Raw genomic sequence first — 121,896 nt, 5'->3', positions numbered from 1 at the left:
ATGAGATGACATCTTGTGAAAAACATGATAGAGTAAGGAAATAGAGATCAGAAACAAAGTTGAAGGTAAAATGAAGTCTTAAATGTAGGGCATTGTTCAATTGGACATTAAATTTAGATTTGAGCTTCCCAATACCCAAAGTAAAAAGGGATACTGGTTCTTAGGATTCTAAATACTTATGATACTTTTACTATCAAAGTTAAATTATGACCAATTCATTGGCTCTCTGAGAATTCATTTCTCTAAATATTTGTGAAATGAGGTTTGTCTTAAAAACCTTGTTGCATAGAGAAAAAACTAACAAAATAAAAGTGATGAAAACAAAACTTAGTCAGCAAGTTTGCAATAGACAATTAAAGAAACCAGTTTCTTCTGGACCTGACTCTCCCCTACCCCTTTCCCCCTCAATTCTCCACAGTCCCCGCTGGCGGCTGTTTCTTGTTCACTGTATCCCTGGGCCTTGCTCCATACCTGTGATATAGAAGATGTACAATAAAAATTTGCTTAAAATTAAAAAAAAAGAATGGAGAGGGAAGTGATGCTTACTGAGAGCCCACGAAAGCAAATCCCCAGGGAAGGAGGCTAAGAACCAGAAGAGGTCTTTTCTGAGCGCCTCTTCTGGCCAGGCACCGTACATTACAGTCACCATTGTGCTTCCTTCTGCCAAAAGCCCTGCCAGGGAGTAATAACTAGGCCCATTTTCCAGATGAGAAAACTGATACAGTTGAAGAAAACTCTTGGAAGGGTCTTGAAATGAGTTGCAGAAAAGCCATAGACTTTGGGTTTGGTCCTACAGGGAGAAGTCAAAAAAGGACTTCCTTTCCAGCAGTCGATTTAGGTGCCCTCTGGTACTGGGAGCAGCCTCACTGGCTGAGCTGATTTTAGGCCCACGTGCCTCGGAGGAGCCTGTCCTGGACCCTGTGTCCGAGCCTGCTGCCCTGGTTATTCTTGTGCTGCTGTTTTTATTTCAGACCTACTTGGATGCAGGGATTTGCAACTAGTACATATTCAATCGATATTTATCAAACTGAACAGAATCTGGTTTGCAAGGTGGAAAGACTGGTTGCGCAACGCCAGCGTTTACAAGCCTAGGTGGAGAGCAGCCTCTCCTTCCCGTGTGGTGGGATGAGTGTCCGAGGGCCCCGGAGGAAGCAGCAGCTTGGTCGAGTGCTAGTCTGGGTGAGTCTTTTGATTTCTGAGGCTCAGGTTTGCCCTCTGCAAAATGGTCATCATGACAATGACCTCCCAGTGTTGTCTGGAGACGGCGTATGCAAGCCGGTGACACTTTCTGTAAAAAAAGTCATTCTGGTCCAGTTGAAAGTGTCTTTTTTTTCCCTCAATCTCTGTTAGAAACAGACAGTGAACACTGGATGGCTTCCACCTCTGGGCTCCGCCTACCTGTCACGCCCACCCCGCCTCTCCCTAAACACCCTGGTACCACCGAGGACCTGGGGTGCTCACCCACCAAGCCGGGCCTGCCCCCAGCTGTGTCCGTCTCCGTATCATATAACAGACAGAAAGGTTGGCAGGAAAGCCACAGACCAACCTAATAAACTTTCTCATGCTACCCTAGGTTGGTATTTTCTGCCAAATTTTTGTGGCACAGAAAAGAAAGAAAACAAAAAGACACCAGCTCTTTTTCTCTTCCCATGGAACTGAAGAAGTCTGAAATGTGGAAAATGCTCCTAAATCCCAGCTGGATTAATTATGTGGAGCGGATTACTTCCTGTTCACCAAAAACACCAGTATTATCAACAGTGCGTCACCCTCGGCACAGGACAGGGTAGGTTCTCCTGGGACCTCAGTGTCAGCAGCGTGTGGTCCAGGGATGACATGCGCTTTCTCTGCTGCGATTTGGGTCCTGGGGGGCAGACGCGCCCACGTTTCCAGGGCAACGTTGCTGGAATGGTTCTTAGGTTCTAATAGCAAAGGCTCAGGAGAAGCGATTTTAACCAGGGGACTCTGCTAACCTGGGGGGACAGTGCGGACATAGTTCCTTTGCGCAGACCCACACTCCTCACGCCAGGGCAGGCAGCTCCGCTGTCTAGAGCAAGAACGAAGTGTGCATGCAGCATTCTAGCCGCAGAGAAAGAGCTTGCAGGAAAGCGCTTTCGTGGCGCTCTGAAGGTCTCTCCTGGGATCGCTCTGCCCTTGACGACGAGAAATGCAGAACAGGCTTTCGCCTCTTAGGAATGAGCCTGGATCACTGGCCACTCGACCCACCAACTGGAATAATTCACTCTTAAAAGCGTAGGAACCAGGGCACGGGGCTGCGAGGGAGGGTCTCACGCAGTAATGCGATGTCAGGTCAAAGTTGCTCCTGATGTTACATCGCAGTTGGCTCTAGTGAGTGCTTAGATTTCCCACTGATGAGGTGGGAACTTGGCCACATCCCCAAGAGGTCTGCAAGCAGGGGCGTCAGATGGCCACCTCTGCTCTGTGACATTTCAGTATCTTCTGGGTCCCACCCTCCAGGTGACCTCCTCTTCCTTGGCCCAGTTCCAGGCCCCCTACCCCCTACTCCCCCCGTTTCTCAGTTCCACAAGGGGAACCCACCTCTCCCCCACCTCCCACCCCTGTCTGTCCCTCTCCTTAACAGTCTTGCCCAAAGCCAGGGTCCCAGGTCCACGTAGGGGCATGTGTGCAGAGGGAGGGGTGCGGGAAGGGGGCTCCAGGCTTCTCCACAGCTTGGGCCTCTGCACCATATGCTACAATTATCCCAGGCTCACAGGCAAATGGTCACAAGCTGACCACAAACAGAGACCATGTGCTTTGGCCCTAGATTTTCTGCAGAGAAAGGGAGATGGAGGCCTGCCGGCCACTGGCCTGATGCTGATGCAGTTGTTCCACCGGCCCCTTGACCACAACTCAGGGCTGACCCCCATCCTCCCTGCCCCTGCAGGACCATGGCGTGTCTTCCCAGGCCCTGCAACTGCAGACTGGGGAGAGGCCCTTGGAAATCGGGGCCTGACAGATGAGGCCCCGAGAGGCCAAGAATGGTGGGGGTGGGGGTTAATTTAAAGAATCAAGGTGGGAGGGTATAGCTCAAGAGGTAGAGCACATGCATAGCACCCATGAGGTCCTGGGTTCAATCCCCAGCACCTCCTCTAAAAATAAATGAGCCTAATTACCTCCCCCCACCAAAATAAAGTAATTAAATAATACAATAATAGATAAATAAAATATTTTTTAAAAAAGAATTGAGTCCATTTGGGGACCACTTCTCTGTCTCCAGCACCCAAAGCATTTGGTCTGACGGCACCAGGGCGTGCCCACTCCAGGTGGCAGCCCTCCCTGAGCAATGGCCAGGCTCCCTGAGGCCTGAGAGCCCCCGCAGGGTAGGGGCTGCAGTGGTTCCCAGAACTGTGACTTGACCGGGGCTCAGGAAGCCAGCCCTGGTGCGTGTGCATCAGACCCCCAGGCAAATGCACAGCTATGTGTACCATGGTGGGGGCGTGTAGTAGGGAGGATGTGGAGGCTGGCTTTCCAGAAGCATCTCAGGAAACCCAAAGTGGGAATGACCAAAGCCCCCAGGGAAACCCCTGACTCTTTCCAACCTCAAAGCAAGGAGACAGCTTCACTTCTACCACCCTGGCAGGGCCTTGGTTCCAGGAATGGCCTCGGAGCAAACAGGCAGAGGCACAGCCACCAGGTTCTCAGGCCGAGCTGCTCCCGGGAACAGATGTGAGCACAGGAGCCCCGTGCACACCAGCGGGCGCCTCCTCCACCTGGGAGCCTGGCCACTTTCCAGGGCAGTGGGCGTCGGGCTCCTCGCTCCTAATAACCACCTTCTCTGGGTGAGTTACCTGCATGCAATTAATTATGCAATTATCTAGGCTGGGTTGAGAAGAGCAACCATCAAGTTGTCAAGAGAGGCCGTGGGGGAAGAGCATCTCCCTCTGCAGAATGGAAAACTTTCCTTTCTAATTTCTGGCCCATAAGGCCAGCAGGCTGCAGGTAAAGCCACACCCAGCACTTCGGGGTGAGCCCAGCTTACACACGTATTTCTCGTTTGTAAAGCCTGAACTGTGGCTAGAGAGTTCTGTCACACAAGCCCTTTCTAGCGTTACTACCACCTCTCCCTCCGAAGTCGGCAGTATTAACACACTATGGCAGCATGGAATTGGAAGGAGACGTGGTGGTCCTTGGGCCAGATCAGAGGTCAGGGGGCGGGGCAGGTGGAGGAAGCTGATATGGCTCCTGGTCTTTGTCAACCTTGCCCGCTGAACACAGACTTGACCTGGAGAGGACATCGGTCAAGGGCACAAGGAAGCTGGGGAGGGGAGACCAACGCTTCAGGCCTGGTTTGGGGCAGATTTGAGTTTAAATCTTTGGCTCTTCAATGGGCTCTTTTCTGGGGACGCTGGAGATATATTTTGGGAGAGAAGTAGAGGATGAGGAGGGGTGTACTTAGATCTTGGAAAGAACTTTTCATGCCATGAAACCCTGTAACATCTGAATTCTCAGGAGGCCAAGAAGCCCCTAGAACCCCTGCCCCTCCTCAGCTCCCCTCTCTCTCTGCCAGCTGCTGACTCGCGCTCCACACTATTACCAATCAGCAAATGGCTCGAGGGCCCCGTCTGTGAGCATTCCATCCCTTCCCCTCCGACGGCCATATTAGTCAGCTTGGACCACCATCACAAAATACCAAAGACCGCGGGCCTTAAACAGCAGGCATGTGTTTCTCAGAGTGCTGGGGTCTGGGACGTCCAGGCCCAAGGGGCAGAGATTCAGGTCCTGTAGAGGTCTCTCTTCCTGGCTTGTGAACAGCTACCTTCCCGCTGTGTCCTCACACGGTGGGGACTCAGAGCTCTGGTGTCTCTTGCTCTCCTTGCAAGGACACCAACCCTATCAGATCAGGGCCCCGCCCTTATGACCTGCTTTAACCATAGTTACTTTCACAAAAGGCCCTATCTCCAAATACAGTCCTAGTAGAGGTTAGGGCTTAGACATAAGAATTGGGGGTGGGGGGAACAACAAAATTCAGTCCAGAACACAGAGGTTTTTATATTTTCCATCCAGTAAACATCTCCTGAGAGCCTATTCTGTGCCTGACACTGTGCTGGGAGAGACCCAGAGTGACAAACGCTCTCCAGGTGTTCCGTGTCTGGCAGGGGACAGACACCGAAGGGGCCTTTAAAGTACAGCTCAGCGAGCAAGCACCACAGAAGGGTTCCGGAAGTACAACAGAGAAGGGAGGAAAAGACCAGGAAGCGAGGCCTGGAGGTCAGGGCACTTGGAGGTGTCTCAGAGAAGCTGGCCTTTCTTTTTTAGTTTTCAAAAAATTATGGTAAAATATACACAGCATATTTATCATTTTCACTGTTGGTGTTTGTACAACTCGTGACACTGAACACGTTCACCGTGTTGTTCTACCTATACTGTCTTTACCCACAACTTCTTCATCCTCCCCCAAGAACTCTGTGCCCATAAATACTAACTCCCTCCCCCAGCCCCTAGAAGCTTCTATTTTACTTTTCGTCTCCATGAATTTGCCTATTCTCGGGACCTAATAAGTAGAATCGTATCATCTTTGCCCCATGCCTGTCTTAATCCATGAAGCGTCTGTTTCTAAGGTCTGTCCGTGTAGGAGCATATATCAAAACTCCATCCTTTGTCATGCAGGAGTGATGTTCCACTGTGGGTATAGACCACATCTTCCTGATCCAGGCGTCTGTTGATGGGTACTTGGGTTATTTCCATCTTTTGGCTATTATGAGCAATGCTGCTCTGAACATGTATGTACAAACATCAGTTCGAGTTGCTGCTTTCAATTCTTTTGGATACATACCCAAAGGAGGTGGCATTTTATGCTGGGTAATGCGGGGTCAGGAGAGGTTCACCAGGCAGAGAAGGTGGAAAGGGTATTGTTCCAGATGGAGATGCCCCCGTGGGCAAAGCCTCAGAGGCCTAAATGTCCGAGGCTGCTGAGCTCTGTGTGTGTGGCGCCCATGCAGAGTGAGGGTGATGGGAGGGCAGGTTGTGGCCCAGGTGTGAAGGGGTCCTGTAGCCACGCCGCCAGGCTGGGGTGGGAGGCCCTGAAGGATCTGAGACCAGGAGGAGCTGCATCCAATCTGGGTTTTGGGAAGATAACCTGGCAGCCAAGGGGAGGACTGGGTAGAGAGGGGAGGAGACCCAGGTGAAGAGATTCACCAGGGGGAGGAGGTGAAATGAAGTAATGAATGAATGAACTGAAGAGAGTAGATGGAAGGAGTGGGGCCAGAAGGTTCAGGGGCTTACAAGTGAGGTGGAAGACTTGGGGTCAAGTGTGCTTTCCTCTAAAGGAGCAAATTACCAGGAGGAAGCAGGACCTGGAGGTCAGGGCACTTGGAGGGGCAGGTGTTGGGGAGGCCCATTGACCGGCTCCAACTAGGAAGAGATCTGTATTCATTTCATGGGGCACCAAATACACCATCCAGAAGGCGGTTCACAGAATCAAAGCACCGGACTGTTGAGTGCTCGCAGAAAACCCACAGCGAACAAGCCAGAGGGACGTTTATCTGCAGGGAGACCAAGTCCAGGAGGTTTTAATGATTCAAAGTAATCGCTTCACTCTGACTTGTGTTGCTGACCCCTTCCCACGTGTCATTTCATGCATAATTATAAGGCCATTGCTTACTTAAATCACACTCATTCATGCAGGAGCTGCCACAAATATTAATAAACCCGCTGTTAAAGATGGATTACTCATTATCGCGAGCCAAAGCCTCCTAATGCCCCAGAATGTGTCATCCTGAAATGGTGACACCTTGAACTTGCAGTGGACACTGGGAACCACAGATGAACTGTCCAAACGGGAGGCAGGAGCACTTCATGTTCTGTGCCACTCGCTTGGTCTCATGGCACCAGCCATGCGGAGGGAGGCGATTCCCTGTGCTCTGTCCTCCCTCTGGCAGCAACCCCCAGGGAAACTGGTGCCACAGACGGAGCTGCTCTCCTAGCAACTGAGACCAGGGGAGCACGCATGGCACGCGCACCCACGTGCAAGTGTGCCACGTCCTTGAGACCCGTGAGGAAGTAACAGTGTGGGTTCACTAGCTATGCTCTCTGAGAAATCGATAAACCAAGAGATACAATATTGAGCAGGAATTTACATATATATGTACATACACGTATACGCGCACGTACACGCACACACACGTCAGTTGTCAGTCTCCCGGGCTGCTTTAACACATTACCACAAACTTAGTGGCTTAAAACAGCAGATGTCTATTGTCTCACAGTCTGGAGGCCAGTGGTCAGACACCACGGTGTCCTCAGGGCTGGTTCCCTCTGGAGGCTCCGGGGGGGACTTCTTCCCCGGCCTCTCTCCCAGCTTCGGTGGTGGCCAGCCATTTCCAGCATGGGGACACCTCACTCCAGCGTCCGCCTCCATTTTCACACAGCCTTTGCCTCTGGGTCTGGGGTCAAGTGTCCCTTTCCTTCCATTGTGATGACACCAGTCACTGGATTTAAGGCCCACCCTAAATCCAGGGTGAGCTCACCCCGCTCTGCAACTTGTTCACATCTGCAAAGACTCGATTCCCAAATAGGCACTTTCACAGGCCTGGGAGGGTTAGGACTTGAATGTATGTTTTGAGGGGACACTAGTCAATTGCCTACACATAGATAAATGGTGTCTTCTAACTTGAAACTATTTCGTTCAACAAACAGAGCCGGGGTTGGGGGAGGGGTGTCCTTCCAGCCACCCCTCCTTTCCTCAGTCCCCTCCCTGCCCCACTCCAACCAGACTTGGGGCTGGTGCATAGGGGTCCTGCCCAGCCTCTCACCCCTGGCTCTGATCGCCTGGGCTATGAGTGGCCCAGAGCCCTGCCTGGAACCAGATGACCACATCTGGAGCCCCAGGTCCCCAACCAACCAGCAAAGGTTCTGCTGCTGAAGCCACGTCACCCAAACCACTTAAGACTGTTCTTTTATAAACTCTTCCGGAGTCTCGCTGCCTCTACTGTCCGTCCTCACAAGGCTCTAGTAAGATGTGGCATCTAATTGAATGAAGAAAATCTCCTTTAACTGTACTTGTAATGACAGTGCTTATTTATTGGGGACCCACTACGTGGCAGTTCTTGAGTGTTCTATGTAACCACCCTGTTTGCTCTTTACAACCACCCCTATGAAGTACATGTAGTTTTCATTTTGCAGCAGGGAAAACGAGGCTCTGGGACACGAAGCCGTGTGCCCAAGGCCACACAGCTCGTAAGCGGCTGGACCTGAACTTCAGCCTGCAAAACCCACGAGCCTCTTCCATGTTAAATTGAGTATCTCATCAAATCATCGTTTCTTCAAAACACAAACTGATCTTGTAAAATGTCAGTGGTAGAATCTAGGTGGTGGGTACCCCGGCATTCACTGTAAAATTCTTTCAACCTTCCTGTGTATTTGAAATTTTTCATAATAGAATATAAGGAAAGAAAAAATGCAACATGATTTTTCACCTGAACATACTTGATAAACTTGCTTGGACTTAGAAAAGCTGATTATCTCCTTGGGTTTTAGTTGGCAGGTGGGCTCTGCTGCCCTTAACACTGGTCCCTCCAGGACGCTAGGTGACCCAGATGCTCCTGCCACAAGCCACTGCACTGCTCTGAACATTAGAGTAGGTTCCCTGATTCAAAGCAGACACAGCAGGAGACCTTCTGGAACCTGCCCGCCAAGTGTCTTCTACCACCAGCTCAGCTAAAGTGATTCAACCTGGTGTCTGTGGGTGTTTACCCTCTGTCCCTTCTTATAAACAGCTTTCCCTTTAGCCATTCCTCTCAATTGTTTTGTTCTAAGGCTGCAATTAAGAAGCGACCTCTGTTGTCAGGGGGCCTAGAGGCACTGCCAGCTCTGGTCCCCTAATGCAGCCGACACTGGGCCCTAACAGTAATCACTTTGCAAAAATAATAGGATACTTGGCTGTCCATCAGGTGCCCAACCTGGAGCATGATACGAAATATGAAAAATTAGGCTCGTGTGTAATGTACACAACTGTTTACACCGAGTCTCTCACGGATGATTAAGAAAAGGGAACGCAGAATTAAAAAGATGCCTGGCTTCTGGAGCACATTTGCATGGCTTGACCCTTTTCATCACCACCGTCATTACCTGTAACGAAATGCATGAAAATCAGCTCTCGCGCAGGAACCAGCACTGTGCGGTTGCGAAGCCCTTTTGCGCTCGTCACCGCCAGCACTGCTCACTGCCATCTAGGAGCAAGGCAGCTGAGCAGGCATTCCTGGCTCCATTTTGCAGATACAGAAACTGGGGCTTGGCAGATGGCAGCGACCACACAGCTAGCTCCTCCCAGGTGAGGTTCGGACCGGCCCCTCTTACTCTCTCAATTAGGCAGGATCAGGACTCCGCATCCTCTTTTGCCCTCTGCTTTCCCATCCGCAGCTCCCTGACCTCACGGCTTCTCCTCTGCCTTCTTCACGCCCCGCCGCTTTTCCTCAGGAAGAGCTGATTGGCCAGCTTGTGTCATGTGCTCGTCTGAGAGCCAATCAACAGCAGGAGGCTTGGCTCTGCCCACCAATGGCGCCTCTCATCCTAACCCCTATTGAAAGCACGGGAAAGGCCTTTTCCCAGGAGTCGGCACTAACGTCTTTCCACGGGCTCCACCCAGGCCTCGGGAAGGAGGAGGCTTCCAGGAAGCTCCCCCTCCAACGGCCTGGGCGTTGGACTGGGTTCTGCAGACTGCAGGCTGTAGGTGGGAAACCAGAACCCTATGCAGGCTCCGCATTTCCTGCCCCTTTTACTGAGGCTTCCATTCCTGTGGTCAGACCCCAGGCACCCTCCCCTTCCCTGCCAAGACCCCAATTCATTGGCATCGAGAGCGGCTCAGATGTCCCCTTCACTCTCCTCCTCCCTGGACCTGACTCCCAGAACAGTCCAGCCCCACAGTGATTCTTCCCTGTCCCGCCAGCTCAAGATGCCCACACCCCAGCAGACCTTGTGACAGGCTGGCCTGGGCCTGCCTCTGATGGACGAGTGCCCCAAAGGAGTGACCTAAGAAATGCTGGGAGTCCCAAAGATTCCACAGAATTGGAGCAGGGCTGGCTTGAATGACCAGAACACCAGGCACACTGAAGTCCCAGTCCCAGCGAGTGTGAAGTCCCATGTAAGGGGCCCAGAGCTCAGCTAGTTCCAGGGTCCAGGCTGCTCAGGTGAGCTGCAGCACGAATGGGATGCCTAAGAAGATGGGATAAACTCAGGGCAGGATTTGGAGGACAGGTGTGTATTGAAATGAAGGGTGTGGATGCTGAATCCCTGCAGGTCCAAGCAGGCTTTGGAGTGTAGGGTGCTCCTGGCCCCCCGTCCATGCTGAAGGTGGTGGCGGGAAACCCCAAAGTCCAGTCTGTCCATGTCTCATCTGACACAGGGTTTTAGACACGAACGGAGTTTGGAGTATGAAAAACTGAATGTAAATCCCTTTTTCTCTCTAGAAAGTTGCATGATTTGGGGCAGCTGAGTTTCTCCTTCTGAGCCCAGTCTGCTCATCTCAAAATCAGGCCTGATCTCGCCCACCTGGCTGGGTTGCCGGGAGGAATAAATGAAGCACCACCTGCCTAGTGCGCCGGGATTCGGTGCACTGGGGCCATCTCTCTTTCCTGCTGCAGGGAACCATTATTTCCCCCCAGAACCTTCTAGAGGGGATCAGAATGCCCATAAGGAGGGGGAGGGTATAGCTCAGTGGTAGAGTGCATGCTTAGCATGCACAAGGTCCTGGATCCATTAAAATATAATAATAAACAAGTAAATAAATTAGCCTAATTGCCTCCCCCTCCCCAGCAAAAAGAAAAAGAAAAAGAAAAAGAAAAAGAAAAAAAATCGTGTTTAAAAAATTAAAAAAAAAAAGAACACCCACGAGGGACCTCGTCAACGGAGCTCAGAGATGTGCCTGCTGGGCTGAGTGTGGGGCATAGAAGGTGCTTGAGCCAAGCTCCTCAGGGGGCGGGCATGCTGTCAGAAATGATGTGGGTTGGCCGCTTTTCCAACACACACACTGGGCCCCACCCCAGAGGCAGAAGGGTCTCTGAGAAGGCTTCGGGGAACATTCCCAGGCCCTGTGCTGGTGGGGAGACCCTGTCTTGAAAGACTCCCTTGCACAGGCCATCAGGAGGATCACAGAGCAGTTTATTCCCCCACCTATGATAACAGGTGGATGCAGGTGCAGAAGACCCAGCCATTCCCCTGATGAACACACTGGAGCTGCACACAAACCTAATGGGCTGTGTCTTTACTGAGGGATTTTTCTGTTTCCGCAGAGCAGTAATTCACCTTCTAAGTGCTCCCCGAGGCACTGTGGCACGCTGATTCTGAGCAGAATTTGTCATACATGCTATTCTTTGGCAGCCATGTCCTTAGAATTGCACGTACAAACTCTGACTGGCAAAAAAAAAAAAAGTACCAAATGTTCAGCTTCATAAAATCAGGGCAAGAACTGGTCTTCCCTTGGCATTTGGACTAGCTGCCCCCTGAAAAATGTCTTTTTTTCCCCTTGGTCCTTAGCAAAATGCCCAGTCCCCAGGCAGAAAAAGGGAGCAAAATCTAACTTTTGCATTAAAAAAATAAGCAAGGTTTTCAACCAAACAGTTAAGTAATTGGACTCATTATTCAAACACCAAAATACATCAGCTGGACTTACACATCTGGCCCAGGTTAATACACATCAGCCTAACACTACAAACAAATGCTTAAAATCAAGGTATGTCTGGGTGGTACAAACAGGGGCAGGACACAGGCGTTATCAGCAATGACTTGGCCTGGAGGCACAGACTTGGCTGCACTGCGCACCAGCCCTCAGAACCAGTACTCAGAGACGAAGATGTGGACGTTGACGACATTTCGGTGGGACACCACACCCCCGACCACATAGTTCATCTCCAGCTTCAGGACAGCGTGAAACGGGCCCACGATGGGCCGCACCTGGCGCACGACACCTGGGGAGAGAGCAGAGGGTGTTCTGGAAGTTAGCAGGGAATGAAGCAACGTGGAGATGTGGGAAATGTTTCCCCTCCAGGAATTTCAGAGCTGGGGAAGGCCTGAGACCACGTCAGGTCCCACCTGAGCCAGATGCTTGAGTCTCCCGCCTGGCTTCTCCCTCCAAGTGGTCCCCTGGGCTCTGCTGCCACCTCTAGGGACGAGTGATGGTGAGCTGGCTGCAACCTTTCACTGTGTGCAGCTCAGACTGTGGGGGAGCCTGTGTGTGTGGGCTTTGGAGTCAGATGGCTGAGGGGCAATGCCAGCCCCTGTTCTCTCTGAGCCCAGGTTTCGTCCCCGACCATCACCTACCTGACAGAGGATCTAAGAGCCTAGATAAAGGGCCTGGCCTGGTATAGATGCCCAGTGGACACCTGTCCCCCTCCCTCCTACCCACTATGCCCAGTTCTGACCCTTGGGAAGAAACAAAACAAGTGTGATCCTCTTCTGTGAATCACTCCTACGGAGGATTGTAGAGGGGTCCTGGAAACTCTACCCGAGCACAGATGTCCCGATTCCCTAGGGGACATACCCTGCACTCTCCATACCTCTTTTTAAAATGGTGACCCGTGAGCTCATCGTTCAGTGTTCATGCTAACAGGTGAGCAAGAAGTGGCTCGGGTCCAGCCAGAGCAGCGGCAATGGGTCAGGGAAATCAGGAGGACAGGTGGCAGAGGGGTGACAGGTGTCTCCTCTGGGGAAGCAGAAACCTGCTGTGTGAAGCTGCTGGGGGTGGCATAGAGTTCTGCCTGGACCTGGGTAGGCAGCAGGAAGAGGCCTCCGTGGCCTCACCTGCCAAGGCTGCAGGGCGGACAAGCTCAGCTTGGTCAGGGTGGGAGAGGGAGCCGCCCCAGGCGTTCTGCAGATTCGCAGGGAAACAGATTGGGTTAGAGTGGATCCCATAACTCTCCCTAAACCTGCGCCTGGCAGCTCCACGTCTCCAGGCTAGACCCTGCTGGCGCTGCCTGCCTATGCAGAGCACCTGCCCAAAGGCTCATGGAGAGGACGCTCCTGTGTCTGGGATGAGACGGGTGAGGCTCGGGTGAGTGCTACCATTCTGACTGGACTATGACAAGACCACCACTCTTTCTGGGTTTCAGATTCCTCAGCGAGCAAATGATGACATGTGTCCCTGAGCTTCTGCGCTGTATGGTCCAGATACCCCAGCACAGCGTCTGCTGAGGTGTGAGCTCCAGGTGTGTGCGGGGCCACCTCCCCACCAGACCGGCGGGCTCAGCTCTTCAGCTCCACATTCAGTCACACATTCAACAGGGACTGGGAGTGGTGACACAGAGAAAACTGATAGAATCCTGGTTTCAAAGCCAGTGGAGGATCTAGGTGAGTGCAGGCTCTGATAGATACCTGTATCTTGTCCAGCAGGCACGAGAATGGATGTAAGGAAGGAAGGCTGGGGGAGTCAGGAAAGGCTTCTTGGAGGAAGTGCCCCTCCCTGTGTCCCGGGCACAGAGCAGGTGTCACCAATAGCTGTTGACATTTAGGGATGGACGACTCCAGGGTCTCTCCTGCATCCCAACCACTTTGATATTAGGACTTCCTCACAGTCGTGTGGTGCAGGGCTGGGCTGGAAGAGTTGGCTGCCTGGTTATACCATCTGACAATTTCCACAGCCGATTTCAGGCTCCCCACATGACGTCACTGAAGTCAAGGTTGAAAAGAGTCCATGGTTCTGGCACACCACCACCAGGATGCCCACCAGGAACACCTCGGAGCCTGCAGCTCCTCACTCACTTACTGAGAAATAGCTCCCAATTGTTTCCTGCATCAAATGGCTGATTCCAGTCTAGTTTTTACAAATAGCCCCGCTGCAGACTTGGGAAATGTGCACAGGGCAGCGTAGGCAGACCCGTGGCACCCGTCCGGCATGCAGCGAGGGCTCTGAGCAGACTGAAGGGGCACGAAGGCCTTTTGCTCCTGCAGCCAGTTCCCGGGCAGGACCACCACGTTCACGCTCAGAAGGGGAATTGGGGCACGACATCCCCCTCTTCACTCCCTGGGCTTCTGTTTCAGAGTGAAACGCCCCGCAGCGGGGTGGATTCCAGGCTGTTCTGAGCAAACGAGGGCTTCAGCTCCGATGGAGAGGTGAGCACAGGCTTCTGCGGGCTGTCAGCACCCTTTCTCTGTCCCCACCTGGCGATGACATCGCAGCTTTGTCCTGTTCGAACATCACGAACATCTTCAGCTCCCGGCTACAGACGTGGGCTTGTCAGCACCCTCGGCTTGCCAGCGGCGCCTGATAACCAGGTCACTCCTGCCTGCCCCTCCCTGGGCACAGTCCGGCCGGGTCCGCGTGGCCCCTGCGGTGAGCACGGCCGCATGCTCTCCTGTCCCCGCAGTCCTCCCACCAGCGTCACCCTCTCCTCTCCCCAGGCCGGAGACCAGCACTGGCTCCCACCAGCCTCAGTGGGGCCTCGGTTACCTGCTGACTCCACCCACCCCAGGGGCGGGGGCAGGAGGGGCGGGGCCAGGAGGGGCTCGGGGTGCGCGAACGAAAGCGGTGAGCGGCTGGGTGAGCCTGGGAACTATTCTAGGACAGAGGACCCACAGAGGTGCAGGGGACGCTTCTGCAAGCTACCATCGGATATAGTTATTTCTATATATTGTTATATTACTAAATATCATAAGTTAATATGATATGTAAATATATGGTATAATTATGAAATCTATTATAACCATATAATAGAAAAAATAAATAAACTTATTTAAAATAGATCAAGAATCTAATTTATATACAAATACTATTACAAATAAAATATATATTAATTTGATATTTAATAAACTTCTGCATATACCTGTATATCTTATTTTATAGAAATACGTATCTATATAAATATATAAACATATTTATATAAATTTATAGGAAGTATATTATAGAAAGTATAATTTATATATAAATACATAAATTTATAGAAAATACTATTTATATATTAATATATTAAATATATTATTATACATTTATATATAAAGTATAAACAGTACAAAATATTATAAAATAATCCCATCCCGCACATGCATATTTAAATAAAGATTTTTTGCTGCCTGTGGGCGCTTGGATAGCATCCGCAATTTAGACCCACAGAAGTTTCTGGGCCCACCTGCGTGTGCCGGGCACTGGGCTAAGGAAATTGGTAGAGAGAATGATGGGCTGCCCTTGGTGGGCTTGGTCTGGGGACAGAGAAGAAAGGGAGAGTGCAGCTGCAGTGAGCTGAGCTGGGGGACAGGGAGCTGCACACGGTCATTCTAGCTGGGCTCTGAGACCCACAGCTTTATGGGACGCAGGGCTCGAGTCCGACTGACCTGGGTCAGTAGGATGAGCCCCACGTTAGTTATTTAACCTTCCTGCATTTCTATTTCCTCTTCTGTGAAACACAGATTAAAACCAGCTACCTTCAAAAATGATACAAATTCTATTTACAAACCAAAAACAGACTCATGGACATAGAAAACAAACTATGGTTACCAATGGGAAGGGGTGGAAGGGATAAATCAGGGGATGGGGATTAACAGACACATGTTACTATATATAAAATAGATAAACAACAAGGTCCTACTATATAGCACAGGGAACTATATTCAATCCTTTTAATAACATAATGGAAAAGAATCTGAAAAAATATACATATGAATCTGTATAACTGAATCACTTTGCTGTACACTTGAAACTAACATTGTAAATCAACTACACTTCAATAAAAATTTTTTAAAAAAGAAAAAAACCCCCAGCAAACTTCAAAATCAGAAACAAAATCATCACAGGTCCATCTTGCTTTGTCTCCCTCAGAAATGACTGCTGGACATTGAAAAGCTTCCCAGCATTGAAATGTGAACTGACTTTCAGTTAAAGTACAGCTGAATTCTTATGATTGAAAAATAGAGCAAGTGCCTAATATTTTTATTGAATTGACTTAAAAATGCATGAGCAAGGAAGGCTCTGGATATGTAGAAAAGGTATGTAAGTGTGTCATGTCAGAGCAGTTCAAGAGGGTTAGCGTCCACGATGGCCGAAGACCAGAACTCCCTGCTGTTGGCTAACTGTTCCCAGTGTCAGCAACTAAGAACCGAGGCAAATGAAGCTCCAGAGGAAGCAAAGGGCCGCGCTGGTGGAAAGGGCATTGAGAAGGGGTGGAGGAGGCGCAAGGCTAGATGTCAGATGCAGGTCACATTCCGGGCTGGACTTTCTTGGGATCTTTGCATTTAACAAGAAAGACGATTAAGGCGGAAGAAATAGGCATGCGGCAAAGGCTACACAAGACATAGTATGTGAGCGCACAGCAGGTGCTCAGGGAATGTGCCTCCCTTCCCACCCCTCCACGAGCAGCTTCTCTGTCCCTCTCCTCTGACCTGAAGTCCACATTGAGTCTCCAACTCTATCCATAACCCTAGGCAACCCAGGGCTTCCTTCCTAGGCCATGCCCATTCGGTGGACCTGACCACTACTTCTTCAGCCTAGCCACACTCCCCAGGAGCTCTGGTTCACGTGAACACGCTCCCTTTATTCCCAGGTTAGTTCAAGCTTGAGTCCCACCGCCTTGTCCTCACCTTTTCTGAACCCAGACTTTCTCCTGATATCACTTCTTTCTTCATATCTTTTCTACACATCCATCCATCCATCCATCCATCATCTACCCATCCAGCCATCCAGCCATCCAGCCATCTATCCATCCAATAGAGGCTATTTTGCAGAGGGGAGGTTTAAGGAAAATTCTACCAAAGGAGTGACTTTAAATTGGATTTTGAAGACTAAGTAGGAACTAAAGAGGCAGGCAGGACACGTGCAATGGTCAAAATACAAAGGTTTGGGCCAGTTCTGGGAACAGTGTAATCTTGGGGCAAGACAGGCTGATGAGGCTAAGGAGGTGGTGCAGGGCTTCTGCAGTGACGTCACACCTGGTCAGGCTCACAGAACCGGGAATCCAGGTCAGCAGTCTCCTAGCTTCCTCCCACCACCGATTCTAGACCCATGTTCTCTCACCACCACCAACGTCCCTGTGCAGGGAAACAAAGAAGGGAAGAAGGGAAACACTTGCCGCCCGTATGTGGCATCACAAGTATTAGAAAGTGCACCTCCACCAGGGGTCCAGTTCCATCGTCCCTCAACTGCAGACGTGTGGTTGGCATTTGCGGTGTGCCAGGCACTGGGGACCCGCTCGACTGCCTATATTCTCTTTTGTGAAGCCTCCCCAGCCCCACTCGGGGCCACCTGGTCCCCTCGGCTGTCCCACCCCATCTGCCCAGTGCTGGAGGGCTCCCCCGTCAGGGGGAGGGTCTGCATTGTGTTTATTGCTGTCCCACTGTCCCCAGCCCAGGGTCTGGGGCAGGACCTAGCGGGAGCCCCATTACGGCTATTGAGTGAGATGGAAGCAGAGGAAGGAAGGAAGGATCCTTGAGGGCCCTGCAACCTAGGAAGGAAGACAAAGTTTTGTCCTGAAGGCTCTGAGCGAGAGCAGCTTGATGTGGAATGAACATTCCAGCAGCAAAATGCAGGACAGAGGAGAGACGCGTCTCCATCACACCTGCCTTGTCCATCTCACCTGCTGGGGTGTTTACCTCCCTCCCTTTCAAGAACCCCAGGGGGGAAAAAAAAGGCCACGATGCTGAGTTCAACTGTGTTAATCTTCCAAATCCTCATCCTTGGCATTTCTGCTTGGGGTCTCAGACACTGCTGGTATTCCTCGGCGCGTCTGTGCCTCTTAAAGATATAATTAAGCCTTTTTTTCCCTTTGAAAAATGTAGGTCCCCTCAGGCATTTCACCTTCATGTCTTGTCTCTGCTTTGTAAATTGCAGCTGATGTGCCGGGGATACAGGAGCCTGAACACGGGGCACTGAGTCCAGTGACAGACCTCTGTCGCCTCTTCGGGTCTGTGGTCTGGATTCCGGGCCCCTGACGCCAGCCTCAAGCTTCTGCTGCTTGAGGTTGCAACTGATTGACCATCAGTTGTTTGAAAGGATGAAAACCAGCCACAAGGCTGACTGCAGGAGTCCTCTGGTTCCGCCACGAGACACTCGTCTGTGAGGAGCCCTGGAGTCACAGCCTTGGGTACCTAAGCTTGTTCCTCACCAGCCGTGTGACCCTGTACAAGTCACCGTCTTCCTGGTGGTCAGCCCCCGACGCAACAGGCCTGTGATTCTCGCCGACAGTGTGACGGCGTGGACAAGGGTTGTCAGAGGGTATTTTACAAACAAGATGATAAATCAAGAGACTGCCTGATACCTCGCGCCAGTGGAAATTAGCCGCGCTTTTCCAAAGACAGAGATCACTTGAGTTAGAAAAGGCAGAGGTAAGACTGTCACGTCTGCGTCATAAAACGAATGAGGTGCGATCACTGGCTGAGATCAGGTTGTAGAGTTGTTTGCCTTCTTGGTTGTCACCAGTCTCCCCACTGCAATTGTGAGGCCAGAGGCCAGCGGCACTGGCTCTCCTGCTCACTCCTGTGCCTCTGGTTCCTGGACCATAGCACACCCTTGGTCCTACTGAGGACCTGACACACAGGAGGCACTCAACCAAACTGCCGCATGAGACTAAACTAAAGACCAAGCAGTAAGCACAGGTTATCAAGTTGAGAATTATTACCCAGAAATGAAAGCGCTGGGAAGGAATGGATGACAGACAAAGGTCATCGGGTTTTCAGACGCTGACCATGTGGAAGGAGGAAGGGGAGACATGAGAGCCAGGTGTCGCTGTCTGGCCTGGTGGCCGCCACGCAGAGCCACGTGCAGAGTGGGAGGGGAAGTGTGAGCCTGTGCGGACAAGGCACTGAGACAGAGAACCCAGGAGCTCAGAGGAGATCCTCGGTGTCTCGCCAAACACTAGCGGGCCGGGCAGAGAAGCAAACCGCCACGCAGATCTCAGTGAATACTCCTCGATGAAAACCCCGCTCTCTGCGGGCCACGATTAACAGCTCAGACCAAAGGCAAAAAGGACAAAATCAAGAACGTGAAGAAATACTCCCGTACTTCTAAAGCAAAAAAACTCGAGTACTGGTGGGCTGGGAAAGAGGTCCACAGCAGGGTGGGGGAGTGGAAATTGCGGGGCCCATGTGGCCACTGCTCCGTCCAGTCCCCCCCACACTCCTGCGGAGGAAGGACTATCACCTTCCTTCCACCGGGGAGTAGCCTGCGGCTCGGCGGGCTTGACCTCCCAGGCCACACAGCGCACGGCGCACGGCGTCCATCAGCTGGCACTGACCCCGACGCCCAGCTCCCTCCATGCCACAGCGTCTGCTCTCGTCACACAGCGTGACGTGGTGTGGAGGAAACTTCCAGAATACACTGCCCTTGGCTGACTCATAAATAAAAGGCAAAAAGCGCAGCAAGGAATTATAGGGTAATCACATCAGTAATTGGCAGTGAAGGAAAGGAGTTCCTGAAACCCTGTCTTCTCTTCTTGCCCCGAAAAACACCCAGGGAGGAGCTTGGAAGGAAGGAGGACAGGTGTCTGGGCTGCATATTTAAAATACCAAATGGCCCTCAACATGCCTCAGCAGAACGCATCATCCTGATTTCTTGATTACTATAAACACACTCCCTCCGCAGGTCTGCCGGGAGCCAAACCAGACAGTGCGGACGGGCTAAGACTCAACCCCCAGGATCCACCTTTCCCCTGGGGAGAAATATGAAAAGAAGTGTCAGCTTGGCACTACACCATTCAGATTCCTCCCCTGACGCGGTCACAAACATTCCCACAGTGCGTTGTTGTTAGGAAGCCCCTGAAAGTGTGACTGTGCCGGGGACGAGGAGAAATTCTTTCCTCTTCCTTTGTGTGTCCTCCTGCCTGCATCAGCCCCCACGCACCTACCTGCTGGGGTCCCTCCCCACCCCAAACCCATCAGCCCCCTCACATCTCTCCACATGCTCCCAGGTGGGCAATTGGAACCCCCACTCACCCTGCTCCCCCAAACCCTGCCCTTCTCCCAGGTCACCCAGCCAGGCATGTGGGGTCATCCTCCACAGGCCACTTGCTTCCAGCCCTCTTGTTCGATTGCTACCAAGACCCACTCACTCTGAAAAGGGAGCCCTCCTGCACTGTTGGTGGGAATGTAAATTGGTGCAGCCCCTATGGAAAACAGTATAGAGGGTTCTTAAAAAACTAAAAATAGAGTTACCAAATGATCCAGCAGTCCCACTCCTGGGCATATATCCAGAAAAGATGAAAACTCTAATTTGAAAAGATACATGCACCTCAGGATTCATAACAGCACAGTTTACAATAGTCAAGACATGGAAGCAACCTAAGTGTCCATCGACAGATGACTGGATAAAGAAGTTGTGGTGTATGCCTATAATGGAATACTACTCAGCCATAAAAAAGAATGAAATAATGCCATTTGCAGCAACATGGACGGACCTAGAGATTACCACACTAAGTAAGTCAGACAGAGAAAGACAAATATTATATGATATCACTTATATGTGGAATCTAAAAAAATGACACAAATCAATTTATTTACGAAACAGAAACAGACTCACAGACATAGAAAACAAACTTATGGTTGCCAGGGGAGAAAGGGGGTGGGGGGGTAAATTAGGAGTTTGGCATTAGCAGATAAAAACTACTATATATAAAATAGATAAACAACAAGGTCCCACTGTATAGCACAAGGAACTATATTCAATATCTTGTAATAATCTATAATGAAAAAAATATATATGTATAACTGAATCACCATGCTGTCCACCAGAAATTAACATAACACTGTAAATCAACTCTACTTCAATGAAAAAGGACTAATTCTACCTTTCAGTTCCTAGACTCTCCTCTGCTCCACCCCCAACCCCACCGGCCTCAGTTCAGGCCTCATCTTTCTACCTGAATGCTCATACCTTCCTCCTCATCCCCAGGCACCTTCCCACCACGGCAAGAGCAAGCCTTCCAGAACGCAAATCCCGTGAGGGGTCACACTGTGGCTCTGCCTGGAGCCCTGCTCGCCCCGTCCCCCAACCCCTGGCCCCCAGCAGGTGAGATGCACCCCTGCCCCGTCCAGCCTGGTCTCTCAGCACTGTCTGTGCTCCAGCCACGCCGAACCCCTCGCAAGCCCCCAAGGTGAGCAAAGGCCACGGGAGGGCAAGATGAGCACATCTGCCAGCTTGGCCTGACTTAGAATTAAAGACTGGAGACAGCAGACAGGTCCTACCTCTGCTCTCCAGGCGTCGAGGCTGCGCTACGTCCTCCAGAGGCAGTTAGGCCCCAAGGGATTAGGAGGCCTGCCCGGCACGCAGGGGTGAGTGCAGCCTGGGCGCCCCGGACCCCACGCCAGTGCTGAGCTGAGCGCACGGAGCCCGGACTGCGGAGGCTGGGGAGCCCACAGCGGGTGCTCCCGGCCCCCAGGGAAGGCAGACACAGGTGACAGGCGCACAGGCCGGGACAGGTCAGCAGAGATGCTTTGGTAGCACTAAATGGAAAGGCTCCCCCCAGACCCAGCAGGGCCCCCGGGACGCTCCCCCAAGGAGTTGGCCTGGAGCTGGACTTTGAAGGACAAGGTGGCCTGGCGAGAAGCAGGCCTCAGGGAGGGGTTCACGAGGAGGCTTTCTGTTCTCAGCTTTCCCGAGAGGGTGAGAACCAAGGAGGCGGGGAACGCGCTGGAGGCCACCAGGGGAGGCAGTGGCCGAGTGGCCCCAGAGGAGCCAAGACCCTTTCCTGGAGCCGTGGGGTCGCTGCTGGATCTCAGAAGGAGGGGAAACGCCGAGTTTGGGTGAGAACCATCACTTCTTCTTTCCTTTCCAAGAAGTCTAAGCATGAGCCAACCTGGGACAGAGACGGCCTCCTGGGCGGGGCTGCAGCGTGAAGGCCCCGGCCGAGGCCCCGCATAGGCCCTTCCAGCACGGAATCCCCAGAAAGAGAATCGTTTGACCAGCCAGCGACTGAACACTTACTATGCACCGACTCTGTGTACCCTGTTCACTGCTGCCAGAGAGGCAGAGACATTTCAGGACTGGGTCAGACCTGGAAGAGAAAGGCTCCGGCCTGCCCACGGTCACACAGGAAGGGCATGGCAGCAGGAACGCCACATCAAGTCCCATGTGCTGTGTGCACGCCTGCACCGTGCCCCCTGAGCCTGGAACCCGCTCCGTGCCTCAGTCTCCTCACCTGGAGAACGGGGACTGTCACCCACCAGGCTGCATGAGGAGGAAGTGACATGCTGCGTCCGTACCACTTGCTGGAAGAGTGCCTGGCACACGGCAAGGGCCGGGGGCTTACGACCACTGTGACAATCGGGACCCGACACGTGGGGCTCTCGGCCTCAGGCATGGATTGACCGTTCCCAGCAGAACACCCGACCCTGGGGCGTCCGGGGGCGCTGGCCGTGACAGTGGCTGATAGTGGGTGTCTGGGTCCTTTGTGCATTTATGGTTGTCAGGTGAGGCCGTTGGAAGATTCATATCATCATCAGATTCTTTTTTTCCTCATTTTGCACAATGTGCTTCTACTGTTGTTTGGCTAAAACACTTCATTTTCTCAAAAAAAAAAAAGAAGAATTTATGAATGTACCGGTGATATCAAAGGCTTTTCAAAAGGTGCCTAACAGCAGCTCTAAGAGGGTCACAAATCACTCTGGACACAGATGATCCCCAGGAGAACCTCAGGAGAGGCAAAGAGACTGCTCTGGGCGCACGTTAACCCCTTGGTGACTCGGGAAGCAAGCAGGTGACTCGGGAAGCGAGCAGGTGACTGTGTTCCTGCAGTCTCCTGGGTGCCAAGTGGGGCTGCGTCCTAGGGGGTGTGTATGTGGGGGGTGGTGTGTGTGAGAAAGAAAGACAAACAGGGTGACGGGGGTGCGGCAGGCATGGCACAAATGAACCCCCTGTAGGCTCTTGCCTTTAGAAATTCACAATCGGTGGGAAAGTAAGCAAAAACTCGCAGTGCCGTGACCACGGCACCCGTCCCATGGGCCTGAGTGTTTCTCTGTTCCCACTCACGGCACATCTTTCAGAAGGAGCTCCCAGCACCGCCTCCAGCGTGCCGTCTGGTGTGCCTTCCCTCCATCCCGCTCCACTGGGACGGCCTGGGCGCTACTGAATCCGATGGTGAATATTTGGTCCTCATCTGACTAGGCTCCCAGCAGCGGTGACAAGGCTCATGGCCCCTCCTCCTGGAAAGGCCTCCTCCTCCAAGGTGGCCTCCTCGCATCTCTCCTACCTCTGAGCACAGGAGGCCGTGGCCCCCAGTCTCCAGCGTCCTCTGTCTCCACACATGCCCTTGGGGACCTAGTCAGTCTCTGGCTCCAACTCTGATTCACACGCTAACGCCTCCCACACTCATTTACTCTCCTCCCAGTGAGCCCCTCAATCTTAAAGTCAAAGCGAACTTCTGATCTCCGCAAAGCTGCCATGTCACGGCTCCCCTGTCTCACCTGATGACAACCCCAGTCTTCTTGTTCTTTAGGTCAAAATCCATGAGGTCATCCTGACTTCCACATCTACCTCGTCAGCAAAACCTGGCGCTACCTTCAGGCCATATCCGGAATCTGTCTATTGCTTGCCCCTCTTGCTGGGGCCACACGGTCACTGTCATCTCCAGCCCAGATCGCTGGGAGAGCCCCAGTGCCTCCCTGCACCCAGCCTCACCTGGGACCCAGACGGAGCCTTGAAAACTTTGGATTATCACACTCCTTGTCCCAAAACCCTCACATGGCTCCCACCTCGCTCAGCAGAAAAACCAGAGCCGTTACGACGGCCTCGAGACCATGTCTCACCAGCCTCCACCTCCTGCCCCTGCTCCGCCACGGTGGCCTCCACCCTGCGATCACATGCTAGGCTCGCCTCTGCCTCAGGGACTTTGCACGTGCTGTTGCCTCTGCCAGGAGCTTTTCCCCAGATCTCCACATGGTTCATTTCCTCAGCTCCTCAGGCCTCAGACAAAAGTCTCCGACCACCAGGTGTATAGTTGCTCCTTGTCCCCAACCCCGCCTTCCCCGCCCTCCTCTCCTGCCCCCTGCACAGCACTCAGCACCACCTGACCGTGTAGATACTATACTTGCTTCTTGTCTGCTCCTACCCCTGGAATAAAACATGTACGAGGTTAAGGATTCATGTCTGTCTGTCTGTCTTGGGTACTGCCGCATCCCCCAGAGCAGGGCCTGCCTCCAGGGGGCACGCACATTATGTGCTGGAAAAAAGAGCACCAGACAGTCCTGAAAGAGGCTGGTCTGGGTGCCCTGGGAGCACAAAGGAAGATGCTGTGCATTCTGCCTGTGCGGGGGTGGAGGGCACGGGAGAGGAGACAGTCGTTGACTTGGGCTTTGAGGGCGGCTAGGAGCTTACCAAAGGAGGTGAGTGTCACGGCTAAATCCCAAGAGAAGGGAGAGGCTGTGAAATGTTTGGGGTCTGGGGCGTGGGCCGGCGTGTCTGGAGCAGAGGGCAAGGGTGAGGAAGGGATAAGAGCGGGGCGCTGGGGAGGAGACAGGCAGGCTTGGGCTGGGGACATCTCTCCAGTCAGGCAGCAGGGCTGGATGTGAAAGGTGGGGTTTAAAACCTGGCAGAGTCAGCAGTAGCTGGCTGTGGGGGTGGGAGGCGGGGAGCCGAGGGTTCCCGGCTTCCGGCTGCAGGAACTGAGTGGCTGGAGCACATTTTCCCGTGACGTGGACGCACACCACCGAGAGGAGAGGGATGCCTCGGCCAGGCTCCGCGGTGTGCTGTGGGACCTCACCACCAGGAGAAGATGTCGAGAGGCAGGGGACCAGCAGGTGTGAGAAGCAGTGCAGGCAACCTGAATCCAGGATGCCGGTGGGGGCTGCGAGGCCACAGGAGGCTCGTGAAAACAGTAATATTTCAGGGTTCAGGACCCAGGGCTGGCCTGGTTAGGAGGCCACAAGAGGGGCCTCTGCCCACAGGTTTCCTTTCACAGGGTCCCTCCTGGGGCCAAGGTCCTGGACGAATGCCATTCAGGCCATCGGTGGGGGGTTGCCCGGGGTAGGAGCGGGGAGGTTTCCAGCGCGGCTCCCATGGCCCCTGTGTGCATCCCTCAGGGTAGGTCGAAAGCAGGGCTGTGCCCCAGTGGACCCTACTGAGCCCTGAGAGTCCCACCCAAGCCGGGGGCTGCCTGGGACCAACCTCAGGGAGTTTCTGCATCTTGAAGCAGTGTCCAGAGCCCTCCACACAGGGCCTGGGAAGGAGAACAGTTGTGTTTCTACAAGTCAGGAGGGTCCTGGGCACAACACCTACAACCCCAGCTCTGCTCCGCAGGGCCAGCACAGGGAGCACAGGAAGTGTCAGTGTTGTCCCCCTCTTGTGCCCTGTCTTGCCCCTCCGGGAGACCCCAGCCTGCCCTCCGCCTCCCCCTGCCCTCGGTGCACGGCCAGCCTCTGGGCGATGTCGGGCGAGGCCCATCCCTGCACCGTCACCTGGGAAACGACTTGGCTGCTGGCCAGGGTGTGTCCCCGGGGTGACGGGGCTGTGCCTCCCGGAGAAGAGAAAGTGCCTAATCCCCAGGATTTGCCGTGAAAGCCGGGACAGGGCCGATCACTCATCACTGGCAGGGATGGCCGCGCTGTTGTTTTTAGGTGGAATTTCTGAATCTCATTCGTAATGTGTGCTGATCCTGGGCCAAGCTTTCCAAATCAGGCTGCAGGACAGGGTCAGCGGCACATGTTTAACCCCTTCAGAGGTAATGATTTTGAAGAGGTGATCTGGGCCCTGCTAGCTGGGATGACTGATGATGACTGGGCAAGCAAGCTCTTTGCTTTGAACAAGGCCTTGCCTGGCCAGGAGCAGAGGTACAGTGAGGCTGGTATCTTTACTCACAAGCTTTTATACATGGGCTGCTGTGTACGGTTGAGTAGGTTGTGCACTGCACAAAGAAAAGGCTGTAAATGGTACCCCCTGGGGTTTTGCAGTGTACAACATATTCAACTGTACTTGGCAGCCCTGCCACACACCGCTTCTTTCTCCCACTGAGCTGTTAACAGGGACAGAGCCTACTGCTGACAAACATGGGTGTAAATCTGCTCCCCAGCACCCAGCACAGGGCACGGGATGGAGGAGGAATCCAGGATGCTCTTGTTGACTGAGCAAGAGAATTCAAGGATGACAGAACTTGGGAGGCACAGCCTCTACCACCCTGCTCGCTTCAGCGTGGGCCCGACTCGTAGCCCAGGCCATGAGAGGTGCCTATTAAATTGCTCCCAGGCAGCTGGAGCCACTTTGGGGTTAACAGTCCTGGCACAGTCCCATGTGCCTCCCTCTGGCCTGCTGTCCTGTCCTCTCCAGGGCCTCCAAGCTCTCACCAGCTCTTCAGTTGCAAATGGCTTCCTCACAGTGGCTCACTGATCCTCCAACAACCTACCCAGCTACGTTACAATATGCGCTCTCCTTCTGGTCCTCAGAACCCAGCAAAACAAGTGTTACCATGGCAATTTTGCTGAGAAGAAAACTAAGGCTCAGAGAGGTTAGGAGACCTGCCTGAGGTCACACAGCTAGAACGAGAGAAGCAAGAATCAAGCCCAGAACGTCTTACCCCGAGTTCAGTGCTCCGTCTGTGGCAGCAGAGAATCAATCGTGTTTGACCCTCAAAGGGCCACCCCAGCCATGGGTATTTTTACAAACAGTGACCTTGAAATAGAGTAATAATCCTTCTCTGCTCACAGATGAAATTTAGAATGCTATTTCAAAATGAAAAGTTGAGGTTCCTTCTGAGAGGGAGTGGGAGGACATTGTTAGGAGGGTGTTGACGTATTGGTCAAATTTAGAGGCACCCCCATCCTGCTTCAGCACGGACAACGTGGAAATTGGGAAAAGGTCTGGGTTCCCTTAATAGTGACTTCCTGCATACCTACTGTGCACCAGGCACTGCTGGGAGCTTTCACATAATCGTTTCCTCTACTGACAATTATGGCGTCTGTAATAAGGGAACAGCCCTCCTAAACTTAATCCAGGGAACCGTTTCTGAGGTGAGCCAGACAGTCTCCGTTCATTCAGACTTGACTGGGAGCAGGAGCGGCTGCCGTGGCGCCCGGCCAGGGGCTGAGGTCAGGAGCACTTCTGTTTCTCAGGGGCCCCAGTGGAGAACGAGGAGCTCAGGGGTCAACCCAGAGCAGTCTCGACATCTTGCGCACCTGCTTGCGAGCTGCAGTGCTGGCTCACTGGCTGTGGGACCTGGGGCCAGCACTTCAGTGTTTTCTTAGAGAAGCAGCGATGCCAGCCAGGGTGTGTGTGTGCCGGGGGTGTCCTGTAGACAGCCACCCCCAGGAGAACCATGCTGGGAAGGGAACATGGCCCCTGAATAGCCTCCTCTGATTCTTGACCCGGCCAGCGCCACCTTCTCCCCGCAGCCTGCCTTGATTTGCCCACGCATGGATGGCCCAGGCTCTACACCCACAGCACCTCTCACTGTGCTCTCCTGTTCCTCTCTGGGGACCGTCTGCCTCCCTAGAGGCAGAGGGGCACCCCCTTCACCCAGCACATGGTAGGCGTAAGCAGTGTAGAAAGGTGAGCCAGTCAATTGGTCCGTCCTGGCGCCCTCCAGGCCTGCCCGTCCCCTAACCACTGTGACCCTCTGCAGCCCTGAGGCAGCCCCGAGGCTGCCGCCCTCCCTCGGCCTGGCCTCAGGGCCTCCTCCACTACTTAATCAGAACAGAACTGGAAGGGAGAGGCAGTGCTTGGAGAACCACGGGGGCAGCTCGTGGAAGCCGCCTGCTTCTGAAGCGATTACTTATGTCAATGAAATCCACACGAAACACAGATTTGTGTCTTTCCTGGATCCCTGAAGCTGTCGCACAGCGACAACTGTGAAAAGACCAGCGGAAATCTCACGAGGCCCAAGGCTAGCGTCCTGGGTCTCTAACACAGATGTCTTCTTTTGTGCTCACACTTGGGTAACACACCCAGAGCCTTCCTGTTAATCATGGCAAAGACTGAAAAACAAAACTCCCCACCACGCGGGGAAGAGCCATGAGCAAACCCAGCCCTTCATTTCGGTTTACTTTTGGGCTGGCGGTAATGAGCTAGGAGTTTTATGGCTGTTCTTATTTTAATTGTTATGATTAACAAGGGACGTCCACCAACACAGTTGAATTCTACAAGTCTCAACTCACAGCCAGGGGCCAGGCGTGGCTGATTTCCTCTCGAAAACAAGCGCGCCGAGATACACAGCCTGAAGAGGACTGGGTGCAGAATCGCAGTGCTGTCACCTTCGGACAGTCCTTTCCTGCTGGCGAGGTTTCTGTGCTTCGGAAGCCTGTTGACCCCTGGAGCCCACGCCAGCTGGGGCGTTTGCCTCCTTCCAGATGGGCCATGAGTAAATATTCGATGGCGTATCTACTGGATGTCAAAGCCTGGTGCGGGCTCAAAGTCCCAGCCCACCCAGATCGCATGCTCCATGTGACTGATGTTACAACCCTCCCTACACGTCCTTAGTTCCTGACCCAGACAGTGCCACCTCCTCCCCGCAGCCTGCTTTGATTTCAATTTCATGAAACGCTGTGCGATGGGAGGGGCTGACTTCCAAAAAGCTGCTAAATCTAGCCTATCGGTCACCACACTGGCCCAGGATCAGGCGAGCCGTTCACCAAATCAACCCACGGGTCTAAAAAGCAGCTTCAACTGAGCGTTGTCTAGTTCCTATTGGCTTTGGGGACGTTTCAACAGAAATTTTGGCAAAGCTGACCTTCAGTATAGACAGATTTTTTTTTCCCTCCTTAGAAAAATAGTTAAAAAGAAGTTGTTGAAGAGGGGAATGGGGTATCAGGGAGGTCTGAGGCTCAGATACCGGCTGATGCCCAAAGGCCTGGGGAGTCCAGGGGTGGCCCCCAGTTGCTGGTGGCTGATAATATACGGCCCGCACCCATCTCGCCAGGGAGGCCCCGCCGTTCGTCATCTCTCAGGAGACCCCCGATTACAGCTGGTACTCTGCAGAGCAAAGAATGAATCTGGGGCTGGATAAGGAAGGCTTTGTAGTGGCCTGAGAATACCTCAGGCATTAATGGAACATTTTTGCACAGGTTGGAAACGCGTTCTTCATTTTTCATTGACAGCTGGTGAAAGAGGTATGCAACAGAGGCGGCCAGGCTTCGGGGCCGCCTTTATCCCTGCGGAGAACTGGTGTTTAGAGGATGCATTAGGGGAAGGTCTGGCCCTTTCAGGTTCTTAATCAACCTGGGGTACTTTCTTCTTCTTCTTCTGTTACTGGGGGATGTGGGCATGAACTCAGCAGCCCCGGGGTCCTGGCGGCTAGTACACTGATTATTTTTCCGGGACGCAAACTCCCAGTAACTTTGCCCAAGTCAACACCAGCCATCCGCGGGCTCCAGCTCTGCGTGTTTGGGGAAGACGGGGCCCTAGGCCTGCTCTGACCCCAGCACTGAGCGGCCTGGGATAAGCCTCGTGCCCTCTCTGGCCACTGCTCCCTCACCCAGTAACGGGGAGACTTCCACCACGTCACAGGGTCGTGGCGTTGACGACGCACTTGCTCCTGGCACTTACTAGGTGCTAGGCCCTCCTTCACCTGCGTCACAAGCCAGCTCAGGTCTCTTCTCCTCCAGGGAGCCTTCCTGACCCCATGCCCAGTGTCCTAGAGCTGGCAGGGTTTTCGGCCAACATCTGTGAGTAGGCAGGTATCCCTTCCCTGGTGCTGAGGGGCTGCGTGGGGGTCCTCAGTGGGCCCAGGAGCCGCCAGGCCCTGCTGGGGCACAGCAGATGGAAGACTTGCGTGCCCGGGGCGTGCTTTCTCCCTCTCCGCGGACGTGAAGGTTTCTGTCTAAGATGTTGCTTGAAAGGAGAACGCACCGCTGCAATCAAGTCTGCAAACAGCCCGGGCCCTGCGGTTTTTCAGTTGCTCAGTGTCAGGTGGTCATTTACTCAGCTCCCTCCTTTGCCAAAGGGAGACAGTCACAGCCCTCGAGGCATCTGTGAGGACTGAGCTGGGATGCGGGGGTGAGCGTGCCCAGCGATGGTTCCCAGGCTGCTCAGGCCGGGCTTGGGTCCAGAGAAAGAACCACCCATTGCAGGTGGACAGACCCAGAGCCGCAGGGCCAGGCCTGTGTCCAGGGCCAGCAGGTGCCAGGATCGCTACCCCCAGAGCCCAGAAGCTCCCGGGGTGTACAGAAGTTATTTGGGGCAGAAGAGGAGCGGGAAGGAGGTGGAGATAAGGATGCCCAGGGAAGAGGCCCCAAACAGAGAAATAAGGCAGCAACCGGTGGGTGTAGAGACAAGAGCCCAACCTGAAACGCGGCCTGGCGCCCAGCTCCGTGAGACCCTGCCCCCTCTGGCCTTGGTCCTCCACCTGGAGGAGGACATCTGCAAACTCCAGGGGCCCAACCAGATGGGAAGTCCTGCAAACATACTGAGAAGCTGAAGAGGCCAGGCCCACCCAGGAGGCAGGACAACAGGCAGGATGAATTCCCAAGCGCCAGCCTGGGCCGTTTCCCAGCACCAGAATTCCAAGGACCAGGGCACGCGTGACCAAGCGCAGAGAGGAGAGGCTGCTCTGCCTCTGTGGCCTGGTCCACATTCCATCCCCAGGAAGCACACGCGGGATGGGCCCTGTGGTCGCCTCTCTCACTGGGGGCTCTGTCCCGCTCCCCACCCTGCCCCGGGTCGCTCTGGGCAGACCGGCAACCCCCTGGCTGCTTTGGGCCTCGGCGCCCCCTCTACAACAGAAGGAGCTGGAAGAAGTGGCTTCCAGGAGCCTCCAGGCTCTGAGATGCCAGGATTTTCTGCTCCAATGGATGGGAAGCCAGGAAACAGAGACTCCCAGGTTGGTTCTGTCTGGAGCGGAGATGCAGCTAGAAAAGTGTGCTGGTGGGCATTGGCTCCAGGCCCGGCAGTGGCCCAACCCCTGGCTTGGGTCACCCCAGGAAGTGTTCAGCTGGGAACTGAAAGTGCCAACACCAAGGAGTCCCCTCCGAGAGAGGCCTCCCCGCAGCTGCAGAGCTTGTCACTGTCTCGCCACCACTGCGTTTCGATGACCTGTTGATGCCCCCCGACCCCCACCCCAGTGGAACGCAAAGCCCTGAGGGGCAGGGATCTGTGGTATTTACCCATCTCTGTACCCACGACGCCTGGCCTGGGCTCGGGAAGAGAGCAGAGAAGGACTGAATCCACTGGAAGGGTCTGATTCCAACTCCGGTAATTCCAAGAGCTAGGAACTGCCCCAGGTGGACCGTGTTGGAGCCAAACCTAGAAGCTCAGCACAGAGGCCAGAACTAGCCCCAGGTGGGCTTCTGTGTGCCGGTGACAGCAGACTGTTCACTACCCCCACACGGGGGGACAAACCCACGACCCCACCTCTTCCAGTCTGCCCCCACCCCCGGGCGCCTGAAGGTCCCCCTTCGCTTGACAATGGGGGAAACTGAGGCCCAGAGTGAGCAGTACCTGGAGGGCAGGCAGCAACTTTTATGGCTCCCGCCCTCTCCTTGGAATCCCAGCGAGGGTTACTGCGCCATTAATTGTAATTAACTGACTATTCCTGCTGCCAACTAGCGGAGGAGGAGGCTGGGGGTGGGGGGCCCCAGTCATGTTTACAACATGCAAACCCATTTAAGAGCTTGTAAAGTCACTATAAATGGCTCTTTGGCAACGGGAATAACGACTCCGTCTCCAGCTGCAGCTTAACAACGGCCGGGCGGGTTTGGGGCCTCAGGGACCAGCCCGGGTTCTGAGGTCCAACGGCGCCACCTAGAGGCCATGTTCCAAAATGCTCTGCCCCGGGACCAACCGCGCACACAAAACCACGGCCTCCCTGCCCCACTCAAATCGGGGACACTGAGGCCGCAGCAAGGGCGGGGCCTGGGTCTAACTGAGGCCGCAGCAAGGGCGAGGCCTGGGTCTCTACTGCTCAGCTGCTTTGAAAATGTTCAGGGTCTAAATTTCAGTCCACAGTGGCAGAGGGGATCGTTTTCATTCCCCATGAATTTGAATTCTTTAAAGTGCGCTGGTTCAGGAGAGGCACTGTGAACATTTTCCCAGACTCACCTGCACCTGCTTCCCACCCCACCCCCCGCCCAGCCTTGCTGGTGCCCCTCCCCTCCAAGTCCCCCTCCAGCCCTCCTCTGTGCACCAGGGGTGCTGACTCTCCGGGGAGGGCTCCACGTTCAGGGGCTGTGCGTGCTGCCCCGTGTCACAACCTTGGTCCTCCTACCCCCTGACACACGGGAGGGGACAAGGCTGGACATGCGGCAAGACGAGCGAGGCCCTCTGACGCCCGTTGGCTATTCTTCTGTTGCACCAGGAGAACAAAGTCCCTATCAGCTCCCATGAGAGGGGGCCGTGCCGAGCCCTGGGGCCAGTGTGCTTCCGCTGAAACTCACAGCTGTGAGACGCAGAGGTCTAGTGAATCCATCCTTCATAGGCGGGGAGACTGAGACCCACGGGGTCTCCCCAAGAGCAGCGGCACAGCCAGGGCCGAATCCCAGGCAGGCTCCACCACCCTGGGCAGTCCTCGCACTGAGACTGCCCGGGGGAGATGGGGGCTCCAGCTGGGCCCCAGAGGACAGGGACTCAGATGGGAAGGGGGCTGCTCTAGGGGGGATTTCCCTCTCGACTGGCACAGCAGCCTTGGCTAAGCTGCGGGAGGGTCGGCCACTTACCCACGGTCATGCCGTCCATGTAGCGCTTAATGATGTCGAAGGAGTCCCGGAGGTTCCCGTCTGTTATGTCGAAGATGATGTCAGCGTGGTTGGCGGGGTAGGCGGGTGTGATGGCCCGGAGGAAGATGATCTCTGCCGGACAGAAGCATGGAGGTGTGAAGAGGGCGCAGCGCTGGGCCCTGCCACCCCGGAAGTGCCCCTCCAGGCAACGAGGACCCAACAGGAGGGCCCTGCATGGAGAAGGTGGAGGGGCCCTGAGGTGCCCTGGGTCACAGCCTATCCCCTCTTTTCATCAACAGGGAGACTGAGGCCAGGGAAGATTTTGGATCTTCCCTGAAGTCACGGCACTGATCAGCGCTGAGTGACTGGTGACTAGTCACGAGTCTTCCTGAAGCTGGGACGATGGGGAGTGGAGGCGGGCAAGGGGACACAGGGAGAGGGGTCGGAGGGGAGCCGGCTGGTCCCCTGCTGCACAGTGATGTGGCTCAGACACGCCCCTTCTCAGCATGGTGGCTGTGTCCGCCTCCAGGACCACCTGACATGAGGTCGGCAGACTGCCCTGGACTGGGAGCACAAGGCCCCGATGCGGCCCTGGCTCTGTGCCATCTTGGGGGTGTCCTCTCTCTGGGCCTCAGCCTCCTCATCTGTAAAGTGAAAGAGTCGGCCTGCCAGTGCCCACCCAGGGTCCCCTCAACGCCAAAGGCAAAGCCTGGACATCCCAGGCCCAAGATGCGGACAGGTGTCTCTCACCACTCCCGACTCCCTGTAGAACCCAATTATGGGTCAGCAATGGCCGGAAGGCCGCCAGAGTGGCCGCTGGGGATTTGGGAAGGATCTGCGTGTGGTTGGTGGAACCCATCATTCTGCACCAGGCAAACAGCAGCCAGTGATTTTCTCCGACCCAAGTCCACGCCACCCGGCCAAGATTCCGTGCCTCCTGCCCCTGCAGGTAACCACACCCTTGGTGCGCCTCTCCCCCGCTCCCACCCCCACGGCCAGGTTTTATGTTCCAGCAGGTGCTCCTGTGTTACCCCGCAGGACCCTGTCACAGTGTCAGCACAGGGCAAACTTTCCGCCTTCTCTGAGAGGATCTTTCTTATCGCTGCGTTCCAGAGCCTGGCCCGAGCCTGACACATAGGAGGCTCAGCCGACGTTTGCTGAATAAATCATCACGGTGAGCTCCTCTGAAGGCCGGGGATGAGGGCCCTACAAGGAAGAGGGTGGCAGGAGGCCACCCCAGCCCTGGCCTGTGGGCTGCACCCCCTGAAGCAAGGTATACAGAGCAGTCCCCCGTCCATAGCCCTCTGCTGGGCGCTGGGAGTGCGCTGCCCCACCTGCGTCCCCCGCCCCCGTGGTGGCGGGTCTACACTGCAGGCCGGGAGCTACCAGGGTTGGGGCGTGGCGGGCACACTGACCGCTTGACCACTGGGTCCCCTGGAGCTGGTCTAGCTGCGCCAGCCCGCCTGCCCCTCGGTCTCCAGGATGAGGCTTCTAGATGCAAAGGGCATCATTTGCAGCCCTGGACTGGCTCCCAAAGTCTTAGAGTTGAAACCCCAACTCCAAGTGCAGGGTCTTGCTTCCCTCACAGCACATCTCTTGTCAAGCCTCTACCACCCTAGCCAGAAAAATTTGGCTTCTTTCCTCAGAGACCCACATTCCCCACTTACCTATGGATCTTTCCAGAGGCGTTCTGCTCTGCTCGGCACCCTCCTGTCTCCCTGCTCCCCACTTTCATGAAGTTACCTCTTATTGATTACAGGACCCAGAGTGGAGTCACTGCCTCCTGGAGGCCCTCCATGATGCCCACACGCTTGGCACAGAATCAACACTTAATAGCTATTTGCTGAACGACTGTTACCCATAAGAAGAGACGCCCTGAACTGAGAGCGGGGAATGGGTTGAAACGGTGTCGTGTAATTGGGGGACATGGAGGGGATGCGAGGCGGGAGGAGGTCTGCACTTTGAACCCACAGGCACATCTTACCAAGGAGTGGCTCCGTCAGGCCAAGCGCTCAGCTCAAGCCCCGGGAGCCCACGGCGGTCACTCACCTTCAGGGCGGGTGAACTCGCGGAAGGTGGGCAGCGAGACGACGGTGTGGGAGATGGTGTGCACCGGGTCCAGCACGCAGGTGACGTCGTTGGGGCGGCAGGACTTGATGCAGCGGACGGTGTCTGTCTTCTCTTGGCGGAGCCTGAGGGGAACCACAGCGTAAGAGGCGATGGGAAAGTTGGAAGCAGCACTCCCACTGGGCCCGGGGTCCAGGGCGAAGCAGGGGCCAGGCGGCAGCACCTGCCCCAGAGACGGCTCCTCCGGGGACCCGCACAGGCCTCCGAGGCCCGGCTGCTCTGTGCGGATGCCTCGTGGCCCTTCCTGCAAACTGGACCGGGACCCACACACCCCCGACACGCCCCAGTTTCCGTCTGCTCTGGCTGGGGTAAGCGAGCTTTGCTATTTGCCAACTATCTGAACTAAACTTCAGTTTCTATAACTGCAAAACACGTTCATTCATTCATTCGCTCAACAAGTGAGTGCCTGCTGGGTGCCAGGTTCCAGGGGCACCAAAGCAAACAAGGGAGACGGGGTCCAGCTTTCCTGGGGCCCTGCGTCAGGGGGGTCACAGGGGCATAAATGAGGGGGTGTATGTAAAGCACCCAGCTCGGTACCCAGAACAAAACAGTCCATCTGCGGTGTCACGTGAAAGGTGGGAGGAAGGACAAGGGACACACGTTTGTTACAGATCTAGGCATATTTTTAAAACGTCTTTACCAAAAAATAAAACACAAATGCAAGAGGCACACAAAACAAAGATACAGTTTCATGAGTATTATAAGGCAAAGCACTTTACATTCACCACTCAGGTCAAGAAAGGGGTCTTCACCTGTAACTTGGGGCCACTGCGTGTGCCCCAGACCAGTCTCAGCCCCTTTGTGCACCCCCAACGTGACCCCTTTCTTGACGTTCCTAGCAATCGCCCACCTGGGTTCCCTTACATTTGTATCACACAAGTATGAGTCTTGAGACATCATTTTTTTCTTAATAGAAGTACAGTCAGTTACTGTGTGTCCATTCCTGGTGCACAGCATCATGCTTCAGTCATCCACATACATACATATATACATACATACATTCCTTTCATATTCTTTTTCATTATAGGTTACTACAAGATATTGGATCTAGTTCCCTGTGCTGTACAGTCGGACCTTGAGGTTTATCTATTTTACGTATAGTAGTGTGTATCTGCAAATTGAGACACCATCATTTAAACTTGTCCATTAAAAAAGTGTTGTTATGTGTTTTAAGTCCTTTTTAACCTATAGGTTTCCTCTCCCTCCCGTCATTATCTATACAGTTTATCTGTTAAGAAAGCAAAGCATCTGAGCTACAGTGCTCCCCACACCTGGGCTGGCTGACTGCCTCCTGGTGATGCAGCCCAGTGTGTACTCTGTCCTCGGTGTTCCCTGCATGTTGGCAGCCAGATCCAGACACCTGTTCAGACGCAGGCCCAGGCCCTTTGAGGAAATGATAGTTGGTGGTGTGTCTTCCACCAGGGGCCACGTGGTATCTGACTCTATCCTTTCTGATGTCAGCTGCTGACGCTGGGGGCCCAGTTCCACTGGTACCAGCGGGCGTAGTTCATAGAGCAAAAGCAAGATCCATGCTTGGTTCTTTCCTTGTATTTACCCATTTTCAGGATGATGGACGAGCAAATAGCTATCCTCATCCAGAGGTTGTCTGTTGATTTTGTGTTAAATGTCAGCATGAACTCAGATTTAAACTACTTGATGGATTTCAATCCATTGCAGTTACTATCCTTTGTTGGAGCTCACGTTTTCCCGCCTTTGGCCAGAGGCTACGCTGGGTTGGTTCCTGGGTCGTTTTTGACCTGGCCCCAGGACTCCCCCATAGCTCTCTGGCTGTCTGGAATGACAAGGGGGTCCAGCCTCATCTTACACTTTCACTGCCCCAGCCATTTCTCCAAGAAGCGTTGGGCTTGTTTTTTGTTTTGTTTGGGTTTTTTTTTTTTTAAGTGGAAAATGGTGTTTCAAGACCATAACCTGGATACCAGGAATGCTCAGCGCTACTGAGTTGGCCATGGTTTCTGAGCCTCTTCAGTGGACCTTTCTAAAGATGAAAATACAACATGAGTTCACACTGATATTAACAATTCAAAACAAGAACCACACAGTTTTTAACTTAACCTCTTCTATCTACCAAAGGAAGCTCATTTTTTTCCATATTAAAATCCTGGTTCTTTAGAACACAGGCAATGATAGACTATCCCATAATTATTTATTTAGTTTAATCCGTATTTTGACCCAGCAGTCTCAGAATAACAATACTAAAATTACCACCACTAACTAATTACTTAAAATAATATTTTGGGGGGAACATCCACCCTATCCCATCCACAATCTTTAAACAGATGGGCTGTGTCTATGTCGTTTGAGCCTACAGCGATCCACACTATGCTTTTTTCTTGTAACACCCATTTAGGTGTAGTTTTGTGAGTAACTGTGTTTAATGCTTACATGTTGATAACAGTTCGTGTCCTTTGTACCTGCAAGGCTGCTTTGTTGGGTATAAAATCCTCGGCTTACATTTTCTTGAATAGCCTAAGGCTTCATTTGCTTCTGGCATAAGTGTTGCCATGAAGAAATCTGATAACAATATAATTTTTCCCCCTAAAAGTCCCCTGTCATTTTTGCCCAAAGGCACTTGACTTGTTTGTTTTCTCTTTAAAGTCCAAAAACTGTGCTAGACTGTGTCTTGATGTTGGTTGCTCTGAGTCAGTATGTTCAGGTAAGTTGTGTGTTCTTTCAGTATGGAACTCCACATCTTTACAAAAAAAATTCTGTAGAGTTTCTTGAGTTATCATTCTTAGTGTTTATTCCCACCCTACCCCTACCTTGTCTGGGATTCGTCCTTCAGAGACTTCTGTTATCTGTGTCTTGGATCCTCTTTGCCCATCTTCAATGTCTGTCACTTTTTCATCAAGCCTTTTCATCACTTTTGTTATTTATCTTTCAATGTATAAAACTTCTCTGCTTTTCCACTTTTCCTTCTCTTAAATACTTATTTCTGAAATTGCTTTTTGCTTTCATTTTAAATTATTTCTTGAGTTCCATCACTTCATTTCTCCATTTTCCCTGATTCTGGCTTTCATTTTTCCTTCATTTTTGATCATTTTCTCAATTCTTTTAGTTTGTTTTGCTATAGGTTACAATTTTTATCTAGTTTGTGAGCATATCTTCCTGGCATACCTGTACCCAGAGGGATATCATTCTGCTCTTTAATCTCTTTTTTCCTACAGTAGCTTTGTATGAAATTTAACCTGGATACTTCTGGTTTGGTCACTTTTATGTGAACTTAGTTTTCCTGAAATCTGAGAAAGAGGCATGGTTCACAGTGGCTTTTCTGGGCTCGCAGAGCTCCCTCATTGTGCTTTGGCAGCCTGCTCTCTGCTATCCCTCTACATTTACCTGAACCTTCATTTTCCATAGTTGCTATTGTCTCCTTCTGACTCAATTTCCTATTTCATTTCCAGCAGTTTCCCCATAGTATGACATACGACCTTAAGGGAAGCCCTGGTGACTCAGCTTTAAAAGCTCCCAAGGGCTAGCCTGCTCCAACCCTTCCCGGAAGGCCTTGTACACACCGGCCATTGTAGTGATGGAGACCACAATGCCTCCGCGTCTCAGCTGCTGTCTCAGATCGGTCTACTGAGCCTTCTAGGGGATACCTCCTGCCTATTTGGGGGTTCTTCCACTGCTTTCTCCTGCACAGATGCCAATACCATGCAGGTGGGCACGAACTATATTTTGGGTTCATGGGGATACCCTGTCACCTTGTTTAGTTGTAAATGTTTTCCATGGATTAAAAAAAAAGTCGTATCTAGTTCGTGTGTGTTTTGCTTGGGATCCAGAGAACTTCAAAAACGATGCTGCAGCATCTTCCTGGACATCCATGTAGGACAGTCTGCACACACTACCCCATTTAGCTTTCACGCTGTTTTCCTCTACACCACGCTGCCCCCTTCCTTAGCAAACAAAACATCTTATTTTGTACTTGGGAATTTTAGAACAGGGCTCGTATGCAGGGCTTTCTGAAGTGAGGCTGGAGTAACAGGCTGACAAGGGCTGGCTAATCCCAGCTATCCTGCCCTCCTTCAGCATTTGAGGCAGTGCAGGGCTGGGCTTCAGAACACACTCCTGGGCCAGGCTGCCTAGCTCCAAATCCCGGCCCCACTTTACATCCGCTGGGGGCCTTTGGGGGAGCTACTTAACTTCGCTGTCCCTCCATGTCTCCACTGCGAAGTGAGGATCATAACAGCACTTTGCTCACAAGGCTCTGTGAGGGCTCCCTAAGTGCCTGGAACTGGGCCCGGCCCACAGAAAGCCGTGCATGGGTGTCCGCTGTCACAGTCGTTATTTTTATCATCATGAGAGTGATCGTCATAATTACTATCCTTCACTCTCGGGAGCTTGGTTTAGTACAGTGGCCGCCAGAAGTGTGCACGCAGGTCCAGGAGATGGAGGTGGAGGCAGCTCTACAAACCCTCTGAACTTTTATTCCCGATCTAAATCGAGAGCCAAATGAACAGTCAAGTACATTCCCATGGGTGGAGAAACCAGCACCTCCGTGCCTGCCTGCCACATGCCAGGTGCTGCCTGGTGTGTAACTCCATGCAATTTTCAAAACAATCCACAAAATAGGCCTGGCAGCTCTGAGAGGCAAGTGACTTATCCGAGGTCACAGAGCTAGCACGTGGGCAGGGAGACAGTCAAACTCATGGGGTTTGTTTGGTTGGTTGGCTTGGTTTGTTTTTTCTGCACTACAGGATCTCAGCAGGGTGACAGAAATACTGCTACAGAGCCTCAAGCAACAGCAGGGCAGAGGTGAGCATTCAGGTAAGCCAGATATCATCCCCCACGTGTGCACTCGGGCAGACACACCAAAACATCAGAGATGTCCTGAAACAGAACGGGCCACCTGAAGAGGAAGGGGGTTCCTCAAACAAGGGAGAGTGTGAGCTCAGCTGGATAGTCAGTTGGGAGGAGCTTTGTAGAGGAGATTCTGGCAATATGTATAATGTCACTGGATGACTTCTAAAGTCCCCAAGAATTTCCCACCCACATCATAACACTCCTACGGGAAAAGTGCTCCTCTGGCCTGAACACTCTGGACTGTGATGAAAGAATAACTGACTACAATGATGATTTCACAGAAGAGGTGACATTTGAACTCCACCTTGAAAATACTATCCATCCATCAATCTATCCATCATCCATCCATCCATCCATCCACCCATCTACCCATCCATCCACCCATCGATCTATCCATCTACCCATCATCCATCCACCCATTCACCTATCATCCACCCACCCATCCATCCACCCATCCACCCATCCAACCACCCATCATCCATCCATCCATCCGTATGTTTATTCAGATGAGCTCCTTCTACAGGCCACACATTCTAAACATGTAGAGCATACAGGTACAACCCCTGCCTTCAAAAAGGCCCCAGAGCAGTGGGAACGATAAAAAGCAACAAGATGACACAGTAAATGCTCTGAGGGAGTATACCTGGCTCTGAGAAAACTCAGATTAAGGAAAGGCTTCCCTGAGGAGGTGACTTTTAAGCTAAGTCTTCAGGGAGCGCGGCACTTTGTGGGAGGATGGCGGGGCACGTGCTAAAGCCTGAAGGCGGCATATTCAGGGAAGGGCAAGAGCCTTGTGTGACCAGAACTCAAGCAAACGGTGCGAGCTGGAGCAGGGAGCGAGCTGAAAAGGCAGACAGAGGCTGGATCAGGCAGGGCCTCAAATGTCATTCCAAGGGTGCTGGGCTTCGTCTGCTAGTAAAAGAACCATAGAAGGTTCAAAAGAGGGGAGGGACAAAACCAGACTGATCCTTCAGAGAGGTCCTCTGGCTTCAGCCTGGAAGATGGGAGACTGAGAGCTGGTCCAGACCAGAGATGCTCAGAGAGGGGTCTGGGAGACAGTGGGGGGCTCAGAGATTCGTGAGCTCCCAAGGCAAGTTAACTGCTGCCTCTGTCATAGGGCACGAGGCACAGAGATAAATGTACATCTGTCCTCTTCACTGGACACCACGTGGGCCCCTTCCCACCTTCCTCCCACGTACTTGTAGGAAGGACCTTAGGATCCTCTTACTTGATTCCTCTTGACAGTCTGCCTTCCCTTCATGTTTCTGCTTGAAAACAGGGTCGGCAGCCAGAGAAACGCTAGACACATAAAGCAATGTTGGCGGAAAGTCGTCCATCACTTCAGCAGCCATGAGTAGGGCACCTACTGTGGGCTAGGCACTGCCAGGAGCGAGGGACACAGCACTGAATGGGACAGACTTGGCCCCTGCCTTCACAGAGCCTTCTGGATGGTGGGGAAGATAAAAATGAGACACTGATGAATGGGAACTGTGAACTGTGATAAACATCCCAAAGGAAGTGTTATAAGAAAGACTAATAGCAGAAACATAACCCAAGGGTGTCCAGGGAGGCCCCTCCAAGAAAGGAACACACAGGCTGAGGTTTAACGAACATTCAGGCTCCAAGGGTGCAAAAGAAGGTGCAAAGGGCCTGAGGCAGCAAAAGGCTCGGCAGTGTGGCTCAAGGGAAGTGAGCAAGGAAAGAACAATTTGAGGCCAGGCTGGAGACGTACACGAGGACTGAATGATGCAGGGCCTGGGAAGGCACACTGGGGGCTTGGCTGGAATCACAGAGGGGGAGGTGAAGGGAGGCAGGTGGACTGAGGTCCACGTTGGAGGTATTGTGACCGAATGGAATAGTCAGAACTGTGAAGTCAGCCAGCCGAGGTTCAAATATTGGCTGTGTGACCTTGAGCAAATCACTCGCCCCCTCTGAGTCTCTCTGGGGACCTGCCCCACAGGACGGAAAGTAACGCACACGAAGGGCCTGACGCACGCTTAGTGGTTCCCACGAGCGGCCCATTTACGGTGCTGTCCTTCGCCTCCTCCTGGTGTGAAGCTGGGATCCTCAGAGGAGGGGACTGACCTCACTTAGGTAAGGGTGGCATCCAAGATGCTGCAGGTGGGTCCAGAGTTTTTCCACCACAAGTTTGGGCTTCGCATCAAGACAAGCAGAGCTCTGCCCCCCAACCCGCCCCCACTCCGCAGCACAGAGACCCCCCCACTACGCCAAATAAAACCAAGGCACGCCAGCCATGCTGTGTGGGATCGCCTGCTGAAACTTTATTCAAATCCCGGAGGGCAGGGTTAGGAAAGCAGCGAGAGGGGGCCCCACCGCCCCACGGCCCAAAGCGAGCGCTCAGAGCTCTGCGGACACAAAGATGTAAAGCTTGGCCACAAAGGAGCTGACGGTGCCGTGGCGATAGAGGTCCATCCTGACGGTCAGGAGCAAGTCCCTGGGCTCGGGGACGGGCTTGGTCAGGGCCACCACCCCACTGTGGTGGCTCACCTTCCGGGTGGTGAAAAAGCCCTCCTCATTGCCGCCGGTGATGGCCAGCTGCATGCTGTCCCCGGGGACCGCACTGGAGGGGCCCATGCGGAAAACCACGGCGGGCACTTGGATGTTGGTGGGGAAAGAGAGGTGGTAGTAGGTTATTCTCAGAGGCAGCTTGGGGCACTCCTGATTCTCATGGCAAGGCAAGCGCTCGCAGCGGCTGCAAGAAAAGTGGACAGAGAGACAAGAAGAGGGTTAGGGCCGATTCAGCAAGCAGAGGAACAACAGAGCGCGGGGGAAGCGGGGGCTCGCAGTGCGGGGCCTCCCGCCGCCCCTGGGGCCACTCGGCCACGGGAAGAGCACCCCTCACTCACCTGCGGGAGGTGCCGTGGACCTCCGGGCCGCCGACTCAGCCACTAGCCTCTTCCAACACCCTCACGGGGCGCTGGGTGGCTGGGGTCAAGGGTCGTGCCTGGAGTGGGGTGTGTCCCCCTGTCACCGGCAGAGCCCCACCCCGGGCTGGCCTCACCAGGCACACCCCGCCCTCTGAGTGTCGTCCAGGCTCCCGGCTCCTCGCCCGGACCGCGATCAGGGCGACACAGGGCTCTCGGGTGGGTCTCGGAGACGACCCTGCAGCGGCCATCTCCGCACTAGCGGGCACGGCTGCTGCCACTGACTGAGCGCGTGGCCACTCGTCCTCGTGATTCGCTAGTGTGACCACACCTGCACCAGGAGGGCGGGGGGAGGGCCGTTTTTCAGATGAGGCAACAGGGTGAAAGAGTCGGTGGCCGTCCCGAGGTCCCAGAGGGAGGCAGGAGGCAAGAGCTGCGCTCAGGCAGTGAAGTCGGCTCCGTTCTCCCTCACTGAGCCTCGGGCTCCAGGCCCAGATCCCTGTGTGTGTCCCCAGGGCCAGCCAGGGCTGGGAATGGAGACGCGGACAGGCTCTACCTTCCTGTGACAGGATGGAGACGGGTTCTGACTCCCTGTGACAGGATGGGGACGGGTTCTGACTCCCTGTGACAGGATGGGGACGGGTTCTGACTCCCTGTGACAGGATGGGGACGGGTTCTGACTCCCTGTGACAGGATGGGGACGGGTTCTGACTCCCTGTGACAGGATGGGGACGGGTTCTGACTCCCTGTGACAGGATGGGGACGGGTTCTGACTCCCTGTGACAGGATGGGGACGGGTTCTGACTTCCTGTGACAGAAGGAGACGGGTTCTGACTCCCTGTGACAGGATGGGGACGGGTTCTGACTTCCTGTGACAGAAGGAGACGGGTTCTGACTTCCTGTGACAGGATGGGGATGGGTTCTGACTCCCTGTGACAGAAGGGGACGGGTTCTGACTTCCTGTGACAGAAGGAGATGGGTTCTGACTCCCTGTGACAGGATGGGGACGGGTTCTGACTTCCTGTGACAGAAGGGGACGGGTTCTGACTCCCTGTGACAGGATGGGGATGGGTTCTGACTCCCTGTGACAGGATGGGGACGGGTTCTGACTCCCTGTGACAGGACGGGGACGGGTTCTGACTCCCTGTGACAGGATGGGGACGGGTTCTGATTCCCTGTGACAGGATGGAGACAAGTTCTAACTTCCTGTGACAGGACGGGGACGGGTTCTGACTCCCTGTGACAGGACGGAGACAAGTTCTGACTTCCTGTGACAGGACGGGGACGGGTTCTGACTCCCTGTGACAGGACGGGGACGGGTTCTGACTCCCTGTGACAGGACGGGGACGGGTTCTGACTCCCTGTGACAGGACGGGGACGGGTTCTGACTCCCTGTGACAGGATGGGGACGGGTTCTGACTCCCTGTGACAGGATGGGGACGGGTTCTGACTCCCTGTGACAGGATGGGGACGGGTTCTGACTCCCTGTGACAGGATGGGGACGGGTTCTGACTCCCTGTGACAGGATGGGGACGGGTTCTGACTCCCTGTGACAGGATGGGGACGGGTTCTGACTCCCTGTGACAGGATGGGGACGGGTTCTGACTTCCTGTGACAGGATGGGGACGGGTTCTGATTCCCTGTGACAGGACGGAGACAAGTTCTAACTTCCTGTGACAGGACGGGGACGGGTTCTGACTCCCTGTGACAGGATGGGGACGGGTTCTGACTCCCTGTGACAGGATGGGGACGGGTTCTGACTTCCTGTGACAGAAGGGGACAGGTTCTGACTCCCTGTGACAGGATGGGGACGGGTTCTGACTCCCTGTGACAGAAGGGGACGGGTTCTGACTTCCTGTGACAGAAGGAGATGGGTTCTGACTTCCTGTGACAGGATGGGGACGGGTTCTGACTTCCTGTGACAGAAGGGGATGGGTTCTGACTCCCTGTGACAGGATGGGGACGGGTTCTGACTCCCTGTGACAGGATGGGGACGGGTTCTGACTCCCTGTGACAGGATGGGGACGGGTTCTGACTTCCTGTGACAGGATGGGGACGGGTTCTGACTTCCTGTGACAGAAGGGGATGGGTTCTGACTCCCTGTGACAGGATGGGGACGGGTTCTGACTCCCTGTGACAGGATGGGGACGGGTTCTGACTCCCTGTGACAGGATGGGGACGGGTTCTGACTCCCTGTGACAGGATGGGGACGGGTTCTGACTCCCTGTGACAGGATGGAGACAAGTTCTGACTTCCTGTGACAGGACGGGGACGGGTTCTGACTCCCTGTGACAGGATGGGGACGGGTTCTGACTCCCTGTGACAGGATGGGGACGGGTTCTGACTCCCTGTGACAGGATGGGGACGGGTTCTGACTCCCTGTGACAGGATGGGGACGGGTTCTGACTCCCTGTGACAGGATGGGGACGGGTTCTGACTCCCTGTGACAGAAGGAGATGGGTTCTGACTTCCTGTGACAGGATGGGGACGGGTTCTGACTTCCTGTGACAGAAGGGGACGGGTTCTGATTCCCTGTGACAGGATGGAGACAAGTTCTAACTTCCTGTGACAGGACAGGGACGGGTTCTGACTCCCTGTGACAGGACGGGGACGGGTTCTGACTCCCTGTGACAGGATGGGGACGGGTTCTGACTCCCTGTGACAGGATGGGGACGGGTTCTGACTCCCTGTGACAGGATGGGGACGGGTTCTGACTTCCTGTGACAGAAGGGGACAGGTTCTGACACCCTGTGACAGGATGGGGACAGGTTCTGACTTCCTGTGACAGAAGGGGACGGGTTCTGACTTCCTGTGACAGGATGGGGATGGGTTCTGACTCCCTGTGACAGGATGGGGACGGGTTCTGACTTCCTGTGACAGAAGGGGACAGGTTCTGACACCCTGTGACAGGATGGGGACAGGGACTGTCTTCTGGCTCCGGGACTCGAGACCCATCACACTCTGAAGGCAGCTGCCGTAGAATCAGAGCCAGGGTGCAGAGTCCCACAGGTCTTCACAGAGCGAGGCCCAGGAAGCTCTGGCATCCTGACCGGGACTCTCCAGTCAGGGGCACCTGCCGTCCCAGCCTCCCTCACGCCTCCCTTTCAGCTGTTTGCGTGCCTTATGCTGGGTCACTAGGACTTATTTCATTCGTGCCGTTTATTGTGAGTGCTGTCTCTTTTGACATCCTTTCCCCAGGCTCTTTTTCAGGACTCTCAAGGATCCTTTCATTTACTTTTAGTGGCCATTTACTGTTCTGAGCTCTTCGGAAGGACACGCTGGCAACGAGCTCCATGCCCCTAAAGGTATGTGAGGGTCGGGGCCTGTTGGGGGGGCCCGGAGGCAGAGGGGAGACACCCACGCCCGGGCCAGATGGGAGTGCTGGGGGTGGCCGTGGAGACACTGAGGGCCGGTGCCCGGCCTCGGGCTGGGAACATCCGGGTTCCTCCTCCCACCAGCTCCCTCACTGTCCCACATCGCTCTTATTCTGCTGACGGGAAGACTGAAGCTCTGTGAGGACACGTAACTCATTCATGACTCCACAGTCTGGACCAAATGGCAGAAGCAAACTCAGCCTGTCTCACTTCAAAGCGCATGTACACACTTACGAACACACACAGACACACACACAGACACACACAGCCACTTCAGGAAGGGCCCAGCGGTCTGGCCAGCAGGTGGCGCTACAGACCCCTTCATGTGTGTTCCGTTTTCCCACGTCTCCCACGTGGCCTGTATCCTGTCCAAGACCAGGGTTTCGATTTGATGATTAACCCAGTGTATGTGGAAGGCAGGAAACGCGAGGTGTGGGTGAAGTTCTGGGAGAGCTCCTGCAGCCGTCACACACCAGAGAGCCGGACACTCTCCTCGATGACTCATTAACCAGAGCACCCCAAGCCCTTCCTTACTGGCTCCTTCCAGACCACTGGCTTCCCTAGGGTGGGGCCGTGGCTCTTTGGCTTTATCTCCAGGACCTAGCACCAATTTGACACCTACTGTGTGCTTTATACCTGTGCACAAATAAATATTCCCCGATTTCTCTGGTACGTTCCAACTTCAATTATCCTGTCCTGCTCTACCCGTATTTACTGAAACATTCCAGAAAGCTTAACTACGGCATCTGGCAAACTGCCTGTCAGACTGGGAACGGCCTCGAATCCTTCGTTAGCTGGGGCATCCAGCTGGACGAGGGGCTGTCGTCACTGCATCTGTTACAGAGCAGAGGCCCAGGCCCCTAGGACCCCACGCCTTGATTTCCACCTCAACCACTATGAGAAAATAACGTGCCCCAATTGTTCAGTTCAATGAATTTGAGCAGGACACCCCAGGTTTCATGAAAAAGGCATTACTGAAAGCCAGCACAAACTAGGAAAAAAAGAGGTCCCCAAGGCCAGCCCTTTCCCTGGGAGGCATAGCCATTTCGGCCACCCCCAGGCCATCTGATGCTTACAGCCGTCCCTGCTGGCAGTCCCCTGACTTTTATGCTCCTATCATTCTGGACACAAGCCCCAGGAACTGGCCAGTAAAGGGCTCCACCCACTCCGTCCACCCACGTTACACCCTGGGGCCAAGAGCTGTGCCAACCAAGGCTGCCCAGCTTCACTCTGGCTTCCAAGACCACAAGTGTCAGGGACCTGACCCACTGAGGGGTGAAGAGGATGTTTTCAGCCCTGCCCCAGGCTGCGGGGCACTCTGAAGGTCCCTCCCGTGGACAGGAGGGAGTTGTGTGGTCAGATTTTTAACAGCCCGCTCAGTCCGCGAGGCCCAGCCCTGCGGTTTGCGGCCCAGCCTGCTGGGTCACGCTCCAGTTACCGCCCCTCGGCCACCGGGGAAACTGGCCAGCAGGAGGCTGTGTGCAAAGAGAAGGCTCAGGCCCAGACACAGAGAGAGACTTACTCAGTTCTCGCCTGTCTAGACTTCCTGAATGTTAACCACAGAAGTGCTGGCTCCTGGGTCCCTTCTAATTCAGCTCTTTTAAATTTTACAAATTGATTTCTAAAGATCAGATCATAAATTCTTGAAGAGAAGGAAAAGGGCTGTAAAACAGAGAACTCCAGCCTGAGGAGTCAGCAGTGCTGAGAGGAGGCTGGCCCCGTCTCACCTGGAGCTCCGGCAGGTGTCCTGCCCACCTTGGTTTACATGACTTGTTAGTGTGACCACACTCACACTAAGCTAGTGTTGCTCCTGTGGTTCCAGAGTAACTCCCCCAGCTGGAATGGGGCAACCAGGACTAGACCCACCACGGCCTCACCACAGGGCAGGCCCCGCCCCACTTCAGTGCAGTGACGCTGGGCTCCCGGCAGGCCCATGATTACTTGACAGGGTCCCCAGATGAGAACTTGTAACCGGACAGACTCCTGTGTGCAGCAGGAACAGCCCCAGGACCCCACAGCCCTGCAGGGGCCCATGTCTCGTCTTCCATATGAGGGCCAAGCAACCCAAGACTCACATGGTCACCTAGTCAGCCCACAGGTGCAGAGTCAGCACCAGAGCCCCTCTGAGGAAGCTCTGTGTTCTGGGAGGAGAACAGGGGGCTGGCTGTCCTCCTCCTGGCCACTGTTTTCTGCGCACCGATGCCGGCACTCGGCTGGAGCTCTTAATTGCTAACCCTTGCTCTTCCTCAAGGCACGTACAAGCAGGTATTCTCAGGGCTGTGTCAGAGGCAAGAAGGGCCCCTGGTGGCCAAGACCCCAGGCCACGGCACCAGGGACAGGAGAGCCAGGCTGGGAAGCCAGGGTGGGAGTCCCGGTCCTGGTCCCTCCCTCCTCCGCATGGCCTCTCAGATGTCACTCTGTCCTGGACTCCAGAGACACTGCCCACCCCCACTTCATCCACAAATACTGGCAGTAAAATGTGCCTTAGGTGCCCACCCACACCCCCTGGGCTGAACCCAGAGCGAGCAGGACGGAGGCGGGCTCTGCCACTACCCCCTTGACAGCAAGAAGTTCACTGGACCTGCTCGCAGTCAAGTCAAGGGGCTGGAATGGACGGAGATGGGAGGCAAACCTAAGCAGGCCTGACGCCAAAGCCAGGTCTTTCTAGAATGTCACAGCATCTCCATGAGGCTCGAAGACAGACCAGGGGTCCTGGCCCTCCTCAGGTCAGGACCCTCAGTGGGGGGAGCTCCACTCGCCTCCCAGCCTCTGTTCTGGCCGCCGGGTGGCGCTGGCGAGCAGAAAGTGGGTCACAGGGGCTACAGCCTTCCCTGGAGGGGCGGCTTGGAGCCCGGTCCCTCCTCTTCCCCACTCTAGCCTTGACTGCAGGGTTGGGAGGCACTTCCTGCCCTCAACACAGGGAGCTACGGGGCCCCTCTTTAGCATCCCCCAGGGGGCAGGCTGATGAATCTATGGGATGGACACAGACTAGGCGTCAACCCTCGGGGAGCAGAACGGGGCTGCTTGCTGAACCTGTTTCATCACTGGGAACCCCTCTGCTCCCCGTTAATGCATGTCCACAGCCCACCTCAGTCCCACATCCACTACTTCCCTCTGCCTAACTCAGCTCCTCCTTCCCCCTTCATTCAAGCATCATCAACTCCACGCACCCCGCACCTCGCATGCCCTCCGCCAGAGCCCAGCACCCCTGCACCCTGTGGCCGCTGCTGCTTCTGCATATGCTCCTCATGGGCTCTGTGCAGGGGATGGGGGCCTCTGCGGGCCCACTGTCCGCCCAGGAGCCTGCACACAGTAGGACCACGGCGAGCATTCCTCAAACAAGTAAATGACTCCCCGGCACTGAGGGTGGCCCAGGATTCCAGAACATGCACCAGTGCGACAGGGAGCAGCCGATTTCAGCCACAATCTTGGCACGTGATGCCAGCTGCCCAAAACTGGCTTAGCAGGCATGGAGACCTGTCCTCCCCTTTGCTTTCGGGGTTGTGTGTGAATTACAGGTCGACAGCCAAAGGATAATCTTCCGGAATTCTCAAACCCAGACACAGACGAGGGCCTGGGAGTGAGGGAACTTACACAGTCTCAAACTGAGTACCCAGATGTTTCCCCAGGGTTCAGGGGAGCACCAATGTTGCCCACTGAACTACAGCATAGCCCACAAGCCCTTCAGCATGCTGTGCACCCACAAACCCGGTGGCAAGGACCCAGGCTGGGGAAACAGAGCGGGCCTGGGGCAACCACCCCTCGGGCAGAGCACGTGGATACTGGGCCTGGTGCACTGCCCAAGACCGCACTGACCCCCAGAAGGAGGAGCAAGTTCAAGGTCAAAAGGCCCAGTCACCCGGACAGCCTAGCTGGGTGCTGGCTTTGAGCATTTCATGGGGCTGGAAGGGAGGGGTCACGTGTCCATGCTCCTGAGATTGGCTTCCACTGTGCAGCTTTTCCCAACACAGGGGCACTAAAGGAGACCCACCCAATAAAACCAGGGTTAGGAGTTGTGAGCAGTGAGACCAGAGGGTTCTCACTGCTCCCTCAGGAAGAGGGCTCCTGGACACCCCAGCACACATCCCAGTGGCCTGAGAGTGAGGGAGCTTCATGTGGGCCCACAGCTTCAAGCTGAGGACACAGAGACTTCCGTGCTGTTCCCACACGGTCACTGCACAGAACGGAACCTGGCTTTCAGGTGGGTTCATCTCATAAGGACACCCAAGCAAGTCACGTCCGCTCACCCAGCGTCATCGCTATCTTCCTCTGAGTCAGAGCACTTTCTGACATCCGCATCTCACAGAGGAGGAGATGGAGGCCCAGAGAGCTGTCCCTGGCTCCAGGTTTCACACTGGGGAGTGAGGGGGCTGCGGGTGCTGCCAGGCCACTCTGGGAGCAGGCCTGCCAACCTTCAGCCCTTTTGAAGTCACCACCATGGCTTTCTGCGACCAGGCACTCAGGGGCCTGAGAACCAGGGATCCTTGAGTTTCCCAAGACCCACATGGGAGGGCACAGCTCATAAACCACTCACATACGCCAGCAGCCCGGCCCCCAGGAAGGCCGACACTGATAAACGATCGCGGCCCGAGGGACTTACGTGTCTGCGGAGCGACGGTAGTTCTCCGGACAGTCGAAGGCCAGGCAGCGGAAGCCGCCCTGGATGTTGAAGCAGGTCTCGTTGATGGAGCAATTGTGGATGCCGGTCACACACTCATCGACGTCTGCAGGAGACCCCAAGGCAGCATGGTGAAGGCCAAGGCCCCCCGAGCTGTCCCCACCCACGGATGGGTGCCCAGGCCTCCCACCAACCAGGGTTCGAGGGCATCACACCATGCCTGTCGGCCGGAGACTGCTCTCTGGAGCAGCGCCCTGTGCCGGCTTCTTTACTTACGAGAGGTTTGTGTCTAATTTACTTGTTACTCGCAGTCCCTGGAGCGAGCACAATAATGCCAAGAGCAAACACTGTGCGGGCCCTGGGAGTGTTTTGCAGGAATAGCTCACTTGATTCGCATAGTAATTCGATGAGGCATTGCTGCTACTGTCCTTCTTTTAGGGAGGAGCTCATACAGGTTAAGTGACCGGCCTGAGGCCACACGTTTTGTAAGTGGTGGAGTTGAGCTCTGAAGCCAGGCAGCCAGCACCTCCGAGGTTCCCGAGGTGCATCACCCTGACCCCACGTGCCACTCGGAACACCCCAGGAAAGAGCAGAAGCTCCTGGCCCCACATTACAGACAAGGAGGCTGTTGTGCCCAGTGTCCAGGGTCGGTGACTGTCTGGGCTGGACCGGAACCAGGCCTGTCACAAGATCGCCTTGGACATGGGGAGATGCCCTGCCCTGCCCCACAACTGTCCCAAGCAGCCAAATGGTGGGTCCAGGGGATGTCTCCACGCCAGAGGCATCTGTTAAGGGGTGCCAAATCCTGACCGCTGGTGGCAAAAACAGCAGTCCCCAGCCTCAAAGGCTGAGGCTCAGGAATGTGTTTTCGCTGCGTCTGGCAGGACCCCAGGCTGCGGTGAGGGCGCCTGGCCAGGAGCAGGAAGTCATCTGCCCCATCAGAAACGTGAAAACAAAGCAGCTCCCATCCAGAGCTCTGGACAAGCCGAGCGGGCCCCTCCCAGGAAACGCCGCAGCTCCCGCCTGCCTTTGATCAAAGTCTTTAAACCTCCTTTGCGACCAGAAACAACATCTGCAGAGGCTCTGGGCCGCCCGCCCCGTGTGGGGCTCCTCAGGAGGGGGCTGGACAGACCCGGCCTCTGACTCCGCTCCTGCGGCTGCTCCCGGAGGGGAGGCCAACGTGTCCGTTCCAGCGTCCCTCATTCACAGACACCTACCTAGCACCCGCTCTCGGTTACCAGCTGGATGGTTACGGGGCGCAGGGTGAGCCCTGGCGTGTTCACAGAACAGGGAGCTGAGTGCGGGATGGAATCCACTCGCCCCTCGTTCAGCCTATGCTGGAGCCACCCCCAGGCCCCAGAAGGACCCTACAGCCACAGTGCCCATAAATACAGAGACCCCAGGGTTGTCACACACCCTGACCAGGTCCATCCCCTTCCCAAGTGGGGACCAGCACTTGGGACAAAGGCCTGTAACCATCCGCTCACTGCTTTGCCCTTGACACCTGGCAGGGCCTGGCCCACAGCAAGGGTTTGGCCAATGACTAAATGAAAGACCAAACAGCAGAGCTATGCTGCGGGGCCTTCTGTGCACTGCTGTCCTGTTTCCTCCACGGTGGGCATCTTCCTAAAGGCTGTCAGCCCCACTTTCAGCCTCCCTTGGGGCTGCCCAGGGCCAGGCAGGAGGATTCAGAACCCCCAGTGGACAAGCGTGCCTGGGTGTGGAAGACCAGGTACCCATGGGCCCCAGGACACACCGAGGGGACAGAGTCCTCCCTCCTTGAATGCAACCCGACTGTGGTGTGACTGCTGACCCCTGTCCCTGACACCGCAGAGCCCCGCGCACGGTTCCACCCCACTCACCTTGGCAGTTGCGGCCATTGGGGGCCAGCCTGTATCCGGTCGAGGGGCAGCTGCACTGGAAGCTCCCAGGGACGTTGATGCAGCGGTAGGAGCAGATGTGGCCCCCGGTGGGCAGGGCACACTCGTCGATGTCTGTGATGGTAGAGCCCACCCTCAGCGGCCCGTGTGGACCCTGGCTGGGCTACAACCCCCTACGGCGCTGGGCTGTGGCCCAGAGGGCAGCCACATAGAGCAAGCTGGACACAGGGAGCCCCAGAGGGCTGGGGCTGGGACGGCCTCAGAGACCATCACATCAGAAGGGGAAACTGAGGCCCAGAGAGGGGAAGAGCCTAGCTTAGAGCCATATAGCAAGTCAGGCATGAAGTGTGCACACGTCGGGGGAGGAAGGAGACTGGGGGGGTAGGATGGGGCTAAGGGCTTCAGAATGACACAAATAGAGTTGCCCTGCCAGCTGTGCTCTAATGCTGATTATTGTAAATGTGCTAATAACAAATACACTTTATATGGAAATAGGACTAATCTTAACAGTTGCCCCTTTGAGCCTGCACTGTGCTGGGCACCCTAGGAAGTGCTTTTGTTTCAGCCTCTGACAGCCCTGTGAGGGTGGAGTCAACTCCCGCGTCACAGAAGAGCAGGGCCCAGGCCCAGTGAGGGGCTTTCAAAAGGTCAGAGGCAGAGCTGCGAGTCAGGGCTGTGGTGGTCCCTGAGCCCCCTCCTCACCCACCGCCAGCAAGCCCTGCTGGAGGTCCAGAAAAATCCGGGAAGCGGGTTTACAAACCCCACCTTCAATGGTGGGTAGAGTGCATCCAAATAAATCTCAGAGGAAAAGAGCCCAAACCACCCGCCAGCCAGAAGGAGGTGAGGGCAGGGGACGGAGCAGGGCAGCCCTCACCTTCGCAGGTGACCCCGTCCACGTCGCTGAGCTGGTAGCCTCGTCGGCAGTAACACTGGTAGGAGCCGTAGACGTTGGCGCACTCCTGGCTACAGGGGCTGCTGTTACACTCGTTCACGTCTGAAAGAGACAGGGTCCCAAGGTCACCGCTCAGAGCTGTGTCACTGCAGAGGGATGGGGGCCGAGATCTCCCTCAAGTTAACATACACACTGAGGTGGAGGCTTCCGAGTGCGGGGCCAGGGGCCCGCCCAGGGTAACCCCAAAGGAGAGGCCCCCACTCCAGCCTCTCACGGCTGGGTGATCTGGCATCTCCTTGCCCCCAGCTCCTCCACGAGGTGACAGTGACAGCCTCTAGCCTCTGCTCCTTCTAGTTCAGCCCCTCCCGGGGTAGCAGAGTCAATTCTAGTTCTCAGGTGGAAATCTGATCATATCCTCCCCTCTTCACCTCCCAGACAACATCCCTCTTCACACTCGCTGAAAACTCATTGCTCCTAATGCTGCAAAGGTCTGAACTCACAGGCTCTTGCTCATCTGTTTCCTCTGCCTAGAGCAGGGATCAGTGAACTTCTGGCCCACCGCTTGTGTTTGCAAATAAAGTTTTATTGGCACACGGCCATGTTCATTCATTTACCAAAGTCCCTGGCTGCTTGTGCGCCGCAACAGCAGACTGGAGTAGCTGAAACAGAGATGCAGCCAGTGAAGCCTGAGATATTTACTGTGTGGCTTTTAGGAAAAAAAAGTGTCAACCTCTGGCCCAGAAGTCCCTTCTCACATTTGTTTACTGCTGATTCTTAGCAAGGAGGAGGGGTAAATTGCCAAGAACGTCCATTAGACCCTTACCCTGTATCTTGCCCCTGCAGCCCTCACAGCCCCTGGCTGCCACCTGTCTGTTCACCAGCTCACCTCTGCCCAGTATGGTTTCTCATCACATCCTAGAAACGCTCTCTGAAGGCAGGAACCATGTTCTTGCTACACACCTTGGCGGAGCGCTGCTTTACAAATGCTTAGTGGAATAATACAGCAAGGCTGGCCCGGCCCTGGCTTTTGTCCACAATATCATTCACTAACATAGATGTGAAAATCTACTATTTGGTCATTTAGGAGTGACCAAGGCAGCACAAGCCAAAAAAGATAATAACAGGGATACCAGCACTTCGTCCCACCCCAGGCTCTGTGACAAGCCCTTCAGAGGCTTCATCTTGTTTCATCTTCACAACTCCCTTACAAGGTGGGTCCTACTATTCCCATTTTACAGATGAGGACACCAAGGCCCAGAAACGCTGAGTTACTTCTTCAAGGTAATAAAAATGACAGAGCTGGGATTTGAACCCAGGCCCAAGGGACCCCGACATGTGAACCTTGTTCCTTGCCACTACATGTGTGTTGGGTCTGGTTCTTGGGGACAAATCCCAGAATCTCGGGGGAAGCCCAGGACCCAGGAGCCCATCACACTGTCCATCCTCCAGGTTGAGAATTATACACTGGGGTGCAGCCTGGCATATTCGACTTTTGTGATCATCCTTCTCAATCCAGAACTTTAAGACCTGCCACGTCTTGAGTCTGGCTCCACCGGTCACCCCGGGGCAACCGTGCGTGTTGATGGGCAACATGAGGGATTGCCAAGGGTGAGCAAAAGCTCTCAGTCTCTGCTGACCTCATCACCTAATTCCTGTCGAAGACAGGACATCTGCTGAGCACCCACCATGTGCCAGGCCCTGAGCTGTTCACCTCATCCCAGACCATCCCATCAGAAGGGGTCAAACCCCAAGACTCTGGGCACCAACGACTCAGTCCAACCTGCCCCCTCAGACAAAGAGACCTGACTGAACTTTAGTATCAGCCCAAGACTGTGTCCCCAGAACGACAATCCCTGCCGCTTTGAAATGCCTGCCTGGGAAAGCTCAACGCTGCCAAAGAACTTACTGTGTGTTCCAGCCAATACTGGACTACACATCTAACCTCCCTTTTCTTAGAAGCATTTACTTCAGAAAACTTGCAAACGGGAACTTTTTCTGTCCCTTTGACATGTATCTTCTGCAACCCAGACGTGTCTAAGGACCTGGAAACCATGCCTTCGAAATGTCATCAGCAAGAAGGGAGGCCCCCATCTCAGACTCTGCAGGAGGGCTGGAGCCAGTGAACAGACACAGCTGGTCTACCTGCACTGTCTGCACCTCCCCCAACATCCTTCAGTACTTTCCCCCAGCATGCCCCAGCATTTAAAAAGCCCACACATTCTGTTTCGGTGGACTTGAAATCAATTTAGGCTGAAGTCTCTTTTCCCTGTTGCCATAGTCTGAATAAAATGTCTTACCGCGCTCAAAAAGTGTCCACTTTGGTTTCTCTTTGGCGTAACAACCCCATTTCCCCTGGGAGGATACCGAGGCGGGTGAGGTCAGCCACTCCCCAAGGTCATGTGAGTAAGCGGAGGGTCGGACGCCCTCCTCCCCACACTCTCAGCCACATGCCACAACTTGTCAGTCCCTCAGTCCCCACGTGTGCAGCCTCGGAGGGCAGGGGTTAGCGGCCCCTCCAGGGCCCAGGGGAAATCGGGGAGAGCGGTCATCTCTGACAAGCAACCTTTTAGGGACATTTTCCCGGCCGACATGTCACTGAATATGCGCTAGGGTACAGTGTGGGTCAGTCCCAAACGGGTCTGCAGGAGCTGTGGTTCCCCAGGGAGGCGGACAACTTGGGGGGGGTGGTAAAGGGCGCGGATGACGTCACGGAGCGCCTCGGCCCGGCCCCGCCTCCACCTTCGCAGGACAGGCCCCGCCCCGGCCCCGCCCCCAACCTTCGCAGGACCGGCCCCGCCCCGGCCCCGCCTCCCACCTTCGCAGGACCGGCCCCGCCCCGGCCCCGCCCCTCACCTTCGCAGGACCGGCCGTCGGTGGAGAGCCGGAAGCCCACGGTGCAGCTGCAGTAGTAGGAGCCCGGTGTGTTCTCGCACTTGTGGCCGCACAGGCGCCCGGGGTAGCGTCGGCACTCGTTTATGTCTGAAACAGCGGGAAGGCGGCTTGGGCAGCGTCCTCCCTGGGCAGTGCTGCCCGCGGCGGCAGCTCACGACCTCTGTCCCCTACCTCCCTCGGCCTCATCTCTCAGAGAAAGGCAGCGTGATTGTCCCAAACACAAGGCAAGGCATCAGGAGAGCCGGGACCACACCAGCCTGCCTGCTGGGCAAGCCTCTAGCTCCTTCCACGACAGACAGAACATCTGGGAAAGTGGCCACCTGCCAGTCCTCCACCCCAGAGCCCTGAGGGAGGGTCCCCAGGATCTTGCCACGGGGGCAGGGCAGATGTCAGCCTCCCCGGGGCACCCTCAGATTCCGCCAGCAGGATCTGTCCCTGCTCCTCGTGTTGGGGCCAAAAAGCTGTCTTGGATTCTCACTGCCCTGGGTGAGCACACAGCTCGGCCCTGCAGCCCTACAAGCCAGCAGTGCATCTCTGGGAAATCACTAAGACTTGGGGCGTTTGTAGAGTGCCCTGTAGTCTCACAAATACTTGGAGGTCCTGGGCCATGCAGGTTCTCCAGGTGGGGAGCCTGGCTCACACCTGGGAGGGCCACCCCAGGAGCCGCATGAGCAGGCAGCAGCAGACCTGGAACCAGAGCGGGGTCTCCTGACTGAGGCCTCTTCCCTGGGGCTGCTGGCACTTGGGATTTTCAGAGGTGAGGAGCAGACCAGGTCACTCCACGGTGCCACAGGCTAGGTTCTCCTTGGTGTCATCTGGCCAGGCCCCCCCCCCAGGCCTGTAGGGAGACCCACGTACCCACACACGTCCGGCTGATGCCATCAAAGTAGTAGCCAGCCTTGCACTCGCAGCGGAAACTTCCAGCAGAGTTCACACAGTGGTGCCCTGGCCCACAGGGCTCAGCAGGAGGTGAACACTCATCCACATCTTTGCAAAAGAGAAAGACACAGTGGAAAACCTTCATTTAGTGTGTGTGTGTGTATGTGTGTGTGTTTCTGCTCTGAGACAATCAGAAAGGAAGACAAGAAAAGAGCCAGTTAACACGCACATCGACAAAGCAGCGTCGTTTACTTCTGCAACACGATTTCACAAATCACCTATGAGGCACCAACCCCGTGCTGGGGAGACAGCTGACCCGGATGCAGCCTCTTCCCTCTGGGGACTTCTGCAGGCCAGTGATGACCCTAGTTAAGGCAGGAAGTGTCCAGCGACTAGGGAGAGGCTGAGGCAGTGCTCTGGGGGTTACAGGGAGGAGACTCCTCTGTCTGGCCAGGATCTGGGCAGGATGGATGCCAAATAGCCTTTCCTGGACTCAAAGGAATGTAGGAGCAGGTGAACAGAGGGGAGAATGTAAGAGACAAGACAAGACAAAACAAAACAAAACAAAAGACACACACACAGAGGAAAGGGCAGGCTCACTAGGGGAGCAGTAAGACCTACTTCATCTGGATTATAAAGTTTGTGAAGTTGGTGCCGACTCAGGAGGACCGAATTGTAAGCAGGGGCATCTGCCCTGTCTGTCACCAATGGGGACTGTGAGCAGGGAGGGGCAAGAGAGCTCAGCTCAGGACAAAACGAACAGACTAAAGGGACAAAGCTGAAGGGAGCGGGTGGGTTGGCATTCTACTGCAATAGTCCAGGCAGTAGCCTGTAAAGACCGTTGCCTGTAGATCAGCAATGGGACGGATGGACAGGGGCAAACAGCTTCCTTTGGGGATCTGCCCTCCCCTTCCAGAGAAGGGGAGAATTGTGCTGGGAGCAGACAGAAAGGACCATTTCAGATTGGTTTTCTTTTTTAATACCAACCAACACAGCGGGTTCCCTCCTCGTTGAGATGGTAGCCACGGCCACAGTTGGGCACATTCTTCTGGCACGTGTAGGAGCCCTCCGTGTTGATGCATGTCTGCCCGACAGGGCATGGGGCACTGATACTTAAACATTCATTGATATCTACAGTGGGGAAAGACAGACAGCGGGGTTAAACTTGGAGGGCTTCCAAAACCCAACAACTGGATCTCCACATCCCACTTCCCTCCTCTGTATAAAACCACAAGTGGAGTGACTGTGATGCCCTCACCTGGGACCACACGGCAGCCTCCCAAATGGCTCCCAGTTTCACCAGCACGATACACCTTGACTACCACCTCCCCACTCCATCTTCCTGCCTCTCAACACCTCCATCTTTCACCACACCGAATCCAAAGCTGCCTGCCTGTGAACACCACACCGTGAACTTGGCAATTCAGATGCCAACCTGTATTCACGTGCTTCTCTGGAGTGGTCACTCAGATCCTGCCTCTTTACCCACCTCATCCCTGCCTGGAAAGCAGTCGCCCCGCCTGCCTGGTGAACATGTCTCTCTTAGACTTGAACAGTCTCCTCGGCACACCTCCCCCTGCCCACCTGCCCCCGTTCTGGCTCCACGCGGACTCAGGGCCCCGGGGAAGGGTTGCTGTAAGCTCACGACACAGTGAGTGCCCTACCCGACTAGACATGCCTCTGATGGGGGACCATGGGGCGTTCATCCCCCTTGAACACACACCCAGCGAGTGTGACCCAGTAAACAAGGAGAGCTCGGTTACACTTCTGTTTACTCCTCATGCTCAGATTTGGTGCAAACTCACACAGACTGAACCTCCTACGAGTAGTCTTCTAAAAGGAACTAAGGTCTGAAGAATCACTTTGTTCGACGCTTATAAACCATCTGGGGGGGGTGGGTACCAAGAGAAAGAGTGATGGGAGAGGATCAGGGTCCTCCTCCCCTCCAGCCAAGCCCCACCCTCCTCAGAGACATGGTGGGAGGGACTCCCTCCCGACCTGGAGTCGGCCTTTGTATTGATGGTCTCACCAATGCTGCACTTCACAGTTTATAAAAGCTTTTACCTCCATTACTGCCCTTGACGACCATAGCTAGCCTGCAAGTTAGTCAGGGCCATGATTATTATTTATATTTTGTTTTATTTCATTTTTGTTTGTTTTGGGAGAGGTAATTAGACTTATTTATGTATTTTTAATGGAGGTACTGGGGACTGAACCCAGGACCTCGTGCATGCTAAGCACATGCTCTACCACTGAGCTCTACCCTCCCCTCATCTCCATTTTATAAACAGGAAACTCCCTAAGCCCAAGGCTGGAGTTGGGGCTCACTCAGGTCTAGAACCAGGGTCTCCCTCCTCCCAGCCAGGACGAGGGCCCTTAAATTTGAGGGCATGGGATAAACCACAGGCCACCGGCCAGACCCAGCCCACTGCCTGCTTCTGTAAATGCAGTTCTACCGAAGCCCATTCTTTATTGCATTGTCTACGGATCATTCCCCGTTGCTGCAACAGGGACCCTGCGGTGGGCGAAGCTGGTATTTACTCTCTCGCTCTTCACAGGGAAAGCCTGGCCGCCGCCCGACATGAGGCTGTGCTTATTTATTTATTTACTTAATTTTAGAACATTTATTTTTAGTACAATGTATTTATTCAGGGGAGGAGGTGATTAAGTTTATTTATTTTAATTTTTTTTAATGGAGGTACTGGGGACCTTGTGCATGCTAAGCACGCGCTCCACCACTGAGCTCTACCCTCCCCGCCCAAAGGCTGTGTTTAGAAACGTGACTGCTGCCTTCCCCCAAGTGCAAGCTTCCTGTGCTCCAGTCGTGGCTAACGCTCCCAAACCCATGCCAGGAAACACTGGCATATGGGATCCAGAGAGGGGAGCCTGCCAGCCTGTGAGCTCCACGAGGTGAGGACCAGGTGACCGATGAGTGAATGAATAAATGAATGGGAGAGTGAATAAACAGAGCAAGTGAAAAAAAAGGCCCGAGTGGTCTGGGAACACACCGCATAGCTTCTCCTCTGAGGGGCCCATGCAGGAAGAGCCTAGATGATGCCCCGTCACTTTGTTTAACCCAGTGACCACAGAACCCAGGACCCGTGAACATCCCAAGACCGGAGTGGATCCACGGGTGGGAAGCCCTGTGCCGGCCTCACCTCTGGTCCTCACTAAAGCAGAAAGGAAGATGGACCAGGGGAGGGATTTCAAAGAAAAAGAAAAGTGAAAACCTGAGAAGATGTGATAGTTGCAAGGCTCTGGGTGACCAAACCTCAAGGTCCTAGAACATTCCGTGTTTTATAACAGGGAAAGAGGCCTCTGCTTTCTCGGACCCCAGCCCTGGGTGGAGCTTTGCAGCCACAGGGCCGCCTGCTTCGTGGCCGGAGGGGAAACAGGCTCTCGGGGTGCCAGGGACGGGTGCAGGGGCTCCAGGAAGATGGATTCTGGCCACACACGAGCTTCCACCACAGATCCCACTGTGCTGCGGGAGTGAGGGTGCCATCTGCAGGGGCATGCAGACAGAAGACGCAGGCCGCACACGGGGAGGGGGACTGCCCTCGTCCTAAAACTGTCCTGACACTCTCCTTCTATCTTGTTCCACTTTCTCCTCGTAAAGATGTATTTTGGACAATGCAATCATTTCTTAAAAGATGACATAACCACATGGACATGAAATGATGTCAAAATACATTAAGGAGGTTAAAAAAAAAGGAAGTGGCAGAACCGTCTGGTCTCATTTAAAAAAAATATATATAAAGTCTTGGGCACACAGACACTGCCCAGCAGGGGAGACGCTTTCCCTTTCTGCTCTTGGGTTTTGCTTGCTTTTTTGTAAAGATGTGTGTAACTTTTGATGTAGAAAAGATAACTTTTAAAAAGAAAGAATTCTGAACTTGGTTGCAAGGATAGTGGGCACACGAAAAGGGAGGACCCCCGGGTGGGGTGGCGCCTCTAGGAACAGGGGGGAGGCAGAGCTACAGCCAGTCCTGGGCTCCACCCCCTGCGCAGGCCGGCACCCCGCAGTAGGGGGGAAGCAGTAGGGGGAAACCGGGGCCAAGTGGAGACTTGCGCGAGTTCTTTCTTTGTGGAAATCAGGCTGATTTTGCCATGAGTCAGGGTTTCCATTCCCAGCAGATACCATCCTCCGTGGAGCCCCCTGCAAGTACGCTGCAAGTCTGGGCAGGACCCGCCTCCCTCCCGCCCTGCCTGGCCTGGGAGAGCCATCAGCCTCCCGCTGAGGCGGGGGTGGGCCCCATCTGGGAGTGACAACAGCCCCGCTGGCAGGAGGCTGGCGAGGAGCCAACTGCAGCCCAGCTGAGGCGCCCACAGCTCAGCCGCCTCCGTTGAAAGGGGGGGCTTTAGGAACAAAGACTGGGGGTTGGGTTCAGACAAGGCCCCTGTCCTAAGGGACGGATATTCTACTTGTCTTTAAATATGGAATGGTAATAAAAGCGGGAAGGGCTTTCGATCCAAACTATCATTTCAAATCAAAGCAATGATACAGATTTATCTGCAAGAGGGTAAGACAGAAATAAGACTGAAATTCTTGGTCCCTTGCTCAGGATGGTGCCGGCCTTTGCGGGGGATGGGTGACGGGGCAGCCCGAGGGCGGGTGGATTCTGACTAGCAGCACCTGCAGCTCAGATCAGGGAGACGTCTTTCTGACCTCAAAAGGAGGACTCGGAAGCTTCTGCTGAGCAGAGGGCAAGGGCAGCCTGGCAGATGGACTCAAATGCCAATGGCAGACAGTGACCTGGCCAAGTGGTTAGCCTGGGCGACCGCAGGACAAAGCAAGAGCTCGCCTCCTGTTTCCAGAACAGGTCACTCTAGCCACCACTCCCATCCCCTCACCCCTGCCCCGCGCTGCCTCTCTAGCTGGAGCAGTAGCAGACCTCCTCTTTTCACTAAATTCCATGGGATTTTCTTTCATTTCACATCGCTCTTCCTCTGATGGCAACACAGTATCTTGCCACTTCAATCATTTTTCAGTGTACAGATGAGTGACATTAAGCACATTCACAGTGTTACGCGACCATGATCAGCACCGCCCACCCACAGAACTTTTCCGTCATTCCAAGCAGAACGCCACCTACCACGCACACACTCCCCATCCGCCTCCCCCAGGCCCCCGGCAACCACCATTCTTCTTTCTGTCTATGAATTTGACTAGTGGTCACAGAGTTCTTTTAAAACCAGGTTTTAATATACGGGGCATTTCTCAATCACCTTGTTTAATCCTGGCCTCAGGCCTACAAGCCAGATATTCTGGTTAACCCCATTTTAAAGAGGAGGAAATTGAGGCTCAGAGGGAGTAAGTAAATGACCTTAGGTCACTCAGTTCAGCACCAAGCGTCTCTGACTTCAAAACTCAAGCTCTTTCATCTAAACCAGGGGCTGCTAAACTACAGCCGTGGAGCCAAACCCAGCCTGCTGCCTGTTTGTGTAAATAAAGTTTTATTGGGACACGGGCCTGCCCATTTGTTCACATATCCATGTCTGCTTTCCAGCTGCAACAGCAGAGCTGAGTAGTTGCCACTAAGACCTCACAGTGCCTAACGTGTTTGATCTCGGCTCTTTATAGAAAAAGTTTGCCAAGTCTGTTCTGTATCCAGCACCCCAGATTCTAGAAACTTGGCCCATCACCGGACGGCTCACCCGCCTGGGGGACCCCGCTAGCCCTGGTGGCAGTGTCTTACCAATACAGTTGCCTAGAGCATCTTGTATAAAGCCACTCTTGCACTGTAGCTTGGGTCTGCAGCGGAAGGATCCCAGAGTATTCTGACAGATAAAATCGGGGAGGCAGTTATGAATACCACTCTCACACTCGTCAATATCTGGTACATCATAAAAAAAGGAAATTGTTAGCAACAGTCCTGCCAGAAGCATCTTATAACACTTTAAAATCACAAGAAAGTTTTTTTTTCTTTTTTTTTTAAATGCTCATTACTCAGACTATAACCCAAAACATTCCAAGAGAGGTCACAGACAAAAAGGGCCTTAGTTAGCCAAATGGCGCTCATGTGGCTCAAGATTTGGAACCCTGACTTTTTTCCCAAGGCTCTTATGATGCAAATAAATAACCCAGGCATTTTCCTGGCAATACGTGGTTTGGTTTGGTTTTCATTTCAGGCTAAGTGCATGTTTAGCTTAGACTGCAAAGCAGTGATTATCTTAGTGGTAATAAACAGTCTCCGTAAACTTATTCATTCTCAGGTTCTCACAATATTCCGGATATTAACAATGGCAATTGTCATGATTGGACCTGCTGGCTGCCCTTCCCTTCAAGTTCACGGCTGTCAAATGTTCAAAAGTGTATACTCAGCTGGCTGGGCCCCTGGGTCCTCTAGGTCCAAACCGCCCAGTGAGTCTGCAGGGGTGGAGAGGGCTGGGCTTGCCCAAAGGCCCTCAGACGTCAGGAGGGTGTGACTTGCTTTTGAATTAGCCTCATAATTCAACCGACGTTTTTACACAAGTGGTTTTGTCGTCCTAAAGGCCTGGAAACCCTCAGCAGAAAACTATGTTCTAACAGATCCTCTTCAAAGGCTCATCTGCCAAATAACATCTATGGTTTGGCGGGGAAAAGCCAGCAGCCAGAAATGTCATGTTTTTATGCAGCGGAAAGGAATATGCTTTGAACTTCAAGGGAGCCTGGAATCAGATGGAAGGCAGCTGTTATGCAAAAAATAATTTTTTTGGTTGGGGGAGGCGGTTGGAAACACAAGTGAGCACCTGAATTTCATTTTTGGTCTTGCTGTTAAATGACCACGCTCTGAGCCTTTTCAGAAATCCAAACCCTCCACTGTCATTAACTCAGCATTACGGTCAAGAAAGTAAATCTTCGCTAATAACAGGGTTGGCCAGTGCCCCAGGCAGCCGCAGCACCACAGAGCCTAGACCCCAGGGGAGCCCTGTGCCCCTGCTCCCATCATATCCTGTCTACTCCCAGGAGGTGGTGGGGTGACGTTTTTAGACTTGGAGCTCATTATACCTTTGCAGTTATTGTCCTCTGTGAGCTCATAGCCAGTCCCACAGCTGCTGTCTCGCTGGCAGCGGAAAGAGCCCACTGTATTGATGCAGGATTCTCCAAGCCGGCAGTTTTGGCTGCCCGTGATGCATTCATTGATATCTAGAAGAGACACAGGCCGTGCAGGAGTAACCAACAGGAACAACGGATCCTCGCGCTTTATCAGAAGGCCCAGTGGGATGGGGTCCCTGCATGCACCGAGCCGCCCGTGTGCGTGCGTACTCGGGGCGGGCACTGGCGCGGACTCCTGGGCACTCTATCAAAGCAAAAGCCAAAGTGGTGGTTTCTCCCCCACGCCGAGTTTCAGATCTATTGCTTTTTCTGAGCACCTGCTAAGCACGTGCCAGGCCCTGAATGGGAGTCATGCGATCCTTAAGAACCCTGCACGGGGCTATCACCTCCCTCCATCTCCCCTACCTCCCTGATGAGGGGCCGAGAGAGGCTGGGGGATGTGCCCAGGGATCCAGCAGATCCTGGATTCAGAGCTCGGTCAGACCCCAAGCCCAGCCCTGTCTCCCAACACAGTGTGTATATCCTCCCCAGTGAGTGTCGTGGTGGAAGCCACACGCTGCAAACTCCAGGGAAACTCCAGGTCCAGGGAACGCTCGGAAGCCAGCTCTGGCTCGTTCTTCACCTATGGATGGGGCCCAGAGTGGTGCAAAGTGGGCCGTGCCTGGATATGGAGTAGAGGCGGAGGGGTTCCCGAGCGCAGCGACCTGCCATCCCGCCGTCGCCCGGAGCGCAGCGACGTTTACCTTCGCAGGAGACGCCATCGGAGAGCAGCTGGTAGCCCACGAAGCAGGAGCATGCGACCTCCTCGCCGGTGTCTCGGCACTGCTGCTTGCAGGGCCCGCCGCCTGCAACCAGAGTGAACGTGGGCGGAGCCCAGGGGCGCCAGGAGACCTTCTGGTCACCTGGGTGTTTGGGTGGGGCCAGAGGACATGCCCACAGGGTGGATGACACAGAAAGGCAGGCTCCCCGGCTGGAGCCCGCTGCAGCCCGCACAGCACCCGCCCTTCCCAGGGAGGCCCCAGGTGGGCTCTGGCATCCCCAAGGCTGCGCGTCGGTCCCGGCCCTGGTGACAGACGGGGGCGCGCAGGGTGGTCCCTGTAGGTCGAGGTGGAGCTGAAGGGGGCGAGGCAGAAAAGAGTGTGATGCCACTGCCCAGCACAGACCCCGAGGGTGCAGTCCCCCTCCCCAGGGTGCAGTCCCCCTCCCCAGGGACGCCAGGCCCTGAAGAGGCTCCCATCTCCCCCTAGATCTCTCAGGGCGGCCCTGCCAGCCCATTTCCAGTGCCACTGCCTCAGCTCTGGCCGCCCGCCCCCAGGCTCTCTGAGCATCCTGGGTGCCACCCCTCTGACCTTGTTTCCCATGGGGCAGCCAATGTGACGCTCGAAGAGCATCTCATGGGGACAAACCTCCATGAAACAAAGTTGTTACTGCTGCACAGGGCTGGCCGGGCCCTGCCCACTTCTCCATCCTCTTCCTCGATTCCTGCACCCCACTCCTCCCCAACCCCACGGCCCCCTGCCCAGCCAGCTGAGGGTCTGCATGTCTCCACTCCCGCTGCCCAGTACCCCCGACAATGTCACCTTCCTGGCTAACCCATCCTCACCCACTGCAAACCAGCTACCCCCTCCCCCAGGAAGACCCTCCTATTCCCCCAGAAGAGGATTACGGGTCTTTCCAGGGCTCTCTGCTCCCCTTCCCCCCACCCCCAGGCCTCTGTGCCATCTGTCACTGTCCACCGAACCACAGCATTTTGTGATTAAACTGGCTCCCTAATTAATGCCCAGGCACAAGGCAAGTCACTGAACAACCCTGTGGAGCAGCCCTGCCAGTCCAGACATGCAGGAATGTCCCCTAAAGAGAAATAAAATCTTACCCTATGGAAAACAAAGCCGCAAAGCCCTACCGACTTTAAACTTGCAAGTGTCTCCCTTGAGAGACAAATGGATATTACAGATGGCACGGTGGAGCTCCAGGGCCCAAAGGGGCTCCCAGCCTTGGGGGGTCACCGTTCACAAAGTCTGTGAGCTGCGGCGGGAGGGCTTTGAAAGCCAGCTACCCACACGGCCCCGGCCCCTTCTCTACAAGCCCACCGTCCCCCTCGGCTGCCTGCCAGGCCCCAGCTAGGAGGACAGGCAAGCGGGGAGCCCGGGAGTGCGGGAGGACAGCGGCTTACAGCTGCCTCCCAGCCAAGGGCACTTCCCTGAGCAGAACCTGGGGTCAAGCTTCCAGCAAGATGAGCAGTGACTCTCCCTTGGGGTTAATTAACCATCGGGAGGTACCAGTCTCACCTCGGCAGCGGTCATTCAGGTAGGGGTCCTCTTGTTCCTCCTCCATCTCAGAAATCTTAGCTAAGGGGAGAGAGGCAAAGACACGTTTGTCCACACGCAGTGGCCACCTTAACTTGGCGCAGACTCCGAATACGTTCTCTTCTTGTAAATATCAGGCAGTCCTGCCTGTTTGTACATCTTATAAACAGCTCAGCATTCGTTTTATCTTTTTTTAAAACAGACTTACACACATAGATGTAGCTAAATCTCCAAAAGACCTATTATAACAGAAACAGTGCTGGCGCATGGGCCCGAGATCATCAACCTAATGCCAAGGCTGGTTACGCTGCCCACGTTACTTGAATATTTCTGCAAATGCAGTCACAGCCCTACTGTAAATGAAGTCACGTCCTCCAAACCTAAAACAATGCACCTGGTAAACATTTCTGATTTTGAGTTGAGTTGTGTTCCCCCTCAAAGACGTTGCAGTCCTAACCCCCAGTACCTGGGAATGTGACCTGATTTGGGGGAAGGGGCTTTGCTGATGATCAAGTTAAGATGAGGTCATTAGGATGGGTCCTGAGCCAATGATCAGTGTCCTTACAGAAAGGAGAAATTTAGAAAAAGAGACAGATACACACAGAGGAAAAACGATGGGAAGCAACAGGAGAAGACAGTCAACCACAAGCCCCCGAAGACCCGAGGCTGCCGGAAGCTGGCAGAGGAGCCCTCAGGAGAAGCCGGCCCTGCCGACACCTTGGCCTCAGGTTCCAGCCTCCAAACTATGAGACCATCCACTTTTGTTGTTTAAGCCCCCAGTCTGAGGTCCTTTATCCCTGCAGCCCCAGGAAACAAATACACTTATTTTATACAGTTTGCCTGCAAAGCTCAATTTAGCATCAGTATTCACTCATACAACTCATTCAGCAAAGATGTCTGAGCACCTGCCCTGAGGGTCAAGGACAGATAAGGCCCCTACTCTCAACAGGAGATTCAACAGGGGGATAGGATCAGGGCACCCAGTGGGGGACCAGGGCCCTAATTTAAAAGGGTGGTATTCCACTGGAAGTTCTGCCATAAGAAATGGATTCGTCCTTTTAATCCGAGTGGATGTACCCAAGGTTGGGGGGGGGAGAATCCCCAGAATACTTGCAGGCCACGCCCTGTGATGCTGAGGACCTTCCACGGGACGAAGCGACAATGACCACAAGTCAGTCACAGTTCAACAGCCACCACATCACAACGCGGGGCGGGAAAGCGCAAATCCAAGCGTGTCCCCGGCACAGCCATGCTTACAGGAGAGAAGGAAGGGAGCCAGAAAGAAGACTGAAAGGACATGTGAGCTAATGGAAACAGCATTTATCTCCATGTCAACTTCCTCTTCCTTTTACCTTTCTGTGTCTTCTAAAATGCCTACAGTGAGCGCATGATACGTGCACACTGGAATAATAACCATCGGTAAAAAGAAACATGTTAGTAATTCTGCTGTAAATTTCAATGTAACACTTTATATACGCCAACTATGCATGAGGCGTTACTTTTTAGGGGCTATTAAAATATGATAAGGGTCCCTAAATAATTCAAAGAACTTTCCAGCTGGGGAGGAAATAAGCCAAAGACCTTTAGGGTGGGAGTTGCCTCTAGGTTAGGAGTCTGGGAGCATCTTTCTCAGGATCTTTAATTTGGGGACTCTTCATTCACTTGGTGCAATGCATCCCGGCAAAATCCTGCCACGTGCCAGACAAAGGCCAGGGTGTCCAGACCCCATCCTCCAAAGGACTCACAGTGACAAGGTCACTCGTGAGATGGGTGATGAGGTCATCAAGGTTTCCAGTGTTCTTCAGGGGCCAGCAAGCCTACAGGGAAAAACCACTTCTCTTCCTGCTAGAAAAGGAATCTTGACCCTAAGCCTCCACAGCCTCAGTCTCCCAATCTGTGGAATGGACATAACCAAGATATGCCCGAGCACAGTTCTTCCCAAAGGAACAAGGCTCCTTCCCTCGTCTCAGACCAATACTTGGATAAATTTTAATAACTGCTCATCAGAACAGCAAAGTTAAGAGGACATATAAGCTCTGATTTTATATTTAGATTAAACAGACATGAGTTACTCTATCAAATGCTTACAGATGTTTTCAAAAGCTTACTCTCAATATCTGTACTTATTTTGTTTCAGGCCAGCATTGGTCTGTGGGCCCACTGTGTGGCCCTGTGGTAGCACACAGTAGGCCCACAATAAATGTTAGTGAAAGAGAGGAAGACAGGTCTGTGGGTGAGGAGGAAACCACAGGGAAGTCCTCATAGAGACACAGAGGAAGGCCTGGAGCAAGAACTGAAGCAGATGAAAGACAAGGGAGAAAGAAGACATCTGGAGAGCAGAGAGCCCAGATCAGAGACGCAGGAGAAATTCTCCACCAGGGTGAATACTCTGAATCTGTTTAAAGGGAAAATGTCATCTCTGATTTCAAAAGTCAAGGAGGGAGCCAGAATGTGGTTCCAATTCCCCTTTATGACTAAGATAGCTGAAATCAGCCCCATGGCATCCACAGGGCCCTGGACTTGAGAAATCAAAACAAAGAATGGAAGAACGGTCTTTTGACGCAAGACCCCAAAGCCACAGGAATGGATGGCCTGACTTAGGGACCACTGGTCTGCGAGCTCTTCCTTCCTACCCCTGCCTGCCCCTTACCCACTTTTAACAGAAGGCAGGCAGAGCTCACAGTGAGAAGGCCAAGGTCCCAGTCACGCAGCAAGCTTGGAGCAGAGCAGACGCCTGAAATTTTCCAGGGCTCTTTCCATTATGACACAGGAAACCATTGCATAAGTGGAAGAGATGATTAGACAAGCCAGAAGTTTCCTGAACCATGTAACTGAACCGAGCCCCAAGGCTTCAGGATTTATGTGGCTTCGGACAAATAGAGGGTGGAGAGCTGAACTGGTGGACGCATAGCTGGGAGCGCTCTTGAAGCTGCTCTTGGGGTCACTCGCCCCTTTGCTGAATAAATATCTAGTATTTGAAAGCTCACAGTCTGCTATTAATGACTGGTCCCCCCCCCCCAGCCTCTTGTCTACACGCCATCAGCTCGAGATGGAGAGAGAGGGCGTCAGAAAGGCTAGGGTTCACGGAGCCAGGCACCCCGTCAAACACTTTCTAGCCCTTCTCTGACTTAATCCTGCCAACAACCTGATGTAGTAAGGACTGTAATTATCCCCATTCCACAGATGAGGGACCTGAGGTCTGGATCAATCAGTTTGCCCAAATGCATGTCAGGACAGGGACATGAATGCAGATTTGTGGGATCCCAGATCCCAAGCCCTCAGTTTCACTCCAGGACAGTGACGAATGTGAAACTGCTCTGACAATGAGAACCAATCTGTGCTGAGGTAAGGCAATGATGAATGCGCCCTCATTGCCTGGAATGGTCAGTTTTATGTGTCCACCTGGCTGGGACATGGTACCCAGATATCTGGTCCAACACTAACCTGGATATGGTTGTGACAGTATTTTTTTTAATTATTATTAATTTTTTATGGAGGTACTGGGGATTGCACTGAGGGTCTTATGCATGCTAAGCATGAGCTCTACCACTGAGCTAAACCCAATCCCCTGTAACAGTATTTTTAGATGAGATTAACATTTAAATCAGCACACTGTGATTAAAGCAGATTGCCCTGTTGTGTGGGTGGGCCTCGTCCAATCAGGTGAAGGCCTTAAGAAAAAGACAGACCTCTCCCAAGCTAGAAGGAATTCTGCTAGCAGACAGCCTTTGGGCTTAAGCTGCAACATCAGCTCTCCCCTGGGCCTCTGATCTGCAGGCCCACTCTGCAGATTTCAGACCTGCCAGCCCCTACAATTGTGTGATCCAATTACTTAAAAATAAATCTCTCTCTTTGTACACATCATATTGGTTCTGTTTCTCTGGATAATTCTGACTAATGCACTGCCCAAGAAGGAAGAAAGGGAAGGGAAATTACCTGTCTCTTGAAGGTCCCCATTGTCCCCCGGGGCAAAGTCTGTGGCCTCCTGGCCCTTGACACAGCACGCCCGGAAGACCAGCCCACACTGGTACCCGACCATGAGGCTGTACTCGCAGCTCTGGCCCTGGGCCTGGGCCGCCCTTCCCAGCAGGCAGCAGTGGCAGCATCTCTGCAGACACAGCGGAGACCCCAGATGGAGAAGCCAGATATAAGACACAGCGGAACCCCACAACCTCTCATCCCTGTTTACTCACTCTGACTTGTCCACCTCTTCTAAATGTTGGAAATAAACAGCAAAGCAAGCCAAGCCTGAGGCTTGCTGCCCACCCCCCCCCCCAAGTCTCGCAGGTCCTGGTTTTGACAGGAACCTTAAAGAGCCATATCCCATCAGGTGCGCCACGATGCCTGACTGCCCCCCACCACCCCACCTGGCCCAGCTTCCACCTCCAGGAAGAGGGGGCTGGGAGAGGGGACTTTTGGGCTCACACACGAGCTCCCTAAGGGTCCGGGTCTTTTGCGTGGTCTGGGACTTCTCTACTATGCCTGGAAGGATGAATATGCACCTTGTCTCTTCCCCGCACCATCCTCCTCCCAGTTAGGGTGGTTTGGGCAACAGGAAGGAACCTCAAGACTAGTCATCGAGTGAGGGACAGAGTTGCTGGGAAACACAGTGTTCCCCAAAAGTCATACACGAATCCCAGGGATAACATTCACCCTGGCCCATGAAAAGCCCTGTTTCAGTCCTTATGATTCTAAGAAAAGCACGGAACTTTCCAAAAGATCCACAGCAGGAGCTGGGGAGGGGTGGCTTTGCTTGAGTTTCATGGGGGTCGATGGGTCTCCATGCCTCTCACTCGACAGCCCCCGCTGCCGGAAAGGGTGGGAGCATTAGTTACCGCCTCCACCTTTCAGGTCTACCTTCCCAGAAACACAAATCACTCATCTGCCAAAGTGATCTGCCCCACTCCTGTTACAATGTTCCATGTCTTTCTCTCAAGTCTGGGGACACGGGCAGAAGTGTCTGCCAGGCAGACGGTGTCTGTGGAGCCCCAGCCCTCCCTGGGAGGCCGTCACTGGATGCGTAAGGTCCTGGCTCCCAGGTCCCCTTGACCAGGCCCCCCTCCCCCCAGCTCTCTCACACCAGAAGCCTCCTCCCGTGAAGGCCCACAAAGGCTGAGGGTGGGCAGAGGGGCTGTAGACCCCAGACCCTCTATGTGGAATCTCCCGCCACATCCCATCTGTGTGAAGAGAGTCCCCAGAAAGGAGCCCACGCGCCCCTTCCCGGGATCCTGCTTCAGTCTTGATTCTTGCTCCTTGAAATTCCTCCCTGGGCTCCCTAACTGGGAACGGGTCATCTTTCCTCCAGGGAATTCATTTTCATCACCCGGCACCTCCAACAGAAACCCAGATGACCAGGGCAGTTAACTTTCCAAACTTGAGCCCCTCTGGCCGGGCTGTTTTTCTCCCTCAGGAGGTGGTAAGGGAGGGACAGCCTAGTTTATCTGCAGTTCTCAGACCTGGGCATGCTCTCAGGAACTTCTCCACATCTGTGCAAAGACACAGGCCTTCCACAGTGACAGAGGCCCTGAGCGACACGGCCTGGACTTGGAGGCCCAGGAAGGATGACATCATTCACTCACAGCTGACCTTCAGGGCGGGGCTCCCTCTGGATGGACCCCACTCCCAGCTCTGCCTCACCAGGCCCTCCCCTGCTGGTCCTGAAAGGACCCCTTGTCAGGGCTGCTAAGAGGCTGCTTTGGAGTGTGGGCATCTCTGAACCTCAGTTCTCTCTTCCAGGGCAGTCACGGAGGTCACGTGTTACCAGAGGCTTCAGTGGGGCCCCATTCTGAGCTCTGAGTAGCTCTGGAGGGCAGAGAAGCCTGAGGGCCTCCTGGGTAGGGATGCCTACCTCGAACTGAGAAGAGGGCTCAGAAGGCCCCAAGCCCAGGGAACCCCTGCTCTGACCTCTGCATTCCTGTAGGAAGCCCCAGGACTGGGGGGTCTTCAGGGGAAGGCTGGGTCACTCCATCCAACACTTCCCCAGTGTTGGACTGGGCCTGGGGTTTACTGAATAAACTGGAGGAGGTGGGGAGACTTGAGTGGTCCCTCCTCCCCTGGCTGGGCACACCCTGCTGCTGAAGAAGTAGCTGCTGAGTGGGAGGGGCCCAAGTCCTCACCTTCACGAACATGGCCTCAAGGCTGGCATTGTCACCGCGCGGTGTGGCGCAGCTGTCCTGCTCGTTGGCCAGGTTGATGCCCGTGGCACAGTGCATCTCCTCCAGGTGGTTGTGACAGCATTGCTCCTGGACCATCCTGTGGGCGGAGGGGGCAGGCTAGGCCAAGGGCTCTGTGGGGTGAGGGCCCACCGGGTGGCACGCAGGGCCTGGGAGGAGGAGCCCCTTGGGGTTGGGATCGCTGTCATCTTTGGGTGTCCCTCCCCCCACTCATCCAGAGACACACACAGAGACACACACATGACGCTTGGCGTACAGATGGTGCTCGACGGTGTTCAATGAGAAAGACTGGATGCAGGGTGACGTCTGGGAGTGAAGTCAGGTGACCCAGCCAGAGCCGCAAGTCACCTGTCTGAGATATGAGCCTCACCCACAAGAAATCCCTATCTATTTAAAAAACAGAAAGAGCTGATTGCTGGCCCTGGGCCAGACCCTCTCATCCTTCATCAAGTCCAGTTCTTCCCAACACTCATCCTCAGTTTCCAGAATCAGGGAAAACAGCTCCAGAGACGTGGAGTAGGTGGCCCAAGGCCACAGAGTGAGGGACGGTGGCTACAGTGACACTGGGCTATGGCATCCACGTCTCCCAGCCCTGATGGGGCTCTGGGAAGAAAGTCCTTGGAAACCCAAGGACACACATGCAGAAACGTTTGTGTCAACAGGAGCACTGTCACCTGCCAGGACTGGGACACACTCAAGGCTGTAAGGGTAGGCAGGTGAGGGAGCAGCAGGTGCGTGAGTCCCAGTAGACCCCACATGTCCCTGGCTTCAGCCAAAGCCAACAAGGGCAGGAGGAGCCACCCCCGACCTGTGCCCACCCAGGGACAGTGGGGCCCACCCGGCTTCCCTGCACTGCCAGCCAGGATGCCTCTGCCCGCAGGCAGCAGCCCCCAGCCAGCCCTCCCCCAGCCTCCACCCTGTGGGGCTGGAGCTCTGCACCCGGGTCCCCATGTGTTCCCAGAACTGCCCCCAGGCACCAGGATGTATCTGTCTATACAGGCAGACCTCGGAGGTGTTGCAGGTTTGGTTCCAGACCACCACAATAAAATGAGTCACATGAATCTTTTGGCTTATTAGTGTATATAAAAGTTATGTTTAAGATGACTGGATGAAGAAGTTGTGGTAAATAGATACCATGGAATACTACTCAGCCATGAAAAGGAATAAAATCGTGCCATTTGCAGCAACAGGGATGGACCTAGAGACTGCCATTCCAAGTGAAGTAAGTCAGAAAGAGAAAGAAAAATACCATGTGATATCACTCATATGTGGAATCTAAAAAAAAAAAAAAGACACAAATGCACTTCTTTACAAAACAGAGACAGACTCATAAACAGAAAACAAGCTCATGGTTACCAGGGAGGAAGGGGGTGGGGAGGGATAAACTGGGAGTTCAAGATTTGCAGATACACACTACTATACATGAAATAAACCACAAGGTCCGACTGTAGAGCACAGGGAACTAGATTCAACATCTTGTAGTAACCTATAATGAAAAAGAATATGAAAATGGATATATGTATGCATATGTATGACAAACATGATGCTGTACACCAGAAATTGACACAGCATTGTAAACTGACTAGACTTCAATAAAAATAAAGGGTTCCACCTTGACAAGGGAGGAAATCCTGACGCACATTACAGCCCAGATAAACCCAGAGGACCAATCGCTAAGTGAAACACGCCAGTCACAAAAGAACAAATACTGTGATTCCACTTATATGAGGGACCCAGAGGAGTCAAATTCATAGAGACAGAAGATAGAGGGGTGGGCTGGGTTAGGGGGTAGGTAATTGTTTCTCCGGTATGGAGTTTCCTTTTGGGAAGGTGGAAAGTTCTGGAGGTGGATGGTGGGGATAGCTATAATAGAGTGATGTAACGTATTGAACTGTACACCTAAAAATGGGCAAGATGGTAAAATTCATATTATGTATATTTTGCTGCAATCTTTTAAAAGATTGGCTGCAGCCCTATTGTGTGCCAGCCAGGCCCGTGCAGAGGCTTCAAGGACAGAGAGAGGAATGGCCTGGTGGCAAGTACAGCCTCCCACAACAAGGGGGCTTCTGGGGCGGTAGCTACTCAGCTCTGTCCTGGTGGGGTTGGACGGGTGCTGGGCGTCCTGAGAGCTGCCCGAGCTGCCCTTCAACTTGAGCAAGTGACCTCGCGTCCACCTGCCTGGCTCGCTCACCTCCTTCAGGTCCCAGCTCAGACGCCCGTTCTTAGCAAGGCACCCACGAACAGCTGCATCTAAAATTGTAAACCTGTCCTGATCAGGAGCCCTGCCTCTTGTCCCTGGCTTTTCCTTTCCCGTGACACCTGGTGCCTTCTTCCAAACCGCAGACTTCCCCTACTCTGTCAGCACCCGTACCCTCCGTAGAAGAGATTCCCCCTGTTTTGTTCCCTGACTTATCCCCATCTCATCCGGGATGCCCTCAATACTATTGGTGAAATAAATAAACGAAGGGGTTCAGAGAGGGTCCGCCAGACTGAAATACATCAGCCCCAGGACCTCTTAAGGTTTTGGCTCTGTGTGTGTCCAAATTCCTCCAAGAGACACGTGGGCTCAATTCAGTCCAAGGTTTTAGGCAAATTTATATTTGGATCCTAAGAAATGTTGGCCCTTGGTTAAGACTAGAATGCACCACCAGGAACAAGTCGGGGTCAGGAGGAGCCTGGACTGGCACTCACATTTCCCAAAAAGAGAGAAGGAATTCCCTCTTGGCCATTCATAATGATATGACTTACATTTCAGGAAATTGCCTAATGCATGTTTGAAATGCACCTCTGCCTCAGATGTAGATCACAGCACGAATGCCTGCTGCATGGCCGAGCAGGTAGCTTCTATAAGGTCTGGGGCTCACTGGGATTAAAGAAAACTCCGTGGGGAGGGCACAGCTCCGTGGTAGAGCGCTTGCTTAGCATGCACGAGGTCCTGGGTTCAATCCCCAGGATCTCCATTAAATAAACAAATAAACAAATTAATTATTTATCTAATTATTTCTCCCCATGCCAAAAAAAAACAAAAACTGCCATAACTTAGCAAAGACATTGGTGAGTAGAAGTCAGTAATAGACTTGATCCTGACTAAAATCCAAGTTCACAAGTAGGGCCCAGAAGCCCCTGCGTCTCCGACCTCAGTGCCTCCAGCTGCTTGAGGGGTTCAGCTGACTGATGCCTCACTTTGTAAGTCCTTGATTGTAAGTTACCGTTGAATTGCAGCCCCCCTCCCTGCAACTCCATGTTGACGTTCTGACCCCAGTACCCAGTACCCAGTTTGGAGATTGGGTCTTTAAAGAGGTAATTAACGTGAAATGGTCATTAGGGTGGGCCTAATGCTATCTGACTGTGTCCCCTAAGAAGAGGTTAGGACACAGACACACACAGCGAGGGGGACCGTGTGAGGACGCAGGGAGAAGGTGGCGTGTACAAGCCAGGAGAGAGGCCTCAGGAGAAGCCAGCCCTGCAAACATCTCGATCCCAGACTCCTGTCCTCCAGACGTGAGGCAATAAACGTCTGTGGCTTAAGCCACCCGGGCTGAGGCCTCTGTTAGGGCGGCCAGAGCAGACAAATACATCCCCGCTGCCTGGCCTCTAGGTGCTGGCTTCTTTGCTCACCTCTGTCACTGTCACAAACCTGAAAGGAAGACATCCCTGTCCTCTTTCTTCATTTGGGGAAACTGTGGCTCACACCACACAGCCAGAAATCCAGCCTGGGTGGCTCCCGGGGGCCTGGCTGCCTCTCTGGGCGCTGTCTGTAAGCAGAACGCTTGGCACTGACCGCTCAGCTTGGCTCCGGAACTGCCAGCCGCCCTCTGACATTCCTAGCACGAAGCCGCGCTCCGGAGCCAAAGCCCCAGCTCCCACTCATCAGATGCACCGTAAATCCCAAAGGCGTGGTCCCCCAGTCAAGTCAGACAGTCTGGGTGCCCTGTCTCCTCTTCCTTTGTTTGCTCTATAGTGCTTTTGACTTTTCAAGAATTTCCTAAATTGAGATTTACATCCTCTGTCACGGCTGGCAGGCAGCAGCCTCAGCTCGGTGCCAACACAAACGCAAAACTCCAGAGTGAAGCGACCGAGTCTTTCCTGCACTTTCTTCCTGGGGCAGCTCTCGCCGGCAACCTGCAGTTCCAAGTGTCAGAGCTGCTCAGACTCGGATGTGAGGCAGAGAAAATGAATGGATGTCAAGTGATGGAACGCGTTCACACCCTCTGCTCCCCAGGCAAGCAGATCTGGGTCCAGGTCCTAACACCATCACCTGCCAGCTGTGTGGACTGGGGAACGCTCAGTCTCCTCGTCTGTAGGTGGGACCAGTAACAGGGTTAAACGGGAGTACAGAGCACAAAGTGGGAGCTTCATAAAGGCTCGCTGTGATTTCCATGGTGACGACCGCCATCACAGATCTTTATCATTGATTCGGAGCTGACAGTCTCCTATAACTTTGAGGGCGCTGGGGTCAATGTAGGGGAGAGACTGGAATAAGAACAGCTGACCCAGATGTTGGCTACTGCCTCAAGCAGACAGCTATCTGGCAGGACTTTTGCTCTGAGACTGGCTCATCTGGGTTTCCGGGGTCTGGAGGTGGCCCCATGCTTTTACTTGCAAAGCACTTATGGTCACATGATCTCATCTGCCCCCAATAATCACCCCCTTTTCGGGCGACGTGGTCACAGTGGCCAGCTGTGGCACTGAGGGCTGCAAACCCAGATCTCCTTGCATGCAGCCCAGTGAGATGTCAGAGGCCCTGACAATGCCAGGGCAGCCAGGGAAGGGTGAGCCGAGTCCCACACGAGGACCGTGGGAGCACAGAAGAGGGAGGCAGGGGTCCCGGCCTACAGCACCTCTCATGGCCTGGGTAGATCTGACCTGGGGTTCCTGGCCTCTCCCAAGGGGAAAGGCCGGGTACCCACTGTCCTTTCCTCCCCTGCTTTTGTCTAAAGGAACACCATTCTGGTAAAACAGAGGCCACTGGCAAACGTACCTGCATTCCTTGGATTCCGAGGCATACGGCAGCGAGCAGTCCCTGTGCTGAGTGGCCATTCGATGTCCATCTGCACAGCAAGCCTCCATGGGGACCTCTGTGTCCGCTGTGCAGGGAAGAAAATGGGGTGACTGATGGCAAGTGACTCACCACGCCCCGCCACCGAAGGTCCCCTTTGATACACAGTCTCCCTCGGGTGGCCCGGGGCTCCCGCTGCCAGCTGCACCATCTGCACCCCGCTTCCTTAGGTCTCCTCTACAGCATCAGGCCAGGTCTGAGAAGGCATGGCATACCGCTCCTTTAGTCACTCAACAAACGCGAACAGAAAACTCCGCTGATCTCGGGCTGGGAGCACACACCCTGCTCCTTCTAGAAAGGCCCAAAACCTCAGCTACTGTCTTCCAAACCCAATTCTGACGGGGCCCCCGGGGTCCCTGCACTGGCCAGAAGCCAGCAACTCAGATGGGGCCTGCCCGGATGGGGTTCCCTGCCTTCACAGTCCAGAGGGCAAGACAGACAGGTGCTCCTGATCACAGCCTGTCCGAGCTGCCGTCCAGCCCAGAGGGCAGCATGTCCAGGACACAGCACGAACTGGGGAGGCCTGGAGATTCCGAGCAGAGCTGGCACCAAACACTGGGACAACCAGGGAAGGCTTCCCTGGGAAGTGGGGACCCAGCCTGGCGAGTGGAGAGCGATGCCAGGGAGAGGTGCCGCCTCAGCCGGAGGCAGAGGAGGGAACGGAAGTGCGGGGCCTCAAACGCAGCCAGCCGCTCGGGCGGGAAGCAGGGCGCCGGTGTTTCTGGGCCCCACTCAGCGCTCTCACTTTTTCGTCGTGGCCACTTGCTGGGGAAGCATCAGTCCTCATCAAACAGGTGAGGAAACGGCCTGCCGATGGTCTCTGCCCTTGATTTGCCAAAAGACCACAGCTTCGCTTACAGAAAGGAAAGATGGAAGGCTCAGGGGGTGGAGGAGCCGGCGCACCCACGCCCTCACGGCTGCACCGGGAACCGGGCCACCAGCCCCCAGCCCAGCGCTCGGCCCCGCCGGGCCCCTCGGCCCACAGGAAGGACAGGACCCCACCATTCTGCAGGGAGGAGCAGCCAGGTACCAAGGCGCCCTCAGCACGAGTTCCTCCCGCGGCCTGGAGGAGGCATTTAGAGCAAGGCCCCCTGCACCGGGGCAGGAGGTCACCTCTCGGTGGGACATTTCAAAGACGGCTTTACGGAGCACCACGTTTCCGCACTGCTGGCTTCCCAGCGCTCCACGGGGTAAACCCCACGGGGCTTGGCCAAGTTTCTTGGCACCAAGGGCCTTGGGTGTTTTGTTTGAACTCATTCCTCTTCCAAGGCTCAGCCCTTGGAGGGGCGGCCTCAGAAGAGGGTCACTCCTGGGCTCAGCACGAGGCCCATGTGTCCTGAAACACCAGCTTAGAGGATCTGTCAGCAGCCACCTTGAGCAACTCTGCAGACAACCTGAACCCGGAACACTGTGTCCTTTAATGCTCTGTGGCAACAATCGTCACCTCCAGAAAGAGCCCGACGGGCACCGTCAGTGCCAGGCTGAGGAGCTGAGGCCAGGAGGAGGAAGGGCCTCGCCAAGTTCCCCGACAACGACAACCTCCCTGCCCCAGGGCTTCCGGGAACCCTGAGCAGAAGGTGTACCTGCCCCATCCTCACTGTCACAGCCGCCACAGGCTGGCAGAGAAAGTCCAGGGTGGTCTGGTTAAGGATAACGGTCCACCCCACAGCAAAGCCTGCCCGTCCACTACAACCTGGCTGTTCGGCTGGTCCCCACCCTAGCTGTCCCCCAACAAAGCTGTCTGGTGAACGTGGGGGAGTCACCAGGGGATGAGGCTCAGATAAGATCAATGTCATGGGCTTCCCAGCACCAAACGTGGAGGCCCATCACAAAGGATGGCTAACGGGGGTGACCGCGAAGGCTCCCACTCATTCGTTTGGTCACTCTTGCTCCAATCACAAATCGCAGGACATCTCTTGCCAGAGATAAACATGCCTCGTGGTCCACCCGCCGGATGACTGGGGCCCAGACACGTGGCCTGAGACAGAGACTGATGTCCCCTGTGCTGCCCCAGCTCCCGCTTCACCCCAACTCCAGCCAGGCCCCCTCAGCTCTCCTGCCCAGGGTCTCACCCCTCATGGCTTCTCGCAGCCTCTCTCCATCCCTCGCCCACCCACCTCTAGTCTCTCACCCACTCCTGCAGCCTGGTCTGGGGTAAAATCACACTTCCCAACACTCTGTCCTGCCCTACCCCTGCACATGAGCTGGCCAGTCTCCTGTCCTCTCAGACCTCAGCACAAAGCTGGCACCAGGCAGCTACAGAGTGGAGCAGAAAGAGAGTCAGCTTCTGGGCCAGACAGCCCTGGGCTCCCATCCCACCTCCAGCGCTTTCTTGCTCTGTGACCTCGGGCAGGCTACTTCCCCTCTCTGAGCCATAGGATACCTTCCTTACAAAGTTCTGAGCACATCATGAGCTCCAGTAAACAGCGGCTAGATTACAGCAACCAAACAGTGGGAAAGGAACAAGGGAGATTGGCTTGCCATGGCCCATGAGAAATGGGGGAGCCACGGCCCCACCGTGGGGTCAGAGTGGCCCAGGGACGGGGGCAGCCCCTGCGCCTCCCCCGGCTCTGAGCCAGACGCCTGCAGCCAGCTCAGTAGGCGGGGCACCTCGTGCCCTGTGCTGTAGAAACACATGGAAATGATTCCTGCTGGGGAGCCTTGAGCACTTTGAACCTTATTCTCAGCAGGACAATAAAATGTTAAGTCCTTTGCTCAGTCCAGAAACCTGGAATGTCTCTGGAACGCTCCAAGCAGCCACAAAGCTGGGACTCGTGCAAAGCGGAGCCTCCCAGCGGCCGGGGTCAGCGGCCCCTCCTTGCGTGGGAGGCGCCCCCACCAGCCAAGGGGCTGTTCCCACACAGGCCATCAGCGAGGCCATGGGGCATCCACCGGGGACCATGGCCAGGCTAGACAGTGACGAGGCAGAGGTCAGAGCAGACATCTCTGTCCTCATGCTGACAAACAGCCTGATGTGTGGTGATCCTCGCCAAGACGGCCCTTCCATTCATTCACCACCTCTCACCCCTTTGGCCCCTTAAATTCCTTTCTAAGCCACCGCGTCACACCGTCGAGTAGAAGTATCAGCTCTAACCCGTTCCCCCTTTCCTGGCGTCACCTCTGATATTTCACTATCGGGACAAACAGTTCTGGGCTGAATGCCTTCCTTTGTCAATCTTGGGTTCAGATTCTTAAGATTCCAAGTTGGCTGTTCTATGAACACCGTGCTGAGGATGACAGTTGGTTTTGTGGACGATTATTTACTTTCTTTGATGTCCTGAAGAACAATGGGTATATATGCATCCTTGAGTTAAAATCACTTTGGGGATGTAACTCTCCATTGATTGTTGTTTTTGACAACTGGGCACCCATTACACCTAACACTTCTTTTGAATGTGTGCTGTTGACCACATGACACTAAGTGAAGTAAACCAGTCACAAAAGAACAAACAAATGATTCCACTTACATGAGGTCCTGAGAACAGTCAAATCCATCAAGACAGAAAGTGGAATGCTGGGTGCCAAGGGCTGGGGGAGGGGGTAAGTGTTTACTGGGGACAGAGTTTCCACTTGGGAAGATGAGAAAGTTCTGGAGATGGATGGTGGTGATGGTTGCACAACAGTGTGAGTGTGTTAATGCCACTGACCTGTGCACTTCAAGACGGTTAAAATGGTCGATTTTATGTTTTGCGAATTTTAAAAAGGCATTTAAAAAACTGAGTGTTTGTGTACAACTTTGTACCGCCTTTCATTAGGAAAGGAATTGGATGTTCTACCAATGAAGTCACCTGCTGTTTCCAGTCGATGTTGTTTTAATGCACTAATCTGAATACTGGTAAGGAGGATTAACCTGCTCAAGTTGTATTTTAGAATGTTCTTGTATACCACCTTGGCAGTGAATGCAATGTTTTCCATGGCAAGCTAGGAGACCTCAAATGCGAATGGTGAAAATGCTAATGAACAAAGTAAATTGTAACTTTGCAACCAAAATAAAGATGATTTTAAAAGCTAAAAAGGGGCAGGGGAGGGTATAGCTCAGTGGTAGAGTGTGTGCTTAGCATGCATGAGGTCCTAGGTTCAATCCCCAGTACGTCTGTTAAAAAATAAGTAAATAAATAGACCTAAACTACCACCCCCCCACAAAAGGGGGGTAGGGTACAGCTCAGTGAGCGGTGGTCAGCAGAGGGTGGTCAGCGGACTCGTGACCGTCCTCACCCCACCCTGACATCACTATAGCATCCCGTCCTGTAGGACCTATCTCCCCTGGTTTTCCTCTCGCCTCTCGGACTGTGTGCACACCTGCCACGCGTCCCCTGCACTCGGCCTTTGGAAACTGAAGCTCCGTCAGGCTGCGTGGTCTCGGGTCCACTTCTCTCCGCTGGCTAGCTCGCTCACACCCACACCAGTTCAAAGGTCCTCTTCTCCGGGAAGTCCTCCCTAACCCACCCCAATGCACATGTGTGCGCACACAGGAACACAGGGCAGATGCACTTCCTCTCTTCCATGGTCTCTCTGCTCCCCCGAACCACCCAGCACTTAGCACAAACAATTACCTGTGTGTGTACTTAGTGCCATGAGGGCTAGGCAGGCATCTCCTTCTGCACCTGCCGCACACCTGCCCCAGAGCAGGCACGCGGTAGATGTCTATGAAGGAGTGAACGGACAAATGATCTCTAGCTGTGATCCTAGCAACTTTATGAACCAGGGGACAGGAAGGGATAAAGCAAGTTGCCGGAGGCCAAGCAACAAACACAGAGGCAGCATCTGAATCCAGCCTCGACTCTAAACACACACACACACCATAAAACGCCGATGGAGACTGGCTTCCCCCTGAATCTGGACTTAGAAGAATGGAGACTTTTCGGTTGGAAAGTGAAGTGAGGCCGTTCAGTGTCCTGCTTAAGAATATGATGCGAGAGCCAGGCTGCGCGAGTTGGAATCCCGGTGCTGCCACCCAGCAACTGTGTGCCCCCAGAGTGCACTGCCTGGCCTCTCTGTGCCTGGGGTCCTCACACCAATACTGGATGATGTGGGAGCAGTGCAGCGGGGAGAAGTCATGTCAAAGCAACAAGCACATGTAGGTAGCACAATCACAGTACATTTCTCTCCAGCAGGCCATGCAATCCAAAAGGAAAAATACGTTTAAGAAAAATACTGGCTCAAAAAAAAAAAAAAAACAGAAGAAGAAGAGAAAAGGAAAGGGAAAGGAAAAAGAAGAAAACACTGGCTCAGCCATTAGCACAAAACCAGTGACAGCTGGCACCTGAAAGCCAGTCCAGCAGCATCCCCGCCACCCGCCAGGGCTCTGGGGACCCCCGAGGAGGCGGGCGCAGTGCTGCTCCTCCCCCACCAAACTGCCTGGGAGGGCTCAGTCCCGTGGCCCCTGGTCCCCTTGTCCTTCCTCCCTCCCTCACCCTCTGCCTCCCCGGGTGGTCCCGTCCAGCCTCCTCTCTGAGTGGAGACGCCCCCATTTCTGCCTACAGCCTGGCCTCGCCCCTGAGCCAAGGCTCCACCTGGACACCTCACAGGAAGCTCAGGGTGTCCACGCACAGCTCGGACCCCCACCCCTGTCCAGCTTCTCCGCCTTAGTAATTAGCAGTCATCGTGCCTCCAGAGGCTCGGGCCAAAATAACTGGGTCAGCCTGAATTATTCCGTCTCCCTCACCCTCCACACCCAAGCCCTCAGCAAGTCCTGTCCACTCTGCCTCCAGACGCCCTAGATCTGTCCGTGTTTCCCCAGCCCCCAGACCACCACCCCTCCAGGGCATCACTGGCCCTGGACCCTGCAGGACCCCCCCCTCCCCTCCCAGGCTTACTCCACCTCCATCCTCGACTCCCTTCACCACACAGAACAGAGGGACTTCTAGAAATAAAAGTCAGGTAACGTCACTCCCCTGCTGAACAGCCTCCCCCAGCTTCCCAGTGGGTTTAGGATAAAATTCACAGTCTGCACCCTAATTTTTAAGGCCCTGCACGACTGCCTTGGCCCCTCCCACCTCGGTCGCCCTCTCAGGCATCCTCCACTCCCCTCCCTTTATTCTACCCCCAGCGGTAAACCCTCCTCCGGTCCCTCCCAGGCACCTGGTGCCTGCTGTGCCCTTTGCCCAAATGCTTGTCACAGGTGGCCCCTTGCCATTCACATCTGAGCTCAAGCATCATCCCCGGCCTCACCACCCACTCGAGAGCCACCCTTGTCCCACTGCCACGGTGTGTGTCGTCGCGGCATGGATCCCTTCGACACCTCTCGTCAGTGCATCTGTCTCTACATTTACTGTTAGTGCACTGGTTTGTGCAGTGGGTCCAGCGTGGCCCCTAGAGAGACCTGTCCATGTCCTGACCCCTAGAACCTATGAATGTGACCTTATTTGGAATGAGGGTCTTTGCAGATGTAATTAAGGCTCTCAAGATGAAGACTGTCCTGTATTATCCAGGTGAGCCCTAAGTCCCATGACAAGTGTCCTTAGAAACGCCCAAAGGAGAGACAGAGGAGGAGGGCGGAGTGATGCAGTTACAAGCCGAGGAGTTCCTGGAGTCACCAGGAGCTGCAAGGGACAAGGACGGGTCTTCCCCCAGGCCTCTGGAGGAAGCAAAGCCCTGCAGACACCTGAATGTCTGGCTTCTGGCCTCCAGGACAGTGAGAGAGAAATTTCTCTTGTTTTAAGTCACTTGGTTGCAGTAGTTCGGTCCAGAGCCACAGGAGACTCAACCAGCACACACACTCCAGGAGTGGACCCGGACCTTAGCCCTTATCCCGTGTCCCTGGGACCTAGTCCAAGGCCTGACCCCTCAACGAGTGCGTGCTGAATAAATGGAGGTACAAGCTGACACTCAGATGTGTGACAAACGGCTCCTCAGTGGCCAGACCAGGCTCACAGGAGACACTTGGGAACTGTCGGCTGAACAGAACTGAAAAACAGCCTACAAATGGCACCACTTAGCAGCTAAGGGAACTCAGACAAGCACTTCCCCTCTGGGCCTCAGTTTCCCCATCCATGTAAAGGGAGCTGCTCAGCTGACCTGCAGTTTCCGTGTCCTCCCCAGATCCGGCTGAGTGCCCGTCACAGACCCCGTCCTGGGCCTGAGTAAGATCCCAGCGGGTCCAGACCCTGTCTGTGGGGCGTCCCCTCTGAGTGGCCTGAAGCTGGCCCTGCAGGTGACAGCATATCACAAACCCTTCACGTGGGGAAAAGAAGGCTCTGGGACGCTGGCCTCGGGAAGGAGTAACCGGAGGCCCTGTGCTTTGGATCCCCCAGGAAGTCGGCAACAGAGCTGGGTGGGAATCTGGTTTCCAGACTCCTGGCGCTGGCCGTGTTGGCACAGCGCTCTGGCAAGGTTACTTGGCAAGGCCGGGGGCAGTGTCCCAACAGATTAAGCAGGAACATGACAACTTCCAGGACCGTCCTCTTCAGATGCTGGGCCCGCCCTGCTGTGTCCAGGACCCAGGACCCAGGACCCAGGACCCGCCAAGAGTACTTTCCTTCACAGAAGTGCCAGGAAAGGGGTGACTCTCCACCTTGAGGACAGTTCCAGACGGCTTCCAGCATCCCGCAGCCAGAGCCCGCCGACCCCACAGGCACCCCTCCCCCTGCAGTGGGAGGAGCACTATGACCTCGACCTTGGGTTCCTGGGGGGGGGGCTTCTAAGCCCCACCCCAGACAGCAGCGAGGAGGGCCTGACTCAGGCCACACCAGAGGGAGAGGCAGGGTCAGGCCAGACTCTGGGCTGCACGACCAGCCAGCACAGGACGGGTTCATCCTTGGATCTGAACCAGGACAGGTGCCGTCACCTTGTGGGGGGGCCGCCTCCCGTCACGCCGGCTGAGAGCCCCTCAAGGGCCCAGACTATGGCTCTGGCTTCTGGGGTCTCCCTCTTCCCCCCGCGGAAAATGCCCATCTTTTCAAAAGAGCCTCTGGTACACACAGCACTGGTTTATGGAGTTGGAGTGCTGTTCGGCCAACTGGTTAGGAGTATGGGGTCCCGTGTCCTCTTTTTACTACCCGGGGTCCTGAGCAAGGGCTGGGTGCCAGGACTGGTTTTTAACATGCCAGCTCTCACAGCATTTTTATGCTAACAGGCTGAGACAGTATTTTTCTGGAACCCGTTTATCCTTTTGGATCATGTCACCTGCTGGAGTAACTGCTCTGGGCCTTAGTTTATTCTTCTATAAAATGGAAATAATAGTAGTACCTACTTCATGGGGTTGTTGAGAGGATTAAATTAGTGACTAAATGTAAGAGACTTCAATTATAATAATTTCCTAGAGCAGAGTTTTCATTCCATACTGAAGGGAACAGAACAGAGAGGGTGTGGGAGTTGCTCAAGCCCCCTCAAGTCACTTTCAGAGCTGGGACCAGCCTCCCAGCTCTGGTTGAGTCCTAGTCCCCACCACTGAGTGGGTGGACGAAGGACCCTCCTGATAACACGTAGGTAGCTGACTCCCTCCGGCCCTGGCCTCTAGTTAGGACCTGCCTGGGGGTTAAAGGAGGTAGCCCGGTGGAAAGAGGGCCGGCCCGCAGGGCACAGCCTCTGGTCCAGCCAAGCCTGCTACGAGCTGGATGACTTCACCTTAACACTACACCCTCTGAGCTCTGAGCTCCCCTCTAGACAGAAGGGTCTCTGATCCCGGGAAAGTTGTATAAGCAATGCCCCCCTCCAGTTTTATCTAGCCACATCTGAGGTCATTACAAGGAAACTGGAACCAGATGAAGCCTGCAAAAGCACTTATTGATAAAACTGTTATAATTTGATGTCTTGCAAAAAGAAAAACATTTTGCTGTATGAAATATACTGGCAAGATACTCGTATACCCTATTAGAACTATTTTCCTGCAAAGCTGCCCCACCCACAGCGTCCACTGCTCACAGAGCCCCACCTTCAAAGGAATGGAGGCGAGAGCGCGCTGCTGGAGAGGGTGCGAGGCACTGGGGTCTTCTCCAAGCATGAGGAAGGAGACAGAACCCCGGGAAGTCCCATGTTCTTTCTCACCTTCTGGGCCTTTGCCCATGCTTTTCTCTCTGCCTGGAGCACCCTTCCCCATTCGACTCCCAGACCTCCCCAAAAACTTAGCCAACCTTCTGCTCCTTCACATCCAGTGTGTGTGCTGCTTCCTCCAGGAAGTCTTCCCTGAGTCTCTCCTTGTTGGAATTGGTTTGTAATTGTTCACTTTTCTGGATCTCCCAGGGGATGTGCCCCACGGGCAGAAGGGCAGGGTCTCTCTTCCTCCCTGCCATGTCTCCAAAACCTAGAACAGTATCTGGCATGGGGCTGGCCCTCAGCAGATGTCAGTGTACAGATGATGGAGTGCCAAAGGAGGCCAGCTGAGGCCACTTTGCATGACCTTCACCAACACGGCTTTGGCACCTGACAGCTACCAGTTCTGTGGCCCTCTTAGACCTCCTTCCCAGCTCCTGGCTGGGGAAATGCAGTTTTAGTAGAGCTAAACTGTCCTACTCCAAGAAGGGAACAACACAAATAACAGATAATAATAATACAGCTCCCACGACAGGCACCGTCCTGTGTTCTCTCCCTCAGCCCCAAGGCCACCTAAGAAGAAGGTTTCTGCTATCTCCATTTTACAAATGAGAAAACCACCAAACCACCCCGTGGGTTTTTTCCGGGAGACGACAGGCAAAGTTGTCAGTGGTCCCACAAACGTCCGTGGCAGCCTGCTAGGTCCCGGCGGTGAGTGAGGCGCGTTTCCCGTACACACACCATCAACGCCACATTGAGCTGGAGGGGTCCTCGGACGGGGCCGGGAAGGCGCGTGACCCAGAGCTGTGGCCCCGCAGGAGAGGCCCTGGCGCTGCCCCCGAGGCACCCTGAGTCTCATCTTCATGCATTCGGGCTCCAGCAGCCCCCCTCTGTCTGTCTGGCCCCCGCCACCCGACTGGGAAACTTCCAGGAACGGCACTGGTGCAGCCACGTGTTTCCAAGCCAAGTCCTCTCTCCCCTTTGTTCTCCCAGGGACGTTCTCTGTAATCAGTCGGAAAGGCTGCCCGGCTAGAGCCACAGGCCAAGAAAGTCTTGGAGAAAACACAGCCGTCTTTCCCCGCACCCTCCTCCTCTCTGCTCCCTCCCACCCTGGCTCTCAGCAAAGCCCAACAGGACAGGCAGACCCAGGACAGACTGGTGGTTCCAACTCTGCCCCTTGGCACAAAAAGGCCAGTGTCCTGCTCCATTTTGGTGGCCAGGTCGCCAAATGAGTTTCAGCAGATTAGCTAAAAGGCTCACCATCAAGGCCTTTTCCGCGACCACTTTTAAGCTGCACATTTCCTCTTGGACCTCACTGCTCACAGAGGGTGGGGACAGTGTCACCCTCAGCCTTACAAGGCTTCAGAGAACCTTACAGCTTCTGAGCTTGTAGGCACAGAAAGGAACCATGCAGTCTTCTAACTCCCTCTCCCCAAACTACATCAAACTTGTTAAAACTCTAAAGAGAGACCTCCTAAAGGAAACAAAGGGCCACAGGCGTTCTCATCAGCATGCAATTAAAAGGTTTCTTTTACACACTTCAAGTTAGGACCTTCTTTATGAAGAAGATCATTGTAAACCATTAGTCAGGGCTAGGGAGCCACTCCAGCCTAGCAAGTCTCACTGCTCCTTCAAAGTTGGACACTGCCAGACCTGCCAGGCTGCAGGGGACCCTTCTCAAACAGTAGGCAAAAAAGAACAGCAATCTGGGGGCACAGGTTTGGGAAAGCTCAACTATGCCTTCTCTTCGGACCTCGAGTTTCCTTGTCTGTAAAATACAGGTGATTTCTGGGGCCCCTTCCATTTCCAAGAGGAGTCTTTGTGTGGTCCCCCATCGGATGCCTCCCTGGGCTTTGACTCCAGCCAGAGGTCACCTGAATTCCCCTCCTTCCCTGGCTGCCTGACCAGCTCCTGCCCAAACACTGTCTCCTCCAAGAAGCGTCCTGTAAGCCCAGGACCTGGGACGACTCTTGCTATCAACGCTGAGCCCTGCACCTCCACCCACCATCTCCCCCAAGGGATGTCCCCCAGGACATGCCCAGGATGGAGCCAATGCCTCGAACAGCCAGAACTCCATGCCTGTCAGGTACAGGGAGCCAGAGAGCCAAAGAAACCCCTGCAGAGCTCTCCACACCACCCCCAGCCTCTCCGTGAATCCCTGACTCCAGGCAAGCATTAGCTGGGACAAGTGACCTTTGACAGGAGGAAGGTGATTACTAGAGAGTTTAAAAGAAACTCAACTCAGCCAGAGTAAAGGATCCCGGATTCCGAGGGTGGTCGGGGCTCTTATCTGGGCCTGGCCCCAGCAAGGCAGGCCTGGCTAATGACTGGTGAGCCACGGGTCAGCAGAGAGGTCAGAGGTCATGGCTATGATCGGCAGGGCCTCATGGTCACCCCCGAGGAGGTAGGCCTTGAGGATTAAGTCAGAAAGAAGGATGAGATGGGTGTTTGCCATCCCAGTGCTGTCTGTGCCAGGGCTGGGGGCTCTGGGTCACAGGTCTCCAAGTGGAGACCCCCTGGCCACCAGGCGGCTGGGTTAGGAAGTGGCCTGTCCCCAGCCACAGCTAAGCATGGAGGCCGCCAGAGCCTCTGCCTGGGGGCCTTTGTGTCCCAGGAGGGCAGGGGTCCCCAGACACAAAGCTATCACCCTGATACCTCCAGACTACTCCCTTCCTCTTTGGTTCCTTCATGTGCACCCCCTACACCATGACTAGTTTTTTCTCTTGGGCGAATTACTGTTCCCCAGTCCCCAGTCTGTTTCCTCATCAGCAAGCTGGGTACAACGGCCCCTGCTAGGGGTGGAGGTGGGGCAGTGAGAACAGGTATGCCAAGGGGCTCCAGGGGCAAGGAGCCTCCTCTCCCTGGGCCGCACCTCAGCCCCAGGGGCGGGTGGGCGCTAGGTGGGCAGGCAGAAGGTGAGAGGGCCTGCAGGACGGTGTGTCTGGGGGGATCCGTCTTTAAAACAAGTCCCCAGGTCAGCGCGGTGATTAGGCCGGAAGCCAGGAGAGGGGCAGTGGGGGGGACGTCGCCGGGGCCTGGACGGCAGCTCAGCTCAGCCACCCCAAGGACCGCTGTGGGGGTGCAGCGCCGGCAGCTCCCGAACTCCCAAGGGGCGCGGTGGTTGGGGTGTGGGGGTCACTAGAGCCGGGTCCGTGGAGTCGGGCGCCCCCTCCCTTCCGGCGCCCGCCCCCCCACCCGCGCCCCTACCTCGGGCCGCCAGCAGCAAGAGGCCGAGCAGCAGCAGCGGCAGCGGGACCCGGCGCGACAGGGCGGCGCGCTCCATGGGGCGGCGGGCGGCGGGCGGCGGAGCGGACAAAGGCGCGGGGCGCGGGGCGCGGCTCCGGGCGCGGCGGGCAGCGCGGGCTCCAAGCTCCGGCCGAGCCTCCGCAGCCAACGCAGGACCGCGGCCGCGCGGTTCAATTATCCCGCCCCGGAGGAGGGCGCGGCGGAGGCGAGGGCGCGGCGGAGGCGGGGCCGCGGGGCGCCCGGTTCCCTTCCCCCTCGGCCGCTCCCCGCCCGGGACCTCCGGGCCCCCTCCCTCCCGGCACCCCCGCTCCATGGGGCGCGCAGACCCACGGCCAGGGTGGGAACCGGGACCCCAAACTTCTCCCTGGTAGGGGCCGGGGAAGGGGGCGCTTTCGGGCGGGAAGCACCCCCACCAACCACCCCACACCCCACCCTGCGCCAGTGAAACCCGATCCCCTCCCCACCCATCGCCCGGAGGGGCGGGCTGGGTATCAAAGGTTAGCTCCGCCCGACTCCGCGGGAAGCGGGGGGAGGGTCCCGGCGTCCAGGCAGGGAGGGGTCCCCAGGGTCGAAGGCGCCTTTAGAAGGGGGGATAAAGGCAGTGTCCATTCCGGGATCTCTCTGCGGGACGCCTCCCCAGAGAAAAGCCCGGAACCCGCCGTCTGCTGGTTTCCCGCCCTCAACCGCCCTGGCGCGAGTCGCCCGGAGCTCTGCGGGTCGGTGGCCCACCCCAGGGATGTTCCGGGCTGGGACCTGGCTCTGCCCTCCGGGGACCGCCGGTCTGGCGGCCCAGAGGCTCCACCAACATCCCGACACCAGTGGAGTGGGATGAACCCGGGACACCAAAGGGCAGAGAAAAAGATTCTTTTTTGTCGAAAAGGAGGCAGCCTTTGAGCTGGGCCTGCGAGAGCCACCTCTTTGTGCAGGAATTTATGGCTGCAACCAGTCAGTGGTTACTGAGGATGAATTAGTCTGTTGGGACCATAAATAGATTTATTTTTAAAAATAACGACAACAAAAAGCAGGTGAAGATGGGGAGCAATGGGGTGAGACTCATAGGAACACCATTAGCCAAGTGTAGGGGACCCAGCAGTCCACTCCCAGTTTACACCCAGCAGAAAGGCATATGCATGTCATATGCACCAAGAGACAGAGTCATGTGCCAGAGTGTTCACTGCGGCACAGTTCATAGTAGCTTCCAACTAGGAACGGCTCAACCACACCAGCAGCAGAATGGAAATACTGGGGCACTGTGGAGCACTACACAGCCCTGAAAAGTGAGAGTGCTACCACCGGGCAGCAACACAGACAGCTCTCAGACAGGTGCCACCATGGAGCCAGACACTGAGGAACACTGACTGCATGACCTGCAAGTTACAAGCCAGGAGAGCAATGACCCTGCAGTTGGGTTAGTGATGGAGGTGGCACAAGGTAGGGATTGGGGAGCTAGTTAGGATGATTTTTAAATCTGTGTATTGATTTCAAGATTGGGTTCAGTCTGGGAAAATTTCTCAAGCTGTTCACTTCTGCTATGTGCCCCTTTCTGAATGAATGCTAGATTTAAAAATCAAAACCAGACAAAACACTCATCTCCCCACAGGATGCCTCCTAAGTTTGGGTTGCAGAGAGTCCAGAAAAGCTCAGGAAAGGGGCCTGCTTGCTAACTGCCTGCTGGGTTAAGGAGGCTTCCCAGAAGAGGGACATGGGACCGGCCCTTGAAAGACGAGCAGTAAAGAGGGAAGGGTTTCCTGGGCAGAGGGACTGGCATCTGCAAAAGCATGGAGGCACCAGAGACCCCCGGCAGCTCGGGAAGGTTATCTGGTCCATCTTTAGATGGTGTGTCCTGACGCCCACAAAGGTGGTACAGGAAGGTCCTAAAAGCAGTTGGATGTGGAATAGGTGGGAAGCTCTAAGCCAGAGGCAGGTTGGAGACTCATTAGTCTCCAATATTAATTTGATGTTTTTAAGCCATGGGAGGATGAGGGTACCTTGAAGAGAAGTTAGAGAACCAGAGAAAGCATAGCTTGTGCAACATATTGTGTGCTCATGTTATTTCGTCAACACTCACAATAGCCCCAGGAGGCTTCAGTATCCCCCATTCTGCAGATGGGGAACCCGAGGCTCAGAAAGGTGAGGTCACTGGTCAGATTCTCATGGCTAGTGATTGGCAGCTCTGCAATCTGAGTCCAGGCCATCTGACTCTCAGTCCCGGGCTCACCTGCATCCCGGGTTCTGTTTTTTACTCAGCACTACAGCATAAACATGTCCCCCCCTTATTAGAAACCTGCATCACGCATCTAGCAAGTGAAGACTGTCAAAGCTGAATGCACGCTTACTTAACCACGTTCCTGTTATCAGACATTCAGACCATTTACATTTGAGGGTGATAAATCGTGCTGCAGTAAAATCTATGTGCTTTAGGCTCATCTCCTGGCATGGACATCCTGAAAGAGCAGTTGCTGCACCCCGAAATAGACTAGTTCACATCCCCCGGGAGAGACAGGAGCCAGGCTGTTGGTCTCTGCACCTCCTCTCCAGCACTGAGGAACGTCTGTTTAATCTGGGCTATTTCCACAGGTGAAATAACAGCCGTCTTGTTGTTTCAATGTATATCTTTAACCATCACAGAGGATGAACATTTTTCATATCTGTATTTCTCTTTCATATCCTTTATCCATTTATTTTTATAACAGCAGAATTGTTTATTACAGTGAAAATCTATAAAAAGATGCAATGTCCAACAACAGCCTATTTATAGTATATGTATGTTTGGAGTCAACAAAGTCAGTTTTCAATGATTCAACGAAATATTGTGCCATTGTTGAAAAGGCTGAATACGATGCCTGAGTAGAAATATGATCTTTGTGAACCAATATTACGTAAAAAAAGGAAAACAAGATTGTGAATGTATCAATTCACACTGCAGTTAGGACTGTGTAAAAGCTATACTTATGCAGCTAGAGATCAAAAGGGAGCTAAATGAAAGTGATTGTTGTGCTTGACTAGTGAAAATGTTATTTTTAATTTTTATTTTTTAGGAAACAGTTGAGACAGGGAGGAATCATTGTACCAGAAACCTGGAGTGATAAAGTTCCTACACCTGAACTTTACTCTGAGTTTCTTGGCAACCAAAGTAAAAATCAAATTATGATCACTTGTGCAGTCCCTCGTTTCTGACCAAAAGAAGGGTACCATATTATCAGGAGAGACGAGGTTCTTTCTGGCACTAAAATTCTAATCATTTTCCTTCTGGGTCTTTAAGCATCACGAAATTTGATGAGCAACACATTGCATGTAGTTTGCAGAAGATGGGATGGTCTTCAGAGAAGTTCCATTTGGGGAATTAGGGACCGGAGCAGCCCCCGACCATCTGGCCCCCAGTCCAGGGCGAGATGACATGCACCGCTTGGATTCCGCTCCAAGCAGGAAGTCATTCATTATGTCCCGTTGTGACAGTCCAGCTTTCTCTCATCTCAGAGAAGCAGAACAGTCGCCCCCCTCCCAATTAACAAATAACTCTCTGTTTGTTTGAAAGATCATTGTTGGCACATGTGGACTGTTTTTCCCCACGTCAGCAACCAGATGGCTTTGATGCTGCCCAGCCTCTGGAGGACAGGCCTGCTGGTTCCTACATGTGCTGCTGCCCCCCTGGGTGGTTTTCTGAGGGCAGTGGCTACCCTGGCCCCTGCCCAACCCTCCAGGGGCATCTTGGCCCCACATCCCTCATGCACTGGCAGCAGCCCCCTGGCCTTTGCACGACTCCTAGAACACCAAGCACCTCCCCTCTGTTCCTGGCTCTCTGCTCGGCCAGCTCCATCCTGTCCTTCAGGTCTCAGCCGAGATGCCACCCCCCTTATGACACTTATACTGCTTCATACTCTTCTTTCTTTGCTAAAGTGTTGGTTTTCTCCCTGCCCACTAGCCCATAAGCTCCTTGAGGGCAAGGACCGTTCTGCACATCCTTGGAGAAAGCCATGGTTCTGGCACTGGCAGGGCAGCTTGGTGAGAAAGCACAGCTTTGAGTTAGAGCCATGCCCAGCATTACCACCTCCGCTGAGATGGGCATCCCCTGCCCACTCCACATGACAGCTGGGGAGACCAAGGCTCAGGGAGATGGCAGAGCTGGTGCCCAGTGAGGCTCCCCGGGCATTGCCCTCTGCCAGGCATGGAGCTGGCCCAGGGCTGCAGTCCAATCACCTCCGCTCCTGAGCCCACTCACCATCCCGCCTGCCACGGGTCCCTTCTCCACTACCCGGGTGTCCCTCCTCCTCGGGAAGGTCATAGGGGCAATTGGGTGACTTAGGTGACAAATGGAGAAAGGTTCCATCTCTTCAAGTGGGCTTCTGAAAACGAGAGCTTCCAAAGGATGCCACATACACAAACCATGGAGAACCCTGGGTGCCCGTGGTCCTCCAGCAGACATCTCTCTCCTCCACACTCTTGAATCCGTGCCTCCCACACTGTGTGGCTCCTCCACATCTCACGATGGCTCCCTGTCATCAGGGCAGATGGTGACTGGAAAGTGACCAAAGGTCCCTGACTGGGCCCCTCTCATTATTTCACCCCACACCACCCCCAGGATGGCCAAGGGTGTTGCTCCCGCATGTCCCGCACCTTTGCTCCCCTCTGGTTTGATCCCATTTCACAGGCACAGCCAGCGTGAGAAAGGAGTGCCCTCCCCTCCGCACGAACCCTAGTTCACAGCAGGGGAAGCAGGACCACTGAGGAAGCTGCCAGCCTCATGTGGACCAGCAGCAGGGCCAGGACGCACCCACGGCACGTCTGGGTGCTGAACCCACACATTCATCACCACCCCGCAGAGCCCGCCCAGCACAGTAGCAGGTGGTTGGTTAGTGTTATGGGCTGAACTGAGCTGCCCTCCAAAATCACAAATTGAAGTTTAACCCCCAGTACTTTAGGATGTGACTGCATTTGGAGACAGAGACTTGGAAGAGGGGATTAAGTTAGAATGATGTCCTTAGGGTGGTCCCAAGCCAGTATGACTGGGGTCCTTAGAAGCAGGGGAGATTAGATCCAGACATACAAAGAGGAAAGGCCATGTGACAGAGAGAGAACAATCGTCTGCAAGCCAAAGAGAGAAGTCTCAGAAGGGACCAGCTCTGCCAGCAACTTGATCTTGAACTCGTGACCTCCAGAACCACAAGGAAACCGGTTTCCCTTGTTTAAGCCCCCATCTGTGGTACTTCGTTACGCAGCTCTAGCAGACTAATACAGTTAGAGAGGGGTGAGGAAGAGATGTCATGTGGCCGTGGCCTGGGACATTGTTGGGACCAGAGAAGGAAGGAGGTGGGGCAGAAACGACATCCCAGGGGATTATAGAACCTCAGCTGTCCCAGAATTCTCCACAGATCAGAAGAAGAATTATCAGGGCAAATTCAAACAAAACCACCATCATTTATTTTTATGTGGAAACATAGTTCTTGGGGAGCTGCGCTCTTCTTTGAAGACTAAAGCTCCCGCCCAACACAAACAAAAAGTCCAGAAGACAGAAAAGCCAGATGAAAGCCTGACTGGGGGGGGGGGGCACAAGAGTTGGCTGTCCCAAGAGCAGATAAGGGGAAAAAGTGGTCGTTAAAAAGATGAAAGGCACTGGAGCTCCGGTGGTTAAAAAAGAAAAGAAGAAGGAAAAGGAGACGTTGCACGGCTGAAGCCGTGGGATTTCGTTTTGACAAAATGAAACTCTTAACTGCGGAGGTTCTGGGAAGACTGTCCCTGGACGCCCCGGGCACAGCAGTGGCGACGGGGACTGCCTGAGTTTAGGTTTTTGCATGTTTCAAGGCAGATTTGCGTTTCTTTTGTTGCTGGCCTTAGACAGCAGAATGATGATCTTGGAATTTCCAACAGGTCCAGGAGAGGGGTTGGAATTAGAAAAGGCACCTATTCTTTCTCCATCTTTGAGGAATTCCGCACCTAAGAGCCTCACCGGGAGGCACTGTTTTCTTCCCACTGCAGAAACCAAACCCTCACATCTCCCACACCAGACTCCTGTAGAGCCAGGATGCTGGCCTGTGACCAAGGCAAGCCAACCTCACATAGCTGCCTCAGATTTTGTAGAGGGAGCTGGTGATCGAAAGAAGCAGGGTTGGTGGCGAATCCATCGTGTGAGCAGTGAGAAGCAGCAGCAAGAACGTGGAGCTCCTGGGGTCGGCACTAAGAGCAGAGGAATGGTGGCGTCCGGTGTTGAGTGGCATGGTGACATTACCTGACTGGTTTTGCGACCTGAAATGTGCCTGTAGTCCTGGCTTTACTCCAGGTGTCTCTGGCTGTCCCAGATTTGAGGCGTGGTCTGTGGTATTCCCATTAGTTCTACGAGCTGCCCAATGCCATTTCAGTAACCTTTTTCCTATTGACCTTCAGCCCGAGGTGGTTCCCACTACTCGCAATGGGATGGTTACAGAACCAGTAGGGGAATGGCCGGGTCCCTGAAGATGGTGAACAGTGAACAGGGGCCTTCATTTGATTGCTTACATTGCAGATGTAATATCTGGACAGGACTTTGGTTGCCTCCAGTCGGGGTGGGGAACGTTAATTTTGTAGTTGTATGTGAAATTGTTGGGTTAAGCAAAGACAAGTTCGTACATAGAGAGAAAGGGGTTGTGGGTGCATTGAGGGCCCAACGGGTGGAGTGGGGTAGCACCTTTGGGGAATGAAGCTCAGCTCATGCCGCCTTCTTCTCTGACATCTGCAACTTTGATTAAGATTTTGCAGTTTTTTAAAGTACAAATCATGCATCTTACTTCTTTAGTCCTACTTTTTGTTGTCATTCTGAATGGAATATTTTTTCCATCGCGTTTTCTAATTTGCCGCTGCTGATATAAAGCCAAGTGATGAGGTTTACGTGTTCCGTATGTACAGCTGTGTGTACTGTATGTACCAGCATATTTATTGCCGTGAGACTTAGAAAGACAAACACAAATGGAAGCATAACGACCAGTGTCTAATATAGCAGAAGAGTTAAGTCCGCACATGGCAGGTCCCCAGGATGGAATATCATGTAACTCTTCAAAATTTAAACTATGGGGGAGGGTATGGCTCAGTGGTAGAGTGCATACTTAGCACGCACAAGGTCCTGGGTCCAACTCCAGTGCCTCCACTTAAAAGCAAATTTAAACTGTGAACACTTTCGCAACAGAGGTACTTGTTTTGCAAATAAAATAAAAATGAAAGCAGAACTTAAAATTGCATATACACTAGGCCCTGAGAAAATATACATAAACATGGAGAAATACTGGAAGAAAAAGGCAGTGGCACTAGGACAGTGGTGTTTACGGGTCTTCCTGCACTAAATATTTGTTACTCTGTCCATGTAAGACTTTTCCATTAGAGGGAGAAAACTGACAAAGGCCGTACGAGTGGTTCTGTAGAACTTGTTTCTACAAAGTTAGAAGTTCTCTCTCTTCCCCAGGAAAACCAGCCGTTGTTTCTCTGCTTCGACTTTTTTTTTAGGGTTATAATATACTTTTCACTGTAACCACATTGCAGAAGACTGGGAAGACAGAGGGGGGAAAAGTGGCCCAAGTTCCCTCCTTGGACACAGCCAGAACTGAGGGGTACGTTTTCCCAGTGTTTTATATGCGTTGCTTACACAGCTCGTCTCGGGGTACAGAGTTTGTAACTTGATTTCCTTAATCAATATTCTCTCATGACCTTGCTCTGAGGTGCTGCAAAGCTTCCAAAGCCGTCCTCGCGGGGTGGAGGGGACAACAAAGCACCAGCGACTCATCGCTGCCTCGGACACTCAGGCTGACTGCAGCTTCTCTGCTGCTGTAAGATACACTGCAGAGACGTTTATGTGTCCGGGAGCCTCTCCGTATTTGGGATTATTTCTTTAGGACAGATTCCCAGAAGTCAGATGCCTGGGTCAAAGGGCACATACTGCTCTAATGAGCATCTCTTTCTAAGTTGGCCCAGCCACCTGCTGCTCGCTGGAAGGACAAATGGTTCCAATTAAAGGCCTGAACCTTCCTCAGAGGTTCCAGCTGCGTGGGTGCAGGGGCGCCGCTGGGGTCTTTGCAACCAGAACAAACTTGTTAAACTAAATAGTTGGTACAGGGAGTCTCTGCAAGCAGTGTTTTCTAAAGGAACACAACAATCTTTTGATCGTGCGGGTTCATATTAGGAAAACCTGTGTTCCCTTTGCTAAGCCAGGAGTAGGCCCCCGGGCTTCCCTGGAGCTGTGCTGGGGAGCAGCCATCATCCCTGCCTTCAGCCCGGAGTTTATGAAGTGTCTTTGTCTCTCTTTGCCTCAGTGTGCCCCCATAATACAGATGAGAAAAACTGAGGATCAGATGGGTGCAGGGACTTGCCTGAGATTACACAGTAATTAAGTAGAAAAACCAATGCTCAGTCTAGTCCCCTCAACTCTAGGGCCACTTCAGAACCAGTCCACGTTGGGTTAGCGTTGTTCATCCACAAACACGGAGCACAAATCTGTGCCAGGCCCTTTGCTGGGCCCTGGGGACCCAGAGGTGTCGGGCCCGGCTCCCTGGAGCAGCTTGTGGTCTGGAGGAGAACAAAGGTGCCCTAAAAAGTAGCAGGTTGCAGGGAGCAGGGGGGCTCTCAGGGATGCCCAGCAGAAGTTTGCCAGGTGGGCAAGAAAAGAAGGGGGAAACAGGAGAGTGGGTGGTGCATTTGGCCAAGAGGGGCCTGGGCCTGGCTCTCAAGGAACTCAGCTCCTGTACACACAGGGCGCCAAGGGGCAGCAGTAGAGTTGTTTAATTATTTTTATTAAGGTAGAGTCAGTTTACAATGTCGTGTCGGTGTCTGGTGCACAGCATCATGTTTCAGTCATACATATACATACATACATGCCTTTTCGTATCCTTTTTCATTTTCATTATAGGTTACTACCAGATTTGAGTATACTTCCTGTGCTATAAAGTAGGACCTTGTTGTTTACCTATTTTATATATAGTAGTTCATATCTGCAAATCTCGAACTCCCAATTTATCCCTTCCCATCCCCTTTCCCCCATGGTAACCACAAGTTTATTTTCTATGTCTGAGAGTATGTTTCTGTTTTATAAAAAAGTTCACTTGTGTCTGGGATGGTGTTAGAGACCACAGTCCCCTGTCTCACCTGGCAGTGTCCCCTGATGGCTAGGAGCAAGCTTTGTCCTCACCGCCTCTTGTCAAAACGCTGCCTCCACCCCTCGCTGGCTGGCTGACCTTAGGCAAGTCACTCACCTGCTCTGAGCTGCAGTGGCTTCTTTACAAAAAAGGCTGTCGACAGTGCCCTCAAACTGGTGTTACTGGTGTTGGGAGGATTACATTGGATACTGTATGTGAAGCTTCTAGACCTGTGCTTAGCGATGGGACCAGTAAGGTAAGTGTTAACTATGATGGAGGAGGAGAGGAAGGCGGGGGGTGGGGGGGGACGATGGAGGGGAGAGCTGATCTTGGAAGTCTTCATGGAGACCCTGAAACGTGAGCTGGGGAAAGGACGCAGAGCTCCTCTGCTGGCAGAGATGGGAGGGGAGAGGCGCCCAAGGCAGAAAGAACAGCAAAGGTTTGGAGAGTGGCCTTGGCCCCTCCAGCTGGGCCTGGCATTCCTGTGTTGCTTCCAGCTGTATGCCGGTGTGTCTTTACAGAGCCCCGACCTGGGGCCAGGTGCTACGCCACGGGCTGGCACAGCGCCAGCTCTGGGCCTCCTAGAAGCCGGTGGGCTGGGAGCTGCCATTCTCCAGAGGGAGGCCCTGGGGCTTGGATGTCCACTGGCATCCAGGTGCATGCTCTGCTCAGGGCACAAGGTGGCCTCCTCTGACGTCTCCCACTTGGCGGCCAGGCCTGGCTTCTTCCTCCCCAGGCTGGCCCCTCACCTTTCTTCGAGCAACTTGGCTTTGCTCAGGATGGCTTCCAGTCTCCTCTTGCCATGTGGCGCTGCGGTGGGTGTGGCCCTGTGGTGGGTGGTGCCAGGAGAAGCCTTACACACCACAAGCTTTACAGGAAGACACCCAGCCAAGCCCCTGGGCTGTCCTGGAGGACTGCAATGTTTGTGGCCGTGGCACTGCCCAGGGTCCGGCCAGCTCCACACCGGCCGCTCCCTCCCACAGAGCCCGGGACAGTCCGGCAATAGCAGAGGGACCTTGCTGCCTCTCAGCCAGCTCCCCGCTGTCTGCAGGACCACGTCCAGGACCTCAGACCACCACGTGAGGCCCTGGGACACTCTGCCCTGTTTCCTTCAGTTTCATCTTCAGCCTCTTCTCTCTGGGTACTGCATACCCAGCGAATGGCTTGATCATCCATTCACCCAACAAGTATTTTATCGGCACCTACTATGTGCCAGGTGCTGTCCTAGGTGCAGATATGAACCAAACGGACCACATCCTGCCCTCGTGGAGCAGACACTACGAGGAACAGAGTTTCCATTCGGTCATGAAATATCCTTCCTCTGCCTGAGGCTGTGGTTCCCTCCCCCACAAGCCCTTCTTCTCCCGGCAAATCCATCCTCACCCTTCAGAGTGTACCCCAAGCATCCGGACTGTCTCAGTAGCAGTGTAACGAGGGGGTGGGACCCCGCAGCCCTGCCGTCCAACCTGCCCTGACGACAGACAGAAGCTTCAGGATCCGAGATGAACATCTAAGTGCATCTCACCACCACAGGGGGCTCTGACCTTATCTGTGCTTTTAGTTTCAGTCCTAACATGAAAAGTGTGGTGTTTACCCTGACACAGGAAAAAGTCAGCCTGTGTCTCGGATTTCCCAGTTTACGAGGCTGACTTTGTGAGCATGCTTTACGCGCTCTGGTGCTTCAGACCACCAAATGCCTTTAACTCCCTCTGGAATTTCGGGGTTGGACGTTGGGTAAGGTTGAGTGGTCTGTGGGCCTGGTGGGGTGTAGGCCTCCTCCACCCCAGCCCTCCTCGCGGTGTCCACGGGGCATCCCCCCTGGGTCTCATGCGCGCCAGCCTGCCTGGGCACCGACCCCTTGCCCATCTCTCTCCCCACTGGGTGGGGCTGCCCTCTGCACACCCCAGGGACCCCCGCTCAGGAGCAAGCACACATTCCTGTGATCCCCCATGTCTAGCATCCCGTGGGAGCACAGGGCCTGAGCAGAGAGGACTGCTTGTGAATGTGTCTGATCAGATCGCCCCAGCATGCTGTGGCCCACGCATGTGATCCTCCACCAGTGGCCTGAGCCCCTGCAGCCGCTGTCCACTCACACCCGTGGACCCCACGGCTCAAATGTCGACTTAGCCAAGCTCTGGCCAGCCGCACACAGCACGGCCCTGAGTCCTCAGCAACCCTGTGACATAGAGCTATTGTGTCCACTTGACAGATGGAGAAGCTGAGGCTCAGGAAGGCCAAGGGTTTACCAGGTGTCCTGCAGCCACTGAGGGCGGAGCCTGCTGCTCCCCTCCCCCAGCTCTCCTGCCCCCAGCCTGGGGCTCAGCTCACCAGAGCACCCGAGAACGGGCCAACGAGGTGAATTCCCCCTAACTTCTCTAAGAGTCTCAGTGAGGAGAAAGACAGGGGCCAGACGAGGAGTGTGGAGTCTCCAACAGAGAATGCGTGGACGTTGTTGGGGGCAGTGGCCCACTTACAGGAACCTGGGACACTATCTTGCAAGCTGACCTCAGGTGCAGCTGCACAGCCACACCTGAATTTCCAAAAGGACATTTCTGAAAATCCTATAAACCACGTTAATCATGTTGAATCAGAAGCCCAAGAAAAGCAGACAGCCCACCACCGTCCCCCACCGGGCTGATCTTCCCATCTTCCCCTCTAGTTCTTGTTCGCTGGCAGGAAGGATTTTTACAGCTGAAATCATGGTGTAGGTACAATTGTGTATTTAGTTTTATCACTTAAGCATGACTTTTTTTTAGAAAGTGTGTGGAGAAACTATGTAGGAGACATTCTTTTTTCTACTTTTTTTTCCCCTTAACAGGGGCACTGGGAACTGAAGCCAGGACCTCGTGCACCCTGAGCACACCCTCCCCCACTGAGCTATCCCCTCCCCCTCTGAGCTATACCCTCCCCCACTGAGCTATCCCCTCCCCCTCTGAGATATCCCCTCCCCCTCTGAGCTATACCCTCCCCCACTGAGCTATACCCTCCCCCTCTGAGCTATACCCTCCCCCACTGAGCTATACCCTCCCCCACTGAGCTATACCCTCCCCCTCTTCCAATAGGGACAGTTGGGTTTTTTTTTTCCTGCCAGATTTGTGAGGAATTTGTCTTTTGAAGAAGGCAATGTTCTGTCCAAGTTCAGTGGTGTTCTGAGTGAATGGGTGGGTCCGTGGATGTCTCTTTTGGTGTATTCGTGGGAGAAGGTAAGCTACGAGTGTCCTGCTCTGCCTTCTTGGCTGCTCCCTCCAGGAACAGCTTTGTACTTAGCTTTTTTCACATAAGCAGGAATATTTTTTAACAGGTGAGGAGGAACCATCCCCAGGAGAGATAAAGTCTCCTGGCGCCTCCTTGCTTTCTGCACACAATGTCTAGCATTCCACTAAAATTACTAGGCATGAAGATAGTGAAGAAAATATGACAAGCAATGAACAGAAAAGACAGGGAAAGGATACATAAGCACCGTTGATCCAGATACTGAAGTTAGCTGATAAGAAATTTAAAATAATAATGATTTATATGTCCAAGAAACTAAAGGAGAACTTAGGCAAAATACCAAAAGGTAGATTTTCAATTGGAAACGAGAATCTTTAGAGAAAAAGAACCAAATAACCGAACTGACATCGTAGAACTGAAATAAGAAGAATTCAAGGGAAAGTTTCAACAGCAGATGAGACAGAGTACACCACAAGGAAAATGAACTCAAACAGGGTAAACACAAAGAAAACCACATTCTAAGCCCAGAATAGTCACACTTTTGAAAAACAAAGAAAAGTATTTAAAGCAGCCGGGGGTGGGAGTGGGGAGAATACATGCTCTTCAGTAGAACCTTGATGATAAATTGGGGTGAGCAGAGGGAGGGGCACACCCTGTTCTGATCACAGAGACACCATGATCCCTGGAGACGTGGTCCCTCCCAAAGGAGCCCACAGGCTATGAATGACACCGAGGACTGTGACACCATGTGATTGGTTTACGACAGACGCACGGGGAACAAGGAGACCCAGAGGAGAAGAGGAAGGTAACCCAGACTAGGGGGCAGGGTGGTCATCCCAGAGAGTGACATCTGACTGGAGATGAAGAACAGGTGACAGCCACTTGGGGAAGAGAGAAGGCTGTTCCAGACAGAAGCCACCAGCAAGTCCTCTCTGCACCGACCTCCAGGAGGCGACCTACCCCCACAGCCCAGGGCCTCCGAGAGGGGAAGTCCCCCCACCTCAGGATGCCTCTTGGGACTCCACTGCCCCCCCAAGTTCTGAGGGAGGGCCGGGGAGCAGGGCACAGGCCCCACCCAGGAACTCGCCAGCGTCAGAGCTCTCTTCTGCCCTCTCTGAAGTCTCTCCCTCCAAGCAAAGCAGCTCCTTGGATTTCAAGGCACAGCCTCTGCTCCAAGTTCCAAAAGTCCATCTTGGGAGTGAAAGGCAATACAGCATCCTTTGTCCTGAGGCACGGGCCCGCCTCCTGAAGACCCGTCCAGTTAACACATCTCTTAATATCAAACATTATCAGCTGATACCTACTAAGCATCTAACGCCATCTGACTTTGAGCTAAGGACTGAAAATGGAGAAATGAATGAGTCCCAGGCCTGCCCTTGGGGAAGATACTCGATGAGAAACATCCGGGGGCCAACCATGGGGCAGACTGCTTTCAAGCCACTGTGCCGTAATGCTGTTTCTTTTCTTCTCCCCCTGACGGGGTTAAGCTTTAGAAGTAAGTTTGGCAAGCACTTTTAACAACCTGCACTGCTCCCAGTCCGTGGTCATTATTGGCGTAAAAGAACATTGGAGCTGAGATTATCCAAGATGCATGAACAATCTTAGGGGTATATGATCTCATAATTTTATGCCTAATCTCAAATACCAGTTTTCCAGGTTTAAATTTTGACAATTTAGAATCACAGTGGAGACGCAGGCCAAACACACACACAAAAACAAGCCCTCCTCACTGCCAAAGAAGTGTATAAATTAAAGACCATCGTTATCTACGCAAGAGTGAACCCTGAAATCAAATCTGAGACATTCCCTGGAGAATGTGCGTACTTTTTATGGCAGGTTTTATACATGCCTAATCTTTTTCTACACACGAAAATCACTTTCATAAAACTTCCCCACACACTCATGTTCTAGCAAGATAGCATCTGTTGGCAATTCTGAGGTCTTATGACTTCATCCTGAAGCCAGGGAAAATTCAAAATATATTTTTCAAACTTCAATGGAAAAATGAAACATCCCATAAAGATACGAGATCTATTTTAGAGAAACAAGTAAGAATTTGTTCAGAGTTATAAAGAATTCACAAGACTTTAGAGCTGATCCAAAAAAAAAAATTTTGTTTTAAACAGTGAAGTCATCACGAAGCCTGAAAATGAGGGGCCATGTTCGTTCTGACCTTCTGTGCTCTAATAGAACAACATTTTAATTCCCCTTTAAAAACACCACAGCAGTAACCACTCATTGATCAAGTGGGTTTGGAAAAGAGCCAGCTCCCTGTGAGAGATTTTCCCCCAGTTTTGAAGTTTATCCCTCTGAGCAGCAAGCCTTTGCTTCTTTATTTTGACAGTTGAATGGAAAGATTTCCAAAATGCAGAACACATTTCCTTGCCTTTCGAAACAGAGCAGGAGTTTATTTCATAATGTTTCTCTTTGATGGTCTCTAGTCATTATGTTGATGGTGTGCAGTCCTGAGTTTCTCGGGCAGGACTATGTCCAGCTCAGCCCTGGGCACTCAGCACACGGCCCCACCCAGGACGAACACGTTGTCAAATCTGCCAATTGACCCTTTCCAGGAGTGCAGCTCAGAAGGTGAAGAGACAGGGGAGAAGGGCTCCAGCATCCCAGCATGAATGACTACAAGTACTATGAACTCTTTCAATGAATCTGCTCCCCAAGCACTGGGGGGTATAAGCGAAGGCATCAAGGCAACCCCAGAGAGAATTCCAGCACATGCACACGTCTGGCCGGCTAGCCAGGAAATGCTGCCCCGAGACTGTGCACTGCCAGCACGAAGCCTGACTGCACCTGGACTGATAACATCGCCAGGCATTTCTTATCTGCCTCTCCCTTTAGATAAGTACCTAGGACTTGGCCAGGCAACGGCTGTATGACATCATGACTCTCCCCTCCCCCAACTTTCTTCCTGAGCATACTGATGCTTTCCTGGAAGCTTGCGATCTCAGGGTTGTAAACGTGAGAGGGAAAAGAGAAATGAGGCAGGGGAGGAGGGTGAACTGATGCAAGGAGAGCAACAAACAGAGCCACATATATACATTTCTACATATGATAGGCCTCAGACACTGTTCTCTAACATCTTTTCTGTGTCTTAAGAAAACATGGACTCAGAATTGCTTTATAAGGGTTGCAAACCAAAGGTCTGCAGGCAAGATTCACACATAAGTTTTTTAAAGTTTGACTGTAAATGCTTTGCTCTTTAGCCACAGACCCCACTGCTCCCTATTGTTCACAGGTGTTTTCACCTATTTATGTTACTGGCCCAGTCTTGAAACCGTTTGAATTTGTAACCCTTGGTCTAGAAGCACAAATGTATTCATTCCACATGTACTAAGTACCTACCATATTGGCAGAGGGATTGAGGGTTAAAGGGAAGATTCAACTTAGTAAGTGAATTATATTAAACATTTAAGGAAAAAACAATATCAATTTTACACAAACTCCTTTAGAGAATAGAAATAGAGGGAATACTTCTCAACCCATTTTAGAAGGCTAGCATTGCTCTCGTACCAAAACCAGACAAGGATACTACAAGAAAAGGAAATTACAGCTCAGCATCCTCATGAGGATAGACACAAAAAATCCTTAACAAGATACTATCAAATCAAACCTAGTAAGATGTAGAAAGGAAAATGCATCATGACCAAGTTGGAATTATCACATAAATAAAGAGTAGGGTTAACATTGAAGAATTAATATTGGATAAAGATATGGTATGTATACAATGGAATACTACTTAGCCATAAAAAGGAATAAAATAATGCCACTTGCAGCAACATGGATGGACCTAGAGATCATCATACTATGTGAACTAAGCCAGACAGAGAAAGACAAATATCATATGACATCACTTATATGTGGAATCTAAAAAAACGACACAAATGAACTTATTTACAAAATAGAAACAGACTAACCAACATAGAAAACAAACTTATGGTTATCAGTGGGGAAGGTGAGGGGTGGAGGGATAAAGTGGGAGTTCTATGTATAAAATAGATAAACAACAAGGACCTCCTGTACAGCAGAGGGAACTATGTTCAATACCTTGTAATAGCCTATAATGAAAAAAAACAAAAAGGAATACATGTATGTATAGCTGAATCTCTATGCTGTACATCAGAAATTAACACAACATTGTAAACAAACTATACTTCAATAAAAAATTAATCAATGTAGTTCACTACATTGACATAAATCATATAATCATTTCTGTATATATAAAGAAAAAAATTTAACAAATTCAACATCCATTTATGATTTAAAAAAAAGTCTCAGAAAACTAAGAATGGAAAGGAGCTCCTCATCCTGATAAAGGTCATTCACACAGACGGACAGTGAGAATGCTCAGTGAATTCTGGAGAATATCATGGCCGTTTCTGGGTTTTGGCCATTAAAAGTAAAAGTGCTCTAAACACTGGTGTACAGGCTTTTGTGTGAACATAAGTCTTCATTTCTCTGGGATAAATACCCAGGAAGACAATTGCTGGAGCACGTGGTAGTTGACTAATTTTTTAGGAAACTGCTTAATTGTTTTCTAAAACGGCTGTACCATTTGACATTCCCATCAGCAATGTGTGAATGAGCCAGTTTATCCACATCCTCATCAGAATCTGGTGTTGTCTCTATTTTTTATTTTAGCCATTTTGATAGGTGTGTAGTAAAACATCCCACAATGTTTTTAATTTGCATTTTCCTTGCGGCTAAAGATGTTGTCCATCTTTTCATGTTTTCATTTGTCATCTATATATTTTCTTTGGTGAAATGTCTCTTTATGTTTTTTTTTCCATTTTCTAATTCAATTGTTTCATTGGGTTTTTGTTTTTTTTTTTTAATTGTTGAGTTTTGAGAATTCTTGATAGATTCAAGATACTAGTCCTTTGTTGGATATGTGGCTTGCAAATTTTCTTCCAGTCTTTAGCTCATCTTTTCTTCTTTTTAACAGAGTTTTTCACAGAGCAAAATTTTAAAATTCTATTGAGTCAAATTTATGAATTTTTCCTTTTCTGGATAATGTCTTTGGTGTCAAGTCTGAGAACTCTCTGCCTAGCCTTAGATCCCAAAGATTTTCTCCCATGATTTAAGTTTCACGTTTTACATTTAAGTTTGTTATCCATTTTGAGTTAACTTTTTAACAGATGTGAGACTTAGGTCACAGTGTGTAATTCTTTTCATACATCATTAAATTCTACTTACTAGTATTTTTTCTTCTTTTTTTTGTTGGAGTGCAGTCAGTCTACAGTGTTGTGTCAGTTTCTGGTGTACAACATATTTTACTCATACATATATATTCCTTTCATATTCTTTTTCATTGTAAATTACTATAAGATATTGAATCTAGTTCCCTGGTGCTATACAGTATAAACTTGCTGATTATCTATTTTATATATAATAGTTAAATTCTACTTACTAGTATTTTTGTTAAGGTTTTTCAATCTTTATTCATAAACGATATTGGCGGAGGGAGGAGGGTTGGAAGGGATAAACTGGGAGTTCAAGATTTGCAGATACGGACTGGTGTATATATAAAATAGATAAAACAGTTAATACTGTATAGCACAGGGAAATACATTCAATATCTTGTAGTAGCTTATGATGAAAAAGAATATGAAAATAAATATATGTATATTCATGTATGACTGAAGAATTGTGCTGTACACCAAAAATTGGCACAGCATTGTAAACTGACTGTACCTCAATAAAAAACAATTTTAAAAAGAGATATTGGTCTGTAGTTTTGTATTTCATTTTTTATTGTACTGTTTTATCCCGTTTTGATATCAAGAAAACACTAACTTCATAAAATGAATTGGGAAGCACTCCTCCTTCTGTTTTCTGGAAGAGATGGCATAGAATTAATATTAATATTAATTGTTCTTTAAATACTTGGTGGAATTTTTCAGTAAAATAGTCTGGGTCTAGAGGCTTCTTTTTTTAGGAGTTTTAAACCCACAAATCCAATTTCCTGAATAGTGATAGGCTGTTCAAATTATTTCATATTAGTTGTGATAGTATGAGTTTTTTGAGAAGATGCCCCTTTTCATCTAGTGTGGCAAGTTTATGTGTAGAGTTGCTCACAGAATTCCCTTTCTATCCTTCAGAGGTCTACAGGGTCTGTAGTGATATGCCCTACCTCATTCCAGGTTTTGGTGACTCATACATTCTTTTTAAAATCTGTCAGTCTTGCTAGGTTTGTCAGTTTTATCATTTCAAAGAATCAGCTCTTTGTTTCACAGATTCTCTCTACTGTCTCCTATTTTCAATTTAATTAATTTCTGCTCTTTAATATTTTCTCCCTTCTGCTTGCTTTGGGGTTTCTTGCTCTCCCTCTTACAGACTCTTGAGGTGAAATTTTAGATTATTGATCTAACACTTTCCCTGTTTTCTAACATATGAATTTAGTGCTATGAATTTTCCTCTCAGCACTGCCTTAGCTGTTCTCACAAATTTTGATACATTGTATTTTCATTGTAATTCAGTCCAGTATACTTTTTTTTTTCTCCCTTGAGACTTTCTTGTTGACCCATCAATTATTTAGAAGTGTGTGGTTTAGTCTCCAAGTGTTTGGAGATCTTCCTGTTATCTTTTTGTTATTAACTTCTAGTTGGCTTCCATTGTGGTTAGAGAACACACCGAATAATTTCAATTCTTTTAATTTTTTGAAGTTTACGTTTTGACCCAGGATATAATCTACCTTGGTATACGTTTCTTGGCAGCTAAAATAACGTGTGTTCTGCTATTGTTGCGTGGGGCATTCTCTAAATGTTGTTTAGATTCTGTTAGTTGATAGTACTGTTGAATTCTGTATTTTCACTAAGATTCTGTCTAGTTCTATCAATTGTTGAGAGATGAATTTTGAAATCTTCATGTCATTACAGATTTATCTATTTTTCCATTCTTCTATCACTTTTTGTTTCACATATTTTGCAGCTCTGTTCCTTGATGCATACACATTTAGGATTGATATGTCTTATTAGTGGCTTTGTCCTTTTATCATCAGATAAGCTCTATCTCTGGTAATTTACACTGCTCTGAAGTCTCCTTCATCTGATATTAATATACCCATGTGCTTTTCTTATTAATATTTGCATGATGTATCTTTTCTACCCTTTTGCTTTCAAGCTGCCTTAGTTATTGCAGGTGGGTTTCTTGTAGATGGCACGTAGGTGGGTCATTTTAAAAATTCACTCTGCCTATTTCCTTTTTCTCATTGCCAATTTTTGTCTTTTAATTTTCCTTAAATGGTAAATGACCATTTATATTTAATGTAATTATTAAAATGTTAGGGCTTAAGTCTGCCATTTTTGTTTTTTGTTTTATATTTGCTCTATTTTTGTTTTTCTGTTTTCTTTTTCCTGTCATTTTGTGGGTTAACTGAACATTTTTTAGAACTCCATTTTTATTTGTCTATAGTTTTTTTCTTAACATACTGTTTTGTCTAAGCATTTCAGTAGCTGTTCTAGGTATTGCATTATATATACATAACTTACCAGTCTATTGGTATCATTTTACCAGTTAGAGTGAAGTATAGAAATCTCATCTCCCTTTAGGTTCCTTTACTCTTTCCATTTATGGTTGTCTTAAATATTTCCCCTACATACGTTTAGAACCACATCAGACAGTGTTATAATTTTTGCTTCTAAGTCAAACATAATTTAGAAAACTCAAGAGGAGAAGGAAAGCCTACTGTGTTTTCCTGTATTTTTTGCTTGCTTTCCTGATGTTCCAAAGCCCCTTGCTTTATTGTTTTGTCTCTTTTAAGAAAAATTTCTTTAGCATTTCTTTTCAGATGGGTCTGCCGACAAAAATTTCTCTTAGTTTTCCTTCATCTGATAATGTCTTGGTTTTCCTTTAATTTCTAAAGAAAATTTTCTCTGAGTATAGCATTCCGAATTTTTTCTTTCAGCCCTTGTTAGAGTCATGCTACTTCCTTCTGCCTTCATGATTTCTGATGAGAAATCTACTATAATTTGAATTGTTTCTCCTATTGGTAAAGTGTCATTTCTCTCTCGTTGCTTTCAAGATTTTTTTCTTTGTCTTTAGTATTTGAAATTTTGACTGCGATGTGTCTTTGTGTGGATTTCTTTGGGTTCGTCATACTTGAAATTTGCTCAGCTTCTTGAATGTGTACATTTATGTCTTTTGCCAAATTTTGGAAGTTCTCAGTTACTCTTTCAGCTCCATTCTTTCTCTTCTTCTCCCAGGACTCTGATGTAATAAACATTAGATCTTTTGTCCCGTAGGTCCCCAAGACTCTGTTCATTTTTTCTCTAGTCTGTTTTCTCTCAGTAGTTCACATGGAGTCATTTCTATTGTTCTGTCTTCTGGCTCACAGATGCTTTCCTTTTTAAATCTTCTACGTCTTTGCTGAGACTTTCTATTTTTTCATTTGTTTGGAGCATTTTCACAGTTGCTTGTTAAAGCGTTTTTATCACGGGTGCTTTGAAATCTTTGTCAGATGATCTAACATCTCTGTCACCTCAGGGTTGGTATCTATCATCTTTGTTATCTTTGTTCATTCAGTTTAGGATCTATCTGGTTCTTGGTTTGCTGAGTAATTTTCTTTTCTTTTTTCTTTTTGGGCGGGCGGTAATTAGGTTTATTTGTTTGTTTGTTTGTTTGTTTGTGTATTTCATGGAGGTGCTAAGGGTTGAACTCAGGACCTCGTGCCTGCTAAGCAGGCACTCTACCGCTGAGCTATCCCCTCCCCCCGATGAGTGATTTTCAGTTGAAACCTGGACAATCTCATGTTACATGTGAGGTTCTGGATCATATTTAAACCTTCTGTTTCAGCTGGCTGCTTCTCACTCCGCTCTGGCAGGGGCGGCGGGGCCTCTGCCTCATTTCTGCCAGGTGGGGATAGAAGTCCTGGTTTCCCACTGGCCTCGCTGACAGCCCTGGGGGACATGTGTCACTACCACCGGGTAGGGGTGGGAGCTCTGGCTCCCTGCTAAGCCTCCACCGAGAGCTTCCTGGCTGGGAGGGGTAGAAGGCTCTGTTTCTTCTCCTCACCTGGAGACGTGGGGTGGGGAGAAGGGTGACCTTGTTACCACCAGGCCAAGGTCGAAGCCCTGACTCTCTGCTAGGCCTCCTCGGAGGGGAGAGATGCCTTGTGCCTGCCGGGCTGGGGTAGAAGTCTGGACGCCCCATGTGTCTCTGCTGACACCACAGGAGAGGGGCCTCATTACCAGCTGGCAGGGATGAAAGTCCTGGCTCCCCACCCAGCCTCCCTTGACACAGCCCAGTGGGGACGTTGGGGCGCCTCATCACCGTCTGGTGTGGGTGTGGGCGAGGCCGCGCTGTCTTCTCGTGCCTTTAGCTAAAGTAGGGCGGTTACCGTCTGACAGCTTTCCGTCTCGCAGGGCTGCCCTCTCCGGGTCTTCAGCCAGAGAGATCTGCTTTTGTCGGCTTTTGCTTTTCTCTGCCTGTTGGCGTTTCCAGATGCCAGGCCCTTCAGCTCCAAGTCTAAGACACACGAGGCAAAGGAAAACGTGGAGTGCTCACCACCGAGCAGTTCCTTGGATCCTGAGGTCCCTGGTCAGCCCACCTGCTTCTCTCCGCCTTCCTGAATCTTCTTATATTTGTTTTATATAAAATATTCAGAGTTTTTAGTTGTACTTAGTGGAAGGAATAGGGAGAAATTACATCTGCTCCATCTTCCCAGAAGCAGAAAATTCTTTCTGTGCTATTTTTTTGCAACTTCCCTTGAATCTATCATTAATTCCGAATAAAAAGTTTAAAGGAAATTCTGACATAGGTGTCTCACCAGTTTGTTCAAGGATTGGAATCCGAGAAAGATAGTTACTCTGAAAGAAGCAGCCTGTTCATCGATTCACGTCCATGCGACACGTTCCAGGACAGCAGCTCAGAGGCGGGAGCCGGCGTGGGGCTGACGTCACCAGGAGTGGGTCATCCGGGCAGCCGGACGGGGAGCAGCACCAGCAGTGCCCAGGGAGCTGGGGCTGGGCGGGCAGCTTGGGACCAACAGGTGGGGTGGTGTCTTGGAAGGTTACGAGGCAACCCTTTTCAAATAAAAGGCCTCATTACTGCTCGCCTGTGGAGTCGAATGCCTGATCTTGGGTCTGAGGCAATCACAAGGCCAGGGGGCACATGACTGTTGATTGTTAGAGCTGGAGGTGTGCTTGGGACCATCTGCCCAGCCCCTCTGCAGCAGGAAGCGAGGCCACAGCCACACAGCTACAGCGAGGCGGGTGGACGCTGGGCCTGAGGAAGACCGTCTGGCTGTGCTGGAGGCCAGACTGATGGAGAGGCCCACAGCGGGGGCCCAGCGGGACGGCCCGACTCCTGGCTGGGGGAGACGGGAGCATCTGGAAAGCATCACTCACGTTGACCGATCAGGGTTTAAAGGCCAGACAAAGCCTCACGGAGCACAGCCGGGTTTTCTCCCCCTTCCAAGTGGAACAGCACATCTGGATGTTTCATTTTAGCTCCCAGTCATCTGCTGCCATGGGACTGCCTTGCAGGGGACACGAGCCTCCTGCCATTGAGGGACCCGTTTACCCACCTTTAAGTCCCAGAAGCAGACTGACTTCATGAAAACAGAGATTCACACCTGCCTGGGGAAAACTAGAATATTTCCACATTTCCATTTTTATTCTATTCCTGAACCAGGCCCTGGGGTGAGTGGGGACTTGGATCAAAGGAAAACCAAGCCCCTGCCTGAAGCTGTCCGCCCTGTTGTGGGAACCAGGAAACAGGATGAGTACCAGGTAGGAAAAAGCCACCTCTCGCACTGGGAGGCCAGTCAGCACGGCGACCACTCTCTCTTCCTCGAAGCAGTCCCTTCCTTGGGGTCCTTTCTGTGACGCCGCCCTCCCCGGGATCTTCTCCTGTCCCACTGGCCACAGCTTCACCTGCCCTTCCCAGGCTGGCTTCCTGGATGCTTGGTCCTGGCTCTCTTCCCTTCTCCTTCCACTCTCTCTCCTGGACCGATTCCTCCCCTCCTGTGGCCCTGATCGCCATTTCTTTGCCACCCACTCCCGCCCACATTCACAGCCCCAGCCAAGCCCTTCCTGCTGAACCCAGACAGACACATCCAACATGGCCTCTTGAGTGTCTGCATGGCTCTCAGAACTCAACCTGCTTAAAACTACATGCATGCGGGGGGGGGAGGGCAAGCTTAGCATGCACAAAGTCCTGCGTTCAGTGCCCAGTACCTCTATTAAAGTAAACAAATAAACCTAATTACCTCCCCCCTAAAACAAAATAACTAAATAAATAAATAAACTACGTGCATGCTGCTGTGGGCTGAATTGTACCTTCCCAAAATTCATCTTTTGAAGTCCTAATCCTCAGTATCTCAGAATGTGACCGCCCTCGGAGATGGGGTCTTTAAAGAGGTGATGAAGGTAAATGGGATCACTAGAGTGGACCCTAACCCAGTATGACTGGTGCTCTTGTAAGAAGAGTAGGACACAGACACAGACACAGAGGGATGAGCATGTGAGGACACGGGAGGAGGTGCCCAGCTACAGGCCAACGAGAGAGGCCTCAGGAGGAACCAGCCCTGCTGACACCTTGATCTTGGACTTCCAGCCTCCAGACAGTGAGACAGTGAGCTGTCTGCTGCGTAAGCCCCTGCTCCGGGACACGGTGTGACGCCGGCCCAGCAGGCTGATACGCCTGCTTTCACCCCCGCCTGCCAGCCTCCCGTGTCTCCTTCTTCTGTGAAAGACACCACCACCGAGCCAACAGCCCAAGCCAGACAGAAGCACAAGACTCCTTCTGCCTCCTCCCTCTCTTGTCCCCCACAGTTGTCCAGAGCTACATCCGGGCAACTGGGCTCCTAGAGAGCTGAAATCCACTGACTTCTTTCCATCTCTTCAGCCCCACCCCCACCCCGGGCTGACCGACCACAAACCAGGCCAAACCACCAAGCTCAGCGTTTGTCAGGATCTGCAGCCTAAGGGGCACAACCACACATGCACAGACGGGGCAGCACTTCCTGGGCGCCACCCGGACGGTGCACGTAACCTGTGGACCACGTGCCGAGATGCCCGCCGCTGCGTATTCCGAGATGGCACCAGGCTCTTGGGCATTAGACCAGTTCACACGGTTTGCAGCCACCGAAGGCAATCATGCTGTTATTTCAGAGCGAGGTGTTTAGGAATGTCAGAAAAGGCAATCATGCTGTTATTTCAGAGCGAGGTGTTTAGGAATGTCAGAAGTCCCTACTGGTGGCTCCTCTCAGCTCAGAAAGCCCCACCCTGGACTCACAGAATGCTGCCACCACTAACCCCAACATGTCTCCTGGGGGAAGTGGGAGACGGAGGCCCCGGCTCACCAAGCATCCCCCACCAGGCCTTTCCTGGGTGCTTTGCAGAGAACGTGGGCTCGGGGTTCACTGAAATAGACAGAACACCCACAGGGTCATGTGTCTGGCTGCTCTGCCCAGCCCTCCACAGGATCATTCCACACATACCCAGGGCACCAAACAAGTATGAGAAGAGACAGGCTAGACTCTTGCAACCATCAGATCTAGAAAGATGTTGTTTACAATGAATATTAGGTACATGGTTTGAATCACCAATAGGAGCCTAACCTCGAATGGCTGGTGGGGGGCGGGCGGGGAAGAGAGGGACAGGGACCCTTGCCTAGCACTAGCTGCCAGCCCCTGCCCACCACAGCTGGCACCTGTCTCCTAGGACCCTCCCTCGACTGCAGGAGGTGGACGGTGAACACAGAGAAGCTGCAAGATGTCCATGACAGATGTACATGGTGGGAGGAGCAGGACCCAGAGGAAGGAAGGAGGGGGCTGTTCTTGAAAAGAGACTCAAACCACTGATGCTCAAGTCCGTATGGGAAGATGTTTGCCAGGCTGACCAGGTGGGACAGACAGCTAGTGCAAAGGTCCAGCGGTCTGGACTGGGGGTTGGGGTACAACTGAAACAGGGCAGGGGGTGGCCAGAGCAGACGTCTGTCAGGCCCTGAAACTGGATGCCCGGCTCGGGAACACGTGGCCTGTGCACTTGTGATTGACGGCCTCCTTGCTGAGGGAAGTCAGGGCCTACTGCACATGGACGCCAGACCAAGGGGTGAGTGGTGGCCCGGAGGCCACCCGCTGCAAGCTGGCCAAGCTGTGTGCTGGGCAAAGGACTACACTCATCCGGAGAGTGGGTACCCTTTTCTAATTTGCCAAGCCCTGCGCTGGGAGCAGGGGCTGAGGGTTTTTCCTAATTTGTGCTCGTGCCCTGGAGCCCCTGGGAGCAGTGAAGGGGGGTTCGTTGTCCCTTCCATTTGGGGTGAGGGCTGGAAGCAAAGTAGATGTCTCAGAGTGATGTTGGGGGTGGGGGCGAATTAGGAGGGAGGTCTGCCCCCTCGAGCCCCCAGTCAAGGCCCCTTCTAGGGAACACGCTTCCAGGGGCAATTAGAGGCCCGTGGAGTTCCACATTAAAATAAAACCCACGGAACTTCAGAAGTGAGCGTCCCCAGTGTATGTCTCCTCTGGCTCTAACCTGAGTGTCATGTTCAACACAGACCTGAGCGTCAAATAAAGCTGGCTTCAGATCTCAGTGTCCCCAAGGCCCCGTGGCTGCGGCTTGACCCCCGAGGGCTCGGCTTTCCCATCTAGAACACAGTGTGATAACAGCTCCCACATCACACAGTAGACGGGAGGCCGACACGAACACACGGGCAGATGGCAGCTAGCACGGTGCTTGGCCCAGAGCGGACACCTCGGAATTACCGGCAACGCGTTGTCCGTCCAAGGAGGGGAAACATGCGCAAATACTTTCCACCGGCTCCTAAAATACGTTAGAAGGCTCTCTTCTGGCCAGAGGTTTGTTTTAATTAGCCAGCAGCAGGAAAAGCTGGTTCAGGAATGTGCTTGTTGCTTGATGGTTTCCCCAGGTGGTGGGGAAAAATATTAAATGACAAAAACAAGCTGAGAAACATTTTTGAGGGAAAAGAGAGAGTCCGAAAGTCCTGTTAATAGCGTGGCCTAAATATAGCCAAGGGTATTTTTGTAGATGGCAAAAATGGTGCCCAAGCCGTGGAAGAAAATTCTGCTTCTCCCCAATTTTCCATCTAGCTCTTTCTTGAATCAAGGTGGCCAGGAACGTCTGGGAGCGTCCAGCCGAGGGCGCGTCGGCCCATAAACCTGAGTGCTGGGCTCCATCCAGGGCGGGGGACAAAGCTGAACAGTTTTCCAACCCTTCCCATAAGATCCAGTACAGCAGCCAGACTGCAAGGTCTTGTTCTTTCTCCCCTTTCTCACCTCCCTCCACGGGACTTTTTTTCTTTTCTTTTCTTTTCTTTTTTTTTCTTTTTTTTTTTTTTTGAGTCTGCATTTTAAAAAGCTGAACATGTTCCACAAAGGGCCCTCGGGAGGCAGAATTTGGTCAAAGAGGTTCAAAAACAACGGGAGGCCCTGAGCCCCCCAAGCCCCTAATTGGGAACAGGTTAGTGGAGGCGTCCCTCTGCGGGGAGTCGCCATGTGGTCTCCAACAGCAGCCTTCCCCACCGAATTCTTTCGCTGTGATTTCGACATAAGCCGTAACAAGACCATGCAGAACCAATTACGGGCTCCGAGGAGGAGGCCACGACTCTGCTCGGGGTGGCTGGAAGTGGGCGCCCGAGGACAGCCTCCTCTGCGTTGGGGGCCACCCCGCTGTCAGTCCTGTGACCCGCCTGTGCCCGGAGCCTGCGCCTGCCTTCCCGAAGGAAAACCACACAGCATTTATCGTGAACTTGCTGAAACATTGGAGCGTTTCGTGGGTGGCCAACAAATTGTTGACCACAGAGCTGACCGCTGGTAGGGAGCAGCCAGCCGTTTGGAGAGGGCGGTGGGTCCATTTATATTAAATGAGTGAGCAGGGAGGCCTTCCCCTTCCGGATGCCAGTTTACAGCTGCCCAGGGGCCTTTAGCACGGAATCCGAATCTGAAAGAGGTGCCACGTGGGGATGGGGCAGGGTTTGGATGGGTGGGAGCTGCCAGGTGATGGAGGCTGTTTGGCATCTGGTGAAATAACACATCCGGGAGCTCTTTCAGCAAACATCTGTGAGTGCCAGCGCCATCCCGACCTTGTTCTGGGCTCTGTACGAGGGTTCCCCTGGTCTGTGCACCCAGCGGGGGCAGCGGCTCCGGCCTCCACCCGGCAGGGAGAGGGCAGGACAGAGAACTTGCCGCAGGCAGCGCTGTGGTAGAGCCGGTGACCGCAGCACCGCGTAAACTTCACCGTGTGTGTTCTGCAGTGAGACCAATGGGTTCAAATCCTGGCCCCACCCTTGACCGACTATGTGACCTCGGGCCACTATTTCTCACCCACAAACGGGTGTAATCATAGCGTGTAGCCCACAGGCTGTTGTCAGGATGACGAAACCATCCAAGTAAAGTGCTTAGGTTAGAGCAGGGACGCAGCAAGCTTTAGCTCTTCCTACGATTCTTCTTGAGAGAGCACCACATGGAGAAAACCACACGGAGGTTGCTAGCTTTGCCCTTTGGGTGTCTTGGGGTAGACTGGTAGGGGAGCTGATTTAGGGGAGTGGGGATATGCATCCACACAGCAAATAGTTATTTCCTGGCTGCCTTCTAAGAACAAAGCAAATCGAAGCAAACGCATACAGTCTGATACTCGTCAGAGCCCCCTAGGCTGCCACAGGCAGGCCTCCCAGCACTGAGAAGACACTGGCCCCGGCCCAGCCAGGCCAGGCGAGGGTGGCGGGGCCCAGGGTTTCCTCTGCCCCCATCATGGTTCCCAAGCTCAAAGCCCTAGCGAAAGGTTGCTGAGAACTGGAAACGGGGGTGCGGGAGAGCTGGCGGCCTGCCTTATCAGCCCAGCACCCAGCACTGCCCACCCTCTGTCCAGCTGATGCTCGCTCAGCAGCCCCAGACCACCGGCATCGGTCCCTCCTTTTGGACTTTTCAAGGCTCAAGGTTTTCTCAAGCTGGCCTTTCCCCTCTTCGGCCCCTCCTTCTGGAAGCCTTTCGTTCAGTCATTACTAAGTACCCATCTTCCGAGCCCCACCTGGCTGGGACTGCATCTGGGTCATCTCCAGGGCCTGGGCCCTGCCCAGAACAGGTGCCAGAATCCTGCCATCAGACAATCAGTTCATCATCCAGGACCTGGTGGATGGAAGAAGGGGCACAGCCTCCCCCAGCGTGTCCTGGAAGGGCCTCTCGTACTAAATCCTCGGTGTGAGTTTATATTGTGGTCATTTACACTTTTCTCAGAAGGTGGAGTTCAAGAGGAGAAAGTGATGGATTTGAGTTCCAGCTCAGCTCACAAAAAGGGCTACGTCCTGGTGGGATCTATGTGGATTTTTCCAAAGATCACTCTGGCTGGAGGGGTAGAGAGTGGGCTATCAGAGGTGGGCAAGAGGAGGCTGCTGCCGTGGTCCACAGTTCGGAGGGGGACCCCAAGCCAGGACAGGGGCCAGGGTGCCCGGGCAGAAGGGACCGAATCAGAAGGAAGAGGCCCAGCACTTGACTGACGTGGGACAGCCTGAGCAGTGACGGGGGAGATGGGGAGCGAGCCCCAGACTTCCCGCCAGGACGAGGTGGTGCCTTTCATCAACGTGGAATCTGTGGATAGCAGAGCAGGTTTGGAGAAAATGATGACGTTCATTTGGACATGTTGAGTCTGAGATGCCTGCGGACGTCCAGGTGAAGATTCTTAGTGGCAGAAAAAGAAGGAGCTCAGAGGAGAAGTGGGGGCTGGGGGTGTAATTTGGGCTGTGGGACATTTATTATCCACTGGTGACAGCTTCACCCAGGACACGTCAGCCGTCTTCCTGATGCCTGGACCAGGGGGCAGGCAGGAGACCCGAGTGTTGCAACATCCCGAGGTGATTTATAGGGAAAACGTCCTGTGTGTTTGTTTCTCAGCACTGTCTTCCAAGAGGGAACCTAAAACCCCACATTCTGATCCTAAGTGTAATTTCCAGTCATTTCCACCGACAACATTTGGTTCTTATTATCAAAAGATACTCACACAGATGTAGCATTAAAATCTTGGCTTGGATGGATAAAGAAAACAAGATAATCTAAAGTATTGCAGCAACTCTCTGACTTTTACGATTCCAAGAAATGATTGTTGGAGAATTGCTCTAGAATAGCCATTTTGCAGTGTGTTTCTGGGTGGAGGAACGCCAGCCATTTCGTAAATTTCAGGCTGTTGATCTGAACTTTCAATCAGGAAGGTCCTAGGGTCTTTGATGGTGATTCCCTTAGGGACAAAGGCGTGGGCATTTCCTCCTGGGCATCCCCAGACCTGACACACAGCCAGGCATGCAGGCAGTGCTCACTAAGGGCTTGTTGACTGAAAAAACAACCAGCTGAATACTGAAAGTCAGGACATGCTAGGTTTTCTCATTGGATATTTCCTTCCAAATGTTCTGAAGGCTTAAATTACTGGAAAAGATTGCTTCTGTAAGTCAAAAATGGAAAAAATTTGTATACAGAACTCGTGTTTTGAATTTTGATGGAGAACTTTACCTTCCCTGTGTCAAATTCTGTGTTAGTGGTTTGGGGTCCTTTCAAATACCGGTAACCGGTATAGCGCTCCCCATTCATGAGTCCTGGATGTCCCCACAGCATGCTTTTTGCATAGTCATAGCTAACATTTACCAAGTACGTCTGATGTACAAAGCACCTTAACAGATTATCTTGTTTGATTCTCATGACAATTCTGGGACAATGATATACTTATTATCCCCATTTTACAGATGTGGTAACTTGGCCTGGGCAACCTAGGTCATTTTTCCAAGGGCCCACAGCTAGGGATAGGCAGAACTGGTATTTGAGCTGAAAGAATGTGACCCCTGGACCTATTACCCACTGTTCCCAGGGCTTCTGGGTGCCAATGGTGAGGCAGGGTCCGATGGGATGGCCCATCACATGCATTCATCTACTTACTCCTCTTGGTAACCCTGGAGAGAGTTTGATATTATGATCCCATTTTACAGCTGGGGGATCTGAGCCTCACAGAGGCAACGGAGGCCAAGGCTGGGTCCCAGGACGCCAGCGGGCTGCTTTGTCTACCCACGGGCCACAGGACTGCCCCTCCCTCTCAGCCCCAGACCCCCATCATCGCCCGGGAACTACACAGGCTGCGTCAGACAGCATGTCTCCCTTGGGTCCCCCGGGACCCCCATGCTGAGAGGGGACAGCCTCAGCCCCGAGAACGTCCAGGACTCTCTGGGGCCTCGGTGCGGTTGTGACCGTGCCAGGCATGACTCAAGAGGAAGAGACTGGACCACGTGCAGCAAATTCCACTCGAAGGAAGTCTGGATCCCGGCACCATCTCCCACGCTGTTCATCCTGTGTACACGGCCATGTGGATGGAATCACGAGACTGATCCAAATCCTGTCCCTCTCCAGAGGCTTGCTTGCTTAGCAGGTCTGAGTCAAGGCCAGGGAAGCCTCTCTTCCTCCCTGTGGTTCCTCCAGCCAGCCGCCTCCCACCCACCTGGCCCAGCTTGTGGCTTGCCGAGGAGAGGTGGTCTGGGCTCCCTGAAAACAGCCTCAAATCATCCAGTTTGCTGCCAGCTGCAGCGAGAGCGCCCAGAACCCATTCTCACTGTCAGCCCTCCACCTCGTCGTGGTGGTCACGGGATCCAGGAACGGTGGTCCTCCCATCAGCCCAGCTGGGTAAGCAGGTTTATCTCCAATTTATAGAGGGAAGCCAGAGCCCAAAATGGGCTTTGGGGCCACGCAGCCCAGAAGCCTGTCCTGACTCAGCACTGCCTGGTTTTGAGCAAATCTCTTCACCTCTCTGAGCCTCTGTTTGTTCATCTCATCAACAAAATGGGTGCAACACAAGGGTTCTTCATCTGAGTCCACAGATTCCTGAGGGATCCTTGGAAAGGACGAGGGGGTGTCCATAAGAGGATGGGGAAAGTTACCTCTTTATCTCAAACAACCTAGAACTGAAACATAGCATTTCCTTCCACCGCGAAGGCACAGCGCTTCTGGAGGGATATTAGCAGCACCTGTGACCTGCCATCAGCTAACTGTCATGGCTACTTCAAAATTAAGATCATTATTAGGTCTGTCGCCAGGTCTCGCTGTTTAAAGCATTAATTTGTCAATGCCCCTTCTGAAGTGTGTGTCCTAGAGGAAAGGGAGCCTCAGCTGGGTGGTGGGGTCTGTCTCTGCTCCTCAGCTGTGTGGGGGTCCCCCTGTGCACACAGCCTCCCCACCTAATTGGTTAAATCGTCTGTCGCCCAGTCTCCCACATGGAGCAGAGGGTCTGGAGGAGAACTGACTTTTTAATGCCCAGTGCAGGCCCTGCCTGGTGGGCTCAGCCCAGCATCCTTTTGGAAGAAGACACCGATTTTTGTGACAATAACTCCTTTCAAACAGTTGCTCAATCCTCAAACCTTGGCATCACACTTGACCCTTCTTCCCACGCCACATCCAATCGGCCATCGCGTCTGCTTGCTCCATCTCTAAGCTCATCCAGAAGCAGGTCACTACTCTTCACCTCTGCTGCTCCATCTGGATCCGAGTGACCATCATCTCTTTCTTGGATCATTACTGCGGGCTCCCCCTGGGTCTCCAGGCTTTATTCTACTCCTCTGCCCCAACCCTAGTCTCACCACAGCAGCCAGAGAAGTCATTCAATGTGCAAGTCAAACCGTTCCTTGCTCAAAGCCCTCCAGAGGCTCCAGTCTGATTCCAAGTAGACGTTGTGGTCCTTGAAAAGGCCTGGATGATCACTGCCAATCCAGCTGCCTCCCCCTCTCCCCCTACCCCAACTCTGCTCCAGTCACACGTACCCCCTGGAATACCCAAGCATCGTCCCTCCTCGGGACCTGTGCACTGGCTACTCCCTCTTCCTGGAGAGGTTTCAGTCCTTATGCCTTCATTTCTTATCTCAATGTTGTCTTCTTTTTTTTTTTTAAGTATAGTCAGTTACAATGTATCAGTTTCTGGTGTACAGCACAATAGTTCAGTCATACGTATACATACATAT

The 121,896-nt window shown here is 53.1% G+C and overlaps 1 protein-coding gene and 1 long non-coding RNA gene across 3 annotated transcripts; one reads left to right on the top strand and one right to left on the bottom strand.

Moving 5' to 3' along the window:
• Positions 1-8,167: 8,167 nt before the first annotated feature.
• On the top strand, positions 8,168-11,419 carry LOC140700308 (uncharacterized). The gene is made up of 2 exons (XR_012078713.1): positions 8,168-9,685; positions 9,902-11,419. It is a non-coding gene; the product is annotated as an uncharacterized lncRNA (long non-coding RNA).
• A 152-nt stretch (positions 11,420-11,571) lies between these two features.
• FBLN1 (fibulin 1) lies at positions 11,572-89,935 on the bottom strand. Of its 2 annotated transcripts, XM_072973691.1 has the most exons (17): positions 89,610-89,926; positions 77,355-77,460; positions 72,317-72,452; positions 70,137-70,308; positions 66,183-66,242; positions 64,638-64,739; positions 63,847-63,984; positions 62,555-62,692; positions 57,846-57,989; positions 56,838-56,966; positions 55,941-56,066; positions 53,070-53,189; positions 52,178-52,309; positions 50,298-50,421; positions 34,543-34,685; positions 32,494-32,625; positions 11,572-11,918 (listed from the first exon to the last, which is right to left on the bottom strand). In XM_072973691.1, exons 1-17 carry the CDS (start codon positions 89,683-89,685, stop codon positions 11,779-11,781), a joined length of 2,118 nt encoding a protein of 705 aa, XP_072829792.1. In that variant the 5' UTR covers positions 89,686-89,926; the 3' UTR covers positions 11,572-11,778. The 2 variants fall into 2 exon arrangements, with proteins under 2 accessions (XP_072829792.1, XP_072829793.1); XM_072973692.1 differs by lacking the exons at positions 11,572-11,918; positions 32,494-32,625; positions 34,543-34,685 and adding an exon at positions 41,694-42,151 and having other exon boundaries at positions 89,610-89,935.
• Between the last annotated feature and the right edge of the window lie 31,961 nt (positions 89,936-121,896).

This window comes from Vicugna pacos, chromosome 12 (genome assembly GCF_048564905.1).
Source record: "Vicugna pacos chromosome 12, VicPac4, whole genome shotgun sequence".
In the NCBI taxonomy this organism is placed as follows: Eukaryota; Metazoa; Chordata; class Mammalia; order Artiodactyla; family Camelidae; genus Vicugna; species Vicugna pacos.
This window is presented reverse-complemented; position numbering and strand designations above follow the sequence as displayed.

Bases quoted from the DNA above. Each gene is read 5' to 3' on its own strand.
- FBLN1 (XM_072973691.1), bottom strand. From the start codon at position 89,685: ATGGAGCGCGCCGCCCTGTCGCGCCGGGTCCCGCTGCCGCTGCTGCTG. The intron at 77,461-89,609 runs GTAGGGGCGCGG...TTCCCTGCACAG, and splicing joins CTTGCTGCTGGCGGCCCGAG to CGGACACAGAGGTCCCCATG. The intron at 52,310-53,069 runs GTGAGGGCTGCC...CTACCATCACAG, and splicing joins GGACGGGGTCACCTGCGAAG to ACATCGACGAGTGTGCCCTG.